Source organism: Astyanax mexicanus, chromosome 4 (assembly GCF_023375975.1).
Source record: "Astyanax mexicanus isolate ESR-SI-001 chromosome 4, AstMex3_surface, whole genome shotgun sequence".
In the NCBI taxonomy this organism is placed as follows: Eukaryota; Metazoa; Chordata; class Actinopteri; order Characiformes; family Acestrorhamphidae; genus Astyanax; species Astyanax mexicanus.
In genome coordinates this window covers 49363738-49507500 of record NC_064411.1, presented here as the reverse complement: position 1 = coordinate 49507500, position 143763 = coordinate 49363738, and the positions used below count along the sequence as shown (strand labels likewise).

The 143763-nt window shown below is 38.4% G+C and overlaps 5 protein-coding genes across 9 annotated transcripts in view; 4 read left to right on the top strand and 1 right to left on the bottom strand.

The window, feature by feature from the left end:
- Positions 1-19468, top strand: part of tcf3a (transcription factor 3a) — a 41060-nt gene extending 21592 nt beyond the window's left edge. The window contains exons 6-19 of one of the 2 annotated variants that reach the window (XM_007236617.4): positions 1578-1615; positions 1760-1880; positions 2729-2778; positions 5759-5858; positions 6445-6542; positions 7719-7872; positions 8060-8118; positions 8292-8370; positions 9040-9119; positions 9231-9525; positions 10345-10489; positions 14529-14758; positions 15344-15485; positions 16690-19468. In XM_007236617.4, the coding sequence (XP_007236679.2) occupies positions 1578-1615; positions 1760-1880; positions 2729-2778; positions 5759-5858; positions 6445-6542; positions 7719-7872; positions 8060-8118; positions 8292-8370; positions 9040-9119; positions 9231-9525; positions 10345-10489; positions 14529-14758; positions 15344-15480 (1586 nt within the window). In that variant the 3' untranslated portion in view covers positions 15481-15485; positions 16690-19468. Of the gene's footprint in view, positions 1-1577; positions 1616-1759; positions 1881-2728; positions 2779-5758; positions 5859-6444; positions 6543-7718; positions 7873-8059; positions 8119-8291; positions 8371-9039; positions 9120-9230; positions 9526-10344; positions 10490-11303; positions 11555-14528; positions 14759-15343; positions 15486-16689 lie in introns of both variants that reach the window. The other variant, XM_007236616.4, reaches the window with a different exon arrangement.
- Positions 19469-21970: 2502 nt separating this feature from the next.
- On the top strand, positions 21971-25392 carry LOC103029020 (cytochrome b-c1 complex subunit 10). The gene is made up of 3 exons (XM_007236618.4): positions 21971-22115; positions 23841-23977; positions 25184-25392. The coding sequence occupies exons 1-2, from the start codon at positions 22066-22068 to the stop codon at positions 23959-23961; spliced, it is 171 nt and encodes a 56-aa protein (XP_007236680.1). The 5' UTR covers positions 21971-22065; the 3' UTR covers positions 23962-23977; positions 25184-25392.
- A 1767-nt stretch (positions 25393-27159) lies between these two features.
- Positions 27160-36329, top strand: mbd3a (methyl-CpG binding domain protein 3a). 4 transcript variants are annotated; one of them, XM_022678863.2, is made up of 7 exons: positions 27160-27299; positions 28990-29149; positions 29847-29984; positions 30421-30511; positions 30699-30876; positions 31657-31809; positions 32862-36329. In XM_022678863.2, exons 1-6 carry the CDS (start codon positions 27286-27288, stop codon positions 31802-31804), a joined length of 729 nt encoding a protein of 242 aa, XP_022534584.2. In that variant the 5' UTR covers positions 27160-27285; the 3' UTR covers positions 31805-31809; positions 32862-36329. The 4 variants fall into 4 exon arrangements, with proteins under 4 accessions (XP_022534584.2, XP_022534583.2, XP_022534581.2 ...); XM_022678862.2 differs by having other exon boundaries at positions 30684-30876; XM_022678860.2 differs by having other exon boundaries at positions 27170-27395; positions 30684-30876.
- A 3130-nt stretch (positions 36330-39459) lies between these two features.
- Positions 39460-52363, top strand: LOC103029329 (RNA-binding protein MEX3B). The gene is made up of 3 exons (XM_007236619.4): positions 39460-39977; positions 42478-43044; positions 45937-52363. The coding sequence occupies exons 2-3, from the start codon at positions 42558-42560 to the stop codon at positions 47343-47345; spliced, it is 1896 nt and encodes a 631-aa protein (XP_007236681.3). The 5' UTR covers positions 39460-39977; positions 42478-42557; the 3' UTR covers positions 47346-52363.
- An 8758-nt stretch (positions 52364-61121) lies between these two features.
- On the bottom strand, positions 61122-141332 carry LOC103031140 (protein unc-13 homolog A). Its single transcript, XM_049478866.1, has 42 exons — positions 141038-141332; positions 124042-124071; positions 123832-123931; positions 120631-120748; positions 116267-116390; positions 113762-113832; positions 111979-112033; positions 110225-110254; positions 107271-107478; positions 100948-102084; positions 100125-100227; positions 97969-98015; positions 95979-96057; positions 95136-95141; positions 94392-94466; positions 93752-93971; positions 91717-91944; positions 89918-90059; positions 88486-88655; positions 88270-88385; positions 86391-86554; positions 85320-85473; positions 84140-84208; positions 83666-83755; positions 83376-83510; positions 81070-81197; positions 80810-80895; positions 79128-79254; positions 78341-78437; positions 77963-78106; positions 76752-76829; positions 76239-76316; positions 72579-72667; positions 70727-70876; positions 70196-70319; positions 68712-68768; positions 67767-67847; positions 67516-67663; positions 65725-65781; positions 62654-62746; positions 62382-62541; positions 61122-61721 (listed from the first exon to the last, which is right to left on the bottom strand). Exons 1-42 carry the CDS (start codon positions 141057-141059, stop codon positions 61430-61432), a joined length of 5682 nt encoding a protein of 1893 aa, XP_049334823.1. The 5' UTR covers positions 141060-141332; the 3' UTR covers positions 61122-61429.
- Between the last annotated feature and the right edge of the window lie 2431 nt (positions 141333-143763).

Here is a 143763-nt window from a genome sequence, read left to right as displayed (position 1 = left end):
CTAGACAGGTCTCTTTTTTTAACATTAAATTAAATCTGTTTGTAAATGGCATATTACACACTTATTACATTTGTCCAATATTACATTTTGCATTTTTAACGTTATTATTAAAACCCCTGTTTCTAAATGTTGGACAGCTGATACAGATTCAAATAAAGTTAAATTTTTCAGATGTTCCTTTTTATCTCTTTTTGTTGTCTCCCAGAAGCACTTAAAACAACGTTTTTGTGTGGAAATAATAACACTCTACAGAAACAGACAATATGCTGGCCGGCTCCTCCCCCAGAATAACTGAGCTTATAGTCATGTCCACGCTCTGGGCTGGGTCACACAGGGATTCCCTCAGTAAAGTCCCACATGTTTTTGGCCGGTGGGGTGCTGTGGGGGATGGGTGTTGAGAGTGGGGTTAAGTCCACTGGAGCACAGCCCCAACCCCCCGGGGCTTAACCAGGGGGGTGGTTGCCTCTCAGGAACTGCAGAAGGTGGGGGGGCTTGCTTAATTAGCGCCGCAGCATTTATAATGGGGCAATTTGTTGTTCGGGCCCCAGTCTGAGGCCATAAACAGTACACCTCATCCACTCTGCCAGCCCTGCCGAGCCAGATGGAGGCTAGCCAAACTGTGAGAGAGCGAGCGATAGAGAGACTAGTCTTTCGTCCGGCACTTTCTCACACAAAGATTGAATGAAATCGCTGTAGCAGAATATAGGTGGTTAATATCATGATTTGTTATTGTGATTACAAAATGCAGCACCTTTTTATTTGCATTTTATGTGAAATTTTTTTTTTTTTTTTTTTTACAAAAACTTTTTAAATATGATTCTATTCCTGTTTACTTTAGATTTTTGAGGGCAAACAATTTAATAATGTGCACAGTAATTAAATCAATTAAAGTATATCTTCATGAAAACTTAAAAAAATGCTTGTTAAATTTTTCCTTTCTGATACATTTTGCAAATAATAAACATGTTTAATTATTTAGTTTTGTATTGGTTTTTGGCTTTTGAATGTAATATACAGCTCTGGAAAAAAATAAGAGACCATTTTAGAAATTATTTTCTTTGATTTTACCAAATTGTAAACCTCTGGAATATAATCAAGAGGAAGATGGATGATCACCAGCCAACAAACCAAGCTGAACTGCTTGCATTTTTGCACCAGGAGTGACATAAAATCATCCAAAAGCAGTATGTAAGACTGGTGGAGGAGAACATTCCAAAATGCATGAAAAGTGTGATTTAAAAACTAGGGTTATTCCACCAAATATTGATTCAGAAACTAAAGTGGTCTCTAATATTTTTTCCCCAGAGCTGTATAATGTTTTATGTAGTATTTTTATTTTTCGTAATAGTTTTTACATTATATTTAATATCATTTAGGAATAATGAGGCACCACATTTTTTCCCCTTTTTTCTGGTTTTATTCATAGAAGTGTCAAACTTGTTTTTGTGATTCTGTCTTAAGACCTGTTGGATTTGTGTTGGCAAAACCAGGATTATAAATTATTTTAATTAAAGATGATTGTTTATTAATAAAGATATGTAGCAAATAACACAAGAACATTTCTAACTCTTTTGCAGGTAAATCAGAAAGAGGACCTTACCCCTTCGGCTCACAGGTACTGAATGTTACAGAGAAAGATTTTAAATCTGCCTGTCATTTTAAATTAATGAGATCTTTCACCAAGCAGTCATAATAATCTCATGCAGTTCTGCTGTGTGGTGCTGGCTTATATTTCACTCCTGTCTATTGCTTTCTTCAGTTTCTACCAGGGGAAATGCCCATGTCCAGTCCTGATGGCCTTCCTTCCACGGGTCTCAAATCAACATCCCCGTTCTATAGCTCGTATGCAAACCGCAGGAGGCCCCCGGACGCTGTTCTCGGTAAGCTGTACAGAAAGTAGTGGTCTTCTGGGGGTAGCTCTTGGTTTCATGGTAGAGTATAATATGGAGGAGATGGGGAAATCCCCTCATTTTATGGCATTGTGAGACATTTATACAGTTTAAATTTTTATTGAACAACAAAAGTGCCTTTTATTTTTGCCCTTTTTTTTTTTTTTTTTTACTAAATATGTTTGGTTGCAGAATGTGCAGTGCATGCCTAGTGGTGATCACAAGATTTACTTGCATCCTGTCTGCAAAATGCAGATGGTCTCAAGTCAGTTGCTAAATGTTTTATATCTGTAATGCTTGATACTCTGGATTGTTGTTTTTTTTTTTTATCTGTGAGAATGTGAAAATAAATATAATATAGCATTATTTATACCTGTCTATAGGACAGCCTTAAAATAAATCTCGGATGGAATTGGGGATGAAATCTTATCTGGAAGTGCAGCACATTTTAAATAAACTGTACTGTAGTAATTAAATACAATATTAACAGTCTGCCACTACTGTTTGCATTTTCTCTGCTTGGCAAATAGCAGTAACTACTTTTTTATATATTGTCAGAATGACTAAATATAATGTGAAATTCAAATATGATATTTGTGCCATATTGGCTACCCCTAGGATAGCTTTTTAACCTGTTTGGTAAAGACTTTTAAAAGCATATAATCAGTATGATCATGACTTCTTATTTTGACTTTTGTTCTGAAATAATTGAATAAAATTATAAATCTATTCTTTAAGAAATATATTTGCGATTGAGGCCTAGTGTTCTAATACAAGCTAGTGTTAGTATTTTGTCTATTCAAAACTGTGACTGATTTACATTTTTTTCTCTCTTTCAGATAACCAGCCGAAGAAGATCAGGAAAGTGCCCCCTGGCCTCCCATCCTCAGTAAGTGCATTTATCATGAGTGCATGTATGTATGTGTGTGTTTGTGTGTGAGAGCGCATACACGCGCATGCATGACCTCGTTAGTAGATGGTAGGTCTTTGAGGGCACAGAGTGAGTGTCTGAGCCTGGATTAACACTGGCACATGCCATCAGACTACACCTCCCCTCCCCCCAGCACATACACACCAAAAAACAATTGAAAACACATCCTTGCTCGTCATGTGAAAACGCGCACGTGAGGCATTATTCACTCATGTTTTGCACCATCTCGCACAAATAAATCCAGACCTGCACACATGAATGAACTGTTTTTAGCTGTAACCAGATATATTCCTATTTTTAGGGCTGTGTTTAGCCATGCAATATGCTGTTGAGCATTCATGCATGTGCCGTTTTGTCAAAATAATAAGCTTCCACCTCACCCCATCCATTCTCTTTTCTTTCTCTCTTGCTCTTGCTCTTGCTATTTCTTACTGTAATTTACAGGCATGGCATGATAAATTGCAGCACAGACTGTGACCCATGTTTCATTAGGGGTAGGCGATATGGCCCTAAAATAATGTCACGATATTTAATGGCATTTTTGCGATAACGATACTCTTAGCGATATGACAAAACACTGAATAAAAAATAATAATAATACACAATTGCAACATTAAAATAAAAAAATTAAAATAAAATTATTATTGCATATGATATATGATATATGATATGGCACACCCATGTCATATATTATACAAGAATTTTAACAGAAGTCAATGATCCAGAATGTCAAGATACTAATAATGCACTCCAAATATCTCCATTTGGCTGTTGTTACAAGATAAGAGACTTCACCTCATCTAGTTTTAGTGGTCTATTTTAGCTGTTTGGTTCTTGTGAGTTGTGAATATTTAATACTTTTTAATTTAATGCTTTTGAATACTTTTGCAGCCTAGTGTTCATATATCATATATGGCCTGGAGAATGAATGATGCGATTTAAAAACTTAACATTGTTTACATAAGACATCAAAGCAAGGGAAATTGAATTGTAGGTTATTGGTATTGATCACAGCAAGCGTTTTAATTATCAGTTAGTGTTATCAGCTGAGAAATTCCATATCAGTACATCCCTCGTGTCCATAATAGATAAAGCAATCCTGCCAATCAACTGTTGGGAGCAAATGTCAGAAGGTATTGAATATTCATATTTCCTGATCCAAATGTATGAGCCAAAACATTAACACCACATCCTTGTTCAACTTAGTTCTAGAACTTTCTATTCTTAAGTTTCTCTGTATACATTATTATCCTCCTTTCACCCTGTTATTGGATGATCAGGACCACCACAGTGCATCTATTATTTGAGTGGTGGCTCATTCTTTCTGTAATTATGGAACTACAAAGTGTTTTTCTATGCTCAGTGAAGCTGGTAAGTTGGACAATGGGTATAGAAACAAGGAGTGGGGTTAATGTTCTGGCTGATCAGTGTATTTTCCCAGTAAAAGCACCATATATCTGCACAGTAAGCCTTTTGTTCAGTTAGAAAAGAACAAATAATAGAATAAACAAATAATTTTAAAGCTATTTAAAAAAAAAAAAAAAAAGATGATGGCTTTAAACATCAGCCTTCTCGTGAACAGCAGCCAAATCAGCCATGTTGTATTTTTTTAATGCATCTGGCACATTGCCGTCATGTACAAAATGCTGGTCTTGATGAGCGTGTATCGTCCCTGTTAAACAAACAAACCCAGTAAAGTCAGTAAACTGGGCGGGGCTTCAGTGAATCCCAAAGCCTTTTTCAGGAACTAAAGAAAACCACAAAAGCACGGTTTCTTTTGTGGTGTCTGCCACCACTCTCACTTATTTTTCTTTCTTTCTTTCTCTCTCTCTTTTGGGTTTTATTTTTATCCTTCATTCTGCTCCCTCCCTCTTTCACATGTATACTCCTCCTCTTATCCCCTTCTCCTTCTAATGTTCTCTCTCTCTCTTTCTTTCTGTCTCTCTCTCTCTGACTCCCCCCACCACCACACCAGTCTCTCCCTCTCTCCTGTCCTTGCTCATTCTTGCTTTCTCTCGCTCTCTCTTTCCCTCTCTGCACTCCATTCCTCTCCCCTCCCTCCCTCCCTCTCTCCTCTCCCAGCTGCCTGTGGTGTTGGCTGGCCTCCAGGAATGGGCAGATGGCTCTGTAATTGGGAATGCAGCTCTCTCGCTCTTTTTTTTTTTTCTTCTCTCTCTCTCTCTCTCTCTCTCTCTCTTTCACTCTTAGTCTCTCTCTCTCTCTCTGTGCTCCTCTCCTTTTATTTTTTTTCTTTCTCTGGTTTTCTGTCTCTCTCTCCCCCTCTGTCTATCTTTCTCTCTCTCTTTCTTTTTCACATCTCTCTCACTCTCTCTCTCTGTTCACATCATACTGTTTAATCAAATTACACAAATAACCCTCAAAGCCCCGGATCCTCAGTCTTTCGGCTTTATAGCTTGATTTCTTCATTTACACCAAAACCCCAGAGCTTGGAAGCAATTAAATCAGACAGGATCTGAAGCCATGCCAAATCCATGCCTCCGTGTTGCTCTCCCTCAGTCGGTTTTAACCTTTCGTTGTGTTGGCGAGTTGCGGAGGTTACGTACGTTTCGATGGCTTTCCTGGCCGGCCACATTATTTATACACTACTGTTCCAGCACAGCCCACCACAGTCTGGTTTTTAAGGTGTGTTCGTGTGTGGATGGATGTTTGTATGTGAAGGAGTGTCTGTGGCAGCACATGCAGCTATTTGGGATGTTTCCCCTGGGACAGCATGTGTTCTGTATTCTGTGTTCTGTATTCTGTGTTCTGTGCAGTGGATGCTTCCTGATTCGACACACATGCACAGCACCGCCTGATTAACGCAATAACCCAGCTATTGCACCGTGACTCACATATGTGCAGCACATGCACTGATAAACACATATATGTGTATTTAAATGATCAAAATGAAAACCATGTTCTCTGCACCTCTCCGCAGGTCTATCCAGCAGTTCCCGGTGAGGATTATAACCAGGAGAACGCAGGATACCCAGCATCCAAACCTGGCAGTGTTTACCCTGGTCCATTCTATCTGCAAGGTACTGTTAGCCTCAAACCTGACTACGTTCATTGGACAAAGTCATTTATGTGATTCGTCTTACTGCAAAATTAATTGTTGTATATATTCATTAAATAATTATTATATGTATTCATTATATACTAGCTTTACAATTGTTTTATTCAGCAATATATATTTAATTTTTAAAAATATTATCAGATATAAAACTAATACGTGTCTCCAAAATCAAAGAATATACAGTATTTGTCATAAAATATATACATTGAAAATAGGAATATTGTACATTTTCCTTTTATTCCTTTTTTTAAAGCTGCTTATCTTTGGATTATTATATTAAGTCTTGTCTCATTTTGTTTGGTGGATGTTAATAATGTTTACTTAGCAGTAATTAGTTTGATAAATTCAATTAAAGTTATAGATACGCATTTGTATTTTCTTCATTATCTGAAGTTTATAATTTAGTTTATGCACTTTTTTGCTTTTTTTTATGTAAATTATGTAAATAAGTTAATTTGGCCTGTTTTTGCATAATTCAGCTTTTTCTGTCGATTCAGCAGTGGACAGTTGGCACAAATGAAGACATTATTATTGTCTTTTGTTCACAGAAGGTCTTCAGGACCCCTGGGCTCAGCCAAGTTACTCATCCATGCCCCACCTTGGTCAGTCCGCCCCCTTCGCTGTCACCAACCCACAGGAGCGCCTGGTAAGATCTTCATACCCTGTTCGTGTTTCTGTGCAGCACAGCTGTGTTAGTGTTAGAGCTACAAAGCCAAACCATTAGGAGCAGTTATATCCTCCACCAAACTTAGCATTATGCAAACTGCATGCCATTTACTTTCTGATGTGGTATAACATACTGTTCTTTCTTTAATTGTGATGTAGCATATTGCATCAATAAAACAATAATGTAAGCATAAATTTAGGCTGTACTTATTTCTCATTGTGTAGATATGTGTACCACAGGTATTGCTGTATTGGTTTTACTTTCCAAGTTAATCCTCTATGGCATGAATATGGCATTAAATCATTTATTTTGGGGAAAAGGGGACATTTTTTTTAGGCATTTCCTAAATTAAAAACAGGCTGATTATTTGAATATAGTGATGGCCCTAACAAAAGCTACAAAAGCTGCACGATGCCCGAAGGCAACAAATTAAAAATGACCTTGTTAAAGTAAGTTTACAACACAAGAATGTAAAAAAATAGTAAGATTGTAATTGGCCAAATATACTTTTTTATTTATTTATTTATTTATTTTTTATGTACATACTCTTGCACATATACATATTATTATTTATTGTACGCCTCATTGTGATATATTGTCACATTGGCTGTAGATATGCCTTGTTACGTTATCCATAAAAAATAAACAAAAAATATAAAACTATGATATAGTATGTAGGGATCCATCGATATGGGCATTCTTGGTCGATGCTGATATTGGATATTACATGCGTAAATAAATCTCTGCTGATGCCCATATATAGACACCCCTATATAACTTTATAACTAATACATAACTAAAATGAGCTTAAATCAAATAATTTTAAAGTAACTTGTCCAGTCTGGTCTTTTTCTGGCCTACAATAAATACTTCAGCAATTATCGGTTTGAGATTTTGGTCACATACCAATATAATTTCGATATCATCATGCAAGTGTATGGTATGAAATGGTGTAAAAACCAAAAGATGGTTTGTTGCCAGGGACATCATCATGCTCTAATCTTAATGGCACCATCTAATAGTAGTGTTATAGTAGTAATGCCGTAAACATATGAGGAAAGCCTTATATGATCATCAGGAAAATAATGTATTCTCGTTTATTATAGTCAGCTTAAAAAGTTTAAAATTAAAGCTATATTTGTCTTCTCTCCACAGAAGCGGCAACACCTGCCACTCTCCCCTCCGAACTACCCTCACCACAGCAATGAGGTCAACGGCGGCAGCCTTCCAACCAGCTTCCAGTCTGCATCCAGCGGTTATGGAGTCCCCAACCACACGCCGCCCATCAATGGAGCAGATGGCATCCTGGGTAAGAGACTCCTCCCTGCTCTGGCCACAGAGTGAGCAAACTGTGGTAGTGGCATATACCCTGCACACTACGCCCACTGGCTGTGAGCTGGTTTTAATTTTGGGTAAACCCTCTGTTGCACATGTGCGTATGTGTTTTATGTGTTTGGGACTGGTCCTATATTTTGTTTGTCTTTTTTTCTCTGCAGGCAACAGAAACAGCACAGCGGGAAGTTCGGGAGATGAAATCGGAAAGGCTCTCGCTTCGGTGAGTGCTTTAGCTGTTTTTTTTGTTTGTTGCTCAGTTGTTTCATATAATATATCATATATCATATCTCATTAAGGGCACTCCGTTACATAATGTTTTGTGAAGATGGACACTATGTACACAATATGTATATTATTTACGCTTATGGTTTGCGTTTGTTTTGTGGTTTTTAGATTTACCCCGCAGACAACAACAGCAGCAACTTCTCCTCCACTCCGCCGACCCCGGTGGGCTCTCCACAGAACATGCCAGGTATGAGTGTGTCTGTGTATGTTTTTCATGAGGTCCCTATCTCTTTGAAGCTCTATGGCGCCATCTGTTGTCGAGAAAGTGTATCTGCATAAAACGTTGGATTATTTGGCTCAGCCAGAGGTAAAAAAAAAAAAAAAACGTTTGTCTTCTATTTAGTCATTTCAGTTATAAACTGTTAATAAATATGGTATTATAGTATAGTCACAAAGTCTGAAAAGGCTAGAAGTTTCTGAGAAAATTGTTAAGGCTGAAATGTATATTGAGGTGGGCATAATGGCAGAAATATATCACATTTTCACAAAACATGTCATGACATGTCACTAGTTTAACAGCTGGAACAGAGAAAAAATTAAAAAGGACAGATTTATCTCTTTTTATTAAAAAGATGCAGCTGATCAATGTTTTTAAAATACTTTTTTTTACAGCCAGAACAGAGAAAAAGCAAAATTACTATAAAAAATATTATTAAAAGCTGTGACAGCTAGTGCGTTTTTTATTAGAGGAATCTGTTCTTTTTAACTGCAAGACACAGTTCAGCATTTTCCAAGCACTGATGATTCTTTGATAGATTCACAGAGGCATATTGTATTGTGAAATAATGTATTAATGTGAATTTAATTATTTGAAGCATGCTAAGATTTTCTTTTCTCTCATTTTTTTTTCTTACAGCGGCCTCTTCCTCCCAGTGGTCTAGAGGGTCCACACAGGCTACACCATCACCCAGCTTTGAGGGTGGACTACAAGCACTGGTACTGTGATCTTTTTCAATGCTTTTTAAAGGCGCTCTTCTTTTGTTAATACTGATGCTTGGAAGTGAATCCACAAGTTTCTAAAGTCCTCTGTTGCTTCTTTTCCCACAGCAAAGTAAGATGGAGGACTGCCTGGGTGAAGCTCTGCATGTGTTGCGGAACCACGCCGTGGGGTCCGGCCCCGGCTCAGGGCTGGGAGCTGAGATGCAGAGTCTGCTCGCTGCAGCCGGAGGAGCTGCGGGCCTCAGCGCCCTCAGCCAGAGCTTCCCCCTCCACGGCCGGCTTCCTGGCTTGGTGCCAGAGCACCACGAGGAATCGACAGGCCTTCCTCCCACCAGCAGCCTCCTGCATGGACACCACGCCCCACCACAGGCCCCTGCCAGCTCCCAGCCGGAGACCTTCACCAGTGAGTCCCACACTCATTTATTAGGAGAGCTTTATTAAGCTTTAGGCTGTTTGATCTTGAGCATAGGGTCGTATTGTCAAACTGGATAAAATGTTATAGTAGAATATTTTTACTATATCTTTAATTCATGTATATTAAATGCTAAAAATACTGCTTGCTTCTTAGCAATCCTAAAATATGCTGTACGTATGTGCTATAATCAGTGTCAATCTAGTAAGAAGTGCACATCGCCACCTAGTGTACCAAAGTAGCAGTTTAGATTCAAGGGTTGTAAATAAATAATTATATTCAGACCTTTAGCAGAAGGTGCTCTGCTTAGGCCTGTTTGAACTATATATTGTTCTAGAAATAACTGCGATAAATTGTTAGTCATTTTAAGATCATTTTTTACTTCTTTTATATAATGATAAAATAATCACATTAAAATGCATTTAATAACATACTTTTCATTATTAATAAAAATTTGACATTGTAGCAATTGAAACAAATTTAAATATCCTACATAAGTAAAACATAAAGAAATGTAAGTACTGTTTTTAAGCAGAATGTTTAAACATAATAATGAAAAATATTGTAAACTGTTTTCTACATATATTGTATGATAAATTGATACCATAAATATTAAAACAGGCTTAGCTATGAAGCACCTGAAAGGCTGAAATTTTCCTGCTAATTTTGTGCAGTGTAACATTTCAAAAGATCAATTAACTGGGTTACATAAACTTTATCTTATTCTTTGCTTTTTTTTAACTGATATATGGCTTTGTGAAGCATGCAGCTCTTCTAAAACCTCATGCTTTGTTCCTGTTGTCTTTTCAGGTCTGCCTGGAAGCCTCTCTCGCTCCTCTCTTTCCTCCAGCACAGACATCAAGAGGGAGGACAAGGAGGATGATGAGAACTGTTCCCTCTCCGACACGATGGATGACGAGAAGAAGGATGGAAAGGGGAGCCGCCCGCGGACAAGGTATCTACGCTCACTCGTGCTTTTGCGTATCGCACTGTCTTAGTTTTAGTGTAGGTTCAGCTCGTTATATACTAAGAAATATATATATATATATATATATATTTGTTTATTTTATGGGTGTGTAAATGAAGTTTAATTCTAATTTATAATTATTTATACTATTTATTTATTATTTGTTGGTGTAGATTGTTAGCTGTTACTGCAGTGCTGTAATGAACTTGGTGTAGATTGTTAGCTGTTACTGCAGTGCTGTAATGAACTTATGTCACTCTTCTGAAGTACTCTGGTGGTCAAAACACACAGGACATTGCACATTACACTGGAGACAGAACTTTAAACTTAGGTTTGTAGTTAAATTCCCTCACTGTACATGGAAATCAGGTTTAAGATCATCCAGAGCAGCATTATAATTTATAATTCATAGATTGCAGAATAAATAAGAAATCCAAAATCCAGTCCCAAAGCAGCTTTATGGAAAGGCGGATCCTTAACCAGAATAATCCAGCTGAAGGCGACTGAAGCAGCAAAGACATAACCTTGAGAGGAACCTAAACAGACAGACAGACAGACACAGTTAAGCTATAATCGGCCTCTCAGAAAGTATTCACATAACCACATACAGCAGAGATTAATTAATTCTAAAAACCTAAAATTAAATTTCGATTAAAATTAAACCGTAACTCTCAGTATTTCGCACTTGGCCATTCCGACCTCATCTTCGATGCTCTTCACACTGTATCCAGCGAACCTTTGTTGTGACTATAACCCCTCCCTTCTCACCCCTTCCTTCTGCTCCCGCCGATTCGCTCCCAAGTCTTCCAAGCCATGGGAGTCTTAGCGAGGATGATGAGGACCTGCCGGCGGAGATGAAGGCAGAGCGTGAGAAAGAGCGGCGCGTGGCCAATAACGCACGAGAGCGCCTCCGTGTGCGCGACATCAACGAGGCCTTCAAAGAGCTGGGACGCATGTGCCAGCTGCACCTGAGCAATGAGAAACCGCAGACCAAGCTGCTCATCCTGCACCAGGCTGTTAACGTTATTCTCAACCTGGAGCAGCAAGTGCGAGGTCAGTGGGCTCTGGACCTCCTGGGGCGGGTGGGAGCGAACTCTCGCGAGGTCGAGCGGAAGCGCGCCGCCATGCGCTTACACACAGTGGAGATGTGACTGTGGGGTGAGCTGGCAGTCTAGCTTAGAGGAAGGAATAAACTGGCTTGTGAAACAAACTTGCTTCAGTGTGATGGTGTGCAGAAGAATCTAGTTTTACACAAGTAGTTTTAGTTTTAATCCATCAGCACATATACATGTTCGCCTACAAAGGTTTGTACTGAAGCTTTACTGTATAAGGTAGAATGTTGTTGGTGATGTTTCTATCTGTTTAAAATAAGATAAATTCAAAGTCTAGAAAGTCTAGACAGTGTTAATTTATTTAATTAATGAAAGCTTACACTGTACAAATGTAACAACATTGTAAAACATACAAAAAAAGCATTAAAGTTAATGTATTAAATTATTAAATAAGAAATTGAGAAGTGTGATAGTTTGGAAGTAAACAAGCCTGTTTTACCTTCTCGAAGTGGGGCTGCTAGCTGATTTAGAATGGCATGGGGCTTTTTGCTGTATCCGTCTGGTATGTATGTGTGTGTGTGTGTGTACGTACGTATGTGAGGGTGTATGTGTGGGTGTGCGTGTCTGTGCTACATAGCCATATTTCTGTACTTTGCTTGTGTAGTTCATCCTGCTTTTTAATTTCCAGTTTTGTCTCGTCTTGTCTCATATTCCTGCTCATCCCTTGTCTGTACCTGTTAAATCAGTAACTTTCTAACATTTCTCAGTTTTCTTCATTAGTGCTTTGTTGTTGATGTCTTCAGGTTTTCTCAGGAGCCACATCTGGTCTAAAGCTTTGTGCTATAAATGGATAAGCAGTGCAAAACATTTGATTAGTTCCACACTGTATACACTATATGTACAAAGGCTTGTTGGGCACCTCTTTTAATGGATGCTTCCTTTATTCAGGTGTACCAGTTCTTTTGTAAATATAATGTAATTAAAGCATAGTTGTATGTCAGTACATTTACAGTGACTTGCATATTATCCCAATTTAGATGAATACAAGACTTTTTTTGTATGAATATAGCATGGATCAGTTTTCTTTTTTAGTTTACTGTCTACTAAAACCATTTAAAATAACCAATATAACCTCTTCCTCTCTCACTGCTGCTCCCCACTTGCTACCTGCTGTTATTAGTGCTTAAAAAGCTTGTGACCATGTTCTGTTGCTCTTTTTTCCTTACTGTATACTGCCCCGGCAGTTCATCTGAATTGATCTGAACTGACTCAGCAGCATACTGCCCTGCTTTCCACTCTCTCTCTTTCTACACTGATTATATTAACATGCTTGTACTGTGTACGTTTATTTTCTCATTTGCGGCAGCTTTGGTTTTTGCATGGTCAGATCTGCCATGTTTAACCCCGCCCCTCCCCATTTTTGCCAGGTTGTCTTTCTTTTTCTAGTCATCCTTATCCATCCCTATCTACAGCCACTCCCTCTTCCCTCCTTTCTCCTCGCAGATGGCAGCGGTGGGCTCGGTCTCATCATTAATAAACGCATCTCTGTGCAGTGGGATGGGTTTAAGATGAGATGCTGGTCTTTTTTATCCTCCACAGCTTTCTCAGTGGCAGTGTGTGTGTCCATTAAGTACATTGCAGGCGGTGCATCGCTGCTTCTGCTCTTTTACACATTCTTTCTCTTGTCCTTTTTTCACCTAACACCATCCCTGTTTTCCCACTTCTTGCTCCATGGCAGCCCCCCCACAGGCCCCCATTCTCCACTGGCCCCTCCCACTCTTCATCCAGCGTATTGTGAAGTTTGAGATTTGCTTTAGGCCCGTGATCAATTCAGTATGGGGACTTGAATGCTTTACCAGCCTGTGGTCTTCAGTCATTGAACTGAGGACTTTTCAACTGAAAGAAGAAAGAAGAATCATTCTTTAAAGAAGAAATTATTGGACAGATTTGAGATTTGGCATTTCGTCCATCCTTGTCCTCGCTTTCTTTCTTTCACTCCGCTCTGCTCGGTTCTTCACTCCAAGCCGGCTCCTCCTCTTCCTCAAGCCTTCATCAAGAATTCCAGAATTTCAGTTTAGAGCATTTCTGCACAGTTACTTTTAATTAAAAGAGCGATTTTGAGATTTATGGTGAAATAGCGGAAATATCAACTATAATCTACCTTTTTAAAGATCCATCATAGGACAGTTAATGTACAGACAAATTTCCGCCTTTCCTGCATGGAATAATTCATAAAATTGCATCCCACAGAATGAGTAACAACGCATATCCTTGGTGTATGAAACCTTGTATAATTTAAATGCACAAATTCTGTTGCCAATAATATATTTAAACATATATAATACATACCCGATGATGCAACTCCACTCTTAAGTGTCAGGATTTGTAGGCATGTTAAAGCAGGGAAATCATCAAAACTGATTTCAGCCCCCTTTGCTCCCCCCCCTTTGTATAGTGATTACGAGAACATAATTCCCTGTGCAGGTCAGGAAGTAGCTGGAAAATATGCATAACAGGAAAGGTTTTACTTATTAAAGCAATGGGACTTAATGAAACAAAAAGGATTAAAAGGTAGTAGATATCAACTTATACCCATTTTGAATGTGTGTTTTAAAAGCACTGCTTGAGGTTAGTACGACAATGTCCAGCAAGCTAATTAAGTATAAGCATTTGGCAGCCTGTGTATTATAGTATTTAGCAGCCTAAACTAGTATGTGGCAGCCTCTGTATTACACAGGATTCTGAATACTAATACACAGGCTACTCAGTTCTGTTAGTATTTGGCAGCCTGCTTTAATATTCAGTAGCCTGTGTCTTAGTATTTAGAAGCCTGCCTTAAAGTACCCAGCAGCCTAATATAGTATTCAGCAGCCTATGTTCATATTAATCAGCCTGAATCAGACCAAATACTACCCTTACAACTTTAATTTATAACCCATACACATCATTAACGTGCGCCTGGTTGCCCCTGGCAGCAGTGTGTCAGAGGAGTGCTTATCGGTGGAGGAGAAGGAGCAGCGGGACCGGGACCGGCGCATGGCCAACAACGCTCGGGAACGGGTGCGCGTTCGCGACATCAACGAGGCCTTCCGGGAGCTGGGCCGCATGTGCCAGCTGCACCTCAAGAGCGACAAGGCCCAGACCAAGCTCATCATCCTCCAGCAGGCCGTGCAGGTCATCCTGAGCCTGGAGAGGCAGGTCCGAGGTAGGGCTTTAACAGCCAGGACTGTCCCTCACGTCTGCAAGCCGATTTCCCTTCTTCCCGTGCTGTGGAGAATGGGGCAGGTTGGGGTGGATTGGTCTGGCTTCCTGTTGGAGAGGAGCTCTATTTTGTGGCTCCATTGCTGCCACTGCCAAAGCTTTTCTGTGCTATTTGCCCACTTGCTGCTGTTTGTCTGAGCCTTGCAGACCCCCTGCTTGTGCTGTTCCCATGCTGAGATTTATTGTTTTATGAGAATAGTGTGCTCAGCTGTTAGCCAAAACAGCTAATGGTGATTGAAAGCTGTTAGTAGCATCATAACCCCTGGCTATTCACTTTTAACTTTTTAGTTAATTGATCTCTAACTCTTTCATCTTTAAACCAAACCTGTATCTTCTGCCTGTCCAACGTCTAATAATAACAATCACCTTCACTTCCTGTCATTCTGTGTTGCAGTGTAAAATATCTGACTACTTTTGCTTCATCTTCACTGCTGTTTGCTTCCATGTTAGCACTGTATATATGTGTAAGTGAGTAGCACTGTGTCCGTATCATCTTCTAACTCTGCTTTTCTGTCCTGGATTCCCACAGAGCGTAACCTGAACCCAAAGGCAGCATGTCTTAAGAGGAGAGAGGAGGAGAAAGTGACGGGAGTCGGAGGAGATTCCCAGATGCCTCTGGGAGGAGGTCACCCTGGGCTGGGCGGCGACGGGCACAGTCATATGTAATATTTGTAAGTGATGCATATTTAATATATAACAGTATATTCTGTAGTAGAAAATAGACCAGATGTATCGACTGCTTGTTATTTAAACTCAGGGTGGATAAATTCAGGATGTCTGGTCTCTATTGTAATTCTAAGTGGGCAGTCATCGTCAGGAAGCAACACCTTACAGCTCCTCGTCTAAAGCTAATCAACATTCACTGTTGAATCACCAAGACTGTCTGAGGCAGCCTGAATTCACACCAGACCACAATGCCTTTGTTGGAAATGTAACAAGTAGATCAGTAGAGACAGTTACCCCAACAAAAGCAGAATAAACTCCTTTTAATGCTCTACATTTTGAAAGAAATAGTGAATGAGCAGGTATACCAACACATTTGTTTATATATTGTGCACACTGCCCTAAGCTGTACTAAAACTGAAGGAACAAAACTCATAAATTAGACCGTACACTATGCAGACTTTGCAGTCAGTTATTTGTGATGTATGTAAAATAACATGTTTAACATTTTTGGCTGGTGCATTTATAAGCGGCTTTTTTGCATTTTAATTTATATATTTACTTTTATTAATATTGTGATAAATAAATAAAAAAATCTGTATTCTCCAGAAATTAGTGACCCAACATATTAATTATAGTCACAATATTAAAGCAGCAGTCCTTAAGATTTTTTTCTTTTATATCGATAGTAGTAGTAGTAGTAGTAGTAGTAGTAGTAGTAGTAGTAGTAGTAGTAGTAGTAGAGTGTGGAAAGGGCAAAACATTACAATAAATAGTATTAATGTGCTGCTTCTACCATTCCTGCAAATTCACATTTATTCATTCATTTATATAGAGTGTCTGGTAGGTTCTGGAAACTTTTTTTTCTTTTTGTGGCTTTGACAGCTTTTACTGGTTACCTGAGCAACCATGATGCTGCTTATCCTTCATTGATTCTGAAAGAAGACTGCACCACAATGCATGTTTTAAAAGTACTTTTTAGCTTGCTCAGTGCATTTACGCATTATTACTAAAAGTGACAATCCATATCATTTTGGTGATGTCCTCAGTTTTTAATTTCTTTTTGATGTGTTAAGTATTTTTGAGCATGTATTTTCACGTGCAGAATTATTTTATTTTAAAACTATATAAACTGTTGCATGACCTGCAAATCCACTTAACTTCTGTAACACCTCCTTTCTTCTCTTTTTTTTTTTTTTTTTTTCCCCACAGATCCTGTCGTAACGAGTACTTTCAGACGTGGCCTTATTCTCCTGTGTACCGTCTCAGTGTGCGTACACACACATCCCGACTGTGCATAAGAATCTTTTAAACAAACTTTGACTCGTGCAAATACCACACACTTTGGTGAAAACTGACAGACAATTCAGCCACAAATTACACAGCTGCAGACATAAAGAGACACACAAACATCATGGACCATTGAAGCATCCTGAAGAACACTGCTGAGGAAGAGAGAGACAGAAACTCTCTGAGCACAAAGAACAAGGACATTTTGCTTTGCGCTCTTTTCTTTCTTTTTGTTTTGTTTGTTTGTTTTCTTTGTTATAGGCAACTCCTGCTTACATTTCTGGGAGCAATGATGTATTTCACCAAGACTGAGGGCGACTCAGTCAAAAAACTAGGCGACCATTCCCCATGGACTCCATAGCTGTCTGTCTTATCTGTGTTGATCAGTAGAAAAAGAAGACACACAAACACATCCTTTTCGGTCAAGTCAAAAAAAACACATACTTAGATTCTCTGTTCTCATTAATGTAAGTATTTTTTTCAGAACCCTGAAGATAGTGGTAGTGGCCACAGAATCAAAAGGATGATCGTTCTTCTCAGTTTCAAACTTTGTACAACAACCAACCACACTTTTTGAGCAGTCAAGGACTCGAATGAGGGAACAGTGAAAGCTTTAGCTTTTAGCTTGTTTTGTTTGTTTGTTTTTTGTATTTTTTAACTGTTGTTTTGTACCATCTCTCACAAAAAACAGTATAAGTGGAAATAGATTAGCCAGAGGTGATGAACACCTCGATTTTCAGCTTGAGTCTAAGCAACTGCGATTACAATAACCAACCATGTTGACTGGAAAAAAATCCTTCCTTCTTAATCTTCTTAAACTGCCACACCAGCCAAAGCATCAACACCACCTTTCACCAATGTTCTGCTATGGGTTATAGAACTAGCACACAGTAGCTAGAGATTGAGTTATTTTTTAAGATTGACTGACTTATTAAGCAACGAGAGCAACTGACGCCTGTACTACGGCCAAGAACACCTTCATATATGGAAGGAATGACGTCTCGAGCTTCCACAGGCTCCTGCAACTCGACAGCAACAGTGGTTCTGCATTTCAATATTGTGTGGTAATATTACACAATGCATTAAATTTTTATCAAACTTTCTCATCAATTTAGCTGAGCCACGTAACCCACCCACTCACTCACTAGGGCTCCTAGCAATCACTTGCAAAGCACCTGACACTAGGAAGACACGGACAAACACGTGCCTCCTTCGATACACGTGAAGTGAGACTCTGATGCAACGCTTAGAGAAAATCCCAGGATCCCAATCTCTGATACATCAGCAGGCGCCTGTTCCGGCCAGCATCACGGTGGGAGTGATGAATGGAGCGTGGCCAATCGTGCTCTCTCTGACTTTGGCTGCTGATGCCGAAGCAGCAAGCAGCAGCAGTATGAACCGGGATTTAAATTCACGATCCTCAGTCTGCTGAGCCACTCTGAGCCCCCTGCTCTGAAGTCTTGCTGTCCTGTGTCCTTCATCTATTGTTCTTAGAAGCCTGGAATAGAAAGAATTCCTCTAAAATGAATGAAGACTTATGACATGCTTTTTTTTTTTGTGTTTTTCTGTTTTTTTTGGTCAGTGATACAGATACAATACTCTCAGAAGTCATGTCAGGGGTATTTGTGTGTTTTTGTCGACTGGGATAATGGATAGTGTCAACCAAGAACTGCAACTGCTGCCACTTGTGGACAATATTTTCCTCAAACTAGAGAAAGATAGATAATGAATGGCGTATTTGAACAATTACATAGGGTCTTTATGAGAAGACCCTCGTGTTGTTAAAACTGTTGACTCTTTACATTTCGTGTCTTTTCTTTTCTTTTTTTATATAAAGTTCTTCTAAATGTTATTTTTACTTTGTAATGTTTTCGAAGTATGGCGAAAATCATAGCGTTCCAGATGCCAGGAACAAATCGAAACTTTTCGTATTTCTTTTGCAATTTTTGATATGTTGTCAGCGGACGGGCATGGATCATGGGATTTAGCCAACGATTTAAGTGGTTCCTTGAGAAATGCCTGTTTGCTCATTGTCATAAATGTAATATTCCCTGACGTTGTTGCTCCAGTTGTTATGTAGACTGTGGCAAAACCTTTTGTTTTTCTATTGTTTCTATGCCCTCTGAGAACCAGAAAAACAGTAGTGATAGTATTGTGGTTGCACCACCATTATTTGTGAGATCTTTTCATAAAAGCCATGTTTTCAGTCACCTGAAAGGGAACACGAGATTGATCAATTCCTCATTTCAACTACTTTCAGCAGTGTTCTCCTTCAGTCAGTACAAAAGAACATCAGTGTCTTCTAAAACCAGAAGACCAGAGTTCTTCGTGTTCTTTTGCAAAGTGTTGCAAAGACCTGAACAGCGATGGAGGGAAAGAACTGTTAGTGGAAAGAAAAAGAGAGAGACAGAAAGAAAGAGAGAGATTTGGGTGGCCTTCTTCATTCTCCTGACTGACTTCCGCACCCGACGGGGTCGTATCACTGGGGGAGTGATAACATACTAGTGCCTGCACATTTGTTTTTGTTTTTCTTCAGTTCGATCCTGAAGTCAGGTTTTAATTGAAAAATGTCACGTGTTTTTTGGTGGCTTTACTTGAGAATATTTTATAAATTCATATGAAGACCGGGGCATGGGGATTTTTAGTGTATCTCAAATGAACTTTTGCTCTTCCGAGCAAATAAAAGTACTTTCTTTGTAAACGTGTTCCCTGTTTAGTTTTTAATGTTCTGAATGATGGATGCAGCAAATGCTGATTGCTCTCTGTTGCATGATATCTGATTCAGTTATATTTTGCTTAAAATGTATATTTACCTCAGCTCTAATACATTACAGCTCTTTTGCACTACATTGTACCTACACTACTTAACTTTACTCAAATCTGCTTACGTATTTGTTCATGGTTTCCAGTACATTTTCCCACAGATGGTACCAATTTTGTCTAATAGAAAAGCAAAAAATAGTTGAGTAGGTCCCATGCAGTGGAAATGTCCTGTTAGAAACATTGGCCACAATGGCTTGGGGTTTGACTGTATACAAAAGTCACGGTTTGGTTTGACCCATGCGACTGGGAAGGAGGAAACACACACACACACACACACACACACACACACACACACACACAAAAACAGTTCTAACCGAAACTTCTTTTAATTTAAACAAGTTGTAAAAGTTTGTTGCGGTAGCATTAAAGTTGTTTTCACTTGCAAAAATCCACCTCCAATTCACCATTTTTACATGAGTTGAAATAAGATGTGAAAGCCAGAATATTAAAAAAATTATTGTTCATTTTCAGTTGTTTCAAAATTAAAGTTAAGAACAGCAAGAGATGAAAGAATAAAGAGAGATAAAACACACAAATGAGAAAGAAGATGGATAAGGAAGGGCGGAGGGGGGACAAATAAGACTACAGTTACGGAAGCAACAATCATGAACTGCTACAGTTCCCACAATAAATGTACAATGTATATCAAACAGCCTACAGATAAAAATTTCTGCAAGATACGTGCACTGGTGAAATGACTGTGTTTAACCTAATGGAGTCTACCATGTTTGACCACATCCCACTATAACCTATTTCTGTATGATAACGGTAGTTTGGTATGGATGCATCACTTCCATCTTCATCCTGTTCAACCAGCTTGAAGGAGCTGACCACATGCATTTACATTTGCTAGTCAAATGCATCTCTGGGTAATCAGACTAAAACAGAACAGAAATGTCAGCCATAGTTGCTGTACAACAAGTGAATTTGCATATTTCGCCCCATATAATAATCAGACTTTGACTACCAGGTGTAACTGCATGTGTTTAAATACTAGGCCTGAAAGCAGGTATTTTTAATGTGTGACAGCATCCTGAATCATTACTTCATCTCTACTGTTTATACCAAACCGTATCGTGTGAAAAGCGGGTAAAAATGAGTAAAGTTGTGATTATTATAGGTATATTAAACACCTTCTTCAGTACTAATAAATGCACTTGGGGCGCATGGCTGACTCTTCCAATATGGCTTCCGGCAGTAGGCAGGCTATGCTGTGTCTATGTATAAATGTCTATGGTCTTCACCCTCCTGGTGTTGCGGCTTTATTGGTGATTGGGGGGTCCTAATGAGTGGGTTGGGTAACTGGCCTTGTAAATTGGGAAGAAAAAAATGTACATAGTAAAATCTATGGAGTTAATTTTGTGTCAAAGGTTTTACTGAAAAAAAAAATCTGCAATCAAAATTTTAAGAATCAAATAATATGGCATTATCTCATGGAAACAGAATAAGCTTACAAATAAAAAATAATTACATGGGCAGATGGACAGTGTAACGTTTATCAGTGACATTTTCTGAACATTTCAGGCTAAATTTGAACATAAAAAAATGGGTATAAAACTTTTCATTTACTTTGGTGAGGAAGAAACTGATCTGTTTTTCCAGTCTTTAGTTTTTCATTTCTGCCTTTTGCCATCAGAATAGAAAAAAGTATCTACTCTCTCTTTTTTTTGTTTTAGATTTTGAAATCTATGCAACTTGTATAATGCAATTTATATTTGTTACAAGATGTAACAATCTGAAAATTGAGACTAAATGTTTTACATTTTCCTGAAATTCGAATTGTGAGGTTCAGAAAAAAAATAGAAAATTGGAAAAATAGATCAAAACCAATTTCTTCTATACAGCAAATTGTAAGAATTAAATAATAAGGAGGTTTTAGGTCAGTGTAACAATAATTAGTTAATAATTAGGACAGAAATGTGGATGTAAAACATTTTTCTTTATTTTTAATGTAGTGCAGTGTACAATAAATGCCACTCACAATCGGAATAAAAAAAAAATGAATCTTTTCTTTAATTTCTGATTTTTGCATTTTGCAAGTTGGATTTTGTTGATACAAAAATGGACAAATCTGAAAATCGAGAGATTTAACTTTTAGTTTTTCTTGAAATTCTGTTTGTGAATGGCTGAACTAAAAAAAATATTGATTGAAAAATGGGGAAAAAAAATTATTTTCTCTTTACTGAATGGAAAAAAATTAATGAAGTTTTATACCCAATTCTATTTTCAAAATATTAAATTAAACTGATAAACGTTACACTGACCGGGAATTTTCTCTGTTTTATTTATTAGAGTTTATATCTATTTTCTACTCTATTTTAATTCAATTTTTATTATTTGTGACTTTTATTATGAAGTCTGTCGCTGCTCGTGTTTCCGGTTGAGGGTGGCTGTATTTCTCTGGCTTCACCTTTCTGTTCAGATCTCCTGCCCGGGGTTTGAGTATCGGGTCGTGCTGAACTCTCTCTGTCCGCAATGCTGTCCAAAATAGTGGGAGCGAAATACTTCTCCATCGCTAAAGCGTGGTAAGACCCTATCTGCCGCTGTGTTTGGTGTTAATTCGGGTTTACGGTGTTTATATTTAGAGTGAGATAGAGTTTTGTCCTGGGTGACCTGAGCTGTGTAGCTTAGCTTAGCCAGGTTAGCCTAGCTTCTGTGGATTGGTCGCGCCTTATATCTAAACACTAACTAAGCTAGCTTTATTTCACATTTATTCGTATTTAGACAATACTAAGGTATGTAACTCCCATTTTCAGCCTTTAGTTTAATATTAACATTAATTACTACCTACATTACTGCTGTCCAATTCTGTTAAACGAGTCTACAAGGTCGCACTAAGGAATTAGAGATCAGCTCCGTTCCACCTTAAATAGTCCTGCAGTTACAGTCTGACACCAGTAGGCGTCACAGTGTACCCGTTAATTACAGCTGCCCGATTTAAGGTGGAACGGAAGACATTCAAATAAAAAGCCAACATTTCAGCTTCGTCTAATTAAGTAATTTGGAAGAGTTTTCGTTATGTGTGGCGCCATGGATAACACCACTAGCTACGAAAGACAAATTTCAGCTCGATTTAAGAATGATTTATGACTGAATTAAGTTATTGTGTCTAAACCAAAATTATTAATTAACAACTAAAGCTTATTTGAAGCATGTTTTAATGGTGTGTGTGGTGCATTGGATAACACCATTAACTGCCTGCCAATCAGCTCCACATAGTGGGTGACTGTAAATCACAGCTGTCCGATTTAAGGTGGAACAGAACACATTCAAATAAAAAGCCAGATTGTAGGTGACTGGGGTTCAATTCCTGTTCTGGGTCATTATGCTGTGCTATACCAATAAGAGTTCTTGGGCAAGACTACACTACATTGGCCTTCTCTATAATAGGAATAACCTTGTTGCTGTAAATGTTTAACAAATAAAGGCAGTCTGACAGGTCTACAAGGTCGCACTAAGGAATTAAATATCAGTTAAGTTCCACCTTAAATAGTCCTGCAGATATAATGACAGTCCTTTTGTCCAATAACGCTTTTAGTTAAGTTATGTTTCTACTGTTTTTAGCGGTTTCATCACAATGTATTTAAAATGTGATGAATAAATAAAAGTTTTAAATTATATGCTTAGAGGTTGACAATACATGGATCTGTCTTATCCTATCTATCTAGCTATCTTGCTATTAAGCAACTAAATATTTGAGCGTATTTCAGTTGAGAAGGTCATCCCAGTAGTTTAAAGGCCTGATTCACTTAATTGCGCTTTATTTTACTGTAGGATTTGGTGGTTTATTAAAAAACATACTAGCTAATTAACCTGCGCCAAATTCACCAAAACATTATAATCTTAAAATAAGATAATCTGTGATGACTCAGTGGTGCAAAATGATATCATAATATTATTTTGGAATTGGCCTATAATTGCATTTGGCCGATATTTCAAACTGATATTTGCTGATGTAATTATTGTATACTGGAAAAAGATCAAATGGTGCTGGCCATGCCACAACAATAAGCCTAAACTGGCTGTGCTTCTTTAAAATACTATTTTTTAATTTATTTTTTAATTTATTTGGTTTTAGATTCAATATCTGGGTTTGACAAATTGTCTCTCAACCCTTGATGCTCCCCAGGTTCATGTGTTTGCGTGCTTAGTCTAGTGCTTAGTAGTAGCTTGTGGCTAATTCAAAAAATCAAAATGATTAAATTAAGTTTCTTGTTTGTTAATCCCGTGTTCATTTACCTGCCTTCCAGGGTTCCCACGCTGGCTGTTTGGGGAGGAGTTGGAGGCGTAGCACTCGTCCACTTCACAGACTGGAGGTTGATCCTAGACTATGTGCCCTACATCAACGGCAAGTTCAAGAGGAATGACTAGATGTGCAAATGTCAAGGTGAGTGTGTTACTTTTTATATTGCTTAATTACATCCCCTGCCTTATTTACACTGTTCTTTTTGTGTGTTTTCTCACGATTCAATGTCACTTGAAAGGGCCATTTATACTTCCTGTATGTACAAAAATAAATACTTGCTAAAACATGAAATCATCCATAGATCTGATTTAAATCTTTAGTTACTTACACAAGATAGCTAACGCTAACTGTGGGCAGTCCTGAGCTAAGGTGGGTGAGGCCGTTTCTTTTACTAGCTACTGCAGACAGTGAAGGCTGAGGAGTTTCATATGCAAAATGCATATACAACTCAGAGGGACCTATAGTATTTCACAAAGAACAAGAAAAAGTGGATTTTAACGGAAGGAGGTCTTTAAGCATAAATTAGACTTTAGGCTTGTTTTTGAGAAATATATAGTAATAAAAAAAAAATAAAACCTTTAAAACGTCTTTTTATTTATTGCTTTTCTTGCCTCATTCCACATTCTATTTGCAATTCTTCCGTAACGTGACTTTTCCTCAACTTTTTTTTATACTGTAGAATTTGTTTGCTGATCACCCTCTCATTTTGAGGACATTCTTTCTTCTACTCTTTCCTCTCCTCACCCAGTACAAGCTTGCCATTGTTTCTGTTAATGAAAACTGCTGCAGGAAGTGTAATGTGACAGGCTTTAGTGCCTTTAGCAATGCCCGTTTATGACTGTGGTTGCAGTTACCAATCAGATTAACCGTTTTTACTCAAATCTATGATTGTAGCCAAAAGTAGCCAGAGTTAATGTCATCTCAGACCTCAAGGCAAGACTAGCACTTCTACAACTGCCCAGTTAAACTACAATCAGAGGCAGCAGATGACTGGACGTGCATCTGATGAGCTTAAAGGCACTGTAAACAAAGTTATTTACATGACAGACTAGGGTTACTAGGGGCATCCCTGCTTGAAACTCCTCACAGAGAATATTTATTGAGAATCATCCTTTTTATACCTTTTAAATGTTCAGAAAGTTCTCAGTGTCTAATCTCTAGGTGAAGGCAGTGGGGAGGGCCAACATTTTCACAGCTATAAAAAAAAAATGGGGGAAAACTCTCAGAGATGCCTCCTAATGACTTTGCTTCACTACATCTTTACATAATTTAGTTGTTTGCTGCTATATTAATGTAACAAAAGGTAATTCATCAGCACTCACTGCACTCTTCTATTTTTTTATGCAGGTCTGTCGGTTTGCTGAGGTTGGATTGGATCAAGGTGGACATCCTTATAGGACATCGCTGAAGGGACACAGACATAGATTCATGGCATGACATGGACTAATGAACCATCCAGTCATTTTGTTTCAGTGCTAACATATATATTTATTCTCTTTGTCACAAATTGTAACTGACATAAGTTACAGAAAACATTAAACATGATGCTTTTGTTATGTAATTGTGGTTTCTTCCTATAAGGAATGTGGCTGTCTAAAACTGAGCACTAAATAAGTGCTCTGATTAATCACACCATGAGCAACTGAACTCAAAGTATTGAACATCTTTTCTGTGGACCCATAATTTCATTTTGTTCTGGGTGTATTTTTTTGTTTGTTTTTCTGTACTCACCTCTGTCTCCTGCTTCCATGTGGGGTAACTGATGGTGCTTGTGAATAAATGGGAAAAGAACAAATACTGCAGTTTTTACAACTGATTTTATATATATATATATATATATATATGAGAGAGATTTGCTGAGTAGATCTGACAGTATTACAGGGTGATATCTCATCTAATTGTACAGGAGAAGAAAAACCTTGACTTGTAGGTCAGTCTAAAAAGATCCATAAATGGGGGGACTAAAATCACATTATGGTGATGGTCACATTATATTTCAGTATTACATGAGTTATATTTTCTGCTTTACTACATGGCTAAGACTTAAATATAGATTGTCTGGTTTTGAAGTCCTTTACAACAGACAAAAATAACTAACATTATAAAAACTGGTAAAAAAAAATGGCTTGTGCTGAATTCCATGCAGAATCAAGACTTAATTCAGTATTACAAAATACATTTTATTTAGTATTACCAAAAAAATGTGCTGGATAAACCACCATTGTGGAGTAAAGACACAGCCTGTTCTTAGGAATTAACTCCCTCAATAAAAGGTCAGTTGAGTGGAACAGAATGAGATTCTGATGCAACTTTATATCACCGCTTAAAAAGAAACTTTTAACGTTAAGGAAATTTTAAAAATCCTGATTTAATAAAATTGTACTGAACTGAAGTGACAGCAAATTATTTTAGGAATAGACCGCATGAATAAGTCAAAAGTGTGTAAAAGAATCTGGAAAGTGGCATGTAGCATAAAAAAGTACAGAGAGTCAACTTTTAATAAGAACATTTTAAAAGTTTTTTTAACGTTCTGTTGTACTGAGACAGATGAAATACTGGGCGTTCTTAGGAATTGACTCCTAGAATAAGGTCAACCGAGTAGAACAGAAACTTTGCATAGTGAAACAAATCTACCCCTGTATTTGTTGGTCTATATTTTTCCTGTGTAAGTCAAGCCTATAAAAACACTCCATAGCTCAATTCTATTCTATTTTACTGTTTTACGAGTCATTGTGCCTAAGAATCAATTCCCAGAATAAAGTATATAAAGAATAATTACACTTAATACCTGTTTATCTATCTATCTCTAACTGCATAGAACCAGAATATATCTATCTGTCTGTCTATCTGCCTCTAAATGTGTAGAACTTAATCAGAACATTTCAGACCTATAAAAACACTCTACAGCCCAATTCTATTGTATTGTATTGAACCGAGTCACTGTCCTTACGAATCGACTCGCAGAATAAGGCCAGTTTAGTCTACAAAAAGTTTACAAAGAATGCCAGCACATATCAATCTATCTATCTATCTATAAAAATGTAGAACTTGATCTGAACATTACAGACCTATCAAAAACACTCTACAACCCAATTCTGTTCTACCGTAACGTTACTGAACCGAGTCAATGTCCTAAAGAATCGACTCCCAGAATAAGATCAGTATAGTGTATAGAAAGTTAACAAAGTATACCAGTATTTATTTATCTGTTTATGTAACACTGTGTACAACTACAGCCTATAAATAAAACACTCCAATCCAGCGCAAATCTATGTGTATTTTATTTTAGTGAACCGAGTCACTGTCCTCAGGAACCGACTCCGGGTATAAAGAGTGGTAAGAGGAGGTCAGGAGGTGATCAGAGTGACGGTGGAGGGGATAGAGCATCATCATACACACATTTTTACTGATTCTGGAGTAATTCTGCGCCCCCGGCTGCGGAGAGAAGAATGGAGAGGAACAGGTGGGAGTGCTCGGCTCTCCCGAATGGTTGGAAAATGGAAGAAGTGACCAGAAAGTCGGGAATTTCCGCGGGGAAAAGCGATGTCTATTATTTTAGGTACTGCTGCTGGTTTAGCCAGGGGGATAAGGCTAGCTAAGCTAGCTAAAGTTAAGATAGCTTGGTGGCTTGGGATTAGCCAGCATTGCATAGCATAACATAGCTAAGCTAAGCTAAGCTAACTAGCTAAGTTAGATAACTAGTTATTGGACTAAATTACCGGCTAGAACAGTTAACTTAGCTAAATTTGCGCCAAAACTTACCTGAAACGTTATTATTCCCTACGGGGTTTCTGGCTGTTCAAACGGCGGGTTTAGCTAATTTAGCTTAGCTAAGCTAGGCTAGTTATCTTAGCAACCTGGTGTAACTAGGTAACCTAGCTAGGTTAGCTAGTTAGCTTGTTAGGAGGTGTAGCTAACTAGCTAAACTGGGTTTGTGGTGCAGTTTTGGCAGCTCTATGTTCATTTAACACCTTTTTATATTTCAGTGCTTAATTTAAACAGTTTGCTTTCTAAGCTAGTTACTTAGCTAACAATTTTCAAATTGGTGGCAAATTAAAGGTCCAGAAAGTAGTTTATTTACATTATGACTACAACGATTAGTCGATATAATCGTCAGTGTCGATTATTTAAATTTGTCGTCTACAATTTTCATATTCGACTAATCGTTAATATGTAACAGTACCGCATTATACAAAGTGCTGAGGACCGAAGCGCAATGATAGATGGGTAACTGGCTCACACAGACAGTTTACATACAACTCAAGTTTTTTACACTTTATTATTATTTAGTGGTGTCAATCGATCTAAAAATTAATCTGATTAATGTTTACGACAGTATTCTGTGATTATTACACTTGTTTTTAGGATGCACGTTTTTATAGTGGATATTTAAATGTAAATTTAAGAATGAATGTAAGAAATGTAAAATACCATAATTTTAATATCAGTGGTATCAATTTAAATACTAGTATATACTTGTATGTTTGAGGGGAGATAAAGACTATACAGGACACTGGAATAACAAAAAAAAAGATCAATTGTATAGCGGAAACTTTTTTTTTTTTTTTTTTTTTTCTTGGTTGTGAGGATTTCTGAATTCGAACTTAATTTGCTGAGTATAAAAAACAGAAAGTGTTTGGTATTGCACACAGACTCCTAATAGGGTGATGATCATTTAAATAACCTGGTGGAAAATATATTACTCCCAATATTCAATAATGTGTACACTGTCCCTTTAAGAGTGGTTTACGCTAAGTGTGCTGGCACGTGTATAGCTACGCTGAGAGTGAGAGAACCAGAGTGTACCACGAAAGAACTATTTATTTTATTTCTGTAAGTAACACAATGTTTGGTGCTGCGTTAGTTCATGTGTGAACTAATAAACAAATGAGTGGAATACCACCAGAACGAGTCTTGAGTGTCCTATCTGCTCCATGTGCTTAGCGTTTCACCTGCCCCAGAGCTCTCTATCTGGGTCGGAGCTGGAAGTCTGAACCGAGACAGGCTCCGGAGTGTTACAACTGGACATCGCACACCGGGGGATGAGTCCTCTGGCATTGTGTTGTCTGTTGATTTATGTTTAATTGTTTTTAAGTTTTTACATATCTAACCGGGTCCATTCATTAACCTTTATTTTCTCTTTGTGTCCACAGTCCCAGCGGTAAGAAGTTTCGGAGTAAGCCACAACTGGTCCGTTACCTTGGCAACTCCATGGACTTGAGCTCCTTCGATTTCCGTACTGGGAAAATGATTATGAGCAAACTGAACAAGAACAAACAGCGTCTGCGCTACGAGCAGAGCGTCCAGAACAGAGTAGGTCACACACGTTTGCAGTTAGTATAAAATACAGGCTTGTGTCTGTGGTTTAAAAGAACTAGTACAAGTAGATTTGAGTATGATATAATTGCCCATGGTGACGTATGTGTCACAGACCCTTTAAAAGATGTGGAAAGTTAATTACAGAACTCTGTCCTTTACTTTTTACTCATGAAATCCCTAAGTAACATATACTGAACATCCTCAGACCATCACTTAAGAACAGTGTGTGAATCTGTGTTTGTTCTTCTGACCATTAACAGAATGTATGTGTACTGGTTTATTCCTTGAGATAAAAGTAGCTCCTTTCATTATTTATTTTTTTGCTTTTACTGATCTGTTCCAACCAGTTTAAAAACTCAAATGCTTTAATTATATGTTTCTAGTTCTGACCTCATTTCTAGAACAAAATGTTAATAATAATTAGGATTTTTTTTGTTGTGTTATTTGTTACATAATGTTTTTAACCTTTAAACTATTTACAGTCATGCTGGGTTAATTTGTTTTATTTTCTTAAAGCTACGTTTTTTTTTTTTAGTCAGGCATTGTATCACATAATTGTAATACTCATCGCACTCAACCTGCATTTTACTTCTATAGCTGGTTTATTGTAATAAATTCAGAATAAGAAAAGCAAATTGTGTCCTTTTATCTATTCATTGATCATGTATCATATTTGTCTGCTTGTTTTAAGGGTAAGCCTGACCTGAACACTTCTCTACCAGTGCGACAAACAGCATCCATCTTCAAACAGCCTGTTACCAAGGTCACAAACCATCCCAGCAACAAAGTGAAGTCAGACCCTCAGAAAGCTGTTGAGCTGCCAAAACAGGTAACCTGTCAGTATTTTGGGTCAGTTACATTTAAATCTGCTGTTTCAGTTAAATACTATCAAAAAGGTGTTGGAACACACCTATTTTTAATTTTTCAAGTAGCAAGATCCTTTTTTAACACAATGTTTTCAAAACCATGCTCAAGCACATTACACTAGCTGGATGATCATAAGCCATCAAACCAAGATGAACTGCTTGAATTTTTGCACCAGGAGTTGCATAAAGTTAGGCGAAAGCAGTGTGTAAGACTTGTTGAGGAGAACATGCCAAGATGCATGAAAACTGTAATTAAAAACCAGTGTTATTCCACCAAATAATGATTTCTGAACATATACCTATAAATAGCTAAATCAGAGAAACTGATTCAGAAATTGAAATGGTCCCTTAATTTTTGTCCAGAGCTTTAAATCTGGTCTGATGACTCTCTCTCCTCAGCTGTTCTGGGAGAAGAAGCTCAGTGGACTGAATGCGTATGATATAGCTGAAGAGTTAATGAAGAACATGGATCTTCCCAAGGGTCTACAAGGTAAGTAGCTTTATGGAAAAATGAACTGAATTAGAATGCATGCGTTCCTCTTCTGATCTTGGTTTTCAGCTCACTTTTAAGTGCAGAAAAGTGCTGAGAAGCAGATTTGGTGATTTAGCTTTTTTTAATCGAGTGCCTCAGTTCAGTTGTTAAACTGTATAATGTCTGAAAGTGTCCTCCACTACAGGTGTTGGACCAGGCTACACGGATAAAACCCTCCTGTCTGCCATTGCCAGCGCCCTGCACACCACTTCTGCCCCCATCACAGGCCAGCTTTCTGCTGCAGTGGAGAAGAACCCTGGAGTTTGGCTCAACACCACGCAGCCTCTTTGCAAGGCTTTTACAGTCACTGATGAGGACATCAGGTATACCAACACAAAACAACACCACTCTGCATCATCTCAGAGTTAGGAATTTTCCAGTGGTTAAACTTAAGTTCAGCTCAAGCTGGCAGGCTGTACATGGGCCTGTAGACACACTAGTGCTTTATTTATAGATATGTTCAGTTAGATTGCACAGATAAAATGTCATCACTGATGGAAAATGAAGCCACATCTGACACCGTTAGCTGTGTACACTCATTTTATTGTCAGATTTGACCGTGCAAATGATGAATAAGGATTATGAAGTGTACCGTACTATGGTCAAAAGTATTGGGACACTTGCTGTTTCATTGTTTCTTCTGAAATCAAGGGTTTTAAGAGTTTATTCTGCTTTTGTTGGTGTGACTCTCTCTACTTTAGAGATTGTATGTGTATGTGACAATACATGTGCTGGATATACACATCACCCCACCTCATTCCCAATTCTACATCAATCCAAAAGTACTGGATGAATGGATCATTCTAGAGGACACCGATACACGCTTGTCATTAGGCTTACGTTGATAAATATCTATGCAGAGAGACCTATTCTATTGGCAGTACTTCTCTAGAGGTGTTATCCAAGCTGTGTATTTGTGCCCATTTGCACACACCAGTGTCAGCAATAGGTGCTAGTTTATGTAGCTAAATCTATTCAATAGCAGTGTTTCCAAAAACCTTTGAACATGGAGTTTATATTAATTGAATTGAGCTTGATATCTGTAACTTGTACATTGCTCAGTTTGTACATTGTATATATGTGCACTTCTGTGTGTGTTACAGGAAGCAGGAGGACCTGGTGTACAGTGTGAGGAAGAGGCTAGAGGAAGCACTTATGGCCGACATGTTGGCTCATGTAGAAGAGGCCTCCCTAGACGCAGAGTCTCTGAAAGAGGAGGCCGCCAGCAATGATGAGATGGAGACTGTATAGCCATGGTATGAACAATGTCTTCTCTATTCTAGATCTTCCATAGCACAATCAAGTTGTGTGATTAAAGCAGCACTAAGTAGGATTTCCTTTATTTTTTTTAAAATCTTTTTAAAGAAGTAAAATTACAGCTTGAAACTCACTGCAGCGCTGCATTGAGGTGTAATAGGAGGAATAGCGGTGTTCTCGTGTCTGTGCCGGAGCTCCTCTGAGCTCAAACCAGACTTTATTTTTTCAGAGGCGGCCGCGACCAACGCTCACGAGAACTGCAACCTGCTTTCCGACCTTTAGTTCTAACAGTTCTACAAGGACTACTGGTTCATTCTTTACAAACTTACATACAGTCACTCTGGCAGAAGCTGGTAAGAGACCGAATATGTCTGTGAAAGCCAGAAAACGATAAAGAGAAACTAATCCGCCTGAAACATATATTACACTCTGCAACTGTAGGGGGAGCCCACGAGCACAAAATCTCAATCCTGCCTAGTGGAGCTTTAAGTGAAAATTTCCTTCTTATGACTCAAGCAATGTTGCACAATAGAAAAATGCTTCACATGGTGGCAGTGATGTGTGAAGTTTGATTTGCCTGTCTTACCCTCATATGAGAAGTTCTCGCAGAAATCACATTCACATTTGCAAGAGACCACAAATACAGTTGTAAGTATGTGAACCTTTTGGGATTACTTTGATTTCTGCGTAAATTGATTATTTAAATGCTTTCTGATCTTCATCTGAGTCACAACAATAGACAGACAAACACAGTCTGCTTAAACTAATACCACACAAAAAATATATGTTTGCATGGTTTTATTGAACACCACATGTTGATCACCACATCTGTGGGATATGCCACACATGATGCATGTTCCTGTCCCGTAACATGTGGCATGTCAATGTATACATCATTGTCAGTGGCGCTAGAACTGTAGCATTAGATTGTATCATTTGATATTCACATTTGATCGTCTTTAAAGGAGTTTCTATAACAGAATGCGTAGTCAGTGCAGTGTATTGGTTTGTTGATTTGATGGTTAACGTGTTTCCTCTGTGTGTTATTCAGATGATGCTAAAGGGAGCAGCGTGGACCACAGCATCCCCCTGCTGCACAGACAGACACTCACAACATGAACCAGGACCTGATAGCTCACGCTGTCTCTCAGAAGTGTAAAAGTAACACGTTTACTACACCTTTTTTTTCCATGCTCCTCCAATTGAACTGTGAAACGTAATGTTTTACATTATGAAGTTCCTAGGAACTGTTTATAATTGTAATCTCACACTTTTCTCCATTTTTCTCTGCTATTTTTTATTTGCTGTGTGTTTTAAGTGTTTGTGTTGGAGGATTGGTGTCTTGCCATTCTTCTGCTGTGTGTGTGTGAGGACGTGCTCTGGGCTCTCACAGATGCGTGGAGTTTAGATCAGGTAATTCCCACAGCTTTTAAGGACAGTAGTTTTTCAGTGTTTCTTCAGTGTGCACCTGTAGACTACCCTAGATGGATAGTACATGCAACCTAACCTTGCAGTTTATTCTCAGTGTTTCTAAAACAAATAGATACTGTCAAACGTATCATGCAGTCAGCTACCATGAGCAATAATAATTCAGCAGGTTTCCCTAAACATAGAAAATCATAAACTGTTATTGAAACTAACTGAACTTCTTGGACTTACGTTACATAGGATTTACATGGGTACATATGTTTCTCAATCCTGGTGCTAGAGACATCCTGTACTACATATTTTAATGGTTGTCCTGCTTTAACACACACCCTGACATTCTGCAAGAGCTTGTAAGTGTGCTTATGAGCTGAATCTGTTCCAGAGCCTAAGCAGCAGCTGAAGTGGGCTTTGTTTCTTGGCTCTATATCATTGAAAGCTGTTCCAAAGTAAAAGATCCATCTTATACTGCCAAGAAATTTCAAGTAATTTTAAGGACGCAGCTGATGTATCCTTCCTGGTCCTGGAAAACAATATAATGATTGGGCAAAGAAATATGGAAAATTAAGCCTCTGGAGCAGAATTTGTTTTGAAATGTTTGTAAATTATGTTAAAGCTCTTGCCGCAAAGCCGTTTTGGACTGTTCCATATATGGGATCAATATCAACTTGGAAGAACTCTTTATAGGACCGCCCAACCAAGGATGCATCATACCTAAACTACAGCCTAGGCTTTGGACCACAGCTTTTGAGTGTTGTCAGCTGGGTGCCTCTCAGGACCAGGGTTAAGGAACATACAGACTTATAGTATAAATTGTTTAAAGATATTAGGTTTTGAAACATTGCATTCCTTTTAATAATGAATTTTTTGTTAAAAGTCGGAAATCTGCTTTCCTTTCGTGAACTCGTGAACTTTCGTGAGTTTTTATGGGGAATCGCTGAAGCACTTAAACCGATTGTTTTAAACATTGGTGCTATTTGTTTGTTTGTTTTCTGTAAATTATGACTACAAATCTATTTAAAGTGTAAATTTGGATTTGTCGGATGTCTGTGAATCACAAAGTTTTGATTGTACAGAAATGTCTTACACAGTTTTGGTCTTTGTGAAAGCCATAGGAAGCTATGAGACAATTTTCTTTCTTTATTTAAAAGGTCTTAAAGAGCATCAATCATGGAAACTCGAATTTTATAAATTTCTCTTTATAATAAAGCAGTTTGAATTAATATGTACATTTTGTTTTAAGATCCATAATTGTGTCCCAATTTAAGGGCTGCATCTTTCAAAGAACACTGTCTACAATATTATAGCCTTCAGTGGTTGAGATTTTTATATTAGAACAGGGCCAAATTATCTTGTATCTGTTTTAAACAGTCAGAATCCCAAGAAGTTTTGCCCTGTAATTTGAGAATATAACCTAAAAATGCCTTTAGAAGTTCCTAACAACCAGGAATTAAAAATACAAATTAGGTCTCTAAATAGTTTGCAATTTTTTAAATTTATATATAAGCTTTATATTCAGATTGAAACATACCAGTATAACAATTATTTAGCTGTGTCTTTTTTTAATCTCCGGGTAATATTTGAAAAGTCTCAGACTTTTCAAATATCTGTATAATATATTTGTTTTTTCTTTATAAGCTCTTTCACATCCATGGTTAGAAGACTGTTCTAAGCTCTAAAGCCATTAAAGGCCACTTTTGTAGACAAGAGATTAATGTCTTAGTCCAATTACGAGTAGGGATCTGCCACGGAGCATACTCTTTAGTCCTGCTAATGCTCACCTTTATCTGTTGTGATTGGCCCATTAATTATATTCTTATTTGCTGATATTCGTGTTACAGTGTAAACAAAGCCACATTTCATAAAAACCCTCTTATCTGACAGTCATTCTGTTGGGTCACTAACTTCACAGCAATATGGTGCTTTTGAGGGAGTATTGGATTGGAGTATTGGAGTATTGGATATGGGCCCGTCTACACTTTTTAGGGGTACAGATAAAGGTGCTAGAAAGGGTTCTTAAGCAATGCTATTGAATATACCGTACATCTAAATTGTGTGAGGATCCTTTTAAATTGACAAAGAACCAACAGATTGACTTGAAACTTTAAAACCACTTTAACCCACCCTCTAAACTGCTGTGTAGCTTTTGTGTTTTTTGGTAGGTGTAACACTGTGGCTGTGGTCAGACCTAAATCAGATTTTTGGCATAGATTTGACCACTCAAAAAGCTGTTACAAGATTGGATTTAAGAAAACAAATCTGATTCACCTGCAGTCTGAACATAACAGACGTGTCCATTTAATTACATCAGCTGTTCCTTTAATTTCCAGTGATTTACAAAATCCAGGCCTGGAAACTGGATTCAGGGTTTAAATTGGATAACCTGGCTTCTTTGGCATCACTCAAGCAAGGACCCCTTGTAGCATCTGTATATTTTATAACATTTTTTATGTCCTCTTTTTTTGGTTCTCTCTAAAAAAAAATGGTATTTCATAAGCTGGATTTCTTACTTCACTTCATAATAGAAAGACGGATGGATGATTTGATCTGGTTTACATACTGTATGAAGCAACAGACACACAGAGATTAACAGTTGCTGATTGGTCGGTTTATCAGGAGATATGCTGGCAGTGGTCTCCACTTTGGTGCTCAGATGTTCTAACCTCAGTTTATTTGTGCTGAACCAGGATCAGACCCAGATCACTTTACACATCTGGATGTGAACAGAATAAAGCTGATTCCTGATCAGCACAAGTCTGACTAATGCAACTCTTCATTAACTGTTTTGTATTTTTTTTTTTTTTTTTTGGGTCATGTGACAACTTCACACTGTTATGCAGTTATGCATCCATTAGCTGTGTATTTGTACCTTTCCATTCTTTGAAATTCAGCCACATTTGAGCAAGATTTTATATTTTATTAAGACAGTTACTGAACCGGTTGTGTTCTCACATTGAATAAATGTAATATACGGAAGAGGCACAAGCTTTTTGTACTCTATGCAGTTCTATGGTTTTTGACTGTTTTTGACAAGACTTTCTTAAAATGGGCTTAATTTTTATAAAGCAATTAATAAATTTAATCTTTGATCAAACGGTTTTGGTGTGTTTTGTAAATGATTCAAGGTGCAGATGTATGCCTGGGTGATACAATCACGGTCAACATGCATCAGTGGAGACAGTAGGGGTGGGCAATATGGCGCTAAAATAATATCACAATATTTTATTATTGCATTTGATATAATATGGGACACCCCTAACTGAGATATTAAAAAATACAAGAATTTTATCAGATTTGTAACAGAAGTTAATGATCCAGAATGTCTGATACTAATAATAATGCACTCCAAATATCTCCATATATCCAGGATTAAAGTAGAATAAATGATACTAAACAGATATAATCTATCTTAAATAGATATATAATGGGAAATAAGAACAGTGCGAATTTTTCTTTTGCTAAAAACAGCAAAAATTAGTATCCTGATGTGATAATTAGGGATGGGTGACATGGCAAGTTATTACAGGGCATAATATCGTTCACCATATTCAAAAAATGTTGGTGATATTATTGTGTACCATACAATATGCACATCCCTAGGAGACAGATCTTGAAGAACTAAAATCTAAACACTATTCTATGCAGAGTCCAATTAAACACGTCTAATTACACTGTAATTAGTGTAATTTTACACTATTACAATTTTACACTATTACATAATTTTAAGCATTTGACTGAGTCTTCATATTGCCCACCCCAATGCAGAAGTCATATGACATGAAAGATGAATATGGTTGCACATCAGAATATTTTTCATTTCAATTACTTTGTTATGTAGCACACTATGTTACACTCTTGCTTTATATAATAAACGGCCAAATGTTTATGGACACCCTTTCTAATAAATGCATTCAGCTGCTTTCAGGTTGCACAAATTGCTGAAACAGATGTGCAAATGCACACACACACAGCTTGTCTAGCCCCTGAGGAGAGTATTGCCAGTAGACTCTCAAATTATTAGGTACCTATTGGCATCATACCTAAATCTAAATCCTTAAATAGTTAAAAACTTTGAACAAGTGTCCCAGTAGGTTTTGTCCGTATGATGTAATATGGTCCATAAGTAATACTTTTTGCTTTAGTTTTGTCTTCAGTATGCAGAGCTTTTACACTTCAAATAATGCAAAGAAAACAAGTTTGTATTTATAACGTTTTAAGAGTTCAGATATCAATATTTGGTGGAATAACCCTGGTTTTTAATCACAGTTTTCATGCATCTTGGCTTTTCTCCTCCACCAGTCTTACACACTGCTTTTTGATAATTTTAGGTCACTCCTGGTGCAAAAATTCAAGCAGTTCAGCTTGGTTTGATGACTTGTGATCATCCATCTTCCTCTTAATTATATTTCAGAGTATTTCAATTTGGTAAAATCAAAGAAACTTATCATTTTTAAGTGCTCTCTTATTTTTTTCCAGAGCTGTATATTGGGTTATTGTTAATCTGTTCTGTGAAGCACTGTCCTATCCGTTTTGTGTGTGAACGTATCTACAGACAAAGTACAATAGTGCGCTAAACAATCAGCACGTCGCGTCATCAGTAAACACCAGTGACCCAGTTCCACTATCAGCTGTGCATGCCAATGTTATGACACTGCCTCCACCATGTTTGGCAGATGGAATTTGGAATGGTTTGGATCATGAAACCTTTATTTATTTTGGACACTCAAAAATCTGTCCAAATAATATTGTTTTAGACCTAGGCATACTTCTTTTAGATGATGACTTCTTCCTGATGTTAATGTTCTTGTATATGAGTGCTGTCAATGCTAATGTTTTAATGAGTGTGATTAATCTGGCTGTGTGATAAATCACTACATTTTTGACTCTATCTCAAGTTCAGACAGTAATGTGGATTTAACCCTACTAACACTAACCTAACTAACACTCTCTCTCTATCTCTCTCTCTCTCACACACAGATTATTTCTTTCTTACTTTTTTATATTCTGCATTGATGTTTTTTACTTTTTTTGCAATTCAACCTGTACTGTACCTGTTCACAAATGAAATTATATGTTCAGTTAATGCCAGGTAAGGAAAGCCTTCTTTATATTTTGCAAGAATAGCAATAATTATTTTTGTCTTAGAAACTCACTCCTGTAAGTATGATAACTCTTTCTGGAGAAACCAATGGGCTGATAAATAAACACTCAGCAGGGGTCGCTATTTGGTCACAAAAATTTGGTCATAAAAAATTTGGTCATTTAGAGCATTTATTTGCAGAAAATGAAAAATAGCTGAAATAATAAACAAGATGCAGAGCTTTCAGACATCAAATAATGCAAAGAAAACATTAATTTATACTTATTTATAAAGTTTTAAGAATTAAGAAATCCATATCTGGTGGAATAACCCTGGTTATTTAATTACGTTAATAAACCAAAGTCAGTTCAGAAGCAAAACAATTAATCAGAAAGAACTTAAAATCTCACAACTAGCTAACGACACCACCATCTTTCCCAATAACGCTGACAAATTACCCGAAGCTTTAGATAGATCAGCTGCCAGAGCCCCGAGAGAGCACAATTAGATGGCTCTCTTTCCCCTCATAATTTCTAGGGTGATGTTGATCAAATCACGGCTGCGCCTGTAAGCTGGTGTATCAAAACCGAGTCGCTGCGCTTTCCTCTGAGCGCATTGTGATGCTACTTGATAATGCTGCAGTTTGAAAAGAGGTGGAGGAGGCATGTGCTAATCTTCACCCTGGTTGTGTTGTGGCATCACCAGTGATGGGGGATATACAGCTGAATAGCTGAATTGGGGAAAAAGTAATAAATATTAAATCTTAAAAAAGAGTTAAATATTTTTTTTATGGCAGTGAGGCTGAACAGAAAGTGCTGTAAGATAATTAAATACAACAAAACAACCAATTTATTGAAAATTGAAAATTTATTTTTTGTGATGGGCTTCACCTAATCATGCTTATAGATGCTACATGCATTTTTTTTTCTTTAAATTGATTTTATGAATAATTGTATAATATATGCAAAAAACAGCGATTTGGGGGCGCGTGCGCTCTTTGTTTCTGTCCGGTTTGTCATAACCGGTGTCGGGTGTGCGCACCCTTCTCCTCCCGGCTCTCCGCGCGCGCCTATTGCATCGCGTGGCCTTTGAACCCATTGTTGTGTCGCGGGTGACGTCAGCCCGTGTGCGCGAGCGAGCGAGAGCGAGAGACGGGCGGGCAGAGCGGCGAGCGAGCGAGCAAGCGGGCGGGCGTGCGCGTGGCGAGACAAAGACGGCGGAGCGGAGGAACGGGAGCGCGAGGCAAGCAGAGACAGCGAGCAGAGCGCGAGCGTGCGTGTTTTTGTTGTCGTGGAGTGGCCGTGCCTGCACGCGGGCGGCGGATTGAGAGCACTGCTCGGGCTGGAGGCAGAGTGAAGAAGAAATAGTTTATTTTTTATTATTAATATATTTATTGTTTTTTCTCTTCCTCCCTCCACGAGCTGGCGGCGGACGACACCCGGTATCTGCGAGCTGAGCACCCCGTATACAATACAAAAAAGCTCAGTCCATGCTGCAACACAATTGGCAGGACACCACGTTAAGATAGTTTAGCTAAAAGAGGCGGTTTTATTTTCTGATTTTATTACTATTGTATTCCTTTTCCTTTTGGAGTGAAAGGAAAAGAAGAAGAAGAAGGAGGAGAAGTGTGTGTGTGTGGCTAGTTGGGAAGGTTGTCCAGAGGTAAGTCCTGTTTTTATTTTTGTTGTATTTATTGTGCTTAAATATTTTTATTTTATTGTAAATACATTTTACATTAATGTTTTGTATTTTATTTCGTTTTTAAAAGTTAATAAGAAAAAAGAAAAGGGAAAAGTGTAGGTTAGCCTAGTTAGTTCAGAAGTCTCTTTTTTTACTTAATATTTTTATTTTATTTCTTTGGTCACAAAATAATGCATTTTTTTGCATTTTCTTTTTTTTTTACTTTTAATCACATTGTTAATGAATAGTTAATTATTTTTTGGAGTGAAATAAAAAGGAGATGAAGTGTAGATATTAGTAGTTAACTAAGAAGGTTTCTGTCCTGTTTTGTGTGCTCAAATGTTTTCTTTATTTTGTTTAAACAGAATTAACTAGTATTTTTTACTTTTTGTTTCTTATTTTTCTCAATTTTATTTTTATATTCTATTGTATTAGTTTAACTTTGTTAAGCTGTCTCTGTGTGTATCTAGCTATATGTCTACAGCTAGCTATGCTAAGCTAACAAGCTAACTAGCTACATGTTCTCCAAACAAAGGCGGCGACAACGTGACTTACCTTCTCCGGATAGTGCTAACAAGCTAGCTTAGTTTAGTAGCTAGCTAGCTTAGCTGGCTTGCTAACAACAAAATGCATATTTTCGGCTCCATAAACTCTTTCAAATCATGCCCTGAAACAGTCTGTGTGCTGTTTTTGTGAGTGTCAGGACTTTGTTAGGAAAATAAAGGCGTGTTGGAGAGAACCAGAGCTGATTGTTGTAGCTAGCTAACATCTTAGCAACTATGCTAAGCTAGTTGTGATGCTAGCCCGCCGCGTCAGCCTGCTATTCTTTCTGTTAGCTTGCTAATGCTAAGTTAGCTAAGCTAAGCTAACAAAACTGGCAGGCGAGGAGAACGAAACAATAAGGACAAAGCAGCAGCAGCAGCACGAGTGAGGGAAGGAGGAGAGTCAGCTACACCGTGTTGTTTTTTTAGGCTTAAAGTGTGTTCATAAATGTACACACATATTAGGACACATTTCTGTCTTTAATTCGCATTAGTTCTCTTTATATTTCAAGCCCAAAATTGTAGAAAAATCTCTATATTGCATTGTTTGCCCAAACTCCCAATTTCCTTTTGAAGGAGCCATTCCCACCCAAACAAAAGCTACACCAGAGTCTTCAAGTTCAGATTTGGTCAGCCTATTTTCTTTAATTCGCATTAATTACTAGTAATTCAGTTTAGAGTCCAGGTCTCATAAGTTGTACGTCACTTAAACTTAAAACAAACACATTTCTTTCTGATTTCAGTTCAGGTAGCTGTTCCCACCCTAACAAAAGCTATACCAGAATCTTCAGGTTCACATTTGATCAGCCCATTTTCTATAATTCGCATTATATAGCATTAATCCAGTTTACAGTTCTGCTCTCATATAGTTACATCGTAGATGTGTATATATATATTTAGATATATTGCACTGCATTGTTTGCATAAACTCTACAACACACCACTTCTTTCTGATTTCATTCCAGGTCGCTTTAACCATTCCTACCCCCAAACAAAAGCTACACCAGAGTCTTCAAGTTCAGATTTGTTCAGCCTGTTTTCTTTAATTTGCATTAACCATTAATTCAGTTTACACAATCCAGCTCTTATAAACATTGTACATCGCTTGAACATGAACACAATATTTTCCTTCTGATTTCAGTTCAGGTCCAAATAAAAAAACTCAAAATAAAAGCTGCATAATAGTCTTTAAGTACAGACTTGGGACACATTTCTTTTTCTTTCTATAATTTGCATTAAATTCCAGATTCTGCATTATTTTGTTTGAACTCCCATATCTTTCTGATTTATTTTAGGGAGACACATTCACACCCCAAACAAAGGCCACACCACAGTCTTCAAGTTCAGACTTGAAACACATTTTTCTTTTTTTCTTTAATTTGCATCAGTTTGGTTTATAATCTAGCTCTAATGCATTTGAATTGCCCTGCATTGTTTGCAATAACTCCCCTTTTTTCTGATTTATCCCCCAAAGCCACTCTTCAAGTGTACCCTTAGAGTACAGAGTGTAGATATTAGCTAGGACACATTTTATTGACTTTAATTCACATTAATTTAATTTGTATAGCACTCCCTTTTTATTTTTGGTTACTTTTCAGGGAGCCCTGAAATTTCTTATCCTAAAATCCTTCAAACTTGTGGTAGCTGTAGAGTATATTGACTTTAAGGCATCTTTCTTTCTTTAATTCTCAAACTCTGATATTTTGGTTTATAGTCTAGCTCTCATTCTAGCTATGTTTTGTATTATTTGCATGATCTCCCCATTTCCTACTGGTTTCATTTTAGGGAGGTGTTCCCACTCCAAATGGAAACCACTTGAGTTTTCAAGTTCAGACTTGAAGTATAGAGCATAGACTTTGACATATTTCTGTCTACAATTATCATTAATGTGGTTTATATTTATATCATCTCTAGTTAAATTGTGCCTGTTTTTGTTGCAGGGAGCCGTTCCCACCCCAAAACCTGTTCCCGCCCCGGAGTCTGATGCTCATCGACGGGGACTAAAGGGAATAAAGTGACTATGCCTAGCCCTCTATTCCACCCAGAGATTATGGATCACGACATGGTAGTGAGCAGCCAGCAGAACGGGGTTGCTCTAGCCAGGGAAACAGACCCAGAGTCCCGGGACGAGGACCATCAGGAGGTGCTCCGCTTCGCCCTAGACCAGCTGACACTCATGGGGCTGGATAAAGTGGATCCTCTGGATGGGACCACAGGCACCGTTGTGTCTGAGAACTGCAACGGTAGTGTAGGAGGAGGAAGCAGTGGAGGCTATGTCGACCTACAGATGCTTGATCACCCGGGTGGATCTCGGGAGTCTCCCACCTCGTGCTCCCCATCTCCAGAGTACTATGGCCCGGGCGGTTACCACATTGGGGGGCCGCACTCCCATGCGGTGCTGGGGGAGCAAGGTTCGGTGCTGTGCAACCGGAAGAGGAGCGTGAACATGACCGAATGTGTGCCAGTGCCTAGCTCGGAGCATGTTGCAGAAATTGTTGGACGGCAAGGTATGTCAAATTCAGTGTTGTACATTGTTGTTTTGTTTTTGTGTGTAGCTTGCATTCTGATGATGCAGCCCTGCTGAAAGCACATGCATGCATACTAGTTTTATCATATGATATATTTAGTTTCTGGTGATGCACAAATTCTAAGCATATCGGTGTCCATGTCGGTGCTTCAAAACTACAAAAATTAAAACGTCCTGTTTAAATTGGATGAGGTGCAGCCAAATCTAAATAAAAAAAAAATGGCATGCATACAAGGATGTGAATTGCAATTAATATCATGATCAGGATATAACTGTTTTACCATATTGCCCAGCCCTACTGTCTGTTGGGTAGGTAAACAAACAATGGCCTTGAAGCTAAGCCATCTCTCTTTCTCTCTCACTCTCTTTGTCTGTCTGGGACTGTGGGACTGGGACTATAGGAAGTTGTAGCATTTTAGCAAGCTAGCTAGCTTAGCTTGCTAACAACAGTGAGCAGTACAGTAAAAGATACTATCAGATATATAACTAGGATGGATAGGATGGTTTTGTAGGAAGATTTCTAATAAGCTTTTTTTGTCTGTGTATCTATCTAGTGTGTGTTCTTTATTTGGTTGTGTAATAGTGTTGTTTAAAGCTACTTGAAGCCTAAATTATCCTCAGGATCAATGCAATTTGTATTTATCTATCTGGTGCCCATGTATACAGAAAGGGAGAGTACAGAGGGGAGAGTAGTAGCTAGGAAAGCTTTAGTGCAGGAAGCGCAGGAGCAAGTTTGGCCGCGTTTTTACGCACAAAGCCTGCACACACAAAACAGGAGCTAGCCACCCAGCCCCCCTTGGAAAACGAGGATCTTGCCACCAGGCTGTTGTCTGCAAGCTAGCTAGCTATCCAGCCAGCCCTTCCTCGGCAGATGGAAGAAGAAGTAGGAGCTAGCTTTGGAGAGGGGGAGGGGAGCTGCTGAGGGAGGAGGAGATGGAGGGAGGGGGGTCAGACAAAGCGCAGATTGTCGGGGAGTCTGGACGTGTCTAGCCCCAAACTGTCTGCCCCAAACAAAAGAACCCTATCGATCGATGCTCTTTGCTCAGACCCAAGTCCATGTTCACGCACCGAACTCTCCCCACGCCTCGTTTATGACCGTTTTCAGTGTTTGGGAGCGCGTGTTTGCGCCTATATATTGATAATGTGGCAGGAATGCGTGCGCAAAAGTAGAGGGCCGAGCGCACCGGGACGGGTCTGTCTGGGCGGTGTTTGCTGGCGCTGCGGCGCACCGGACCGACTCCTCAGCCGCATTACATTAAAATACGCTCGTTTTGGCGCGTTTTTGCGCGCCGCTGTCCATCTCAACCACAGACTGAATGCTTTGTGCGGCTAAAAGCGTTTAAGAGCTGCTTATTGCATTGTTCTCTTTGTTTGAAAATGCCATGCTTTCTGCCTCCGACAATGACATCACGCAGCACCCTCGCCATTGGCTGCGCGCAGGAAGCTGGCCGTCCTTAAAGGCGCCGTAACATCATCAACAGCAGCAATAGCACACTGTTGGATAACAGCACTGCTATCCATGCATGCTAACTGCTTGATAGCCAGTTCCTCAAAAGCTAACGCGCTAACAGCAAAACACTGTGGCGTTTATTAGCCTTAAAAAATGAGTTTGTTCCTTAAAAAGAGCATGCATGCTTAATATTTTAGCTTTTAAAGCTAAACTCGGCACCACTTTGGCCCAGTCCTCTTAATATACCCTTTGTTATGTAATTGATGGACGTTAGCATCCATGCTTCCAGGCTTTTCCTTTGTGAAGGCAGGGTGCTACAAACAACAAGCATGTTTTTATCTCAGTTTTCTCACATGCATGTTTATACATGTAGATAATCTTTACAAATAAGGTTTCCCAGTTTTATACTTTTGTGGATCTGTTGTTTTTTCACACACAATGTGTGCCAAATTCTTTTTCATATACATTCTGATTATTTTGATATTCTAGCTAGGGCAGCCCTTTGTTGTTGTCCTCTCAAGATCCTTTAGACACTATTTGTTCGTTTCTTTGGATTAATTTGTTATGTATCCTTTATATTACACCTAATACAGTTATTGTAATTATATATTTTTAGTGTTTTTGTGTGTCCCCTCATTTTTTAATTTTACTAAAACAATGTACTCAGTAGTTTATTCATAATCATTATTTTTGCATTTTAGATTCTTAAACACTTCCCAGTCCTGTTAATTAGACTATGTAATTTGATGTTGGCTTTCATATTTTTCCACATACATGCTTGAGAATAGCTAGATGAAGGCTGGAGCAGCCCTTTGTTATTGTTCCTTCCAGATTTTATCAATAAGGCATCATCTGTTCAATTTTATACATCACCACATCTAAATCACTTAAACTCTTAATTATTACTTTAATTTGCTTTATGTATTCTTTATATTAAATAAAAATGTTTTGCATTTCTATTTTTTCTTTAATCATTAATTATATTTTTACTGTTTACACAATATGCTGTCTGTTTTTGTAAATTATTTGGTCATCAATTAATGTTTATACATCAATTTTCTACTAGAACTAAATCAAGATTTCTGTATACTATAGATTCCTCTTTTTTAGCTAGTTGTTTTTTTCACACTGAAGTGTTTACATTTTCTTATACTTTAGGCTCTGGTCCACAAATCATGTTTTGCATAATTAGTGTATTTGGGCTGATTTGTGTCCAATGTTTTGCCCTAATTACTCTTTCTCCCACTTTTATTTTCTTTATTTTTAAAAATAGTTTATGGTTTTAATTAATGATTCCCACATAATTAAAAGGTTTAATGGTTAAATTTAAACTTGCATTGTGTATATATCATGCTATATTAATTGTTCTTGCTTATATTGAACTTTATTAAATTTATTTTTTTTATTTGTTTTTACTTGCAGGTTGTAAGATCAAAGCTCTGCGCGCAAAGACCAACACTTACATCAAGACCCCCGTTAGAGGAGAGGAGCCCGTATTTATTGTAACAGGCCGACGCGAGGACGTGGAAATGGCTAAGCGAGAGATCATCTCGGCAGCAGAGCACTTTTCCATGATCCGCGCCTCACGCTGCAAAGCCGGTGCTGGTGGCAACGGTGGGGGATCCCTCCCCGGACCCCCTCATCTGCCGGGCCAGACCACCATTCAGGTGCGTGTTCCCTACCGGGTTGTGGGCCTAGTAGTTGGGCCTAAAGGAGCCACGATCAAACGCATCCAGCAGCAGACGCACACGTACATTGTGACGCCGAGCCGAGAGAAGGACCCCGTATTCGAGGTGACGGGGATGCCGGAGAACGTTGACAGAGCACGGGAGGAGATCGAGACCCACATCACTCTCCGCACGGGCGCCTTCGTAGACCTTCAGGGCGACAACGACTTCCACAGCAACGGCACTGACGTCAGCTTGGAAGGTCTGGGCTCACTGGGGCTTGGTAGTACCTTATGGTCACGTGGAGGCAACCATGGCCACGCCACTCAAGCTCCACCGCCTCCGCCTCCTCCACCTCCCCTCCCTCTGTCCATGCACCACTCCTCTCGCAAGATGTCCTCTGCCTCCTACCACAATGGCGGCGGCATTACCTCAGAGTCGTATTCATCCAGCCGCCGGCCCACCGAAAGCGGCAGCCCAACTAGTCCCTTCAGCACAGGCAGCGGCGGTGGCGGCTTCACCTTCGGCGGCGACTCCACCCCGGGCCTCCCGGCCACAGCCTCGGATGACCTGAGCTTCGAGTTCAGTGGCTCCAACATCTGGGCGCCCTTCATGAACGGTGGTGGCGGCAGCAGTGGCAGCGGCAAGCAGCCACAAGCCATCCGACGCAACAGCAGCGGCCTGAGTGGAGGAAACATCACACCCCGCCTCTCACCCACCCTGCCAGCCGACTCTTCAGCCCTGGATCACCCGCTGGCCCGCCGGGCGCAGAGCGACCCTCTCAGCACACTGTCCTGGCTCCAGACTGGATCGTCCTTCTCCGGAGGAAGCAGCAGCAGTGGCGGCAGCACCACTGGCTACTCATCCTGCTCCGCCTCCTCCTTGCCCGGAGGTTCCCCCACCGACTCTGAGGGCGGCGGCAGCGGCATGGGCGTCGCATCGGGTGTCCTGGGTCGACTGAAGGCCGGCACCCTGGCCGGTATGGTTCCCGGGGGCAGCAGGGACTGCTTCGTGTGCTTCGAGAGCGAGGTGACTGCGGCGCTGGTGCCCTGCGGCCACAACCTCTTCTGCATGGACTGCGCCGGGCAGATATGCCAGTCGCAAGAGCCGGAATGCCCCGTGTGCCACACCCCCGCCACTCAGTGCATCCGCATCTTCTCTTAATGCCACGCAGCCAGAGCAGACCCAGGGTTGGGAGAGTGGGCGATGCTGTGCTGTTGTTATTAATAATGAAAAATAAAACTCTAGAACATCAGGCTGTCCTACTATTTAGAAGGTTTACAGCAAAACTGGGGATGAAAAAGGAGAGAGGAGGACGACGATGACGTGTATCTGCAACCTGCCTACACATACAATTGACAGTAATAAGTACCATATTAGATACGACACTATTCTGACGTTGATTTGTTGTTATTAATAATAATAACTATGGTGGTGATAATGACAATATGATTTACCCATGACTCATATGATGTACTTTTCCCAGGCTGTGGAATCAGCAGGTCACGTGAGGTTTCTTCTTTAAAAAAACAAACAAAAAAAACGAAATCTCATTGTGGACGAGGAGGACGAATACCAGTGTCTTATCTTTCTTTAGGCATTAATTTTATCTAACGCCGATGAATCTGTCCATGTATTATACATTCCCTCTCCCCTGTCATTTTTGCTTCTGAGCTCAACCTGGTTCTTACCACAGGTTCTTATTTTTTTTGCTTGAGACTTTTTTTCTACTCGCAGATATTTTTCGATTTAAGCTGCATAGGTCTGCACTTTTTTCTAATGGTTCATTTTGGAGAAAACAAAATAATTCAGAGGGACGGGCGTTTTTTGGGTTCCTTTTTTTTTGCACACTGTTGAAGTGAGCGGCAACACTATGACAACGAGTCTGTATAATGGTGAGCGTGGACATTATACAGAAAAGGAAAAAGAACTAAACGAAAGACTGTGGAGCCTGCACACCCGTCAGACCAAAATATTACTACTTTTTTCTTTTTGTTTGTTTAAAATCAATGAAGAATGAAACACTTAATATTTATTCAAGTTAAGAATTGATATCCAACATAATGGTTAATGTTCAATATAAGAAGATAAGTAGATAGAATAGTTTAACGTTGCATAAGAAATATCCTTACAACAGTGCTAAGAGGGCCGGTGTATTCCACCTTTACGTCTCTCTTCTTTTTGTCTTCGTCTCTCTCTTTAGCCTTACAACCTTAAAAACTCATTACTCCAGTCCAGTAGAGGGCCCTGTGAGCCCTTCTGTATCTAACGGGCATCTGGCCTGTGTGTCTTCTAGCGTAGGGCAGGAGGCTGGTCATGTACACTTCATTACTTTAATACTTCATTACCACAGACACTCTCTCTCTTTTTATTACATTATATTTGCTACTATGATCAAAAATACGAAACAAAAAAAGTAAAAAAGGTCAGAGGTTTGTTCCTTCATTCCTGTTTTTCGCCCCCGCCTCGTCTCAAGGGAGCGAAACACAAAACCGACACTTAAAACACACTCGCTGCAGACGTCGCACAGTCTGGAGTCGCCTTTTAGTCCACTGAAAACCTTATGTTACAGTTGAATCTGTTTTTAGTGTTCTTAGAGAGGTTGTTTTAACGTTAAAGCTCTCTATTTGTGGTTGACGCGGACAGACGTAGTAGCCTCTTTTCCACAAACCTCGTCGTACGTTGAATTTACTGAATTGAATTCTAGTATAGATAGGTCTTTGTAACTTTGCAAGAATGTTTTTTCTCCTTACTGTGGAGGTGTGTGTGTGTATAAGTGAGCGAGTGATTCTGAGTGAGTGTGTATGTATGTATGTATGTAAAGGAGGAGGAGAAGAGTGGGAGGTTTTCTTTTAAATTAGTGGACTGTTGTAGAGCCATCCCACTTTGTGCACTGCGACACATTGCAATGTTTATTATTGTTTTTGTTTCGTTCGTTCGTTCGTTGGTGTTGATTATCTCCTACCGGATCCGGTCACTGTGGGCCGAAATGGAGAAATCGTTAAATCGTTGGTCTTCCGCCCCTTCCGTTTACGAGCTCTTCTTGTTTCCTAATTTTAAAAAAGAATTTATATATATATATATATATATATATATATATATATATATATATATATATATATATATATATATATATATATATATATAAAATACGCTCACGCTCTTACTTTTGAGGATGAACGCACCTCGGTCAGCAGTTCAGCCTGCCTGTAAGAGCCGCCAGTGCTGGTCTCTTTCTCAATATGGAGATTTTTAGGTTTTAATTTTTTTTTTTGTGCTTAGTCATGATTTCAAATCTTTACTGTCACCATCTAAACCTTGTAACCTTCTGTGAAATAGTCCAGTATTAGTTAGGTATTATAAAAATAATTACATTGGAAATACACATTTTTGTCAGGACAAAATTCTGCCTCTTTACTGTAATTTTGCTATCCCTATCAATCTTGTAGCTTGTTACTACTTTTTGCTCCATTTGGAAACTTAATTCAGTCAAACAAAACAAAAGAAATGGTCTTAAATTCATTGGAATCCAATTTTGTAAACGTTTAGTCTAAAAATACAAAGTTTTGTTGCGACAGCCTTGATATTCTTAACTCCAGTGTGTACCACTGTCCCTATTAAAACCTCAACTTATGTTATAAACTCAAGCAGACCAAAATAAATGGTCCCAAAATTAGAATCAAAATCCAGTTAGGAAAAAGGTCACTCTGGAAATACAAAGATACAAAGTTTTGTTATGGACGTTTTAATACTCTGCCTCTTCTTAACTCTTAATTTTGTTTTTCGTTATGCTCTATTGTGTACAGCTTTTGGTCCAATGAAATGGCGAGTGGCGAATAAAGTCGGTAGCCCTTTTGAAAAGTTCGTACCACGACACGCTTTCACGAGACAAGCCATGGCGACAACTCCACACCGTTTCTAAAGGGCTTCCTCTGACAGCACTGCAATTCAGGTCTCATTCAGTTAACAATAACCAGGAAAATTCCCAATCCGAACCTGGCAGCTATATCACCCAGGGCTTCCATACACTCGTGTTCGTGCTAACTCGTCCGAGAGCCGCAGACAGACGCGGGTTAGGCGGGCGGTCGGTCGGGGTTGTCGGAGCAGCTGTGATCTTCCTGGTGAACCTGGCTTAGAGGAGAACCGAGATACAGAGACTGTAAAACTGCGTTGTTTCTACTACTAGATCTTCTTGTCGTCGTCGTTATTATTCTTAAAATTCATTGTAAAGCCTGAAGAGTGAATGAAGGTCAGGGGCACCTTTTTTGTCCAATCGGTCGTTGATGGCTTTAGATGGTTTAGAATGGGTTGTCTGTTTTGTCCAGGGACTTTCAAGACTATGAAATCAAGCTCGCAAACAAGTCTCATATAAAACTGGTCCACATTTCTCATTCATTGTGTCTTGTTTTGGAAGACTTTCCAAAGTTTTACTTTCCCCCTCGTTCATCTGTTGTGGATGGGAGTTAAAGTTGGCTTGGGTTGAGTTTGCTTGGGTCTTGCCAAGACTGGTTGTCCTGGACTGGTTGTCCTGGACTAGTGTCCTGGAGCCTTGGTGGTGGTGGTAGTTGTGGATGTATGGATAGATGGAAAGATGGATAGAGCGAGGATTTATACAGTCTATATTGGTTTACGTGCTACACAAATCACCCCATTGCCTCACACTTACGCCTACCTTTTGTTGGGGTTCTTATTTTAACGTTTTTGTCGTTTTTGTCCTGCTGTCGCGTCTTCAAACAATTTCAAACCTATTTCAATAACAATGCGATGAGCACTGATGAGTCGTAAAGTATTCGTTTCACATTTTGTAAGTGCGACGCGGCGTCCAAGCCTGCCATGATTTAATATTTGCCTCATTTTTCTTCTAAAACAAGTGATTTTTGCATTTTTCTGAGTTCCTCAAGTGTTGAAAACCTGTCTATTTAAAAGGTTTGTGTTTTTAGTGGGGTTAGTTTTTAAAAATGGAAAAAAATGTGTTTAAAACTGGACCCAGGCCAGAGGGTTTCATTTTTATTTATTTAAAACTATAAGAAATTTTCTTTTCAGGAATTGTACAGTAGGAGAACGGATTAAAGGTACAAGTTTAGCTCAGTCAGTCTGTCAGTAGAGTACTGTAAAGGTGCCTCCGAATCTGTGTTGCTGTGTTGTCTGTGCTCCAGGCGTTGCTTTTCTCAGACGACCTCAGAAATCAGCCTCGAGGACGAAAAATATATATATTTTTTCCTCCGTCAATCGGTCACTCCAAGCCTGGAAACACTGACAACCACAGAAAACTTGGAGATGGAAATTTATTTGTCAATCTGTAACCCCTCCCCCTTTTTCCCTTTACACCCCTTTTTTCCCCCCCATTACACCCTTTTAACCCTCTTTTATCCTCGTTAACTCCGCCCCCTTCCCCCCAAGGTTTATAAACAGGGTTTACAGAAGAAGTTCTATAGGGGAGGTCTGTCAGGGGCGTGGTCCGATTTTATCGGAATGGTATAAATATGCCGTTTATCCGCGAATCGCTTCGCCCTCTGACTCTGCTCTTTCTCCTCTCTAGTTTTATTATTTGAATTTAATTTTATTTTTGCTTTAAGTCTATTTTTTTTTTTTTTTGTACGCAGAACCAAAAGTCGTTTCAATAACAAGGTTTTGAAAGACCTACCTGTAAATACCCTGAACTACGATCATTGGGATTTGTTTTCCAGACAGGACAGAACTGATCAGGATAATGTAGTTTTTAAGAACATGTATCATTATTTGTAAGTTAACTATCTGCATGTCTTGAAGCCATGAGGCATTAGCTAATAATAATTTTCTAAAGAGAAAAAAAGCAAACAAAAAAAAACTTTTTACACATTTTATTTTTACAATTTATTTGCTTACCTTGACATAAATATCCCAGATTATAATGTGACCCTTTTATTACTGCAAATTTATCTTTATTTTCCATATTTCTGTTTCCTGTGTACAACATATAGGCAATTTATAACAAAATGAAAAAAATTATTGAAGAAATTTAAAATTGAAATATATTTTATTTGAAAGTTTATGGACCTTTTAGCCGTGAGTTGGAACAGTTGTATACTCGTATGATTTGAACTGACTTGACGGTTATAAGAAATGTATCAAGAGTTTTATTTTTTATGCTTCTTTAATAAAATCTTGTTTTTTGTTTTCGTTTTTTACTGTAAAACAATAAACCTGTGTCTGTGCTTTTTATTGGGGTTTTCTATTAGAAAATGCAGGAAGTTACTAACGTATACATGTGTATTCATGGTTAGATCAGGTTTATCAGTCCATTTTCATGCACTGTTTTGGTTTATATTAAGTTCAGACAAAAAGAAACCGCAATAAAACTGTTTTATTAGAGAGGGTGCTGTTCTCTTTTAGCACTGGAGCCACTAGAGGGCACTATAACATCAGTAAACTGGTGCTGTGTGTTTCTGAAAATAAATAGTCTATATTGCCTTCTTAAAGTTAATGTATACCAGCTTTTACTATAAATATTTTTTTTATTAGTTAGATAAATACAAAACAGACTTGTACACTTCTCCATAGTCCTGTATTAAATCTGTCCCTACAGGTATAAATTCTGCAATACTGTGCATTTTCTCTATTGGCTCTTTTACAAAGGTGTGAAAAGCATTCCTATTCATTACTCTGTAGGTAGAAGTATAGATAGTAGGGTTTAAAATACTTCTGTAGAAGTTGAAGTATCAGCTCACGCTTTTTTTTACTCTTTAAGTAAAAGTGTAAAAGTATTAGTTTCAAAACTATTTAAAACTATAAAAGTATAACTAATGTGAGGGAAACAAAGCTTGTTCATTACTTGACACCTCTGATGTTGATAATCAACTATTGCGGTCTGCAGATGGATGGGATTTGGCAAAAGTCATAGGACACCATACTAGGCCCTGTCCCATGACTTTTGGCATGTCAGTGAGTGTGTTAAAAGAACACAACACCATTTCACAGCCCAACCCTGGGCTAGTTGACCCCTTATCCATTAGCACTAGGCTTGGAGATGCTGTAAAGGGACTTCATTATTTTAATAATTACTTTTACAACAAATACTGATAAATATTGATATCAAAGATGTTGATGTTCAGATATTTTGCTATTTATATGTAAAAGAGTAAAATTAACATTGTTGTTTTATTCTATAAACTACAGACAACATTTCTCCCAAGTTCCAAATAAAAATATTGTAATTTAGAGCATTTATTTGCAGAAAATGAGAAATGGCTGCAATAACACAAGAGATGCAGAGCTTTCAGACCTTAAATAATAACAATATTTGGTGAAATAACCCTGTTTTTTAATCATAGTTCTCCTCCACCGGTCTTACACACTGCTTTTGGATAACTTTATGCCTTTACTCCTGGTGCAAAATTTCGAGCAGTTCAGCTTGGTTGGATGGCTTGTGATCATCGCTCTCCTTCTTGATTATATATATTAAGAATTTTATATTGATATCATATTTTGAATTTGTCATTTTTACTAGTAAGAATTGAGTCTGCACTAGAAAACTTTTGACTGACTCATTTAAATAAAATCTTTTTTTTTTAAGAGAATATCTTGCCATATAAGAGGGTAAATGTAACCTCCATATGACTACTCAGAATAATTAATTAAATACAGTGAAATACACCAGAACCATGATATTTTGCTGAAATTACATTACCAATCCAAAATTTAGACACACTTTCTCAATCAGTTCTCAACAAGTTTTTATTTATTATTTTTTTTCTACACTGTAAATTAACACTTAAGTGATCCAGACCATGAAGGAACACATAAGGAATCATATAGTAACATTTAGGTACTCTTATCTGGGGAGATGTTAACTTGTGTTTTCTGAGACTGGTAACTTTGATTAACTTATCCTGTGTAGCAGAGGAAGCTCTTGCTTTTCCTTTCCTGAGGTGTTCCTGATGAGTGCCAGTTTCAACATTATAATGTTTTTGTTGGTCTTTGTGACTGCATTTAAGGATACTTCCTTTTCCTAGTATTTTTTTTTACTTAGTTGAGTAGTTCTTGATATAATATGGATTAGAACATTACTTCACTGTATACAACTGATGCTCTCAAAGACATTAAGAGGCAATTAATTCAAAGTATTAACTCTTGACGAGTTCAGCACAGCTGTTAACTGAAAGCCAGAAAATCCAGGTGACTCTACCTCATAATGCTGACTGAAAAAAATTAGAAGCAAGAGGTGCTACTTAAAAAATCTAAAATCTAAGAAATATTTTTCTTTTTCATAGTTTGGATGACTATAGTATTAATCTACAATGTAGAACCTTTAAAAATAATAATAATAATAAAAAAAACACTTTTAAATGGTTTGGTATATAAAAGTAAATCAGTCCAGTCCGAGTGAGTGATCAGTCTTTTTTTTAATAGGAAGCAATGCTGCATTAATCCACCGCCGTCCTCATTAGAAACCATCATAATGATTAAAAATCAAAATTAGAAACATCCCCGGTATAAAAACATCCTCTCATGCTGATACACGCTACATTCATTTTTTTTGGATACGTCAATGTATTCACAAGCTATTTTTTTCTGAAATTTTTCTTGAAAAATAAATAATTTTTTTTTTAAATATCTCAAATAAAAACCAAAGGAAATGTACAGAGAAATCCGTCGACAGTTGGCAGGTTAACATCAAAAAAGACACGTGCTGGCACAATAAACTTCAACTTCCCATCATGCACTTGATTTCTATTCACAAAGTGGGCACTCACGCGTCTGTGGGCATGCACGCATGCATATGGGTAATATCATGCCCATTTGTGCTTGAGCCAGTCTGTGAGTGAGTGTGTGTGTTTAAGAGTGTGTGAGAGTGTGTGTACAGTGTGTACAGTGTGATGATGATTCTGTTACTGTAAGCGTGTATCATTATCATTATTTCACTACGTCTCCCTCACACACTGTATTTACACACACTGTAAGGGACAGCGTGATGGACATTCAGAGACACGTCTGATTTGGTTTCAGAAACATTAGTCCAGATGTTTCCAGGATGTTAAACTCTCTGCTAAAAAAAAACATACTATGGCAAACCAGCTTTAGCCTAAAACACCAGCAGTGATACATTTTTACAAAGTAAAACAAAACTGAAATCTTTTTTTTCTTGTAGAATTTATAACTGTGAATTTTTTATTAGTAATAATATAATATCTATACATATATAAAGCTATTCTGACTAGTCATATATATATATATATATATATATATATATATATATATATATATATATATATATATATATATATATATTGCCAGGATGACGTTTCTGTCTCTATCTGTCATGTGTTTTTACTAGTTATTGAAATATATTACCATTACAGATATCTACAACTATTAGTATATCTATAATATCTATAATTACATTTTAACATTTTCATAAACATATATTCTATTGTTTTGTTTTTTTTTTGTTTTTTTTTTTTTACAGTTTGTACAAATTGTAAACTACGGCAAGCCATTTTAGCTTTTAATCTTAATTTTCCACATGTGAATATATGTTTTATTAAACTTCTAACAATACATTTTAATATCAACACTTATTAGAAACAATTACATTTTTTTGAGAACAGAAATGTATTTCTTACTAATATCAGATTAATTGATTTCAAGAACTGAATTTTTACTTGTAAGACCTTTTTTAATTTCAACAATTGAAGTTTTAGTAGTTTATTTGATCAAAATGTTATTTTTACTAATAAAATCTATTTTGATAGCACATTTACTTTTTCTTTACTAATAAAATGTTCTAGATATTAATTTTGATAGCTCATTTGTTTTGTTTTACTAATAAAATGTGCTAGAAAATGTGTAATTCTTGATATCAATTTCTATTTTTTCTTCACATGTGTAATTTGAAGTCCTATTATCAAGAAAAAAGGATCAAACCTAAAATGGTTAATTAGTGTAAAGAAATAGTAACATACCTTTGACTAATAAAAAATGGCATAAGTATATGACTAGTCAGAATGTATATAGATCTGATATTATTACTAAAAATAATTGCAAAGGTAATTTTATAAAATAAGATAGACTTTTTTATTAGGAACATCTATAACATTATACCCAATTTAATTACAGAGCTTTTAAATTTACAGTTACTGTATTTGTATCACTTGTGGTATTTTTAGGCTGAAGCTGCTTTCCATAACCTACTTCTATTAAAACACTTACAATACAAACATCACTATTACAGTGTTGCCCTTTATTTAAGCAATTTTATTCATTGCATCTAGCTCGTTAACCCTACCTGCGTTCAGACAGTAATTCTACAGTAGAAATATGTGCGAGCACTCGTCAGTGCTGATAACTCTCACTCACACTGCCTGTAAACATTATACCCCCTGTTCTACACAGACGAACACACAGCTAGCCTCTACAATACTGTCTATGGTTTAATTGCACTATGGTTTAGTAAAAGAGCAGACTTTATTAATGGCTATGTATCCATGACTGGCTCTCAGCTCATCTACTCAACAGTAGGCCACTAAAATCTGCACAGGGTCCCGTTTATTTGGACGGACACTATGTTTGAGGTTGAGTGTCTGATAAAGGTAGAGGCTCAATCTTTCTTCCAAGCTTGTTCTCCTCACCCAAGGCTGTGTTCAGACTGCAGGCAAACATACAAAATATTAGTTTCACAGATCAGATCTGTTAAGACTGAGACTCTCCACGCTGTTATCTGCAAGTGATCGGATTGGATTTGCATGTCTGCACATCACAAACATACAGCTCTGGAAGAAATATAGAGGCACTTCAGTTTCTGAATCAGTTTCTCTGATTTTGCTATTCATAGGTATAGGTTTGAGAAAAATTAACATTGTTGTTTTATTCTATAAACTACAGACAACAGACTACACAGAGCTTTCAGACCTCAAATAATGCAAAGAAAACAAGTTCATATTTATAAAGTTTTAAGAGTTCAGAAATCAATATTTGGTGGAATAACCCTGGTTTTAATCACAGTTTTTATGCATCTTGGCATGTTCTCCTCCACCAGTCTTACACACTGCTTTTGGATAACTTTATGCCTTTACTCCTGGTGCAAAAATCCAAGCAGTTCTCGTATTTTTTTCTAGAGCTGTATCTGCATGGGCTGCTGGGATAATGAGATCGGTGTCAGTAACTAACTTTTTGCACTATTGGAATCTCAACAAAATACTCATTAAAATCCAAATCCGAAAAGTGTCCAAAAAATATACGTTAAAATATGATTTTAAACCACCACCAAATGTGGTTTCAATCTGATTCACAAAAATCTGATCCCACAGGGTTTCTGGTTGCCAAGGCTATCACAAATCAATCTGGATACAATGTAGACACACCAACATTCAGAATTAGGTGGGTATGTCCAGACTGCAGGAAAATAATTTTAGTGAGATGACTGTCCACACTGAAAAAGAATAGTTAAAATCGGAATTAAGATCATGCACCAATTTAACAACCACCAATTCAGATTTCATATTGTTTTCTTTCTGTCCAGACTATTAAAAATCAACCCAGTTATGCCAACAATTGGATTTAAGCAGATGGTTTCTGAAATCCAAAAAAAAGATCAGATCAGATTTGCGTAACTTGGACCCCCTCAGTTCCGTCACTCTGGATTTGATGAGGCTTTTAGTTGTAGTTCTGTACATGAGATAAAAGACACATTAAAATCTGTTTTAGCGTACATACCACATATCTGTACAAATCAGATTATAATTGGATTTTAATTCATATCCAAATGTGGAGGCTGTTCAGATTATCAAAAATCAATCTGGATACAAGCTAGAAAAGCCAATAATGATTTGGGCTGGCAGTCTGAACACAGGCTGCGTTCAGACTGCAGCAAATCAGATTTGTTTCTCAAATAAGATCCGGTGAGATGATTGTCCTCTTTTTTATTTGCAAGTGATCAGATCGGATTGAATTTCGGTCCCTCTAGATTTGATGAAGTTATCATTTGTGTATCATCAGATGAAATTAAATGAAATTATTTGAAATTATTTCAAATTTTGGTGTGAATCTGCTTATAAAATCAGATTTAATGTGGTTTCTGGTTGTCCGACTATCAATCAACATACAATCTAAATATCCCCAAAATCATATTTGATCCGGCAGTCTGAACACAGGCTTTATTCCTCACTTTTAAACTTTTTGGCATGTGTGTGTGTCTGTATTTACACTCCGCAGAGCTGTTTTAGTTTTTAGTCTCAGTCTTAAAGTATTGCTGTAGAATTAAGAGAGATAAGATCACACCAGACTGATTGCACAGAACATATAGAAACACAATCCACGACTGCGCCCAGCCAGTGACGCTGGACACAGAACAAAAGGACCAAAGCTTGAATTACTGTAAAGCTGATGTTTGCAGGCTTGGACATGACATACGGGGTGCTATAGACTCTAAAAGCTGAAAATAAAGCCGTATTTAAATAATGGAGTAACATTACTGTTACTATTACACTGTTCTCAGTTACAGTATCTCTTCTATACAGAGTTATTATTACCACCTTGGATCCAGTCTGGCATTAAATGGCAAAAAGCTTTAAATATGGCAAGAACATCAGAGTTGGTTCCTTTAAAAGCCAACTATTCTTCTTTTTGAGCATTCTTCTTTTTCTCAGATGTTATAGAGTTTAAAAAAGTTGCTGAATGTGGAGTTTTACAGACAGATATCTGGTAGGCTCTGCTGTGGATGGACAATGAAATAAAAACTACTACATCATGGTTTTCCAACTCTACTCTTGTAAATCCAATCAGTTGTGTTACAGTATTAGCCTAAATTGGGTTTTTATTAATAATAAAATTAGTTTACATGTAAAGATTGGTGCCAGAAGTGGTTCATTTTGTGTTGTGTTTAAACCCTGACCACTAGAGAGCAGTGTTGTGCTCATTTTCTTTTTAGATCACACTGTTCTAATTGGATTAAAACAAAAAGGAAGCTATTCTTTTACTCAGATATTATAAATATGATTTGATAAGTGTGTTTTTCATATTATGACAGTTTTCCGAAATTTTGGGAAAAAAAATTAAACAATCAAAATATATCGCCATATATTGAATCTTAATCCCTGTATCGTATCACCAATTGTAAGCTTTCAATGCACAGCCTTAAAGGAGGCACCAATGAACTAAACCATCTAAACCTAAAACATCTAAGTAACACTTACTGAATAAAAAAAAAGATTTATGGAAAAAAGTGCTTATATTGCTTAGGGAATTTGGACAATGGTCTGTTTTGTCATTAAAACATATGGAATTAACGGGCGGAGCAACACGTCATACTGCAACCAGCCAGCAGAGGCGCTACACCTCGAGAGGTCAGTTCTCCAAAGTCATTGTTCTGAACAAATGAGGTCCATATTAGAACCACAGCAAAGACCTTTGTCATTTTGGATGTCCAGCAGAGAACGGGTCAAATTTGCAATCAAGCAAACAAACAAACAATTGAACAAACAAACAAACAAACAACAAACAAAAGCCCTATAATGCACAGCGGCTGAGCGGCAGGCTGACCCGCGGCGGGCACATGGAGAAGGTCACAGTGTTAAAGTAGCTTGGCTTCATCATGCACAACATGGTGATGACAGACAGGAGAAAAAAAGACAGAGAGAGAGAGAGAGAGAGAGAGAGAGAGAGACTGACCCAGTTCTTACTGATCCAGACAGACAGACAGATCGATAGATAGACAGACAGGAAGTGGAGTTCAACTCCTTAAACATGCAAAGAAGGCAAAGTGCAAAGTATTCCAAACAAAGCGAACGAATCAAATCCCAGTGTGGATTTTTTTTTTTTTACAGTGGAACCGTCTGAACGTCAGCGAGGAGCGCTGAGGAACGTTAGCAAGGTGTGCTGGACAGGAACAGAAAAAAAAGAAAAAAGTACGAGGTACGGGTACGACTGTACCACCTCAAGGCAGCGATGCAGTGTGTTTACGCAGGCAAGCAATGGTAAAATGGCAAACGGCTTTTAAAAGCGGTGTTTTTTTCTGTAAAAATGAACAGTTAAAGCAGCAGTCCGTATGATTTTGGGGATTTAGCACCCTCTCTGGTGAGAACGTACAGTTGCACTGAAAGCGTGTGGAAGAGTACTTTTAATGCAGGTTAATGAAGATTTTTTGTTTTCTATTTTTTTTATTTGTTCATTTATGAAATCCTGTGAACATATAGAAAGCAATTGCATCCAACAAACCTACCAGACCACTCTGATTTGGTTTTTGGAATTAATATATAATGAATAAATCAGATGTTTCATGGATGGCTGTGTTTCCAGGATTAGAATATAATAATAATTGTCCCCTCCCAACTCAGAAAAACTACTGCTTTCAATATAAAAACGTAAAGTTTAAATCTTAGGGACTGCTGCTTTAAAAAACAATTATGGCAAACCATAAATCCAGGTGTAGCAAAGCAGAGAAATCCAGGCGGTTGGAACAAAATCCTGTGGAGGATTTATGGACCTTTCTGGACCTGGATTTACCAAGTAAGTTTGTCAGTGTGTCTGTATGGAGCTGATCACTGCCTCTATTGTTGGTTTGAATATAAGCCCTGTGACATGCTAGACTGAAGTCCTCAGTAAATCTGATCACGTAAAGTGCAAAAAAAGAAGACATGACTGTGTGTGTGTGTGTGTGTGTGTGTGTGTGTGTGTGTGTATTTACAGTATGCGTGTGCAGTATATCGTCGCTGTTGCGTAAAAAAAATAGTTTTTTTCTTCTTCTATTTTTCACTTTCTGACATGATTTTAATCTGGAAGTTGTTCTTTATATTGTATCCAAATTTTCAGATTACTGATTTAACAGAGATGCACCAAAATGACTTGGAATAGATGTAACAATAATTTTACTTTATTTTTTATTGAAATGTAAGAAGGTTTTTTTTCCTTCTCTTATAAAGTTGCTGTTTTTGTTTTTTTTGTTTTATAAGGAAAATGTAATTTAGAGCGACAACGACGATACGATTCCTTTTGATGATTAAAGCGCATCACAGCTGAATTCCCTTTTAAAATATGACAAAAAAGGCAAAGATGAAAGAGCTATACCTCTGACATCATTATTTGCTTGAACCAGGTCTCATTGCTTTAGTTTTCTGTACAGAGATACAATACTGTAGGATCTGTACTGAAGTATTGGAGTCTGTACTGTGCGAAGTGTTGGACTGACCTCCGCTTGACTGGTTTGGTTACTGGTGTGCATGTCTGTGTGTATGTCTGTATTTGTGTGTCTTTCCCATCCAATTGTATCTTTGCTTCTAGCTGCCCCGCCCCTCCTCAGCCGAGCGCTGGTCGGACTTCAGCTTGACGAACTCTTTGGCCACTTCGTCGTTGTTGCGCTGGGAGAGGATGCGCAGTACGGTCAGGCCCGTCTCGTCCATGTGTACCCGTTTACCCAGCGGCAGCCAGTAAGCCCCGCTGCCCCTCGCCACCACGTCTTTCAGCTGCACCAATGCCATGCCCACGGTGCGATCCTCCCGCGCGAAGCAGTAGTCCTTCACACAGACGTGCAGCTCATAGCCCTCAGGACCCAGCTCACTGCCCAGAGAACTGCAGCAAGAGAAAGATAAAGGAGAAGAACCTTAAGAAGCAGTAAATACGATAAGTATCACAATACAGGGGATAAAGAACAGTTTCTTCCCACAGGCTGTTAATATGCACACAGATAATATAATCACTGACCACTCTCAGTTCCCCTATAAATCCTTATAAAAAAAAGTACTTGTATTCAAAATTTTAGTTTCAAGATTCAAGATTTTATAAAGATTTTATTGTATGTGCACAGTAAGAAACAGTACAGAAAGTTTCCTCATGCAATGAAATTCTTTCTTTGCTCCTCGCCAAGTAATGCAGCATAAAGAGAAAAGTAGTATACAATAAATATACAATAAAGCAAGAAATAACAAACTAACTAAATATAATAAATATATAATGTCTGTTAAATTTACATCCAGGATGGAAATATATACTTGATAACAGTAATGTGTTGTGGATATTATTTATTTAAGGAACGATTATCTACAGCAGTGAAAAATGAAAAAAGTGCAAAAAGTTTATTAATGCAATTATAACATTAATGGTATTTATTTTATTTTTTGTATTTAGTGTATATTTGTCTGTTGTCTGTATTATTACTCATTGCCTATGCACCTTGTGTTGTGTTCTGTTTTGTCTCGTAAACTATTAAATGATATGCGAGGGCAGACTTACAATTGGACAGACTCGACAAATTTCGGGGACCAGCTGTTGTTTTTGGACTTGGTGGCGAACTTCCTCTTCTTGTCGCTGAGGTGAGGCCCAATGATGTACACTTCCACGAAGGGGCGGAATATGCCCTGGGTCTGCCAGCGAAGGTCATTGGCTGAAACCACTGATCATCAAACAGAGAGGCAGGGATGAACAGTGTTAATAAAACCAGTAAAATCCACCAAAACAGGATAAAAAGGTGCAGATATTTCAGAGATTTAGAGCCTGAACTAAACCTTTAACGTTGATTTTGTGTCCTCCTCCATTGGGGTCATTAAGAACCTCTATGGTCATGGTCACCTCGCCCACGGGGTCGTCCACATTTGCGGCTGAAATATGGGGTACAGGACAAAAACACAATAACCAGTAATTAATATCAGACAGGACATCAGGACTTCAAGACATGCTAACTTGTACTGAATACGATCAAATTCTCACAGCAATGCTCTTTTCCCCAAAATCGGACACTTCCTTCAACAAAAGCGGGACAAACTGCTCTTACGCCTTTAGGATTCAGTGACACAAGAACATTGAGGTCAGGATCCCAGAAAACATGCTTATGTTGGGCCTTTTGATTAATAAAAAAAGGTCATCCATAGATGCTGTCCACAAGATGGGGCTGTACTAGTGACCTCTGTGTGGTTTTTAAAAGCCCTGAGAAGGATGTTTAACACAGTTCCAGGGAATTCTTTCCTTCCTTCAGGCAGAAACAGCACTTTTCTCTCTCTCTCTCTGTCTGATGAACAAAACTGCGATTGGCAGCAAAACTGAGACTTCTACCCAAAAGTCCATCTGCTGATTAAACTGCTTGAATGAATTAGATAATTACTGTCAATTAATCTTCTGAATCAAAGAACAACAGTAAAACACAAGAGCTTAATACTGGCAATGAACACATACACAGATACACTGTAAAAATATCTGCCTCCTGTCATATTAAAAGGCAAGTACAGATGTACAGAAGTATTGGGACAATGCTCAATTATTGTTTCTTTAATGGTAAATCAAGGGTATTGGAAAAGTGTTTAGCCAGCTTTTCTTGGAGTGTCTCTACTATCCTCGGATGTCTTTTGGAAGCATTGCTATGAGGATTTGATTGCATTTAACATTGATTGACCCTGCATACTGTATGCATACTCCTCTAATCCATTATTAGATGTGAGGTTTAGGTTAATGTGTTTCAAAGAGTTATATTATATTGGTAGTTGTTCTTTATAGGAACCATACAAGCTGTGTGTGTGTGTGTGTGTGTGTGTGTTTTAGCAATGGATAACACGCTATACACTATATTGCCAAAAGTGTTATTGCTCACCAATCCAAATAATTAAACTCGTGAAATTTCACTACTCACTACTAAATATTCCATAGCCAACTGTCAGTGATATTATAACACAGTGGAAGCGACTGGTAATGAAGGAACTCGCTCTGTTGGTGTAAAATGTCCATCATTACAGACGTTCAAACTTCATGTAGCTTCAGATTAGCTCAAAAAAGGTAGAAAATAGAAAGCAATGGCTTAAAAGCTCCAAGCCTTCTATCACCATCATCCTTTTGGCAATATACATTACATTTACATTACATTACATTACATTACATTACATTTGGCAGACGCTTTTGTCCAAAGCAACTTACAAAAGTCAAGTACAAAAGTAATAGAAGTTAAAGGTAAAACATTTTTAGATAGGGCTTAAAGGAGGTCGAAGAGAAATAATGGGATAGAGGAGTGAAGGAGGGGAAGAAGGAAATGAGGTGTGTCTTCTTAGGAGAGTAAGTAACTTCTGTCTTCAGGAGTTTATTAAAGATATCGAGAGATTCTCCTGATCTGGTAGTAATATAGTGTAGTTAAATGTATTAACTAGAAATTACGTCCACAAATTTTTGGAAATATAGTGTACAGTCTAATAGGCTTTGTTTACATTACCAGGCTGAAGTGACTCAAATCAGATTTTTTGCTCAATGTGGCTCAGATTGGGTTTTTTAATGGCTGTGTGAACAAGCCAAATTAGATTTTTTAAAAATAAGATTTGAGTCACTTTCATATAAGTTCCTAAATCAGATACGTATCCAATCCATGGACATGCAACATGAATGTGAACAGTCAAATTAGAATTTATGCACATGTTTGCTTTTACGCATTAGCATTAGCGCTACATGCTTCTCTCTCGTACCCACACTGCATCTCTTGGTGCAGCTGTGCAGCTATAGCTGCAAAAAACAGCAAAAGCAAGCCACCTGGCATTTTTTCACCTCCTCGACCTGAGCATGAACTTCAGACCAGCTGTTTCCTGTTTCTCCACTCCAGCAAAAAATGCTGCTCCACATATGAGCTGATAACAAACGCATCAATTTCCCTTTATAAAGCTACGAGTCGCCTCTTAAATATGGGTTTTTTTGTTGTTGGTGAAGAAGGAGACATATACAGTTTATACATGTATCAATGTGTAAACTGTATATGAGGCGTTTTAGGGACAGATTTGTTTACATTACACACCGATACAGATCACTTATGTTTGTTTATGTGAACAGTCAAGATAGCCAAATCTGATCTGAGCAAAAAATCGGATTTGAGCAATGTGGCTTGTAATGTGAACGTAGCCAAAGAGAGATTGGTTAACCCATTATTATACCTCCTATACAAAGAGCAGTCCAGGCTGAAACACTCTTTATAGCTTCATTAAAAATGGGTGTGGCTATACTGGCTCAATAGGGAGTAATGGATAGATGGATTTATGCAGGCAATAACATCCCTTAATACAATTAAATGTATGTAGAAGGCATTACTACCCACAGTGGACAGCAGTGCAGTGGGTGATAATGATCATAACCGGACTTCTGGCTATAATTGACTTCTGGCTATAATTGCATACATCCAATGTTCTTTAGCTTTCAGAGGATGTGGAAAAAGTCACGGGACATGATACTAGTCCCATGTCATTTGCTAATGTATATAGATTCACTTTAATATTACACTCTGAAACAATTAAACAGCCAATTAAATCACACCATTTTCATGAGGTCAGAGATTTACGGCCCTACAGATGACGCTGGTGCCACGCCGTGGTGGGACATGTGCTCAGTCCTGCCCTCTGTCCCGTGCTCCTGGCACCTCCACGCAGCAGCTGGGCTGGTGGGAGGCAGGCCACTCACTGAATTAGGCACGATTAGCATAATTACCCAACGCACATATGCGAGTATGCAAACGCCTCATTTGCATGCATGAATGTGAATGAGCTCTTTGTTTAAGTGCAGTCAGTCATGCTCATGCAGGGAGTTGCCCATTGTTCCCAGAGCTGGATGAAAAACATACCCTTCTCTGGTAGAACATCCTCACTGGGGGTGAACCTCACCCCTTTACCTCCATGGACTGGTGGAGAGAGAGAAAGAGAGAGAGAGAGAGAGAGCATAAGGAACAGGACTATAGAGACATATATTACAGTAGCAGACAAGCAGGTACAGCAATAGATGGCAAATTAAAAGACACCCTACTGTGGGGTACAGAAAAAAGAGAGAGAGAGTGAAGGAAAGAGAATAATATATACCTAAATAGAAGCATATTTAAAAAATGTTTGTGTGACTACACCATAGAAGGCATTACTACCCACAGTGGACAGCAAGCATACTAGGTGGTTATGATCATGACCGGTAGCTTCTGGCTAGATCTGTCCATGTGTCAGAGATCAAATCCACATTAAATTCAGGAGAACCCACACACATACCCTGTATGTCAGTCTTGTGTTCTTTAGCTTCTATGGGACATGGCAAAAGTCATGGGACACAATACCTGTCCCAAGTCCCATGACATTTGGCATGTGAGCGTATATATTCAGTGTTGTATTAAACTGAAAAATACATTATAGTAGTAGATAAACAGATAAACAATAGACAGAAGATTAAACAAAACCAAACTAAAATGGGGGTACAGATAGATAGATAGATAGATAGATAGATAGATAGATAGATAGATAGATAGATAGATAGATAGATAGATAGATAGATAGATAGACAAAGAAAGAGAGAGTGATAACTTGGTAAAGTAGAAGATGTAGAGAGGATAGATGGAGAAAGGTTAGAGAGAGAATCTGTGATAGATAGATAGATAGATAGATAGATAGATAGATAGATAGATAGATAGATAGATAGATAGATAGATAGATAGATAGATAGATAGATAGATAGATAGATAGATAGATAGATAGAGTGATAACTTGGTAAAGGGGTCTTTTTCTGTCGGACCCCAGGAAGAGTAGCAGCTATTGCGATAGCAGCTAATGGGGATCCAAATAAAACAAATAAAGGGGAAGGTGTAGAGAGGATAGATGGAGAAAGGTTAGAGAGAGAATCTGTGATAGATAGATAGATAGATAGATAGATAGATAGATAGATAGATAGATAGATAGATAGATAGATAGATAGATAGATAGATAGATAGATAGATAGATAGATAGATAGATAGATAGATAGATAGGGAGAAGGGAGATAGGCCTAGATAGAGGTGTATTTTGTGTGTCAGTTAGTGTGGAGGCTGTGTGTTTTCCTGTATTTGTAAGGGACCAGATGTCCTCCCGTTCTTTAACAAATATTGGCACTTCAATTATAAAATCTCTTTCTGAGGTTAAAGTTAGGCTTAGTGTAGTATTACAGGGGACATATGTTCATTATAAGTTCTTTGCACAAAATCACTCTCACATAAAGAGATCTTAACAGCTCTTTTCTTACCTGTTTCTGTCTCTTTCAGAATGAGACGTTTAAGGGCTCTGATACTTTTATGCAAATAAGCTGTTGGTGGCCCCTCCATTGTTTACGCTGAGTGTTTACCACACGTAAGGGTTAGCTAATGTTCATTCTTAACTGTGATGGAAATGCAAAACTCATTATTTGAAATTTCTTACATCTCCATTATCTGCTGACTTGCAACAGACAGTAGATATAGATCCCTCCATCAGACAAAGTTTTTTTTAAATTTGGAGAGTTTACAGTGTTTTTAGGGGCAGTCCAGATCCAAGTGAAACACAAAAGCACACAAAAAGTAAGTTTTGCCTAAAGTGTCCCCACAAGAACAGCAAAACCAATGTGTGTGTGTGTGTGTGTGTATATGTACCCTGAGTGTGCTGTGACTGGATGAATTTCCTGATGAGTTTGTCCGTGGCCTGGGTGTAGAGTGAGAGAGCGTAGTGCAGAGACTTCAGATCCGGACTTTTCTCCAAAAACGTCTTCTTCAGACCCACACCGCCAGCGTGGAAGTATTGCTGTTAATCACAGACAAATACGCATGAGTTAGAATGAGTTACTTTGGGGGAAATGATTGTGAGTGAATGAGTGTGTGAAGAGTGTGAGTGTGTTTGTAATCACCTTTATGGTGTCCAGTGCCAGCTCAATAACTGCACACTGTTTAGGGGTGAGTGCCTTGGCCTCTTCTCGCACCATGTGCTCCTAAAGATCAAAAAAAGAACAAAGGGGGTCAGTACATTTATATACACGTATTGTTTTGTATACACGTTTATTTTATTTTTAGTAAAAAAAAAACAGTTCCTGAATCAGATTCTCTGATTTTGCTATTTATAGGTTTATGTTTGAGTAAAATGAACATTGTTGTTTTATTCTATAAACTACAGACATCATTTCTCCCAAATTACAAATGAAAATATTGTCATTTAGAGCATTTATTTGCAGAAAATGAGAAATGGCTGAACTAACAAAATCTTAAATAATGCAAAGAAAATTTAAATTTTTGTAAAATCAAAGAAATTCATCATTTTTAAATATTTTTATTATCTCAGTTAGGGGTGTGCCATATAGGCAATAATAACATTTAATTTTCATTTTATTGAACTAGTGTGTTCTTGAAATAATTTTTGTAATTTAGGGAAATACCATGAAATATTGTGATATTATTTTAGGGCCATATCACCCACTATTTATGCACTATTTTTACTGAATCATTGTTTTAGAAGTAGTAGTGATTACCAGGAATATTTCCAGAAAAGGCTGTTGTTACTGTAAGGCTGTTACTGTATCTCCATTTTTGAGAGCCTTCTCATGAATTATCCAACTTGGTGTCCCAATACTTTTGTCCACTTAATATAACTTAAATTGTTAAGTTGTCACAATTTTGTGATGATTGAACCAATAGAAATAGACCAAAATGGCTTGGAATAAAATAGTTTTATATTGATTTCCATTGAAAGTGTCTTGCTTGTCCTTAATGTTACAATTCTGGAGATTTATCACAGCAGTTTATCACATCATATCATATCGTCCAGGCCTTTAATCAAGAACATGACCTAGCATTGTTACCTTTAGCTTGGAGAGCTGTCCCAACTCTTTAGCAGCATTGAAGATGAGCTGGGTGCCCTGAAACCACACAGAGGACAAGGTTCGGACACACAGAATCACACTAAAGCGATTAACACACACTCACACACACTCACACACACTCCACCACAGAGCTGAACCCAACATTAATTAAAAAGACTGCATTAGATCAGCAGCCCATCTCCTCTTGTAGTGCTTAAAGACAGGAAGCATCCTCAGCTCTGTTCCGGCCTCTTCCACCACCGGATCATATTCATCTTCCCGCTCTTGTAATAGTGGAATATGATCTGTCAGCATTCAGAGCTCTTTACCAGAAGAGAGCACGTGGGGTTAGCAGACTGGTGGACATATAGGCCCAATACCATTTCATCCCTACCCCTCTTTTTTGTGTGTGTAGGGTGATTATTGTTAGGCTGGAGGGGTCGGTTAGGGGAAGTGTTAGGGCTACAAGACCCTTCAAATAGGAATTTTTAGAGGCACACTAAAAACAGAGGGTTATGAGAATCACTGGAAATATGGCGGCAAAGAAACCAATAAATGTTAACCAGCAGCTAGGTTGCTAAACTTTAGCACTCCATTGTTAAATCTCTGTATTGAGTTCATGAGGGGGTGTCCCAAATCTAAGGGGGAGGATAACTTGTTCCAAAAAAAAAAAGAGGTTACATTCTAAAACAAGTAGCAAGGGTACAAAGAAGAAATGGGATTGGCCCATAGGGTCAGTTTGCTGCCCAAAGATTAAACCTAATCTTGGCCTAAATTGCAGCACTACATGTAACACCATTGGACATTAATTAAAGTCCAGGGCTGCGTCCAGAAACTTTTGCTACTCCTCCTCTCCTGCTCTCCTCCTCCCCTTTCCAAGAGAAGAAGAAGGTGGAGGAATCGAGGAGAATAGAGGAGAGCAGAGGGTCAAATAGAGAGAAGGAGCTGTAGTAACTGGGGGAATGGGACAGCTGAGCCCTTTTAATAGGATGTTGACGACTGAAAAACTGAGCCAATCGCAACGCTCGTTCTCAGGGCCCCTAATACTGCCCAGCCAATCACAGCTGCTGCAAACAGTCACCACACACATGTTCATCTTGTTAAATGTGGGTGTTTAAACTCCTGTTTATTGCAAAAAAATACTGCATTTTTTAAATTATGTAAAATATTTGCCAATCAAATAAATTGAAAGCCTTTTGTAAATTCATTTTTATTTTATTTATCTCTTTGTTAGTTGTTTATAATAGGTGGTGACATGTGTTCTACAGTCATGTACGTGTTTTAATAAAGCTAAACATACTCAAGCTTAGATAAGAAATCATTTTTAATAAATTAAACAATTAATTTGATTTAAAAATCTGTGCTTCGGTGCTTTTCTTGAGTAAGATACTCTGGTCAAAAGTAGGACTCATCAATGAAGATGACCCAGTGTCGTTTTGAATCACTTTAAAGTGTACAAGCACGAGTGTGCTGGAAACTCTTACCGTTTGGTCCGTAAGTTGGGGAAGAACAATGGTTTTCTCCATGGTGTTCATGACCAGCTTCCACAGCTCTTTGAGGACCCGCTTCAGAACTGTCTTCTCACAGATCTTAGCAAACAGAGTCAGACTGAGAGAAAAGAAAGCGAGAGAGAGAGAGAGAGAGAGAAAGAGAAAGAAGGGAAATGTGAAATAGATAAAGAATGCAGGATGATCGCCACCCCACCTCATCCCCAACTCATCCCGAAAGTACTGAATGGATCACCACCATTCCTGAGAATTTAATGCTGGGGGGCTTTATACCCTTCTAGCCCATGTCTCACATTAGTTATAATGTCAATAGGTTCATGCTTATCTGCTCCAGAGAGTCTCATTCTATTGGCATATGCACAACTCCACTATTTTTCCTAAATAAAGGTTAAAAATATATATTAAATAGTTCTAGCATGTGTTAAAAGCTTGGAATCTGCATGTAAATCGGTCAATTATAATATAATACCATTTCTATACTATATACATAATACGAAGACATCTTACTTGCTATCAAGGAAGTCCATGATGGGCTGCAGCACGTTGTCGGCGTCTTGAGCGAGGCTGCCGTTCCCGTTAGCAGGAACATTGGCTCCCTTCACCTGACTCAGGATGTCACCCATCTGCCTTATGCTCACCTCAATGTGGGGCTGGAAACTATGGAATAAACACACACAAACATACACACATACTTAGATGCACAGTCACATACAGTACGGCACACTGTTGTAAAGCAAACATGCACAGAAAATATCAGGATGAGGGCACAAGCTAATGGGTCTAAACTATGTGGTGCATCATCTAAATGTGATACTTATTCTGCAGTCGATGTAGGACTTTCCTATGAAGACTCCTCTTAGTAGACTGTTGGTCACACTTATGAAACAGCATGCATTGTGGGCGTATTACTAAGTTGTATACGAAGGGTCCTTCACTTTAGAGCAACCTTCTATGAAATAGTAATCAAACAAATAGAAGAAATCCTAGTTATTGGAACCCATTTAATAAGAAAACAAGAAGTGCATCATCTAGATGTGATATCTATTCTGCAGTCGATGTAAGACTTTCCTATGAAGACTCTTCTCAGTAGACTATTGGTCACACTTATGAAAAAGTATGCATTGTGGGTGTATTACTAAGTTGTATACGAAGGTCCTTCACTTTAGAGCAGCCTTCTATAACATAGTGGTCGAACAAATAGAAGAAATCCTAGTTATTGGAACCCATCTAATAAGATAACAAGAACATACAAGGACATACCATTCTTAATCTATAGGGTTTAATATGACGTTGGCCCACCCTTTGCAGCTAGAAATGCTTTAACTCTTTTGGGAAGGCTTTCGACATGGTTTAGGAGTGTGTTTATGGGGATTTTTAAACTTTTGGGTTGAGGTCAGGACTAAGGAGTCAAGTTCTTCCATACTAAACTTGCTTATTCATGTCTTTATGGACCTTGCTTTGTGCACTGGTGTGCAGTTATGTTGGAAGAGGAAAGGTCATCCCTAAATTGTTCTAGCAAAGTTGGGAGCATAGAATTTCCCAATATCTTTTGGTTTGCTGAAGCTTTAAGGGTTCCTTCACTGGAACTACCAAAGTTTACTGAAGGTAAACTTGTAAATCATGCTTTATATTATGATCAACTGCCTGACCACTATGTTATAGGCTGTAAGAGCAAGCATCATTTTATTAGAGCCTATAACTCTGTGTAAGCTGTGTGCAAAACTGTTATACTGTTCCCTCTACAGCTCTATTTTCTTTCTCCATTTTAGTTTCTATGAGTATTCTAAACCTATAATTTAGTTAAGTTAAAAGAAAAAGAAGACTAATTGCATATTTTATCTATATTCTATTCCCTTTTTAGGCATAATAACTTAACGTTTTTATTTACAGTACATTTATCGACCTTGCTTTGTGCACTGGTGTGCAGTTATGCTGGAATAGGAAAGGTCATCCCTAAATTGTTCCCGCAAAGTTGGGAGCATAAAATTGAACAAACTCTCTTGGTTTGCTGAAGCATTAATGGATCCTTCCATTGTAACTAAAGGGCTGAACCAACTCCTGATAAACAACCCCACACCATAATCCCCCCTCTACCAAACTATTACACAACTTTGGCACAACTTTGTGGCTGAGTTGCTGTCATTCCCAATCACCTCCACTTTGTGGTTTTACCACTGACAGTTGACTGTGGAATATTTAGTAGTGAGGACATTTCATGACTGGAATTTCACAGGACCATGATGAAATTCACTGAGCTTCAAAGAGTGACCCATTCTTTTACTTATGTTTGTAGAAGCAGTCTGCTGAATGCCTAGATCCCTCAGTAACTTCTTACAGCATTACTTTCAGCAGGACTCACCTGACTGCAAAGATTCTGCTGAGGTCGTCCATCACAGTATTGAGTTTGACTTGAAGGTCCTTTAGGAAGTCACTGGCTTCCACATTTAGCTGTGGAAAAAAAAGAAAGAAAAAAAGAGATCAAATCACAGCACACTACTATTCGCTCAACAGCAGTGAAATACAGAGATTTCATCATGGTTCTGAAGAAGCTGCAGAACATAAGCAATGGAAACCTCTTCAACAGCTCAATGCTGGTGGATTTAAACCTCTGTAGCCCATACATAGCATTTAGCATGGTGCCAAAATATTTTAGTGTTTCAGTTCCACTGCTAAATCATTGCTATACTTATTCTATGAGTATTCTAAAGCTATAATTGAGTTAAATTAAAACAAAAAAAGACTAATTCAATATTTGATCTATGTGTTATTCCTCTGACCACAGAATAGAAAGAAAAAAAGGTATTTAAATATTTTTTTTACTTAAAAACTTTAAGTTTTTATTTACATCACATTAATATTTATGGCATTGACCTGATGCTCTTTTATCCAGAGTGACTTACAAGGTTAGTCCTATTATAAAGTTGGTCCAACGTCACGTAGTGGAGTCTTGCCCAAGGACTCTTATTGGTGTAGCCCAGCATAGTCACTTAGATCGGGAATTGAACCCCAGTCTTCCACATGAGTGTGGAGACTCACAAGTGTGGAGAGTGTGGTGCTATCCACTGCGCCACACCAACCACTTAGCCATCTAATCAAGTTTTCAGTAGGCATTACTTAAATTTTAAGGCAACAGTTTTCCTTAAAAGTTATTTTAGTGAATTCAACTGTCACATTCTCATCCTGTTCCATGTGCTTCTTGGTCTATCTCGGTTTCTATGTCTGTTTTTTCCTAGCCATGTGCTTTCTTTCTCCTTGTCTCCACCTATGTCTTCAGTGCTCCGCCTCCTCATTACCTGTCCCCAGGTGTTTCCTTTTTCCTGTTCCCGCCATGTATATTTAAGCCCCTGTGTTTTCAGTGTTAGTTTGTTGGATATTTCTTGTTTTCGTTAGTTAGTCCTGTTAGTTTATTCATCCTGTTTATGTGTTTATTTCTTTGGTTTATTTCTGTTTCATTAAATATACAGTATATTTTTTTTGCAATTGTGTCCGCCTCCGTGTCTCCCTTGCTGCACAATCTGATATCAACTTATTGTGTTGATATCATATTCTTAATATCAGTCATTTCCAGATTATTACACATTAGTCAAGAGATGATTACGATATTAGTCATTAATGGAGTTATACTCAGAAAAAAGCTTTTATATGCTTTGAAATTAATGTGTTATCTGGTAAAAAGGGCCCAAAAGGCAGTAAACGATGGGTCATGCAGTACTATACATTACTATGCACCAAGTGTTACTGGATAACAGGTGGACCAGAGGCTTTACTGCTGCTGCTGAGGAGGATGAGGAGGAGGAGGAGGGAATGACTAAGAGGTTTTGGAAGAGACAGTCTGAGTGGGAGTTTTACTGTGGGGTGACTAAGGAAAGAGGGCAGGAAGGATGGATGGGAGAGAAAGAGGGATTGGTAATTGACAGAAAGATTTAAGTGCACAGCGGGCAGCTGGAGCGAATGTGTATTTCCTGGACAGGAACGCTGGGTAAATCAGCACCGAGCACAGCCGGAGGCAAAACCCAGTCCAACAGCACCAGAGGAACCCAGAACAAGTCAAGTCAAGTCAAGTCAGCTTTATTTATAAAGCACATTTAAAAGACACAAAGTGCCGACCAAAGTGCTGTACAATAAGATCAAGTAACACAACCTAATTTAAAAACCAAGATAGACCAAGACAGAACAACAACTAACATCATCAAACTCCGCTCAGGATCCAAATGCCTGAGAGAACAAATAGGTTTTCAAATTAGACTTAAAAATATCCACTGTGGCCGATTCTTTTATAAAAAGTGGAAGATTATTCCAAAGTCTTGGAGCGGCTATAGAAAATGCCCGGTCACCTTTGAATTTCAGCCGAGACCGAGGAACATCTAGACACAACTGGTTGGAGGAGCGTAAAACACGAGGGGTCGAGCGAAGGAAAAGGAGGTCAGAAATGTAACTCGGAGCCAAACCATGAAGAGCTTTAAAAACAAACAATAAAACTTTGAAATCCACCCGGTATTTTACTGGAAGCCAGTGCAATGAAGCCAGTACAGGGGTGATGCTCTCCCTTTTCTTGGTACCAGTCAGGAGCCGTGCAGCTGCATTTTGGACCAACTGCAGACGTGACAGGCTCGACTGACAGATACCCAGGTACAGTGAGTTACAATAGTCGACACGAGAGGAGATAAAAGCATGTATAATTGTTTCCAAGTCCCTAAAAGACAGAATGCTTTTGAGCTTAGCTATGTTTCTAAGGTGATAAAAACTACCTCGAACAACTGTGCTAATTTGTTTGTCGAAATTTAGGTTGGTATCAAAAACGAAACCAAGGTTTCTTACATGGTCATGTACATTGGTACTCAAAGGCCCCAGATCATTAGCTATAACACTAGCCGCGTCAGGATTTCCAAAGATAATAATGTCAGTTTTGTCTTGGTTTAGCTTGAGGAAATTTTTTGACATCCAGCATTCAACATCCCTCAAACAATCAAATATGAGACGCAAAGAACAGTTTTTTCTTGGATTAAGTGGAAGATAAATTTGTGTATCATCTGCATAGCAATGATATGAGATGTTGTACTTCTGGAAAATAGATCCCAGAGGAAGCATATACAGGGAAAAAAGGATAGGTCCCAGAATGGATCCCTGGGGAACACCACAGGTGATAGGTGCAGAAAAGGAAGAAAACGATTGACCCAACTTAACAGAGAAAGTGCGATTTTCTAAAAACACGGCACTGAGTGATATATGCTGTATAATGTTAAAAGTTAAGCCAATTTAAAATAATACAGTAACTGATTACTGATTACTGTTTTTTTTTAGTTAACTAAATTTACTTTAGTCAAAAGTTCTGGATCTTGGTTTAAAGAAGGTGGTAGAGCTTTTAAATGCCTTAAAACGACCCTGGTTAGAAACCCCCATCACATGACGTCCCCAAACTAGAAGGCTTTTGAACGTATGATCAGTTTTTGCTCAATGTGGATCAGATCTGATTTTTTCATGGCTGTGTGAGCACATCAAATCCCATTTTTTCAAATCAGATTTGAGTCATTTCCATATCTAGTCCTAAATCGGATAAGTATCCGATCCATGGACATGCAATATAAATGTGAATGCTCAAACTAGAATTGATGCATCTTTTTGCTTTTACGCATTAGCATTAGCGCTACGTGCTAATGTTCTCTCTTGTACCCACACATCTCCTTGTGCAGCTGTGCAGCTACAGCTGCAAAAAAAAAAAAAAACAGCAAAAGCAAACCGCCTGGCCTTTTTTTCACCTCCTCGACCTGAGCATGTACTTCAGACCAGCTGTTTACTGTTTCTCCACTCCAGCAAAAGATGACCGGTGGTGTCTGACTAGATTTGTCCATGCGAACAGACAAGCGACTCTGACAGAATCACGTCCACACTGATACCATGAGACCCCACACACCCAAATCCCTCAGGTCAGTGCAGCCTCTTTAGCTTATACTAGTCCCATGACTTTTGGCATGTTGGCGTATATGAAGTTTTGGAAAACAGCTGCTGAAAATGTACTCACATCTTTTCCTCCCATGGCTTCAAACATCTTCTCCAACTGCACCCTCAGCTGCTGGATGTTATTAATAATGATGCAAGGCTGATCAAGAGAAAAACAGAGGATATTAATGATTAAAATGATTAATTAAAGTAAAATTTAATCAAAGCTTAATGCACACACAGTGTGTCTTAAAACAGCTTACAGAACCTAAACACACACTGATAAACCATATTCCCAGCAGCCTCTACACCACAGAGGACTGGGAGTCAATTAGAGTTTCACTTAGCCATGTGAGCTGAACAGGATGTGTGTGTGTGTGTGTGTGTCTACTGGGGCCAATCCCTCTCAGACTGTGCAGGCTGCATTCAGCTAATTACTCCATCCCCATTCAATTAAACACACAGATACCTTTTCCAGGCTGATCAAAGAAGCAGTTTAAGGACTTTTCCTAGCGATATATTGAGCACACACATATGAATGTTAAAAAATAAGACACACACACACACACATACACACACACACACACACACGTACCACTTTCTCCTTATTACAGTGGTTGGGGAAGTCCTTGGCAATGATATCAGCATATGACAGGAGTACAGTTCCAATAGTCTGAAAGAGTAAAGAAAGAAACATGAAACATACGGTACTTTAAAATGAACAAACAAAACAAAAGTTCAATAGATAAATATACTATAAGGCAAATTGAGAACCAGACAAATAGACAGTCTGTAGACTGACAAAGGTCTACCCAAATCTGACTAACAAATTTCTGCCTTAATGCGACAGCAGACTGACAATATTCTGCTTTAATTAGACTGTAGACTAAAACATCTGTCTCCTAATTTATTTAAAAACAGACTGACAAAAGGCAGTCCCGATATAAATATGGGCAAACAAAATTATTTTAATTTAATAGACTGTAGACTGAATAAATCTTTCTAAATTTGACAGCAGCCTATGAAACATAGATTTGAAATTCTGTCCTAATCTGTCTGTAGACAGATAATTTTGTCTTATTCTGACTGTAGACTTAAAATTGTGTCATAATCTGTCTGTAGACTGATAATTTGACTGTAGACTGTTAAAATTACCATAATCTGTCTATAGACTGACAAACATCTGTCCTAATCTGACTGTAGACTAAGATAATTATGTCCTATTCTAACTGTAGATGTAAATTTGTTTCCTAATCTGTCTGTAGACTGACAAACGACTGTCCTAATTTGACTGTAGCCTGATAAAACGTTCCTAGTCTGTGTAGACTAAAAACATGTCCTAATCTGAATGTAGACTGATAATATTATAACTTAATCTGTCTGTAGACTGACAAACGAATTCCCTAATCTGACTGTAGACTGAAAAATTGTTTTATTCTGATTGCAAACTGATACATTTTTCCTAATCTGAGTGTAGACAGATAATATTCTGACTTAATCTGTCTGTAGACTGACAAACATTTGTCCTAATCTGACTGTAGACTGATAAAATTGTCCTGATCTGTCTGTAGACTGATAAAATGGCCCTAATTTGACTGGAGATTTACAAAAAAAATTTCCAAATCTGACTGGAGATTTACAAAATTCTGTCCTAATCTGACCACAGACTGACAATATTCTGACCTAACTTGACTGTAGACTGAGAAAATCGTCCTAATTTGTCCATATATTTATTTAGATTAGATTTATTTACTTACTATTTATTTATTTTATACTTAATCTGACTACAGTCTGACAAAACAACACCTTGGCGAATCTCTTCATGTAACTGCCGACGATCTGGGGGTCAGGACACTCCAGTTTCCTGATAATCTCGAAGCTCTGATTGAGTTGAGAGAAAACATCCACCACAGAGCAGGAGAATAGAGCATGCTCGGATGTTTGCTGGAACTGTGGAGGAAGACAGAGATGCTTTCATATATTTCTGACATATAGAGTCCAAAAGTGCACAGTGAATGCTTGGTTATAAAACTGCTTGTAAACATTATTTGAAGATGATAAATTAAAAAAGACATTTTAAGAATCATGTGACATATATAACTACTTTTATAAACACTCATATATGTTTTTTTTCTGATATATGAATCATAAACAGTTAAATGAACAGGCATGTGATATATTTACCCCATCCTTTGCATCCCTCGCCAGGGCACCATGCAGGAAATCCTTAGATACTTCTTCATTTTCATCCAACCAGAGAATCACGAACGGCTCAAACCACCTATTACACATTGAACATGCATCAACCTGTATTAGCAGAGGGTATGATGGTACAGTATATGCACCAAAGTGAAGCTTGCTACCACGAGACAATTTCCCTAAATAGTTGGGTGCTTTTACATCTATTCTAATCTGTATATACAGCTTTGAAAAAATAATAGACCACTTAAAATGATGAGTTTCTTTGATTTTACCAAATTGAAAACCTCTGGAACATAATCAAGAGGAAGATGGATGAAACTGTCAAACATCAAACTGTACCAGGAGTGGCATAAAGTTATCCAAAAGCAGTGTGTAAGACTGGTGGAGGAGAACACGCCACGATGTATGAAAACTGTGATTAAAAACCAGGGTTAGTCCACCAAATATTAATTTTTGAACTCTTAAAACTTTATGAATATGAACTTGTTTTCTTTGCATTATTTGAGGTCTGAAAGCTCTGCATCTTTTTTTTTTATTTTAGCCATTTCTCATTTTCTGCAAATAAATGCAATGTTCATTTTACTCAAATATATACCTATAAATAGCAAAATCAGAGAAACTGATTTTTGATTCAGAAACTGAAGTGGTCTCTTAATTCTTTCCAGAGCTGTATATATTTATAGTTTGGAATCGTGGGAGTTTTACTCCTAGACCCCTTTAGTTAAAGCTTATCCACTATTCCAGCACTTCAGTATTTGGCAGCACTCACGCAGGATATTCGGGTACGCGGTCTTTGGAGCAGGGCAGCTCCTTGCAGTACTCGTTATACAGCCACTTGACTTTGAAGTGAAGGTTCATGTAATCTGCGCTTTTACACAGCCGGTTCTTCTCGTGCTCTGAAACAGACCACAGACAACATCAGCACTTACAGCAGCTCAGGATACGCTCGGGAAGAGTGCAGAGATAAACAGAGATGAGCAGAGATAAGCAGAGATAGTGCTCGAGATGGACAGATCAGCCAGGGAGGGGCAGCAGGAGTACGCTCTGAAATGCAGCTCAATCAGCTGAAGAGTAAAGAGTGTAAAAGGCTGTAAGGCTGAGCAACCATTTTGCTGTAAAATATCATCAATAATATCTTGCATATTTTACAAGTTTTGCCATTTTAATAGTTACATTTTCCATATTCAACCATAAGAGGCCTTATCATATACCCTGTGCTACCTTACTCCCCTTAACAGTCTATTTTCCTATCTTGCACCAACAGCATTTAAGTAGTATTGGAGTTTAGAAATAAATGCACACTGATGGGCATGGTGGTCTGGAAATGATGTGTGTTCATGTATATTTCTATAGGTGTGCCATGCAGAGCACAAACCCGACTTTTAACTCAACAATAAGCAGAATAAAGAATAAAATAACATTGCTGTTTCCTTAAATAAGCTGCTGGTGTATCTTCACAGTGTAAACATGCAGGTCAGTATCCTCTGCTGAGACACACAAAGCGCCACGCTGTTAAGATACGAACACACCAAAGTCAGAGGTCACCTGCTTCTTAAAGGGAATGACAACTGGCACACTGATTGGTTTATTTTATGTTACGCCCAAAACACACCCCTGATCTTTTGGGCACTAACGATACCAAAGACACATCGACACGCCCTAAATCCAGCTGCACGATCAGCAATTGGCCAGTGCGTTATATATCGGAAATAGGCCCCGCTTTCCATGAAGCATATGGGTAACGTGCAGCATATGAGTTTGCATTTTCTTGTTTAAAAAAGCATGGATATTGTCTTAAAGGCAGCATATGTTGATCTAAGATCTCAACATACTTTTCTGCATTATACTGCATCACAGAAGTGTACTGACACACTTGACACATACCATGACTGACCCTGGCTTTTGGACGTTCTGAACGTTTTTGCTGAACGTTTTTGCTGAACGTCTAAACGTTTTTTTCTTTTTTTTTCAGTTTTGAAACACTTATTTATCTGACTACAATACACATTTTCACTATTGTCACTGATGGTCCAAGCTTACATAAAGATTATACATAAAAATGATTTCAAAAATATGACTCCAAAATCCTGATGTGCTGCACCTGATTCCTATTTCGGGCATTTTTAAAGCAGTAATGAATGAGGGGATGTCCTATTTTTTCCTCACAAAGGCATTTATATTAATTACATTTTACAGAATATATTAGATAAAATAATAATAAGATAAAATGCCAGACAACACAGTGTTTTTTGTAGGGTGTCTCAGGTTTTTTCACTTGACTGGATTTTGGAAGTAAAGGACCATCTACAACACAGCAGTGACAAAATTGCCATGGAAGTGTGTACAGTGTATATTTCCAAGCCTGTATGTGAATCAGACACTGGGTTTTACACTTTATTACAAACAATTATTTAGATCCAGTATATTATTGTAGTGAATGACAGTCCTCACCCTCCATGGCATATCTCATGTCCTGAGCAAACATGTTCCACATGACCTCCGCACTGATCTTCCCCACATTCAGCTCCTGAGGGAACCTGCACACAGAGGGATTATGGGTACTGTAGTTTCTTCCTAACTTCTCAGAATCCACTGCAGGTGTTTTATTCACAGACCAAAGCTGAGAACCAATTCTAAATCCACAAGAACTCTGAAATCAATTTTAATACACATTTTACATTTATCAGGAATAGTCGATTAGTAACACTAACTGGTTCAGACAGGGGGTGTAGGAGTTCTTGTCCTCCTCTATAATGGAAACGATGAGGGTGATGAGTTTAGACCAGAAGTCCAGGTTTTTGATGCTGGGGCCCTGCTCCTCTGGAGGGACACTCTTAGACTGGAAACACACACACACACACACACACACACACACACACACACACACACACACACACACACACACACACACACACACACACACAGTGAACAGCTGTTGCAGCTCAAGCAGTGACAAATTAATGTTCAAAATCTTTTTGTTAAGCTATTATATATTATACTATAGCTGGATTTGTGAACATGAAAGGATTGATATGGAAAAGATTAAAAAAAGAAAGGAAAAGAAGGAGCAAAAAAAAGATACACGTATAATGGACAGAAAGAGAAGAGAGAAAAGACATGAGAAAAAAGAAAAAGTAAGATTAAAGGGAAGAGAGAAGAAAAAGAGAAGAAGAGACAAGATGAGAAAAAAATAATACGAAAAGAGGCAAGAAGTAAAGAGAGATAAAATACAAGAAGAAGGAAAGAAAAGAACAAAAAGAAACAAGAAGACAAAAAGTAAAAACGTAAGAAGATAAATAGTAAATAAGAGACAACAAGGAAAATAAAGAAAAAAGAGGAAAAAGGAAAGTAAAAGAGAAGAGAAATGAAGAGAAAGGAAAAGAAAAGAGACAAGAAGAAAAACGAAGAGAAAAGATAAGACATTAAAAGACAATTTAAGAAAAGTGAAGTGAGGATGAGAATAGAAAAGGAAGAAAAGGAAGAAACAAATAGTAAAAGGAAGAGAGGTGAGGAAGATGAAACGCTGCATCTCCCTCTCTCTGACTGTGTTGGGAACTGCAGTGCCGCCTCCGCCGTGATCAATATTTCATCATCTGTTAGAAACAGAGCGTCCATCAGAGGAGCGGCGTGTTCACCGCCTTCAGCTGCTGAATAACTGAACAGAGGAACCACCAGCACAACCCTCACCAAAGTGCTGAAAAACTGCTGTTAATCCTGAGCTGGAGGTGAACAGCTCTGCCTGGGTCTGAGCTGAAACTCAACACTGTGCATCACACACAACTGCAAACCTCTGAATTAACATAAAACTCACCAGTACTGGTGCAGAATTAGCTTTAGCTGCTAACCACGCTAAGTGCTAGCTCTTTTGCCGCTCAGAGGTTAGTAATATCCCTCAAGGCCCTCAAGCCTGCTGCTAACACTGGCTAGCACTGAGGCTGGAGCAGTATTAGCGTTTGCAGCTAACCTCGCTAAGTCTTTTGCCTTTCAGAGGTGAATATTATCAGCCTTTAGCTTGCTGCTAACCCAGGCTAGCATTGAGACTGGAGCAGTATAAGCATAAGCTGCTAACCATGCTAAGCGCTAGCTCTTTTGTTGTCCAGAAGTGAGTATTATTAACATGTAGCCTGCGTGTTTACAGTGTTAATACAAGCTATGTAGGATGGACAGCTAGCTAATAATAATAATAGCAGATATCTCAATATTTTGTTTATATAGTGTCCATATGCTCTACTTTACCATATGAATATGTACTACATAAGCAATCAGGAAGACTGTATTTTTCAGACGAACTTAAAATTCCTTAATTTTCCCAAAAATAATCAGTACACCTTATAATACAGTGCACCTTATGTATGAATTTTACCAGTCAGGTTGTAAGGAGCAGAATAACCACTCCGCTGAAGTGCCACGTGCTGTGGCTAGCACTAGCATTTAGCTGCTAATGCTGCTGCACCCAGCCTTTTTTTGGAAATCTGGAAATTGATCTTGCTGTAAATAAACAGAAGCGCTTTACTCACCCAAATAAACAGTCTGCAGAAGAGAAAATCTGTGTAGATTAACATCTAGCGCTTGTTTGACTTTGAATAATAGTTTTGTTTACTTAGCTTAGCTTTACTTAAATTAGTTACCCCCCACCCAGTGGCAAGACCTGCTGAATTAGAAGGAAAACATGACGACACCCCTGTTCCTTACTAGTGTTGCATAATGCACTTTATAACCCAGTGTGCCTTATGTATGAAAATAGACCAGAAAATAGATGTTCATTGACATTGCGCTTTATAATCCGGTGCAGCTTATAGTCAGAAAAACATGGTAAGTATTCCTGCTAATTTAACATTTAATGTAACTTTAAGTCTTTTTTTAATTAATCCTTTTATATATAATATGTGCATATCCCCTTCTTACTTTAATTCACAAATATATATATATATATATATATATATATATATATATATATATATATATATATATATATATACACACACACACACACACACACACACACACACACACTAACCGGGTCTGTCTGGTATTCTCGGCCGTAGAGCTCATGGCAGTTGTTGAAGATGTACTCATACGTGGAGTTCAGACAGGCCTTCACACAGTCCTTAACCACCTGACTGGCACGAGGAGGACTCTGCAGCTCTTGAACCTACACAGACACACACACATAAACACACAGACACACACACACAAACACACACACAAATGTACAGATGTAAAGTTAAGAATGATTAAAAAAGCAACAGAACAAGGACTTGGAAAACACCTTGCTTCAGTGTTCATGTGTAATTATGCAATACAGACCTTCATCCTGAAGAAGGTGATGCTGGTGAGAAGATCCACAGTAGATTTTAGATCCTGCAGCCTCTCAGGACTACTGGCAGGGAAGTTATTCTATAGAAAACAAATAAACACACACATACTTATTTGGTCTTTTAATTTATTTTAGATTCAATAGATCTATAGTTTTTACCTGTTAATTTAAAAGAAGAGGGCTTAAAGCTGTGAACAGGAGCAGTTATAAATAATACATATAAATAATAATTGGCAAACAAACATTTAATAAGTGTAAAACAACAAAAAACAGCTGTTTGTGACATCAAGCTCAGGCACACTTGGGTTCTGCAGCAGGACAGTGATCCAAAGCACAGAAACAAAACTAAATGAAGGTTTTGGAGTGACCTAGTCAAAATCTGATTAAGATGCTGTTGCGTGTTTATGTTGGAAAACCCTCCAATGTGGGCAGTGAGCAGTGTAAGAGCGAATGTGAGTCAGTACCCTGTACATGGAGAGGTCAATCCTCAGAGAGTTGTGCAGTTGGTCCAGCAGCTTAACAAATCTCTCTTTCTGTAGGACATATAAACATAAGAAAAGTACATTAGATTTTATATATAACATCATTACAAGGCTGTCTCTGCTATGGGTCAGTTTACTGGACAGGTAATAAACCTAGTTTTAAACTAAATTTTCCTTTTGATGGTAAGTCTTAGTTTAAAATGCTGTATAGTCCAAGACTAAGCTGCTTAAAATTAAATTGTTTACAGTTTATTCCCCTCTGCAGGTTGGAGCTCACCCAAACATATGAAATCTCTAGACTGGAATGCTACATATAAACACACTTCTGAGCACATTTTAAATTTTATTTTCTGGACCCAACAAGAGACTCCCCATCAACAACACAATACAGTAGGAGTAGGATCTTTCCAGCACGTGAAAGGGGGAATTTTTATAATACAAATTTATGTAATTAGTTTCAGCAACAGCTTATTTATTAATGTTTCCTTTCAATGGAAAATCTCTATTTAAAATGTTGTGTAGTCCAAGACTAGGCTTAATCCCGATCTGGGAAACTGACCCAAGATGTATAAACCTTAATAAACTAGACTATTTATAATGATTAATGATTTATTGTGTATTATTTATTTAGGGTATGCGATGTATGATGATAATAATTGAGTCAATAATGACACTAAAGCCCCATCTGGATGGTATTAGTTTCTCAGGAGGTCCTGGGGTAATTTTCTCGTTTATGGGGAGTCTTCTGTAATTCTATGTTTTTCTCAGATGTCCTCCCTGTCCGGATGCACATCTCTGAGTTTCGTCACTTCGTGTTTAATAAAATAGTTATTTGTTCACTGTCATGCACCGTAATTACACTTTCGGCGTGCGTTTTCACGGAGATCCACGTAAAAACACAACAGTGAGTGGAAATGGAGGAGCTACTGAACATGATTTCACGTTACCGAGAAAGCCAAAAAACTTACTGGTCCTTTTTTTCAATTGCAGTCCGGATACAAGAGTTTTATCACTAAGTAGAAGACAAAACTAATCCCTATGTCCTAGTCCTATGTCTAGGGTTTTAAACAGATAAGCAAAAGGCTCATTTTTAAAAGAATGCATTATTTAGTTTGTAACACACATTGTAATGACGATATACTGATTTAAAAAAAACACACACCCCAAAGTTGGAGGCGGCGAAGCGATCGGAGGCGGACACGTTGTTGGAGGACTGGGTGGTGTGAGCATAGTAAGCGTTGATGTTGGCCAGTAGGGTGCTCATGACGGCTGGAACACCCGGGCACATGTACTTGGAAGATAAACATGCGAAGTGCCTGGAAACAAACAGGACTATTTAATATCAAGACACTTTACACTGATCAGCCATAACATTAAAACCACCTGCCACATAACGTCTAGGTCTGTGGCTATTTAATGTCATCAAACCACAGTGTCACATAAGCTCTTTATTAGGAATATGTTATAGAAGGCATTATTATCACCCACAGTGGACAGCAGCACAGTGGTTATGTGGTAATGATTGTATTGTGACCGGCAGTGTCTGGCTAAAATTGCCCATTCACATTCACTGTAGGCAGGCCTGAGCTGGCCTGGGGCCCCAGAAAATGACCGGTTTATGATTAATAACTTTTTTCTTTGCATTATTTGAGGTCTGAAAGCTCTGCATCTTGTTCATTATTTTAGCCATTTCTCATTTTCTGCAAATAAATGCTCTAAATGACAATATTTTTATTTGGAATTTGGGAGAAATATTGTCCGTAGTTTATAGAATTAAACAACAAATGTTAATTTTACTTAAAAATATATACCTATCAATAGCAAAATCAAAGAAACTGAAAAACACAGATCTGTTCCAGATTTTCTGTTAATCATATTTAATGACATTGCATTGCAATAGCCATATGTTCTTAACTTTAGGTGGCAGAGTTTGGGGTGGGGTCCATTTTGCTAGGGATCCCCAAATGCCTTAAAATGACCCTGACTTTAGGAGGCAACACAACATGCATGTCAGTGTAAATGTGTTTATGTGTAAAGCTATGCTTTGTATGCGCTATTTTTAAGTTTGCTGAAATTGTTCCTTGTAAACAACTACCTTGACCTTCATTGCTTCAATTCTGACAGTTAGACTGTAAGGCCACCCTGGAGCTTTTATACATTTATAAATTTGACATAACGGCAGCTCTGGTTGGTTAGGACAGGTTTCTTCTCAGTGCTGTTCTACTTCACTTACGTCATGGCCTGGTAGATGGACTCCACGCCGTATCTCATGGCGAACTCGTCAACGATCTCCTGCGCCGTCTCCTCGAAGTAAACCTTCCAGGCGTCGTCTCCTTTGGCTTCGGGAATCTTCACCACACCACTGTTCTGCTCTTCAGTGGTGTAGTGGAACAGGTGCTGTGGACACCAACGAAACCAGTAAGACCTCAAGAAACCCTCGATCAATATTGGGACAGAATTACACTGTGTTCCAAATTATTATGCTAATTATATTTTTCCCTGAATTTCCTAAATGGTCGATGTAAATTACAGTCAGAATAATAAAAGTCATCACCCAATAGTTTCTGCTAGCCTCCTAGAGCTGCCTCCCACCCTCATAGATCTTTTGCTTGATGATACTCCAAAGGTTCTCTATGGGGTTGAGGTCAGGTCAGGAGTTTCTCTCCTTTTATGCCCATAGCAACCAATGACACAGAGGTATTCTTTACAGCATAAGATTTGATGATGATTTTGTCCAAGGCATTGCAGTATTTGACGCTTTTCTGCAGCAGAGGGATCCTTTCTTTCTTTCTTTCTTCCCCATGTTGCTTGAAACCTGTGGCCTGCTTAATAATGTGGTACATCCTTCTTAAGTAGTTTTTCTTTAAGTGGGCTCACCTGGCAAATTAATTATCACAGGTGTCTGAGAATGATTTCAGTGATCCAAAGAGCTCTGAGACACAATACCATCCATGAGTTTAATTATCTTTATGACACTTAAATCCAATTTGCATAATAATTTGGAGTTGTGTTGAGCCACAAAAAACATTAGCAAATGAGCTGCAGCTGAAACTGATAGTCAAATAAAGAGCTCCTCTCCTTAAATGTGTTTATTATTTATTCATATCTATTTGTTAGAACTCCCCCAATCTTATGACATTCCCAGGATTTCATTCCCCTGACTTTCTTCTCCTTACACTTGATGAGCAGCAGTAAGCGTCATGCTTCTGTCCTGTTTCGCCTTTTTTTGTGTTTTTTTTTTTTTTTCGGTCTGTCTGTCAGCGCTTGATATTTACAATGTGCTTCTAAGTTCCTGTCTCTGCCCTAGCCCCGCCTCATCATTAGTGTTCCCATCTGTGTCTTATTTGTTATTCAACCCTCTCATTATCTTCCCCAGGTGTTTCTTGTCTGTGTCTGTGTATAAATAGCTCCTTTGTTTGTCTGGTCTTGTGTGTGTTACATTTTGGTTCATGGTTGTTTCGTCTCAGTTTGCTTCAAGCTTGTAGTAAGTTTGTTTAAGTATAGCCACTTTTGTTTCTCTTATGGTGTTTTCATTTTCAGTTTATCTGTTTTGACTATGACATGCAATTGTGACAGTTAGACTGTAGGGCCACCCTGGAGCTGGGAAAATACGCTACATATAAACATAGATCTGAGTAAATGTACCTTGTCCATGTCCATTCTATCTGAAATAAAGAAATGTACATGATTTTACAGCCTCAGAGTGAAACAATATAACTGCCTGCTTCTTAAGATTATTTAATGTATCAGAAATTCATTTAATAAACTGAACCTCATCAACACTACAGCCCTCCATGGCCATGAGTTTGAGAATAGGAAGGCTTTCCCAGTGTGATGAGGGAGGTTCTAACCTATAGATGGGAGTAAACAGTAAACACATTGGGGGGAGGAGTCAAAGATTAAATATCGTATATTATATTTACTTAATTGTTATTTACAGCTGCAGATTTATTGATGAATGTTTTTTTTAGCATCAACTCAACATGTACAGCTGACCAAAATGAAATCCAGAAATAAAAAAAAAAAGTGCGATGGAAAACTTATGACTAAATTAAGTTGGGTTAACTCAAACAAGTAGTAGGCTGACTCATACAGTATAACTTTAAACTGACCTCATGCAGGCAGGTATACTGGATGTGGTATGGAGCGACAGTCTCTTCCCCTTTGATCTCCACACTGATGTGCATGCGGATGGCTCCGGATACGGCCGACTTGTCTGTGCGCTTGTCTTTTTTTAAGAGAGAAAAAAAAAAATATATATATAAACATTTGAACCTCTTTCTACACACATTAATACACATACACCACACTGTAAAATGCTTACTTACCCAAGTTGTACCACACGTCCATCTCTCCACTGAGGGTCCGAACCTCGATGATAGTCTGGCCCAGGAAGTCGTCCGATTCACGCTTGAACTTTTGCTTCACGCGAGATTTAATGTCATCGTCTTCGTCCCACACTCGCACCTTTATACGATCTGACGAGTTATGGCACTCGCTGACGAGAGAAAGAGGGAGAGAGAAGATCAGCATTAGATTATAAGATTTGGGGCTCTATCATACAACATGAACAAGGTGTGTTCTGATGCTCATTGCTATCTTACACCTTGACAACAGTGTATTTTCATGCCTTACCTCTGCATTGTTTAAATAGCAACAGAGCTTGTGAATATATCTATGGACTTGGTGATCTGGAAGTGAGGTGTGCTCATGTACATTTCTGGGTTATTGCTATCTTGGCAATGGAAAACACAGGTGCACAACTGTCTCTTTTAAAATTAAAACTTTCTTATGTAAAGTTTTCAATATATGTACTTGCAGAATATGTAAGAATGTAACAATGATTATTAAACACATAACACAAAAATTCCTAGATTTTTAAAACTAAACTACTTTTTGATTAATGTCTCTTATATATGTGTAATTACTTTTTTAACAATATATGTAATAACAGTGTAACTACCAGTAAAGTAAATTTAGGTAAAGGTAAATTTCTGGCATATTACTATCTTGGCAAAGGAACACAGATGTGTCACTGTCTGATTTCAACCCTAAACAGTCAGACGTTTATTGCTATCTTGGCAACGCAGGTGCTAAATCCCCACTTGTTACACACAAAAGGAAACACAGCAGCGAACAGAACCAACTTTTGCATCAACTAAAATAACAGATTACAGAATAAAATAACAATAAGCTGTTGTCGTAAATAAAGCGTGAACGAAAAGTTTATTTTACTCTGCTGAGAAGCGCAGAAGCACTGCGCTGTTAAAATAGCAATCCGTCAGAGAAGTCAGAGTTCACCTCTTCATTCTTAAAGGAAAAGTTAAATGACATGCTAAATGACATGATTTATTTCATGTTACGCCCAAAACACACTCATGATTAATTAAGAAAATGAGTACATGCCTATTGCGCGTTTCGAGGCGCGCAAGGTGTACTTTTCCCATCGTTATGATAGCAAAGACACACTGATAAGCCCTAAATCAAGCTGCATGGTTGATGGCTCGCCTATAAATCGCTAAAATGTGGCCCCAATATCTAGATTACACTATATTATTGTAAAATAAGGCTTTTAGTCTAAGGTTTTTGGTGCTGCCAGTGTATAAAGCTAGTCAATAGAATCACTTTGCTTATAAGAAGTCTTTGAGGTGAAGTGGTTTAAAGGAAATAAGCTGTTTTTATAACACAATTTTGAGGCAATACTTATTGAAAAAAGTGGAGAAATTCTATGAAATGCGTGATTTCTAATCTTTTACTCACAAGTGGAAGTTCTCCTCCCAGACGGGGTTCAGATTTCCATAAATAGTCTTGGTCCTCTTCTTGGTCTTTCCCACCTGTACGGTTACATAAGGGTCACTGGAGCCGGTCTTATCCTTAGCCTGCAGACCCTGAGCACACACCACTGAAGGAGACAGCACACACACACAACACATTTATATTAATTTTATATCTAAAGTTTTTCATTAATGTGCTTGCCTAATATGTAACAATGTAACGATAATTATTGAGCATATATTGTAATTTTTTAAACTGAAGATTTTTAAAACTAAACTACTTTATAATAAATGTCTTTAATAACTGTGTAGTTAGACATTAACAATATATGTAATAACAGTGTAACTACCAGTGAAGTTTGTATTGTTACAGGTGAATTACAGTTGTACAGGGTATATACTTATTGTATTAGTGTCAGTTAAACAGAGCAGAACATTTGTAATAATACAAATTACATACCATACTCCAAATTGAAATATACAGCTCTGGGATAAGATTAAGAGACCACTTCAGTTTCTGAATCAGTTTCTCTGGTTTTGCTATGTATAGGTATATGTTTGAATAAAATGTACATTGTTGTTTTATTCTATAAACTACAGACAACATTTCCTCCAAATTACAAATAAAAATATCATCATTTAGAGCATTTATTTGCAGAAAATAAGAAATGGCTGAAATAACAAATAAAGCACAAAGCTTTCAGACCACAAATAATGCAAAAAAATGCTCATATTCATACGTTTTTTAGAGTTCAGAAATCATTATTTGGTGGAATAACCCTGGTTTTTGATCACAGTTTTCATGCATCTTGGCATGTTCTCCTCCACCAATCTTACACACTGCTTTTGGATAACTTTATGCTTTTACTCCAGGTGCAAAAAAATCAAGCAGTTCAGTTTGGTTTGATGTCTTGTGATAATGCATCTTTTTCTTGATTATATTCCAGAGGTCTTTAATTCGGTAAAATCAAAGAAACTCAGCATTTTTGAGTGGTCTCTTATTTTTCCAGAGCTGTATATATGTACACAAAACTTATTCAACACACACTTTTCCATGTGAAACACACACACACACACTATGTGAAAAACTCAACATATTACACACAAGTGAAAATTGAAATTGATACACATGTGCAATTAATGAGTGTGATAATCTGTACAACTGTAATAAATCAGTGCGTACTTCACCAGTAGTTACACTGTAATTACATAGATTGTTAATAAGTAATTACACAGTTATTAGAGACACTTATTGTCAAGTGGGACCAAACTATGTTATTTGAGGTAGTTTGTATGAACCTTTAGCAGACTATTATTCAAAGCTACTGTTATATTATTAACTAGTAATAAATATGCCTACAACATGGTTATATGACATTTTGATGAGGTTTCTGTCTAAAGTGTTAACATTAAAGGGGTTTTAGCAAAATAATGCTATAGAATATAATAAAATAATATGCGTTCAGTGTCAAAATTACACATAAAACACATGAAAGTAGGCATGAACAGTAAACAAATGTCTTTTTTTTTCCAATCTGAACAACAATACTTGCGTTTTAATAATTATATTATGCAGAAATGTGTGCCTTTGTGTTTAAAATTGACCCAAAATACCCAGTTATTTTTATTTATAATGCTGGAGTTATTGTTAAAAAGTAATCTATTTATTCTCCACTAATGCTGTAATGCAATCTAATTACAAATAATTATGGGTATGATAATAAATGGGCTCTTATGGCAATATCTCTGTAACATTAAAAAATATATGTAATCATAAACGCTAACCTGTGATGCTGATCTTGGCTGACCATTTGGAGGTTCCATCGAGCACGCTCTGTTTGATCTGCTTCATCTGAGTGCCGTGGGTTGCCTTGGCCACGGCGAACACTTCCTGTATGAGCTCAAAGATCTCTGGTTTGTTGCGCTCGCGGATCTTCATGCGGTCCTTCAGCACCATGATGATGTTCTGAGTGCGATCCTCTGCGCCGTGCTTCGAGCTCTTCTCAGCAGCTCCTAAAAAACACAAAGATCAACAGCAGGATGGAACATCTAGCTATAGGAACCCGGGATAGTGATGTACCATCTTGTTTTGTAACAAAGTTACATGTGTGTAACAGTACATGGTTGTAATTGTATTTTTGTTTAAAATTCTCCTCAGATAGGTCCGGCAGTTCGAATCCTGGTCATGCAGCTTGCTATCAGCTGCCGGAGCCATGAGAGCACAACAACTGGCCTTGCTCTTACTCCTAATCTTTGCTGCTCAAAGATACTGTGGATACTTCTTTTGTACCAAATCACACTTATGAAGAGTAGGAGTGGGACAAATGATTGATATCATGATATATTGTATTGATTTTGCTCCTATTCGCAACAAATTTCAATACTGTTATTGAAAGATGGATACCCTAAACTCCCTATGATTTGCCCCAATTTGACTTACAAATGTTACCACAACCTTTGGTGAAGAATATTATTGGTTGTGAAATTCTGTTAAACTGACGCCAATAAATCCATAATTTCTGGTATTTGTTTATTTCTTTAGTAGTATTTTATCTTCTTCAGTAACAGCTGTGATGTACCATAAAGAATTGTATTGTGATTATATCAAGTTTGTTTGTTTGTTTGTTTATGTTTTGTGCTATATCCACAACATATTGGCTACTATGTGGAATCGGTGACTTGAGCTCACAGACTTAAATCAGTTTCTTCATATGAAGGACTTCCAGAAAATGAAGTATTTTAGCTGGTGGAATCTTTTCAAACATTTCTTTTATATTTGTAACCATATACAAGTTATTTCTGGTGGTTAAAAGAGCAGGGAAGTCAGGTTGGAGTCTGCTCGCCAACCAGGAGGTGGCGGTAGGTAAGAGCAGTATGTCCTATTTAGCACCTAGTCAAGATTGTCTGATCTTGTCAATTAAGGACGTTTATATTGCATTTAATACTAATGATTGGGGACATTTCAAACAGTTTATTTTGTGGATTGCTAGACCATTCATTTTGCCATTTTCTTCAAAAGTAAACTTCAACTATATGGTAGGCATCTGTAATCAGAACATAGTTACAATTGCTTCTGTCTGCTTGTCCAGAAACCCAGCAATAGAGAATGTATACTCTTCAGCTGTAGAGTTCTCTGTCTGCGGCTAGAAGTTTGTGGATAACTGGGTGGTCATACAGATCATATATTGTTTGTAGGAGCTAGTAGATATATATCTGGCAGCCAGGAGGAGGGCATGAGCCTCTGCCATGTATATTAAAGCAGTCACAGTAATCCACATTGGTAAAAGCAGCACCCATGTGAGCCTCCGCTTTTGATCTGTAAATACAAATCTATGTTTCGGGAAACTGAGTCTGACCGTATTATATAAAGACAGGCAGTCAAGAGGTGACATATTCTGCTTTATGGTCTGTATTATGTTAGGTTTCCTCAAGGTCCAGGGAGCAGGCATAAGGAGCGATATATCAAGTATCACAGAATCATAGTATTGTGATTTTGTGATAGTGTTATCAGTGTTATTGATGTATCATCTTGAAAATGATACTAATAATTCCATAATTCCTGGCATTTTATCCTCTTCAGTAACACAGATGCTGGGAAGTATCGTAGAGAAATGTCTTGTGATATATTAAGTATTGTAGAATCAAAGTATCGTGAAATCATCGCCTTCGAGGGTTACGTATCGTGATGATATCGTATCGTGAGATGCTTTGAAGTCCCACCCCTAAGGATTAGCTCTAAATTGCTCCAATTCCATTTTTTTTTTTTGGAATTTGTTGCAGGCCTAAACATTTTAAAAGTCTATAAACTCTATAATCTCACTCTGTAGGCAGTCGGCGTTCAGCAAATCCTGGCACTTTTCGTGGCATTTGACTCCGCACTCAGAGCAGCGCATGCCCTGCCGGGCGATGCCCCACAGCAGCCCCTCGCACTCGTAGCAGTAGGTGGGGGTGGTGGCCGTCCAGACCTCGAAGTTGTGGGGCGTGGTGCAGGAGATGGGGTAGATCAGAGCCTGCAGCGTCTTCTTATACACATGACTCTTCTGCAGAAGCAGGAAACATCAAATAAAAAAAAACACCATCAGGAAAGGTTAGGGGGTTATTATAACAGAGGGTATTATGGGATAATGTGGGTGTTTTTTCATTATTCCTTAATAATCAACGGATGCAATAAAGTAATAAGTGTGTGAAGGAATATAAAAGCATGTGTGTGAGTTTTTTTAAATCTCAGCATCTGCATTAGTAATCGCACTGAATCTGTTTAAATATGCATACAGTGTTCAATCAGCTCAGTTATGTTTACAGAATGTTTGCAGTGTGTTTCTCTGCTGCTGCAGCAAAACTGCACCTCTGATGGCAATAAGGGGCATCGATTTAATACCAACATCTATCTCTCTTACTCATAAACACACACACAATCCCACCCACGCACAGACAAACACACACACACACACCCCACTCACCAGTTCCTCGTTGTTGAGTGTGCTGCACGCCATGGCAGACGTGATCCCAGCTTTACGAGAGTTCTGGACCAAAGACTGCGTTCAGAAATATGAGAGAAATATGATAAAAAAGTAGTGTGTAAAAATTGGGTTTATACAGACCATATCAAATATACAGCTATGCAAAAAAATAAGAGACCATTTAAAAATGATGAGTTTCTTTGATTTTACCAAATTAAAAACCTCTGGAATATAATCAAGAGGAAGATGTATGATCACAAGCGATCAAACTAAACTGAACTGCTTGAATTTTTGCACCAGGAGTAAAGGCATAAAGTTATCCAAAAGCAGTGTGTAAGACTGGTGGAGGAGAACATGCCAAGATGCATGAACTCTGATTAAAAAAACAGGGTTATTCCACCAAATATTGATTTCTGAACTCTTAAAACTTTATAATTAAGAACTTTCTGTTTTCTTTGCATTATTTAAGGTCTGAAAGTTCTGCATCTTTTTTTTGTCATTTCAGCCATTTTTCATTTTTTTGCAAATAAATGCTGTAAATGACAATATTTGTATTTGGAATTTGGGAGAAATGTTGTCCATAGTTTATAGAATAAAACAACAATGTTCATTTTGTTCAAATATATACATATAAATAGCAAAATTAGAGAAACTGATTCATAAACTGAAGTGGTCTCTTAATTTTTTACAGAGCTGTTTGTGCATATATTGATATTTCAGATTCCTGACAAGAGCAATGCTTACCATAGCCTGTATATGGAGAAAGTGACAGCAAAGAACAAGAAGAAAAGAACAGTGTTAGAAAAAAACACTAAAACAACATTTAGAAAAAAATATATATATATATATAAAATAAAAATAAATGAAATGTTATAATATGCAGAAATTATTCTATATAAAACAATATTTAAACAATCGTAAATATTTATTATTTATTTACTTCATGACTGGACTGGTAGTGTATATATAATACTATATTAATTTAATTGAGCCAAATGAGTGAAACTTATTATATTGGCATGAAGCTACACATATTTTGAGGGCTAATGTGATTCTTAAATAATAGATATTATTTCTAGGTCAGAATCTGTTTATTTGATTGATATTTGTTAATTTTTAGCGATTTTCTTCAAAATAAGTAACAATTAACAAGTACAAACTGAAGAATTAAGTGTGTTTGTGGGGAAAAACTCCAGCTTTGTGTGTGGGCGAACTCCTTAATTTAAGAAGCCCCTCCTACACTTTACTGTACCTGGAAGCACCCAGACACTTTATTTAATTTTATTTAATTTTATTTTATTCTATACACTCCACACTTGAGGATTTCTAAATGATTTTTTTGGGGGGGACGTCCAGATTTGAGTGTGGGTTTGCTCCTCCTCTTTTATAAGCCCCTCCTCCACTTTACTCTAATTGGATGCACCCAGATGTGACAAAATATGAAAGTAATCACAAAAACGAATGCTTTATATAAAAAAATATGATTATCATATAAAAATAATAAAATATATACTATTTATAAAAAATAACCAAAAATAAAAGCAAAGAAATAACTATAAAGGTAATTTTGGATTGCGCATCACTCACCAGGTCTCTGACCAATGGGATGGCTTTCCTCTTCCTCAGGTCAGGCATGCTGTCTATACTGTACAGAGCTCCGCCCATCCTGAGATCAGAACAGAAAAACACAACCAATCCATGATATATAAATTTGCATTTATAAAGCGCCTTTCCAGAAACCCAAGGCCATTTTACAATCACATTTTACACACAAACATTTATACTCAGCACTCATTAACACAAACACACACCAGCCAATCACGCACAGCGTACTCTCAACCGGAAACGACTGTCCACCTGTTTCACTGAGGATTTAACCAACACGGTGTTAATCCATATCTGGGCATACACACATTCATCCACACATACAATTAGAGGACAATTTAAAGGAGAACATAGTAACTCTACACAGATTTGGACTTGAACCCAGGTCCCCAGCACTGAGGTGAGGTGAATGTGCTAACCACTAAGCCACAGTGTCGCTAACAGGACCAACGGAACCAACAGGACCACAGTTCAGGTCCAGAGTGCAGGGTTCTAAGTGTTTCTAGCTTTTTCCATTCATTGCTTATAAACTAGTACACTGGCAACTACATACACCTAATGATTCTAATAATTTACCATGATATTAAACCCATTATTAACGATATTATTTCAAATGTAAAATAATTCCATTATGAATTTAAATGAGAAAACTGCTGCAAACCTTTAGGAGCTTACTGCAGTGTGGTAGAGCACAGCTTACGTAACTCACTTACCAGGCAAAGCATCTGCCCATGATTATCTGTGCTTTCTTCAGAGTAATTAAATACGCACATAAAGTATTTTGCACTTGAGTGTATGAAATTATACACCTGAGCAAATGGGTGAGTGTGTGCTGCAAGTGCTGATCTCAGCAAAAGCTCCCAGCATGCAGATTACAGCTCTTAAGAAGCTGCTAGGAATAAAGGAGGAGCAGCTGAGCTTCAGGAACACTTTGTACTTACTGGCATTTTCATATATAGCTTAGAAATGCTGAATTCTGTATTTGTTCAAGGAAAGACTTAAATCTATTGATTGAACAGTGGCAGTAGTGTTTTTACTATATTGGCTCAGGAACCCTGTGCACTGGAACTGCGTTAAGGTAAATAGTTTCACATTAGAACAGCTGTATGTAGCATTTCTATATTTAATTTAATAATAATAATAGCAGCTTCAGACTCATGTTAATGCTCCACTGATTCTAGTACAGGAAAGAATGGTGTCATATTAATGTAAAATCCTCTAATAATACTCTACCCCCTCATTCCACATGCTTCTTTCACTTATTATTATTCTTTCAAATGCTGCTTCTGTATTTTGCAGCTTGTCAACAAATGCATGTGTACAGCCGCACACAAGGAAGCACTCAAAGCACAATCTGTATTTACTACAGTGGATTAAAAGTGTAATACACTCCCAAACCTGTAGAGGGAGCCCTTGAGCAACACCTGTGACACATCTGTATCTCATAAGTTCTGAGGTGTTATCTTGTGAGTGAGATTACCTTGTTAACATTAGATCAAAAAGGCAATAATTAATAATTGTCCAGTTCAATCCCATTTTAAAATGCTGCGTACTTAAGTACAGAGCCCAAACAACAATTCTTCACAATATCACCGGCCACTTTTAATGACAATTACATATTCAAAACAGCACGGTCACTTTACCAACAGTGGACTTTATATTGCTGCTACTCGCCTACTCACTCTATTTTTGTTTAATTATCTTTATCTATTTTATTCTATTTTATTTCATCCTATATTTACCTATTTTTACAATAGCTTTTTTGGAACTGGATCGTGTAATATTATTATTTCGTTCCAACTCATGTACTACATGATGTGAAATGACAATAAAGTCTCCTTAAATCCTTGAAGCCATATCCATATGGTCAGTATTTTAGTAATAAAGTACTATACTACTGGCTCTTTTTTTTATTTTGCAGCATCATGCTGAGGAAGTACTTGAATCATCTGACTTGTTTATAAGGACTTACCCTCCTTTTCCAAACCATAGAGACTGAGAGTCCGACTCTCCACGTGCCTGAGAGAAAGAGAGATAGAGAGAGAGAAAGAGAGAGAGATGTGTATTTATGTGAATACGTCTCAAGAGAGCACTTTACAAACCCTGATTAGCTTTGACCTAAAAACCAAAACTCATGTTTACAGTACTCACTGAGGACATGTGGTCAAATCACATTAATGAGCACACTTCAAACACTCCCATTAAAACACACAGCCTTTATTTGACCTTTAACAACCCCAAAATCAGAATATCCTGCCTGAACAGCACAAGCAATATAACTGCCAAATTCTGTGCAACTATTAGAAAAATATTAGATTTTACTTTCTAGGAAAGCATGAAGTAAGATTTTCCAGGAATGGTTTGGAGAGCTGGTGTTGATCCACTGTGTTTTATCCAGTCTAAAGTCAGTGCCGTGTTTTCCCAGAAAATCTTACAGCACTTCATGCTTCCCTCTGCTAAAAACTTTTATCTATATGCGGATTTCATTTTCCAGCAGGACTTGGCACACTGCCCACACTGCCAAAAGTACCAGTTGGTCTTATATAATATTCTAATTTTACGAGACACTGATTTTTGGGTTTTCATTGACTGTAAGTCATAATCAAAACAAAACAATAAAATAAATAAATGCTTAAAATAGATCACTCTGTGTGTTTAATACATCTATATAACATACAGAGTTTCACATTTTGAACTAAAATAACTTTTCAGTAATATTCTACATTTGTTGAGACACGCCTGTATTTAGCTGTTTGCTGGTGCTGTGGTGAATATGGTGCAGAAAAGCAAAGCACTGTACAGAAGAAACATTTGCAGCAGCTAATGCTAACACGCTAATGTTAACATTAGCTCTTGTGCACACACACAAATGTTCTCAAAGCCACAAAGATCAACGACCACACCACAGACGTCCACACCGACCACCAACGCCAGACCCACCTGACTCCTGTCCCAGCACGGCCCATCTGAGCGAACATGCAAATCGTGATAGCAATGAAAAGAGACTGGAGAGAAAACAAAACAAAAAAAAACAAAAAATGGAGGGATACAGACAGACAAACGACAAAATAACCGAAAAAAGACAAAACAAAAGAAGAAGCAGTGTGATAAAACTGCAAATCAAGCATGGCAGCCGTTATCTGCTGTGGTTATCGTATCAAAACAGTTCAGCAAATGCGTGTGCATAAAAAATGAGCAAACATAAGCAAACTGAGCGATATGGGCAGCGTATGAGCAATCTGAGAAACACAAGCTTGTGAATGGCAGTGAATGAATGTTCAAAGTGAATCATATGTGAGTGATATTCAGGCATTTACCCAATACCACTATTCAGAAATTGGAATAACCACTACTTTATCACAGTACATATTCTAAAGTTTTTTTTAAATATAATTTTTTTTTCCCGATTTTCTCCCCAATTTACAAGCCAATGACCCCAACCAACTCATTAGGAGTTCCCCCTATCACTGGTGATGCTCCAACACCAGGAAGGTGAAGAATAGCACATGCCTCCTCGGATACATGTGAAATCAGCCACCGCCTCTTTTCAAACTGCTGCTGATGTAGCATTACTGAGTAACATCACAGCACACTCGGAGGAAAGCGCAGCGACTCAGTTCTGATACATCAGCTCACAGATGCAGCCTTGTGCTGATCAACATCACTCTTTGGAGCAAGGCCAATTCTTCTCTCTTAGGGCTCTGGTAGCCAATGGCAAGCTAAATAAACAGGATTCGAACCGATGAACTCCTGATCATAGTGGCAGCGCTTAGCCCGCTGGACCACTCTGAGCCCCCCACATATTCTAAAGTTGACACTGACAGTCACACTGTAAACCAAATTGGTATAGTCTAGTAGTAGTATTTTATATCCTAGACAAGCTGCTTTTTTATTTTCTCATCTTATTCATGACTTTATTTATGCACTTCACCTCTATCAGACTTTTAAGTCTTCCCTTCACTGCTGAAACTGAGACTTTGTTCAATGTCAATATGAGCTAAAGGCTAAAGCTATAACCACCAGACACACAAAAGTGGTTCTGGACTAACTGACATGATACAGACATTTCAGACCTTGCATATTTGCTGGGTATTATTAATATTCAGAATATGTTTTTTAGGAGCCTACCTCCTGCAGTTGCTGCCGGACCTTGTTGAAAAGCCGTAGCCAGTTCTCCTTAGCTCTTAGTGCAGGATCCACAGGCTCCTTCACCTCCTCAACCACTGGCTCTCTACACACGGGTATGTAGAATTTATACACACATACACAAATGGGTTCAAACCATTTACAATATATCCTCTGGTCACAATATGCAGTGACAAGCTTATCCAGGGGTCGGCAATTAAGATATTTTCTAAGCTATTATGTGGCCAGGCACAAAAAAGGAAGAGTCTGAATTGTAAAATGAAGAGTAATTGGATAGAGTGCTACAGACTAGTAGCTCTCCAGCCCAGAGGGTTGTTGAACCCAATTGCAGGACAGTTGAATTCAAAGCAGGCAAAACCAAGAAGAAAGGAAAAATAAATAAAAAACAGTGTCGTCAGGGTCGCGCTCCAATACCCTACCGCTCCCCAGGCTAGTGAATTGGGACAGGGCAGGGAAAACACGCCCTTATAAGGAGATAGGGAGCCCAAGAATGGGTGGAAAAATGAGAACCGTCTATTTCCGATGGCCCAACAATAGTAATTGGTTTCAGTGTTAGAGTTCGTCTTATTTTGGCTTTAAAGACAAAGTAATACAAGTGTCATTTTATGTCGATTACATTGATATTGACAATGTTTACAGTATTTACATCTATCCACCCAGAAAAAGAGAGAGCAAGGCTCTCAATCGTGCTTTCTCTCGGACTCCGGCTGCTGATGGCAAGCAGTATGATCCTGGATTCTAACCTGTGATCCTTGAAGCTTATATTCTTATAAAAAAATAAAAAACATCCACAATTAAGCATTACCTCTCTGGTTCGGGCAGTTGCTCCTCCTCTTCTGGTGGTGGTGTAGGAGGAATGCTCTCATCCCTCAATTCTTCCAGAGGAGTCTCTTCTACAGGTACCTCCTCATCCCTTAGAGTTGGCTCCTCGGGTACCAGAAGCTCTTCAGCGATCTGCATCTCTTCTGTTGGGGTAGGGATCTTGGCTGCTGGCTGAGCTTGAGCTTGGGAGTTGGTCATAAGGTCTTGAGTTAATTGAGTTGAGGATTCTTGGGATTTGGCAGAAGTTAGAGGGGCTTGTTGGGTGCCAGGGGCAGAATTCTGGCCTACTGGTGGTGGTTGTTGATGTTGTTGGGGTTGAGGGGCTACAGGTTGGGCTTGTGGCTGTGGCTGTTGGTGTTGGGTTGTAGGTGCAGGAGGTTGTGGGGGCGTAGAGCTGCCAAACCCAAACACAGTGGTCAAAGGCTTGGCCATGGCGAAGAAAGACTGGACAGAGGGAATGGGGCCTGATGAAGAGAACTGCTGCTGGAGAGGGGGTTTCTGTCCTGGAGGCTGCTGGGACTGGGGCTTGGCTTGAGCCTGGTTGGGTGGTTGTTGTTGTTGCTGTGCTGGAATGGATTGATTAGCCGGTTGACCAGGAATTTGATTGGGTGGTTGAGTTGGAACTTGGCTAGGTGGTTGACTAGCATTGTGTCCTTGTGGTGGTGGTGGTTGTTGGTGCAGAGATGCTTGCTTCTCCAGTGGTGGCCTGGTTGTGGACGGCACGCCCAGAGTTGGGGCAGTGCTGGTTGGGGTTGGGGTGTACGGAGGCTCTTGGTCCTCACTGAGAATCTCATCTACAGGGTACAAGTCTTCGTCATCATAGTTAAAGTCTTCCTCTTCACCCTCGTACAGGTCACCCTCTTCAGTATAAGGGTCACCATCCTCTTCTTCGTACAGGGCTCCCTCCTCACCACCATCCTTAATGTAGCCGCCCTCGTCGCTGTACGCGCCTGGCGTCTCGTCCGGGTCCCAGTCGGGGGAGCCCTTGCTGTAGGAGACGGAGGAATGGCAGGAGTGGTAGGAGTCGTTCTCTTCATACAGCTCTCGCTCACCATACTCCTCACTCAGCTGGGAACTGCAGTGGCTCAGCTCTGCTGATGATGCGTAGCTTCCTGTCGGACTGAGTGTCGGAAAGAGAGAAAAGAGAAAGAAACAGACAGACAGACAGTAGTTATTAAGGTATTTAGCAGACGCCCTTATCCAGAGCGACTTACAACAGTACGTCAGTGTTTACTTTAAAATATCCATAGCTAGTTTTTAGAGACTAAGATCAAGAAATACCCAAAGCTTGGTAATATTTAGAACCCTAGGATAAATTAAAAAAATTAGTTTAAGAACAATGTGAAAAGTCTGAAATGAGTCTTCAGTCATTTGAAGACTGTGAGTGACTCTGCTGTTCTGATACCCTGTGGGTGAAGGTCGTTCCACCACCTTGGACCTCCGGCACAGAGAAGAGTCGGGATGTTTGAAGATTGAAGACAAGTCGTGCTGCTGCCTTGTTCTGAACTAGTTGCATGGTTTTGGTGGCTCGCAGTGGAAGACCAGCCAGTAGAGATTTGCAGTAGTCAAGGCTTTGGGATGACAAGAGAGAGGCTGCACAAGAACCTGAGTGGCTTCCTGAGAAACGGTCGAATTCTTCAGAATCTGCATGACCGAGTCAGTCATACACTTGTTTTAAAAGCAGGAAAGAACATTTCCTGAAGAAACAAAATACTAGTTTTTTTAATAAATGGTTGCTACCAACACTCTGCTGATCTATAACTGCGGAGCTTCACACCTGTTGCTGTTAAGACTGCAAAGGGGGACTGACTCCACACTGATGGTTAGGTTTTTAGAATGGGGTGTCCGAGTGTTGCAGAAACGTCTCCAACCAACACTTGGCTGATCGATAACTGCTGTTAGAACTGCAAAGGGGGACCGACTACACACTGATGGTTATGTATTTAGAGTGGGATGCCATAACAGTTACTGGTGGTGCAGCGAGTGTGCATGCAGTGCAGGTCTGAAGGTTAATGACTCGTTTAGGCTGTTTTTTGTTGAATTGGAACTCTGGTTCCGCTGTGTGATGGTCCATCCTAGATGCCTCAGGGCGCAGAAATGCTGACATCACTTCTGGACATGGTTAAAATTTGACTTCTGTTTTGCACCATACGTTTTAAAGGAGAACTTCAGTGTAAAATGGACCTTTGTTGTAGTAAAACATGCTAAAACTACTTCCCTTCCGTTCTCCCACAGTGTTCCGAGATCCAGACATTTTAACAGTTTGTCCAAACACTCTTTAGACTGGGTGACACGGGGCATAATTTGAGCACCACCATTAGTCCTGGCGCTGGCTTGCGTTACAGGATGTAAAGAGTGTTTTTTTAATAAGCTTCTTGTGCACTTTTTAAGTTATTAATGCCTTGTTTTAAATGTCAGAGCTCTCCGGATTCTAGCAAGAAGGTGTGGAGCTACTTTCAGCTGGATAACAGTGGAAAAATCGATTTATTGGGGAAAATTATGCCCCGTGTCACCCAGTCTGAAGGGTGTTTGGACAAACTGTTAAAATTTCTGGATCTTGGAACGCTGTGTACTTTTTTATCATGTTTTCTACACCAAAAGTCAATTTTACACAGGAGTTCTCCTTTAAGTGGCATTTGTGAATAGAACTCCTTATTGTTGTGTTTGAAAGTACACTTCTAAATAAATTAGTAAGTAAATATACCATTTTCTGATCTGTGGTTGTAGTAATTATGTTATAAATGTGCTATAACATTATATTTTTGTACAAAAGCCACAAGGAATTCTTTTATAGCTCTGTTTGGCCGATGATTAGAAGCAGTTGAGATAAACTGTAATACAAGTGATAAGCTGTCCCTTGTGACAATAGAAACACAGAGGAACTGAATATAATGTTGGTGTATGTTGGTCTTCATGAAAAATGAAGAAGATAAAGAGAGAGAAATAGACAGAGATACAGAGAGAGATTGAATTGGGTGGGTTGGGGGTTCTGAGGCTATATTTGATATTGCTGAACAGAAAACAAACACTATAGAGAGAGTGACCCATCCATCAAAGAGATAGAGCATCTTTAGCGGCCGTGGGATGAGTAAAGTGGGAAAATGTCAAGAGCAGCAAGGCTGACTCATCCAACCAGCCCACACACACACACCAAACACACACACCAAACTCACTCCACACACACACATTTCAATCTCTGTTGCCCTCACTCTGCCAGAAGCTATTTATGCATCACCACGACGTGGAGGAGACCTCCGGAATCTTCTGTTCGGAAAGCACGGGTCACTCCCAGCGTGCCAGGCTTTTATATCTCAGTACTGAGCTGAACTGAAATTAATAGAAAACTTTCTTCCTGTGCTTTTTAATAGCAGTGACACAACTGTTTTCCAGGAAGTGCTTTGGAGGCACAGGGCAAAGCGTAATTCTGTAGGCGGAACATTTTCAAACTGGAGGCTTTTAGTGAAACTATTCATCCGAGCATTACATCATCATCATCATCATCATCATCATCATCATCATTATAATAACAAACTCTTCATAACTTGTTTATCTTAACTTTGTTTATTTGTTCTCAGAACCAATCATCAGCATTAGCAGCTCGTTTTAACCCTGACTCTCAACAAGCTTTAGAGAGGCTTTCTATAAAACAACAGAATTAAGAATTCTGAAAATGAAAAACGCATGATAGAGGAGAGGAGATGAGTGGGAAAGAGTGAATTAAGAGGTAAAAAAGTGTAGAGGTAAAAAAAAAACAAAGAAGAAAACACAAGAATGCGACAATTAAAAAAAGGAGGAGAAAGGAGTGAGGAGGGGATGATACAAAGGAAAATAATTGATGAGAAGAGGTGAGACAAAATGAGATGAGAATAGACAAGAGGATATGAGATAAAATGAAATGAAATGAACAACACAAGACTAAATGAGACATGATAAAGCAAGATGTTACAAGATGAGACAAGACTAGATAAGATGAAGTGTACAAATGACTCAAAGGAAAAAGAAGAGAAGAGAAGAAAAGAAAAGAGAAGAGCAGACCAGAAGAGGAGTAATGTGATGAGACAAGATGAGACAATAAGATTAGATTAGATATGATGAGACAAGACAAGATGAGACAAGGTAAAAACAAGACAAGATAATAATAGATGAGAAAAGATGACACGATGAAACGAGAGTAACTAAGAATAGATGAGACAAGCTGAGAATGAGACAAAATGAAATGAAATGAGACAAAACCAAACTAGATGAAGAAAGAAGAGACAAAACAAGACTAGATGGGCTGAGATAACCAGGTAAAAGAAGACTGGATAAGAATAGATGAAACAAGCTGGAACAAGAGACGAAATGAAATGAAATGAGACAAAAGAAGACTATATTAAGCAAGAATAGGCCAAACAAGACTAGATGAGCTGAGATGACAAGCTGAAACAAGACAAGATAAAAATAGAACAGACAAGCTGAGAACAAGGCAAGACAAAATTAAACGAGACAAAACAAGACTTGATAAGACAGGAAGAGACAAAACAAGACTAGATGAGCTGAGATGACCAGGGGAAATGAGACAGGATGAGAATAGATGAGACAAGCTGGAATAAGAGACAAGTTCGGAAAAAGACAAGACAAAATTAAATGAAACGAAACAAAACAAGACAAGATGAAGTAAGAAGAGACAAAACATGACTAGGTAAGCTAAGATAACAATGTTAAAGGAGACAGGACAAGAATAGATGAGACAACCTGAGACCTAAGGCAAGACTAAATTAAATGAGACAAAAAACGAGACTTGTTAAGGCAGGAAGAGACAAAACAAGACTAGATGAGCTGAGATGACAAGGTGAAACGAGACAGGATAAGAATAGATGAGACAAGCTGAGAATGAGACAAAATAAAATTAAATGAGACAAAAGAAGACTATACTAAGCAAGAATAGGCAAAACAAGACTAGATGAGCTGAAATGACAAGGTGAAACAAGACAGGATAAAAAGGAAGGAGACTAGATAATGGAAGAAGAGACAAAACAAGATTAGATGGTAAGATAAGCTGAGAATGAGACAAAGAGAAATGAAATGAGTAAAAATGAGACTAGATGAAGCAAAAATGGTAAAGGGAGACAGGATAAGAATAGGTGAGACAAGCTGAGAATGAGATGAGACAAGCTGAGAACAAGACAAAATTAAATGAGACAAAAAAAACGAGACTTGGCAGGAAGAGACAAAACAGGACTAGATGAGCTGAGATGACAAGGTGAAATGAGACAGGATAAAAATAGATGAGACAAGCTGAGAAAGAGACAAAATGAAATTAAATGAGACAAAAGAAGACTTTATTAAGCAAGAATAGGCAAAACAAGACTAGATGAGCCGAGATGATCAGGTGAAAGGAGACAGGATAAGAATAGATGAGACAAGCTGAGAACGAGATGGGATGAAATGAAATGAGACGAGACAAGATGAGATGACAATAACAGGAGAAAAGAAAAGAGACAAGACAAAATGAGATAAGTAAAGAAAAAAAAGAAAGAGAAAGAGAAGAGAGGAAACAATGAAAAAATCCTTGAAGAAAGAGAAGACAGAGGACAGACATGATGAATGAGCCTATTACAATAGAGGCACAAACACACACGCACACACACACACACACACACACACACACTGACCCACATAAGGATTTAAAAAGACCCCCCCAATAACACACACATGCAGATTTGCTGACAGACACATTCTACAGTATTGATCACTGTATTGGTTACTGAATTATGCATGAAGCAGCCGAGGAAACACAAAACCAGCCTTAACACAAAACACACCATAGTGCAGCAGAACACACACACACACACACACACACACACACTGAGCTAAACAATGCTATCAGGAGGACCATTGCTATGTGAGATGAGCAGTAAGCTGCAGAGAGCAGATGCTGGGAAGTGCTTGATCAGTGTATCTGCAGCTGAAGATGAGCTGCGTGTGAGTGGGAAGAATAGCTGATCTGAGAGCTGTACAGACACTTACGCTCACGCTGAGCCGCCTGCTGGGCTGCAGCATTATCAGGCAATGAGAATACTAAATGACTAAAAGCCTGAACACTGCACGGCGTAATGCTCTCTGTTTTCCGACACACTCCATGCTAATCTAATTTCGGTTTCATGAGTTTAATCAGCCGTGCTCCTGCAGTGTAAACACTTCATTATGGAGCGTGTCTCGTATTTATTAACTCTCAGAAATGTAAAGTTATGCTCTTTTCTCTGCATTATAATTATTGAGTACATTAATTACATAACAAACGACAGGCGTGAGGATTAAACACACCTGACGGCTCGGTGGTGGTCGTAGTCGATGTCGCAGCTGTTGCTGGAGTGGGAGTAGCTGGTGCGGGAGGTGCGGTTCTGGTTCATGGGGTACTGGTGGACGGAGGCGTTGGGCTGGGAGGTGGTGTAGTATGGAGGAGGGATGCTGTTACTGGTCTCGCTGCGGTAGTCACTGTCCCGGTCGTCCACTGCACTGTCTGGATCTTCATCTACAGACAGAGGATATTAATTAAAGAAAACTGCAGGATACTTTATTTGAGTTCAAATCCCATCTGACTGATTGATTAACTGATTAATTAACTAAATGATTGAATCACAAACAGATTAAGAAATTGACTGTTTAACTGAATGACTGGCTAACTGATTGGTTGACTTATCATTGATTGATAAAGTGACTCAATGATCTACAACTGATTGATAGAACGGTTAATTGACAGACTGACTAACTGATTGAGTAACTAAATTATTGATTTCTTGGCTGACTAAATGATTGGTTGACTAATCAATCGATTGATAGGCCAGCTGGCTGGATAACTGGCTGACTGACTAATTGATTGCCTAATTGACGGACTAACTGATCAACTGACTGGTGGATTGATTGATTAAATAACCAATTAACTGATAGACTGAGTATATGACAGACTGCTTGACTACTTAAATGATTATCTGAAAGATTGACTGACAGACTAACTGATTGGTTTACTAATTGATTAATTGATTGAAAGACCAACTGACTGATTGATTTGATTATTATATAATTATTGACTAATTGACAGTCTGTTAGACTGACTGACTGATTGACTTACTAATTGATTCTCCAGTTAATTGACTGATTGATTGACTGATTAAAACTAATTTACTGACTGGTTGGTTGGCTGGCTAAATGATTAACTGAGTTACTGAATGACAAACTGACAAACTGATTGGTTTATGGACTGACGGATTGACTGATATATAGATTGACTGGCTGACAGGCCAACTGATTATCTGAGAGACTGATCAATTAACTAACTCTCTAATTAATTGATGGATGTATTGGTTGATTAACTGATTAATTGACTGACTGAATAATTAATTGATTAACACTGACTAATTTTCTCACTTTTTATAGAATTGATCGACCGAATATCTGTTTAGGTGTTTGATTGATTAATCAATCAATCTATTTAACTGTTTCATTGATGGATTGTTGGACATATTAAATGAGTGACTGACTAACAGAATAACTGATTGTTTGATTGATTGATTGACTGGTTCCTCAATTTCTGCTCTGTATGGTAACTTATTTGGTGTTTTACTTTGTTACATGCCTACTATGTAGCATATAATGACAAATCAACATTGAAAAAGAACTCCTTATCCTTAATAAACCTGTATTAATCACTAGAAGTCCACAAACTTTTGATGAACAGCGTAAGGGACTGAGTGCATCACATTAAAATGTATCCTGGGGATAATCGTATGATTACGGGAAGATTATTGAGGTAGGAAGAGGAGGAGGACAGTGACTCATAGCTGAAGAGCAGAGCGTGGCGCTGTGTCGGGTACGGCTCCAGTAGGAGTTAAACTCTTCATTAGCATTATGCACCGGAGAGCAGGACCAAGGCAGGGCGAGAGGGCGGCGTAACAAATCACCCAACAGCCCAACTGGACACCCGCCAGCAATCCCATCTGCTGGTGCACACAGCAGGCAGTCAGTGTGTACAGAGTGTGTGTGTGTGTGTGTGTGTGTGTGTGTGTGTGTGTGTGTGTGTGTGTGTGTGTGTGTGTGTGTGTGTGTGTGTTATGTGTACTTCGGTTCGATCCAAAACCACTTTTTTGGCGAGCAGCTTTTTTTACAGGCTGCTAAAATGGTCGAGGTCCTCTAACTTAATGAATGTATATTTATCGATCAGCCATAAAATTAAATCCACCTGCATAATACTGTGTAGATTCCTCAATTTACCAAACCAGCTGTAATCCACCAAATAACTCTGACTCCACAAGAGCTCTGAAGGTGTCCTGTGGTATCTAGTAGATTGTGAGGTGTGGCCTCCATGATCTGATCAACAAGACTCATCAATCAGACAATCATGACCTTTTTGTCCTGTCTTGGATCACTTTTGATAGTAGGTACAGACCCCTGCATAACAGGAACACCTCACAAAAGTCCTCACAACCATCACAGATTGGGCCTTTTTTAAATGGCTCAGATTCTTAGCCTTTGCTTATTTGAATATCATTGAAAAGTTAATTAATTTCGCTAATTTAGATCAGAATGTGAAACTCAGCATATAATGTATTACAAGCAGAGAGATCAATTTAAAGCGTTTATTTCTTTTATTATTGATGATTATGGTTTACAGCCAAAGAACCCCCTCCATAAAACTCTCCAAACCATCACTGATTGAGGAAACTTCACTCTAGACTTCAAGCAGTTTGGACTGCGTGTCTCTCCACTCTTCCTCCAGACTCTGCTCCCTTGATTTACAAATGAAATGTAAAATTTACTGATGATCAGTGATGGTTTGAAGAGACATGTCATCTGCTGGTGTTGATCCACTGTGTTTTATCAAGTCCAAGGTGAGATGCAGATTTCATTTTCCAGCAGGACTTGGCACACTGCCCACACTGCCAGAGGTACCAATTGGTCTTAAATAATATTTACATTTTCAGAGAAAATGTCTTTTGGGTTTTCTTTAGGTGTAAGACATAATCATCAACAATTTAAGAAATATTCACTGTAATACATCTATATAATATATGAGTTTCACATTTTAACCTGAATTACTGAAATAAAGTGTTTTATGAATTACTGACTAAAATTTTTTATGCATACTGTTTAATGTTTGTATTGGAAATATGTCATAGAAGGCATTAACACCCACAGCGGACAACACAGTGGGTGGTAGAATTGTCCATGCAAACAAACAAGTGGCTCCAGCAGAACTCATTTGGTGGCAAGAAAATACTCACTTTGTTGATCTCCCCATAGATTCCAGTTACCTGTAAGAGAGCATAAAGAGAACTTAGCATGGTAAACAATACACTCTCAAAACCTCTGGACCTTGTGATGGTATTTTTAAGTAAATATGCTAAAAGATCATGGCTCATATAGAATGGCTCTAAATGCATAGTTTACGACTAGAAAAAAACATTTATGAACAGCAGGAACGCTGACTTGGAATTAAACCAAGCACCTCCGAGTATATCACTTCAGAAACAGCTACAGAACAGTGTCATTTAACACACCACTTTCTTGAAAGTTTTACTTTTACCCCAAAACTCCAATGACTTTGAGAAATGACGTCCGCTGTGAAGTCACTGGCATGTCACCGCTATTCTGGCTCAGTGCCAGTGATCTCTCCTTCAGTCAGCTAAGGGCACAGTGGGTGAAGTCAGTCTTTATGACTCTTCCCGGAAGGCAGACGGTTATCGCTGTGATGCCTCACTGGACTCTGATTAACATGTTGTGGGTTTGGCAGCTGGCCGATGAGAAATCCCCACTGTTGGCCACGGCCAATGACAAACTCAACTGTCTGCTTTAGGCCAATGACAAACTCCTGCTGCCTGTTTTGAGCCAACAAAAATCTCCTGCTGTCTGATTTTGAGCCAACAAAAATCTCCTACTGTCTGCTTTGGGGAAATGACAAACTCCTACTGAGTGCTTTGGGCCAATGGCAAACTCCTACTGTCTGCTTTGGGGAAATGACAAACTCCTACTGAGTGCTTTGGGCCAATGACAAACTCCTACTGTCTGCTGTCTGCATTGGGCCAATGACAAACTCCCACAGTGTGCTTTAGCCCAATGACAAACTCTTACTGTTTGCTTTGGGCCAATGACAAATTCCCACAGTCTGCATTGGGCCAATGAAAAACTCATATTGTCTGCATTGGGCCAATGACAAACTCCTAATGTCTGCTTTGGGCCAATAAAAAAACTCCTTGTATCTGCTTTGGGCCAATGACATCCTCCTTTTGTCTGTCACAGCCAATAACAAACTCCTATTATCTGCCACAGCCAATGATAAACTTCTACTGCCTGCTTCAATCAATTACATAATCCTACTGTCTGTTTAGGCTAATGATAAACTCCTACCACTTGCTTTGGGCCAATGAAAAACTCCTGCTCTCTGATTTTGGGCCAATAGCAAACTCCTACTGCCTTCACACAACCAATGACAAATTCATACTGTCTGCTTTGGGCCAAATACAAACTTCTGCTACCTGCTTTGGGCCAATTACATACTGCTAATGTCTGTTTCAGCCAATGATAAACTCCTACTTTCTGCCACAGTTAGTGACAAACTCCCAGTCTCTGCCACAGCCAAACTTGTATTGTCTGCTTTAGGCCAATGGCAAACTCCAACTGTCTGCCCTGGACCAATGTTAAACTCCTACTGTCTGCGTTTGGCCAATAATAAACTCCTACTGTCTGCTCTGGGCCAGTTAAAAACTCATATTATCTGCTTTGGGCCAATGACAAACTCCTGCTTTGGGCCAATGACAAACTCCTACTGTCTGCTTTGGGCCAATTAAAAACTCCTACTCTCTGCTTTGGGCCAATGAAAAACTCCTACTGCCTGCTTTGGGCCAATGACAAACCAACCTCAACACTGGAAATTTGGAAATTGAGGTTTTAGGGAAACCACTGGTAATACAGGTCAGAAACCACATGATAATTCAGCTACTAATAAGTAAATATAGAGACTGTAAAAGAGAAAACTCACAGCACTGGGTCCCTGGAACGGGTAGAGGCCTCTCCTGCTCCTCCTGATAAGAATACTAGAACAGAAACAAGCATACATGGGATTATTTAACTCAAATTCCTGCATGTATTTTTTCTGTCTTTACTCTTGTAGTATTTTACATGAACAGCCTAATAATAAAATCATTTTGTGGTGTCATTGATGAGTGTATAATTCACTAGTGCTCCTTTTTGGCTTTTCCAGCTTTTTAAAACATATTTACAGACGTTTGTATGCAGTTTGTGGGGTTCTTAACCTAAAAAAGGTTAAAAACACTGAGCTAGTCAATCAGTATAACCAGGCATGGCATCAAAAAACAGCTGAGAGCATCAAAAAGATTCAGATTTTATGAAATGCTTTGAAAAATAGAGTTTCTGCCACTAGTGGTGCTTTTTTTCTGGGTCACAATATTTCAACACATATTGCAAATCTCACCCACCCCTAAGTGACAAGCTGAGAAATGGCACAGTGGCTTTATGAATAGGAGTTCATTACCAGCTGCACAGTTTGTGTAGTGTAGCACAGATACTGCTGAGTTTAATGAATCTGTAGGTTTGCATGAATAATGACTGTGAGCTCCTCATGCTGATGTTGTGCTGTGACGTGTGTGTGGAGGGGGGGGGGGAGGGGGGTATGTGGTTCTCCATATGAGTTGACCTGAACATGAAAAACTGATTAAATCTACACACTGTACATTTAAAAAATAAAAAATAATGTTATTTTTTACATAGTATAAAAAGTACATTGTAAGTCTGAATAAGTTGAATTCACTAAATAAATGTAAGTACTTAAATAACGTTCAGTAAAGTCATTAACTTAATTATACTTAAAACTTTTACTTATTATGTCTAAATTGTAATTCAATTTAATGTATGTTTTTAAATTATAGCAGAAGCTTTATATTGCTAATATATAGTAAATTAGTCTACTTTGTGTTTTTGATTTAATTTAAGATTTAAATTAGATTTGAAATACTCATAAAAATTAGAACAGCAAAAAACACAGAGAACACAGAGCCAGCAACTCAGAAATTCACAAATTATGCTTGTTCTTACAGCCAACAACATCGAGACCAGATCTACAATTTTACCTAAGGTAGTCTGGGGGAATGACTACACACTGATGGTGACTAAACTCAGCTAACTCAGAATAGTTGAGTAATGCTTAGAAACGCATAATTTTACATAAAAGAGACGTAATTTATTTGAGTTCAAACTAATTGTGGATTTACAGTATAGAAGTGGAACAAATCTGTGGGATTATCTGTTTTTCCATAATTTTACACAAAATCACTGTTATAATTACTGTTGTATTGTTCATAACTTAAAAATAAATATGATTTTTTTTATATAAAAATAGAATTTTCTGGCAGTAGGGGTGCCAGACAATGCCAGTTAAAAAATGATAAATTAATGTTTAATAACTGACTGAAAAATTACTGTTTTCTTTTACGGACATATTCTGGCAGCCCTGCTGTCAGAAAACTACTGTTTTAATACTTTTATTTTTTAATAAAGCGCAGAGGTTACATAATTGGCACAGTCATAACTCAAAACTGTGTGTGTATTTGACTAATGCTGATCATGATGGTAATTGGTAGGAATTTACAGCAGGACGCAGCTCATAGAGAAGTAAAGTAATATAACTTGAAGGAAAATTTCAGACATGGACCCAATTTCATGGTGCTTGGCTTCAGTGCAGAGGGGGAATCGTGAAGGACAGAGAGAAACGAGTGTGAGAGGAAACCCTATCAGCCTGGACTTACATCCTGGTCCCGCATGGCATTGAGCTGTTCCAGTTTCTTAGCCCAGTATCGAGCCTCCTCTTCAGGGATATCTGTGGGAATCATCACAAACACGCACTGTTAGAAGAAGAAGAAGAAGAAGAAGAAGAAGAAGAACCAGTGGAATTTGACTTCCCTAGAATTACTCCTGGAATTATCTGCAAAGCTCCCAACACTAGGAGGATAAGGACAAGTGTATGCCTCCTCCGATACATCACTACCTTTTGAACTATCGCTGATGCAGCATCACTACGCACTCTGAGGAAAGTGCTGGATCCCCAGCTCTGATACATCAGCTAACAGAAACCTGTGCTGACCAGAATCATGGTCTTGAGTGATAAGAGGAGAGTGCACCATCTACCCACTGGAGAGCATGGCCAGTTAGTTGTGCTCGCTCAGACTTTGGTTGCTGATGTCAAACAGCATGATCCAGGACAGTGTCTTAGTCTGCGGAGCCATTCAAAGCATGAATATTGTCTTTACACACTAAGAGAGCATGGCTAGTTAGTTGCGCTCTCTCGGACTCTGGCTGCTGATGGTGAGCAGCATGATCCAGAATAGTGTCTTAGTCTGCAGAGCCATTCAGAGCACGAATTCTGTCTTTACACACTAAGAGGGCATGGCTAGTTAGTTTTGCTCGCCCTGACTCTGGCTGCTGATGGCGAGCAGCATGATCCAGGATAGTGTCTTAGTCTGTGGAGCCATTTACACAGAGTTCATTACTTGAATTTCTTGCCTCTTAATGTGTTTGAGAGCATCAGTTGTAAAGTTGTGAAGAGGTAGAGAGAAATTTGAGTAATGTTCTAATCCATATTATGGCAAGAACTACTCAACTATGTAAAGAAAAAAAAGGTCAATGTAAAACATTTCAAGACCTTTGAAAGTGTCTTTAGGTGCAGTCGCAATGACCATCAAAAACTTTATGATAAAACTGGCTCTCATCAGCTTCACCTCAGGAAAGGAAGAGCAAGAGTAACCTCGGATGCACAGGATAAATAGTCTACATATTTCCTTTAGTGTTCCTTCATAGTCTGGATGACTTAATTATTAATTGACAATGTAAAAAAAGGAAGAAGAAAAACATTATATGAGAATTTTTGACTGGTACTGTATGTCTTGGGCTAAAGGCTAATCAAGAAGAAGGAGGTTCAGGACCAGAAGGATGCTGGTTTGATTCCTAGGAACAGTTTCCACAGCTAAGCCCCCTAGATGGTCACTAAGCTCATCAACTTCTTCAGTCATACTCACACACACATGCATACAAACAAACCCACACCCACGTGAAAACAATGCTTGTTCATGTAGAGAGCGCTATGTCTTTTCGCCCGCTGTAACCTTATGTCAGTGCAGCTCTTCTTGGCCAGGAAAACAATGGGTCAGTGCTGTATACAGAACTGATGAGTTTCCCAGTTTCCAGGAGATCAGCTATGTGCTGCGCTCTGCGTTTCTGAAACTAGGTCTGCCTCTACACAGGTTGTGTATTTTTTGTGTATTGACCCGTTGCCCCAGGATAGATTTTTGAGGCTGCCCTGTTTTCTTTTGTGCTTTTTTGGAGCTGTATAAAAGTGCTGCTTCAGTGCTGAACTCATCACACATCAGCCTGTGTTAGGTCACAGGAAAAAAAAAAGTTGTTGAATGTGCTCTAGGTTCTGCAACTAATGATTATTTTGGTAGTCGACTAATCTGATTATTATTTTTTCGATTAGTCGATTAGTTAACATGCCCATACAGAACTAACTTAAATACAATGCACAAAAAACTTGAATGGTTAACTGTTGAAGACAGATGGAAATCAAGCCTGGTGAGATTCATAAAGAATATACAAGAGCAACAACATCCAGTGGATTTTTATCATCAATTAGAGCAAGTAATAGAGAGAGAAACCAATACCAAAAGAGATTTAACCAAACATTATTTCAGATTACCAAAAGCTAAAACTAACTACATGTGTAAAACAGTAATTTATAGAGCTATTAAAGAGCGGAATTATTTACCAGAATCATTGACTAAAACTGATAGCAAAACACAGTTTAAAAAACGAGTGAAAAAACATTATCTAACCAATATTAAAGACAGTAAATCCTAACAATTAAATTGAACAGGTCAAGGAAGTTGTGCAAGGGAAAATCAGGATTGAATAGAGGTGTTGAGGTGTCTAGGACACACTAGATTATTATTTCTTTGTTTGTTTGTTTTTTGTGTAACTTTTTGTGTAGTTAATATTCATTTTTTATGTATATATATGGAAATGTGAACATACTCTTTTGTATATGTGTGTGTGTGTGTGTGTGTGTGTGTGCTTATGACTAAAATGTATTATTTGTTAATTGTTTTGTATCTTTTGTCTGTCGGACCCCAGGAAGAGTAGCAGCTATTGCGATAGCAGCTAATGGGGATCCAAATAAAACAAATAACAATTCTACTGTTCTACTGATTCTACTGTTATAGTCCTGTAATAAGAAGTTATTACTATTAATAGTCCCTTACCCAGTGGCAGTTCGAAGCGTGTGTCGAGTAGCACCCGGTGGAATGTTGGGTCTTTGGTGCCGCAGATTTCATTATCCGCCATGATAACCTGCGAGTCCAGCGTCAGCCACTCTCCTGGACCCTCCTGTTAGAACACAGAACCAGTGTTGGTGAAAGAAGTGTGACTGGCACAAAATGTCAAATGGGAACAGTTAAGATATACAAGGTTTATATTTTAGAATTAAGAGAGTAGTTTTAATTAATTGCTGTGATTAATCTAATTCAGCACTAAATTTAACACTATATCTAATTCAACACTTTTTTTTTTGCCCGTCACCAACCCCCCTTGTTGGAGGCCTAAAACTTTATTTCACTCTATAACAGAGGTGGAAAAAGTACTGTAAAATTGTAATTAAATAAAAGTACCTTTACTTTGCTAAAAATCTACTCGAGTAAAAGTAAAAAAGTACTCAATTTAAAATTTACTTTGAGTAAAAGTTACATAGTTACTTTTACTTATTTGATGTAAAAAAGTACAAATCATAAATTAAATAATTATTAAATTAAATAATTCGGACCTTTCGGGCAGTATTTGTTCAGACCACCCCACAAAACTTCTTCAAGAACAAGTGGCATAGGTTTCTATAATCCAATTTTTGTTCTTTACTGTTAAAAGGTTATGGTCATATAGGTGTCTATAAATCGTATTTTTATAGTTTTACAGTTCATTATTATATTTTAACTTACCATTGCTATGCTTTAACTGCTATTTACATGTTTTTTTTTTACATCCAAGAAGATTGTTTAATGTTCCCAAAAAAACCTAAGGAATTATCATTAAAAACATGAAAACATACAAAAAGAATGTTGGTCGGCGCATGCGCAGTGCTGTAAAGAAGCACATTTCGATGGGTAGCATAACTCGACAGAACACCGGTTCCCCCGAGCACAGCTGATTCACACAGCATCTCTCCCACTAACCATAATAAACACTGCTGGGAAAAGTTCAGCTGCGCTGCCATGGAGAACAAAATTTAATTTTTGTTTTAATTCAAAATTTTTTTTTTTTTTTTCCCAGCATTTTATTTTTTACTCAATAACGGGGAGTTTTCCAAAGTAGCAAAGTAAATTACTTGTGTCAAAATGTACTTGAGTAAAAGTACATTTTGACACAAGTAATTTACTTTGCTACTACTAATTACCTAATTCAAAAACTACTTTAAAAATTACAAACTACTCGTAAAATCTACTCAATTACTGTGAGTAAATGTAATTAGTTACTTTCCACCTCTGCTCTATAATAATGCATTGTTCTCAAGGGAGGACATATAAACTGTGTCACAGATGGAAGGATGAGTGGACGGACCTAATTGCAGGTATAAATGAATTAATAAAACAAACAAGATAAACAAAAGCAAAAGAGAAAGCAAAACATGGGTAAACACACAAAAAAACAAGACTGGAATAACTCAACTATAAAAACCAGACCAGTGAAATCAAACTAAGAAGCTCAAACAGATTCAAGATTACTAAGCAAACAGACCTGACAAGAGACTCAACAAGGAACACTGAAATAAAGGGGCTTATATACACGATGAGGGTGAGAAACACCTGAGACCGGTAACAAAGGGGTGGGAATAATCAGTGGCGCAAAAAGGGGGTATGCAGCCTATGCGAAGCATAGGGGCGCTGCACTAGAGGGGGCGCCAAATCAAAGCCCCAAATAAATTTCCTCTCCAAAAAAAAACAGCCAATCAGCTTGCTGGTTTGAGGAGCGCGGTGGGAAAGTAATGACAGGACGCTGACGATTTTAAAACATATCTCCCCAACCCCCCACCCCCCATAAAACGTATCTCTCCCTGAACTTCTCCATGCAGTGTTTATTACAGTTAGCGGGAGAGACGCTCCGAGCTGGGCTCTGTGTGCGCAGCTCGGAGGAACCGGTGTTCTGTCGAGTTATGCTACCCATCAATATGTGCTTCTTTGCGGCACTGCGCATGCACCAACCATGTTTTTCATAATAATTCCGTAAATTTTTATTGGGAACATTAAACAATCTGTTTTAATATTAAAAAAAAACATGTAAATAGCAGTTAAAGCATAGTAATGGCAAGGTAAAAAAATAAAAATTACCTGTTAAACTATAAAAATACAGTTTATAGTCACCTATATGACCATAACCTTTTAACTTTTTAAAAGTAAAGAAAAAAATGGATTATAGAAACCTATGCCACTTGTTCTTGAAGATGTTTTATGGGGTGGTCTGGACAAATACTGCCTGAAAGGTCCAAATTATTTAATTTAATAATTATTTAATTTATGATTTGTTGTACTTTTTTAAATCAAATAATTAAAAGTAACTATGTAACTTTTACTAAAAGTAAATATTAAATTGAGTACTTTTTTACTTTTACTCAAGTAGATTTTTAGATGGGTACTTTTACTTTTACTTGAGTAGAATTTTAGCAAGGAAAGGTACTTTTACTTAATTACAATTTTTCAGTACTTTTCCACCTGTGATTGGTTCCAAATGTGGTAAAATCTTTCATTTTCATTTAGAGAAATTACTGCCAGTGAAACCACAAAATCAAAATTAACATCTTCAGTATTTTTGGCTACATGTTTACATCAAGAATGCTCAAAAACAAACAAAAAAAAAATACTAAAAAGCTCAAAAAACAAATTTAAGTGCCAAAAATAATACAAATATAAAAATAGCTCTTGGGCTACACCCAAACACCGCTGTAACAACGTCATCCCTCCCCCAGCTTTCACCTGCATCCCTGCTACTGCAGATCTGAGAGACACATAAACTTCTTTATAGATTCAGGGACCCAAACACTCATTCATAATTAAGGGCAGGTGGTTTATTATTCATACAAAGTTCCAAAAAGCAAGCAGAAAAAGCTCAGGGTCATTTATAAAACATAAAAAACGACATAAAAGCTGCAATCCCAGCTTTACAGAGTCGCTTTAAAGCAGCCCTCAGTCCGCTTACATAACTGAGTGTGTGTGTGAGTGTGTGTGTGTGTGTGTGTGTGTGTGTGTGTGTACAAGAGTCACACTGTCAGCTGAGCTCAGCTCAAACAAAGACGTGTCACAGAGGGGAATCTGTAAGTTCAAAAGCTTAAGTGTCTGTAAATGAGGTGCCACTCCTGCTCAGCACTAACTGAATCCCAGCCCTGCAAACAAACCTGATACACTGAGAAAGAATAGAAGAGCTCGATTATGTAATAAATATTAATATTAGATGAAACATCCAGTCATTTGAAGGGTTGGTTTGGGAAATAAATCAAACTAAGACAATTTCCTGATAAATTTGTTTATAAATACAGAATTTGTGCCCTGGAGATACAAGGCTAATGTACACTATATGGACAAAAGTGTTGGGAGACTGCTCATCCATTTTTGCTTCCAAAAATTTTATTAAAAAGAGTTTATCCTGCTTTTGGTGTCTCAAAAAGCATTCTACTAGATTTTGGAGCATTAATGCATTTTAACAGTATTAATTGCCACCCTATCAAATGCATTGGATGGGGCACCATCATTCCACTATCATCATTCCCGGTGCACAATTAAAGCAGAAGCAGACTTCTACTCTGATCAACGATGATGACTGATGATTTTTCTTATGTAGTTTTCATTTAAACTAAGAGATTGGTAAATAAATTATCATATAAATGATAAATGTGTCATTCTGCTGTATTTAAGGCTAAGAACCTTAACAAAATACTCCAAATACCAAATTGTTGGTAACTAAAAATATTTGTCAGAAGTGAAAAGACAGAATCATTTATACCTTTTATACCTATATATCATTTATAACTCATTTATTTTAAGGAATTTTGCTTTGTAGGTACAACTGCTGGTTTATTTTAATAGTCTTTTTTTAAAGAAGACAGAAATACATTGAAAAATAAAAAACCTGCAAAAAAACAATGATATTCAGTATTCAGACAAATGTTTCATTTTGTACTTTTTTTGGCCAATTTCGGTGCCTAAATACCAGCAAGTCAAATTCAGCCTAGGCTTACACTACACAACTTTTACAGTCGTCAGAGTATTGTACCTTTTGTAATTGTTGTTTTGTAAATGGGAATCTTTTACACAACTAACCAGTGATACGAGGTAACGACTTACACAGTCTTTCACCAGGAGGAACACACATCTGCTCTCTAAAATCACATTGCAAGGCCTCTGTGATCACTCTGCGAGCTCCTGGATCACGTCTTTCAGCAATTTTCACAGATATGAAAATTAGTTCACCTCTGATCTGAGGCTTTTGGTGGTGATTTTCAAAATAAACTCAAACTAATCTTGAAAATCAGGCATAAAAATGTGTAAAGAGGCAGAATAAGTTATATGAGCAATAGACACGCCCCCACCTCGTTTGATTGGCGGATATTCCGCAGGGGGATCCAGACGGTGCCCACCATGGTGTCCCATATTAGGCCTTTATTCCACAGCTCCACATTCAGGCCCAGGTCCAGCCTGTTTATCTCACTGCAGAGAGAGAGAGAGAGAGAGAGAGAGAGAGAGAGAGAGAGAGAGAGAGAGAGAGAGAGAGAGAGAGAGAGAGAGAGAAAGAGAGAGAGAGGTTTACATTAATGTAGTTCTGACAGGCCTTAATGTCAAACAGGCTTCACTACATCCATCATCACTTATTCACTTTTAATCATATGTCTCCATCCTCAATACACCAGCTTATACTCATATACTATATGGACAAAAGTATTGGGATGCTTTTTTTATTTGAAGTTATTATTTTTGAACATTGCTGAAAGGATTTGATTGTATACAGCAACAAAAAAACTTTTCCCTAAAACTCCCTAACACCTTATTCCAAAACTAATGGACTAAGCACCAGGAGTGATTCTAGGATTAGAGGTTTAAGAATCCTAAGCACCAAACAAACCCAGCCCCAAAGGCCTCCCCTATTTAAGATAGTTCCCAGTTGGAGTGGGTATCATACCAGAAGAAACAGAATCATTTAGATTCAAACCAGACACACAAACCATCATGAACAGGGGGCAGGTGTTTTACTTTCATTTTAAACATCTTTTCAGCGGATAAGAAGATAAAACTGTTAGGAGCACATTTTACTTTTTTTTTTTTACTTTTTATTATGAAACATCCCATAGCTGCATTCTCCATTATCTGTTGTAATTTAATAAGCTAAAAGCAGATTTTTGAGAGCATCTGATTACCCTACTGTGGGCAATAAAATCCCATCATTTTTTTTACACTATTCTCTCAGCTCTCTTGCTCTTTCCTTTAAAAAAACAACCCAATATCTATGGCTGAATAGCTGGTAACACACCTCACATCGTTCCAGAGAACACAGTTCCACTGTTCCATAGCTTAATAATGTGGAGCGTTCAAGCCACTTTCAAGCCCAGTTTTAGGCTGCAGTTGTTCATCTGCTCTGGAGAGTCCTATTTTACTGGCAACACTTCTCTGCAGGAACTAGACAAGCTGTATGTGTGTGTGTACAGTATGTGCACTTGCACATCTGTGTCAGCAATGGGTGCTTAAAGCAACTTAGCTTAAAGTGCTGCTTTTATTAGATTAGATTAGGGGTGTCCACTAACTTTTGGACATAGGGTTCAAATTCTGTGTGTATATTTGAGGTGATGGTAAGAGGGGTGCAGAGTTGTGTTACGTAACAGCTGTGGTGCAACACCACTGAAATCCTGGTGCTCTGAACCGTGCACGCTTACACACACACACACACACACACACACAGCTTATTCCGCTCAGCCAGAGCACTGATAAAAATTGAAAGAAAGAAAAGAAAGGGAGAGGGAATACCGGAAGAGAGAGAGAGAGAGAGAGAGAGAGAGAGAGAGAGAGAGAGACGGACAGAAAGGTTGAGGGAGGACATGAATGAATGCCTGACAAAAGACTGAGAAAAGGAAAAGCGAAAAAAAAAGACAGACTGAAAGCAGGAGGCGGAGAGGATGAGGGAGAGCGGAGCGTGACTGAGTGAGTGACTGAGTGGTGAGTAAATGGATAACAGGAGGAGAAAGGGGAGAAAGGTAGAGCGAGGGAGGGAGAGGCAGTGAGGTGAAAGCCTGCATGAGCGAGGGAAGAGTAAAGGTGAAGGAATAGCCGGAGTGTGAATGAAACAGAGCAGGAAGGAGGGGAAGCTGTGGGCGGAGGAGCTGAGTCACTTTCAGATCAATGTACCCAGAGTGTGCAGACGCATGGAGCTGCAGAAGATTTTATAATAACCAGGAAAACCAATTCATATACAACTCTAATTTAGAAGAAGCTGAGACAGTATGGAGAATACAAATACAGAGACCACCTAAAAACGATGAGTTTCTTTGATTTTACCAAATGAAAAAAACTCTGGAATATAATCAAGAGGAAGATGGATGATCACAAGCCATCAAACCAAGAGTGGCATAAAGTTATCCAAAAGCAGTGTGTAAGACTGGTGGAGGAGAACATGCCAAGATGCATGAAAAATGTGATTAATTTGATTTCTGAACTCTTAAAACTTTATGAATATGAACTTATTTTCTTTGCATTATTTGAGGTCTGAAAGCTCTGCATCTTTTTTGTTATTTCAGCAATTTCTCATTTTCTGCACATAAATGCTCTAAATGAAAATATTTTTATTTGAAATTTGGGAGAAATGTTGATTGTAGTTTATAGAATAAAACAACAATGTTCATTTTACTCAAACATATATCTATAAATAGCAAAATCAGAGAAAGTGATTCAGAAACTGAATTTCTTATTTTTTTCAAGAGCTGTTTAAGCTACACAACACAAGGAGGTTGAAGATTAGCACATGCCCTCTCCAATACATGTGAAGTCAGCCATTGCCGAGTAGCATCACGAGTAGCGTGCTCGGAGGAAAGCGCAGCGACTCGGTTCAGAAGCCTTGTACTGATCGAAACCACCCTTGCCTAGAGAGAGAGCAAGGCCAATTGTGCTCTCTCAGGGCTCCGGCAGCTGACGGCAAGTTGCATGACCGGGATTCGAACCAGCGATATCCCGATCATAGTGTCAGCGCTTCAGACCACTGGACAGACCACTTGCGCTCGGAGGCATTTGGAATGGACTTTTACTTCCAACAAGAGAAAGACAGAAAAACAGAGAAAATACAAATGGGCCTAGAATACACCCTTGAGGAACACACATATGTCTATAGTACTTTACTTCGCTGCTCTATTTCTCAACGCTGTTATCCTTCTTGTTTTTAAACAGAATTTCTCTTTCTAAACATGATCCATGCCGCAGCTCATTGCTTTAGCGCTAATGTAACTAACAACATTTGCTCATGCTAATACAGGATTATTCAATCAAATAAAGTGCGAGAAACAACGAGCAAGCAGTTTTGAAATACAGCTTTGATGTCTAACAAGGAATTAGCATTTGGAGGTTTTTCCGGTTTGATCATTGTGCCGGAAGGAAGCGCTGCTGGTTTTTGCGAGAACATACTCTAATGGAATTACGTTAAACCGGAAAGAGACAACGCTGGGAAAACAAACGGAACCACAGCACAAATACAAGAAAGAGAGAGAGAGAGAGAGAGAGAGAGAGAGAGAGAAGAAAAAGAGAGCAATACTTACAACATGAAATCCTGCTCCCAGCTGGGCTGGTTGCCCCGCACTGCGATTGTCGTGCTTTTAACATTCTGCACCTTCAGACTCACATATGTGTTGAACTTCTCTGCAGAAAAGAGAGCAACAGGAGGTCACACACACACACACAAACACACATACACACACAGTGTGTTTAACGACCATGAAAGCAGAGAGGTTTCGTCAGTCTGTACTCACCTTGGGGCCCATCGAGCTTGGCTTTCTTCACTGTTGAAAAAAGACAAGAACAAAGAAAACAAATGGTTATTTAATTTTTATGCTTAACCCATTAATCCATGAGCTTTTGTTGCCTTCAAGTCCTCCTCGGAAATTTGTAATTTGGAGTGTTTTTTGGTCGGGGAGAAAAGGACGCCATTAGGAAAATCCTTTTGTTTATACTTTTGGTCTATTTGGTCTAGGAGGTTTATTTTAACTTCAAGAGAATGAAGTGAATAAGACATGCATTAGTTTAGTGATGGTCTTATACCATTAGAACCGTGAATCAAGCAAGACTTTTACTTTTTAAATCTTTTTTTACAGCTTAAAACTATTGCGTTTACTGTAGGAGCAGGATCCATACCGGCAGCCGCCATGACCTCTTGTTACTGACACGCCCCCAAACTGGGAAACTCAGGGCTTTTCCCACTGGTAAATATGGAGTTTGTGATGGAGTTCATGTGCTCTCATCTAGTAAATACGATATTTCTGATACAACTTGAAGGTAGCGTTATTTCCAACTGTCTGAACACAGTACCAACTTTGCACTTACTGATTTTTTTATTTTTATATCATATTATTTCTGATTTTTTCCCCCATTTTCTCCAAATTTTGGCTATCCAATTGTCCCACCCCTTTGTGTGTCCCCATTCCCAGTGGCACCTGCAACCCTAGGAGGATGTAGACGAGCACACGCCTCCTCCGACACGTTTGAAGTCAGTCACCCCTTTTTTCAAGCTGTTGATGAATCATTGCCTGAGCAGCTAGCGCGCTCAAAGGAAAGTACAGCGGCTAGGCTCCGATACATCTGCTCACAGACGCCTTGTGCTGCCTGGCGCCACCTTTTAAGCGTGATGTGGTGAGAGCGCCATCTACCCACCAGGAGGGAGCAAGGCCAATTGTGCTCCCTCTGAGCGCCCGCTCATAGTGGCAGCACATTAGACCGCTGGACTGCACTTACTGTTTAACACTTCAACAGCTGCACACTACCCTCAGGGTTTCCACTACATGCTTCAAAGAAGAGATACAAGAAAGTGCGACAAAGAAAGAGAGTAGTAAGAAAGTTAAGGAGAGAAAAGAAGAAAAGAAAAGACCACAGAAAACCCCAGTAGATAACATGTCATTTGAAATTTACATACAGAAAGGCACACAACTTTACACACATTTTAACATAAATAGATGTTAAAGAATCATGTTATTTTGGATTGTCGCTGTATAATCAGGAAATACTGTACATAAAAAGAAACAAATAAGGAAGAGACAGAGATTTGACAATATAAAACGTAGTAGTGTTCTGTAGTAATATTAGTAGTATAACAGAAAGAAAGACTGAGTTTAGAAAAGAAGTGAGAAAGCTCGTAATGTTCTCTCTCTCTGTCTGTCTCTGCAGTGTTTTGTAAGGGCAGAGTTATTACGTCAGTTCTATGCATTATTGATGCCTGCTGCTGCCCCTGCCACGTAGCATAGAGGACATTAATATTCATATCAAACTCTCCTCACTCTCATCCTGTAATCCTTCTCTTCTAATGCCTCAGCTTTCCTTTATCCCTCCCTCCCTCTATCCTCTCCTCTCTCTCTCCTCTTCTTCCTGTCCTTTTCTCACCATGCCTCTCCTTCTGTCCTCCCCGGAGCAGCAACTGAAAACAAGGAGCAAAGAATATCTAAAAGCCCCGACGGCTGAAAGAGTGAGAGAGCGATCGAGCGAGCGAATGAGTGAGGGAGAGAGAGAGAAAGAGAGAGATAGAGGAAGAGAGAGAGAGAGAGCGATTGATAAAGGGAGTGTAAAGAGAGGACAGACAGACAGATAGACCGACAGATAGACCGACAGATAGATAGATAGATAGATAGATAGATAGATAGATAGATAGATAGATAGATAGATAGATAGATAGATAGATAGATAGATAGATAGATAGATAGATAGATAGATAGATAGATAGATAGATTGGTAAAGGGGACAATGTAGTAAAGATAGATGGAGAGGGGTAAGAGAGAGAAGCTGTGACAGACAGACAGACAGACAGACAGACAGACAGATAGATAGATAGATAGATAGATAGATAGATAGATAGATAGATAGATAGATAGATAGAAGGGAACAATGTAGAGAGTATAGATGGATAGGGGTTAGAGGAAGAAGCTGTGACAGACAGACAGACAGACAGACAGACAGACAGACAGACAGACAGACAGACAGACAGACAGACAGACAGATAGATAGATAGATAGATAGATAGATAGATAGATAGATAGATAGATAGATAGATTAAAGGGGACAATGTAGACAGGATAGACGGAGAGGGGTTAGAGGAAGAAGCTGTAACAGACAGACAGACAGACAGACAGACAGACAGACAGACAGACAGACAGACAGACAGACAGATAGATAGATAGATAGATAGATAGATAGATAGATAGATAGATAGATAGATAGAAGGGAACAATGTAGAGAGTATAGATGGATAGGGGTTAGAGGAAGAAGCTGTGACAGACAGACAGACAGACAGACAGACAGACAGACAGACAGACAGACAGACAGACAGACAGACAGATAGATAGATAGATAGATAGATAGATAGATAGATAGATAGATAGATAGATTGTTTATAAAAAGTAAGTTAAGAAGTTTAAAAGAATACAAAAAAGGAGAGAAATGAAGAGAGAGGTGCTTAATGAGACGTATGAGGTAGAAGAGAATAGAAAAAGGAGAAAAAGAAAGAGAGGGATGTGTTTAATAAGGTATATGAGGTAGAGAGTAACAGAAAAAGGACGGAAATTAAGAGAGAGATGTTTAATGAGATGTTTAGATGAGGTAGAGAGGAATAGAAAAAGCAGAAAAAGAAAGAGAGATGTTTAATAAAGTAGATGAGGTAGAGAGGAATAGAAAAAGCAGAAAAAGAAAGAGAGATGTTTAATAAAGTAGATGAGGTAGAGAGGGATAGAAAAAAATGATGAGAGAAAGAAGGAGAGAGATATTTTTTGAAGCGAAAGCGATAAAAGGAGAGAGGTAGATGGGATAGAAAGAAAACAAAATAGCAAGAGAGAGAGATAGAGAGAGAAAGAGATATGACAGTATATCATTGACCTTCTCAGTGTTTCCCTTATTTCTTGTCTTTTTCTTTCTAGTCTTGTCTGCCTTACTTCTTTATCACTTTTTCTCTGTAACCGTTTCTATCTCTCTCTCTCTCTGTCTGGATAGCTGGTTATCAGTGTAAGCTAGAGCTGATGGTTCCCTGGTTCTGTGTGTCGTAGTGAAGCTAGTGGGTTCTGCAGTGCTAAGTTAGCTGTTAGCGCTGCTGCTGCTGCTGCTGTTCATCTGGTTTTCCTCAGCCTCTCTGAAACTGATCCTGAGGCTTTACTGCTGCTGCTCTCCACACACTCAGCACTGGCCTTTTACAGCCGGGTGTAAAACACCATCAGGAGGCAGAGGAATGGTGTCAGAATGAGCGCAGAGTGAAAGATGGAGAGATAATGCAGAGAAAGATCACTCGCACCCGAGCTAATTATCAATCCGCTCATTAGGGGAGCGGCTGGATTAATAACACATGGACGGTGGGGAGCAGGTCGATAGCTTTCAGCAGAGCACGGGGGCTTTTATAGATTATATATATCATTACTGTCACGCAAATATATTATCTACATTTTTAGCTCCAGTTTTTCACTATTTGACACAATTTGAAACTGGCAGCCGTCCAAGAAACGACCTTGAGACTCATTATCGTCTCTCTTTGTCTTTTTTTCCTTCCTACATTTCAGTAGAATGTATATATATATATTTTTTTATATATTATAGTAATGTACTTTTTAGTTTATTATTATAATTAGCTTCTGTCTAATCTTGTAACATGTAATATTTATACAATCCACCAATTAAAAAAATATGTTTGTGTTGGCAATTATGCACTCATCTTGTTAATAAGATATTTCTGTCAAGATATATATATATATATATATATATATATATATATATATATATATATATATATATATATATATATATATATATATATATATATATATATATATATATACAGTACAGTACTCACATACAGTACTTCTACCTATAGCAGTTCTATTACAAATGCATTACAACATTTTTCTTTCTTTTTCATTCAATTACATATGTTCATTCTTAGCATTTTACTTTAAAGGTCTCAATCTATCATTTTTTCATTCATTTTAAAATGTCTACTTGTGGTCTCTAGAATGAATGAATGAATGAATGCCATGTGAACTGTTTTTTTGTTAAAAAAAAAGTGCTTTGGTGATTCGGTATAACGGTGGAGGAATGGGTAGGGGGAAACAATAGGATTTCGGCTCTTGCTCATGAATATTCATACATACAAACAAATCGCCTCTGATTGGCTAACAGCACAGCGAGAAGGACAACATTTAGATGTCATATGTTACTTTACAACATGTGTAATACCCTGCTAAGTGCAGTTCAGCCACTGACCTAGCCATAGAGTCTCTGTAAAACGCAAAATCCACCGGAGATCCTACGTAAATCTAGTTACTTATACGGAGGTGGTTAGTCCAGGTCTAGAAAGGTCTAGAAAATCCACCCTAGGGTTTTTTTGGCTAAGCTGTAGCAGAGGACACCTTTAAGAAAAAAAGCAAATATGCTAATATTTTACAGTTCCATTAAATTACAGTGCTATAAATTAAATTTCAAATACTACAATACAAAAGGCTCCAACAGACCCCTGCCTCTTTATCATAATGTACAGCCAATATAGCGGCATGCTAGAATCCCAGAGCACCCAGCTGCCTCGGGTAATAAGCAGACTCAGCATGAAGTGGCCGGCCTGAAAGCCCATCTCTCATTTCTCCTTCCTCTCTCTCTCTCTACACACTCTTCCGTTAGCCCCCCTCCTGTTCTTTCACCTCCAGCCATCTGATCGGGCTCATATCCCCAGCCGCGTGAAGCCAACATCCAGCCCTCGCTGCTCTAATTCACAGCCATTCGGGTCCCTCCCGCTCTAATTAAGGCCATCTCCAGGGAGCTGGGGGTGACACAGGGGAACGCTGGCCTTTCTGATGAGCCCCAGTGAAGCAGCATGGTGTTCTGTCGTTTAGCGCCGTCATCTCTCTTAATGGCTCCCTCAACAGCAATGCTCCCCCTTCTAATTTCCTCTCATTTCTTCCTCCTGTCACACTCTCCACATGCCTACACTTTATGTGCTGTTTGATTGCTTTATGCGGTGTGTATTTATGTGTGTGTGTGTGTGTGTGAGAGAGACAGAGGGAGAGAACAGAGAACAGAGAGTATAGTTACACCTGTTCCCTCTACTCGTTTGCTACTAAATTATAGAACTGTTTTAGCATTGAAAAAAAATTATAACACAGCAGTGCTGCTGGAGTTTTTAAACATCTCAGTGTCAACTGCTGGACAGAGACTCATCCATCAAAAGTGTCTGTCCTGTGGGCAGCGTCCAGTGGGTTGTGTCCTGTGTCCACTGATGAAGGACTGGTAGCTCCTGTCTCAGTTTTTGCTGTATCTACAAGGTGGAGCAGCTGTAGGATGGAGTGTGTAATAAATGGTGAAAGACAGTGATTAAAAACTCCAGCAGCACTGCTGTATCTGATCCACTCATACAACCAGTTCAAACACACTGTTAAAGGTCTTATTTCATGTTTTGTTTTTTTGCTTGTTTTTTTTTTTTTTTTTTCATTAATTTTGTGGTGGTCTCTAGTATGAAGGAATGCCATGTGAGCCAGTTTTTGAGCTCCTGTTTCAGCAGGGTTGCCAGGTCCAACAAAAATATCCAGCCCAAAGTCAGAAGCTTAAATTAGCCCAAAATATCTCTGTCACACGTTTGAAGCAAATGGTAAAACAACTAAATGTATGACTTAGTATTTTGTTTATAAGGGATGTATTATCAGTATTGCTATTTATCTTAAAGTCATTAATAATATTGTAACATGTTTTATTAGTTATTTTATAACAGTTTTACTTTCTAGGCAAGAACATTTAATACTAACAAAATTAGCAAAAAAAATGACTTTTACATACTGTTTTCTCTTCTTGCCCCTCCTAAACTCTCTTCTCTCCTCTTTAACATTGTTTTTCATCATCTTGTGATTTCTGGTTACACTGTGATTTTTAAACAAGCCCAATTTGGCGGGAAAAACGCAAACCTGGCAACTCTGTGTTTCAGGCTGTTTTAGTTTGGTGGAGTGGGCGAGAAAGATCGTCACGATTTCAGCTCTTACTCATGAATATTCAGGCCATGCAAACATCTCACCTCTGATTGGCTAACAGCACTATGACATTCCCCTCATGGCTCTGCAGTAGGCAGTCCCAAGTCAAAGTGGGCAGGGCCATGCATCCTAATTTACAGATTTTTCTGCCTGTTTTCTCTTATTAGCTAATGCGATCAATGGGGTTAAAGGACCAGATTTTGTACTAAATGGTTTCTAGTGGAATTGCCCCTTTAACAAACTACCACCCTGCCAGTGCAGTCATTTACTGCAATGCTGAGATTGATCCACCACCCAAATAATAATAGCTGCCCTGTGGTGGTCTATCCTGTGGGGTCCTGACCATTGAAGAACAGAGTGAAGGTTAATAATAAAGTGTACAGAGAAACAGATACAGGACTACAGTTTGTAATTATAGAACTACAAAACGCCCCTATATGATCAATGGAAAATGGATAACGTGTTTAGAAACAAGGAGGTGGCCACAATGCAATGCTTGATCTGCGTACATTAATATCCAATTCCAATGAATAAATGTGTGTGTAATAATACATCTATCACATTTCTGCACTTTGAGTATGAATCCTCTATTACACAATGTGTGTGCACTTTTTTTAATGCTCTGCTGCTTTTTTTAAAAGCGAAGAGATAAAAGAAGCTCTAAGCTACTTCTATCTTGGGTCCCGGTATGAATTTTTTATAGTTTGAAAGGCAGCAAAATTCTCACTCTGCCCCTGAAAGAAATAGCTGAGGCACCAGAACTTGACTGTAACCGGCCTTTAGGGCCAGAAGAAAGAAAATATAAAGTCGTGTTCATCTGTAAGTTTTTCAGTAAATGTGCTGCGATTCTCATAAATAAACGTTTGTTTTCAGCCTCATTCACAAATTGCAATGTCGGGTTTTTGAAAAAAAAAAAACAAGCTGGGTTGTTGGACTTTATTATATTGGATATTGGATAGTAAAACCTTAAAAGCAGCCGGACCAATCAAATTTTAAACTGCTCTGTAAAAAACAGCGTAGCTGCTTCTTGTTCTTGTTCTGAAAGCCTTTACTGTAGACTTATGGCTCATTTATAATCAGCATTAATCTGTACTTTCATTTCATCCCTATTTGAACACATTCTCAGGAAGCTTATATGGATATGGACAAAATAAAATAGTAATAATGAAAATTGTGAGGGCAGCGTAGCCAATATAGAGCCCTATTTTAGTGATCTATAGCGATCTATCTGACTTTGGTATCTTAACAGTGCAGCACTTTTGCACATGTCAGCAGAGGATACTGACCCCACGTTTCCCCACATCACTTCTAGGGTGATGTCTGCAGCACAGGGCATCTGTGAGCTGATGTATCAGAACCGAGTTGCTGCGCTTTTCTCCAAGCGCGCTGGCTGCTCGGTAATGTTGCATCAGCAGCAGCTCGTAAAGAAGCGGTGGCTGACTTCACATGTATCGGAGGAAGCATGAGTGAGTCTTCACCCTCCTGGTGTGTTGGGGTATTACTAGTGAGTATTAGGGGAAGTCCTAATGAGTGGGTTGGGTAATTGGCCAGGTAAATTGGGAAGAAAATGGAAAAAAATTTGAAATAAAATATCTCATTATCTCATCCCACTTCTGCCATGTTTGTTGTTGTCAGAAACTATTGATTCGGAACTGCCCTCCACTGAAAGCATTGCTTAACACCCATTGTCAATGTAAAGAACAAAGATAAGTGTGTGGGCAGTGAATGATACACTTATAAAGATCACCAACACAGCAGGGTGAAACTATAAAGACAGTGAGCATGTCTCCAAAATATTTTCTTTTTTTCCAGCTGTTGCAGCTTGAATGTTGAGTTAAATCCTGTCCTCTAATGGGTCTAAAAATAGAACGCACAGTCCGTTCTGTCTCCTTCCAAACTGCTCAGTCCACTGAAAAACTGATGACACAGTCCAGGTGTAGCAGCCAATCTGGATCTGTGCTAACAGACCAAAACTATTTTAAGCCGTTTGAAACTCCACTGCCAGCTCCGCAGCTGAAACCTGAGGAGTCGATGCAAAACTCGCAGCCCAAACCAGAGACTGATCCAATGCAGTGGATTTCAGCCCGGTACGGATCGAACTCCAGCAGGAAGGAGCACCTCGGTGGCTTCAGGTCTCAGTCAGAGCGGTTAAAAACAGCCCCCTGCTATATATCAATACACGTCAGAGATCAATGAAAAAGAAATTGGACTGCAGAACACAGGAAACGGGCTGTTAATAATAGCACCACCTCATAAATCACTGCCAATATAAATAATTCAGGCCAGGAACTGCCGCCTACGAACGATACGTCGTAATCAATGACCCCGAGATTTCATTTATGGGAGAGAGGCTGGAGGAGAACGACAAGCTAACCCCCTCAAAACCAGGCTGAGCTAGAGCCTCAGACCTATAGTGTGTTTATAAAAGGGCTGCACAATGTGCCGTTTGTTAATTATTGCGGCATGTAAAGCAAGCCTCTCATAAATCACAGTGCTCTTTATTGTGCGCTGAGTAAATGAGGTTGGTGTAAGTGGTGACAAACTTGTTTATGAACTGTAAAGCACTGTGGCTTTAAATGTGTACCATAAATAAAATACTCACTCTCTAGTCCAAACAGTGTCGGCCATTTTTTCCTATTCGATTGTATGGGTCAGTCAATGGCTGTTAAATTTACAACCCGATATTGTGAAGTAGGGAACCAGAGGTGGAGCCAGACTCGCTTACTCAATTGGTAGACCCATCTCCTTCTCCCAGACCAAGTGTACCTTAGATCGTCTATTCAGTACTCAGACCCGATCCTTCTCCCAGACCAAGTGTACCTTAGATCGTCTATTCAGTACTCAGACCCGATCCTTCTCCCAGACCAAGTGTACCTTAGATCGTCTATTCAGTACTCAGACCCGATCCTTTTTCCAGCCCAAGTTTGCCTTAGACCGCCTACCCATTAGACTGAGTGTGCCTCAGAAGGTAGACATTCATTACGTAGACACGCTTCCTTAGTCCAGACTGTCTACTCATTGCACAAACCTGCTTAGACTGCCTGCACATTTTGTAGACCTGAGTCCTTGTTCAAGACCAAGTTTATCTAAGACCGTCTACTTAGTACTCAGACGTGCTTCCTTGTCCCAGACCAAGTTTGTCTCAGACTGCCTACTTATTAGGTTGACCCATCCTTTTTTTCCAGACCAAGTGTGTCTCAGATCATCTACACATTATGTAGACATGTCTTCTTGTCCCAGACCAAGTTCTTCTCAGACCGAACACTCATTACGCAAACCTGCTTCCTTGTCCCAGACCAAGTATGTCTCAGACCGCCTACACATTATGTAGACCCGCGTCCTTGTCCCAGACCTAAAGTGTCTTAGACTGCCTACACATTTTGTAGACCTGCATCCTTGTTCAAGACCAAGTTTATCTCAGACAGTCTACTTAGTACTCAGACCTGCTTCCTTGTCCCAGACCAAGTATGTCTCAGACCACCTACACATTATGTAGACCCGCGTCCTTGTCCTAGACCAAGAGTGCCTGAGACTAATTACTAATTAGATAGACCCATCCCCATTCTCCCAGACCAAGTATGTCTTAGGATGTCTACTCATTATGTAGACCTTACTTCTTGTCCCAGACCAAGTTTGTCCTAAATCATCTTCATTGGGTTTACAGCGCAGTGTGTTATTTACATCACTCCTGTCCTTAACCGAGTTCTGGTCAATTAAGTTTTAATTTAAACCAATACAAGATCATACAATTTTAGATGGTTATAGTTTATGAGTCACAAGAAGCTCCTGTCCGCTAATTGCATTGTTTTGCCATGTACATATAACCTGACTACCCTGTACTCAAAGAAGAATTGAGAAAACAGTGTTGCTACAGCTACATTTATGTTGCTTTTTTCCCTTTTGGAGCTTCTAAAGGAATTAATGAGCAAAAATGTAATTAGAACATAATTGAAGGTCAGACTATATATAGTACACATAGTATGTGTTACATATATATGCAAATTCCTCTTGAGAACAGGCTGTTTGAACACAGGTAGACTGTCTACAGATATCAGGGTACAAACGTTGAGCACGAAAGAATAGGTAGGATAGCAAAATAAATTAACTGCAAAATGAATTAATTGGAAAAACATGACTACCAGCTGTTGCAGAAAATATCTGGTTACTGTCCATATTACAATACAAAGAACCAACAACAAATTTCATAAACATTGCTCAAAAAATTTACTATTCGTGCTCGGCAGTTGACATATTGTGACTTAAATTTAAGATGGTAACGCCCATAGATTTTTACCTATGCTACAGGATGTATACAGCGGCTTTTAATAAGCTTCTTGTGCAGTTTTAAAATTCAAAATGCCTTGTTTTAAATGTCAGCACTCTCTGGTTTCTACCGATAAAGTGTGGAGCTACTTTAAGCCTGGATAACGGTTGAAAAAGCAATTTATCGGCGGGCGCAAAACATGCCCCATTTCACTTATTCTAAAAGCCTGTTTGGGCAAAGTGCACAAAATACTGGATCTCAGAAAGCTGTTGGAGAATGAAGGAGGACTATTGAACAAAGGTAAGTACTTTTATCATGTTTTAATACACCCAAAGTCAATTTTACACCAAAGTTCTCCTTTAAATCCAAATCTACCATTTCATCCAGCCATTCAAGGTCTTCTAAAAGTAGCAATTATATAAAACAGGTGGGAATGAATTGATAGGGTACATATTCAGTTTTTAAACCAACCATGCTTTACTGTGAGGCGGGTACGGGCTGCATATGCCATTTACACTGAATAAGCAAGCCGCCCAGGCAAGGCTTATAAGCCCTTACTGCATTACATAAATCTGGATCTACTCCCACATATGATACATGAGAGGAGGATGTTATAGGTCTTTCAACACAACAGACAATACAAAAGGATTGCATCATCATAAACACACAGAAGAGGCCTTATTTTATGTAACACGAGCATATAATTAAAACAGGCTGTAATCCTGTGACGGGTGGGAAGTGGATAGGAGTGTGTAGGTGAGAATAAAAGAATAAAAGAAGTCAGCCATGCATACAGACCATAAACAGCATGCTACATTTGAGAGATGACTTGTAGCGTGTAAAACAAGTAGTCTGTAGTTTGCATTGGGAAAACAAATAGCAGTGCACACAGCAAAGTGACATTTAAAATAAAGTTAAGGGTCAATTATACTTTGTTTTTGTTGTTTCAGTTGTTGTAATTGCTCATACCCACATACTTATACTCAGAGGTGGAAAAAGTACTGAAAAATTGTAATTAAGTAAAAGTACCTTTACTTTGCTAAAATTCTACTCAAGTAAAAGTAAAAGTACCCACCTAAAAATCTATTTGAGTAAAAATAAAAAAGTACTCAATTTAAAATGTACTTTGAGTAAAAGTTACATAGTTACTTTTAATTATGTGATGTAAAAAAGTACATTCCACACAAATAATTTGGACCTTTCAGGCAGTATTTGTTCAGACCACCCAATAAAACATTTTCAAGAACAAGTGGCATAGGTTTCTATGATCCATTTTTTTTCTTAACTGTTAAAAGTTATGGTCATATAGGTGACTATAAACAGTATTTTTATAGTTTTACAGTTCGATATTATTTTTTTTTACTTTTTCTTAGCTTTAACTGCTATTTACATGTTTTTTTCCCCAACAAATACTTAAGGAATCATCATCATACTTCAGGAAATCATACAAAAAAATGTTGGTCGGCGCCATTTTTTGGGGGTTTTTTACCCAGCATTTGATTTTTTACTCAGTAATGGGGAGTTTTCCAATGTAGCAAAGTAAATTACTTGTGTCAAAATGTACTTGAGTACAAGTAAAATGAACTATTTTATAAACTACTTAGAAAATTATAAATTACTCATAAAATCTTCTCAATTACAGTAATGTGAGTAAGTCACTGTGCATCGGTCAACAATACAGCACACTTTGCACAAGGAGAAGCTGTATGGGAGAGCTATGCGAAAGAAGCCATTTCTGCAAGCACGCCACAAACAGAGTCGCCTGAGGCGTGCTTTTGTGTGTTCTGTTTGTATATCATGATATATATCGTTATCGTGATATAAAAAATTCCATATCGTGATATATGATTTTGTCCCATATCGCCCAGCACTAATGGTAATGATGATATGATCGAGAATACCACGATAGCAGCATATGGGTAAAACTGTCCATGCAATATACAAGTGACTCTAATTCAATTCCGGAGGCCCCAAACACATATCATAAACAGGTCATTGCCCATGACATGTGGCCTGTCAGTGTAGTGCCTGAAATGAGACACAGGGAAGTACCCCTTTTTAGGCTAATGCAATCAGCTGATAGTGCACTCCACTAGATAGAGCAAACAGCATTACCATTATACATCATGATTCATCGAGATGTTCATCGAGATTCTGGTCACCTTACAGGCAGACTGGTGGCACAGTTTACTGTAACGGCTCCGGAAACCCCACCGAGAGCGCGGTGAAATATAGCATCGACCATATCGCCGCCTTCCATATTACTCATTCATTCATTATGCACTCTAAGCAGAGCGGCTCTTTGGCTGTGACCTTACTCATGGACCTTGTTTTAACTCCCCCCTCCCTCTCCAGATCCCCCCCCCTCGCTTTCTGATTTACCGCTCAGGAACCCGAGAGCCAGCGGAGTGGAGATAAATTTCTCAAAGAGAGATGAGATCTCGGACCCAGGCTGTCAGAATCCCCATGTACAAGGCAGAAGAGATCACAGAGATGGCGCTCACGGTGTTTCTGGTGGATCAGTGTCTAACAGCACTCATCTGGCCGCTGCTATCTCGCAGATGCGGCACAGAATGGAAGCGAACAGAGCTGCTATTCTGTTTCTGGCCTTGAGACAAATGAAAAATTCAAAAGCACTGCAGTTCAGAATGACGGCTATGGAGCGAGAACAGAGGAGGTATTCCAGCATCATAAAGCGTATGATATAATAGAAATGTGAAGGGCATCTGAGGCTGCATGCCAATCCAATACACATCCTCTATTCTGTTTCATTCACAGATTTAGAAATGATATAGAGCAGTGGATTTTCGAACTTACACGCCAACCAAGGTGGAAACCACAAAATACATGTTTTTAATGTATCAAAAAAACTTTAAGATTATACAAGCAAATGTATGTGGGTAAATCTCTGGGTCTTAAGAATTTTAATAAAACTCATTACATTATTCCAGTTAATTCTTAAAGAATCAGGGTTTTAATATGATACAGAGAAAACATGCTTAAAAATAAGCAAAATTTTTAACTTTTATAACCTATATATAGAACTGAAAGTTGTTTTATAACAGCTAGCTAGCTAATTAGCAATCAAATTGATTGATTGATTTAATCAAATAAATGTATTAGTAGTAATGTGTTTTCCTACAATCTACAGTCATTATTATTGATTTTTCAACAAAAATGAACAATATTTTTCACAGAAAGTAAACAAAAGCTAGTCCAAAAATCTAGCAATAGGTTTTAGCTAGGCAAATTAGCTTGTTTAGCAATTTAGCTTGCTAGTGGCTAATAACCTGAAACACTGCTGCTGCTGCTGAAACTGGAAAAGCACTTGTTTTATTACCTTTTGAATTGAATTTTTTTCTTCTCATCGATTACATAGCCTAGTCGCTAACTTTAGTTGCTAACAGGCTAAAAAAACAATGTTTTACTGATTGTATTGTGGCACTGTTCACATGATATGCCTATTAGCAAAATTATATTTCCAAAAATATTCATTTGACTGCATTTTTAATGTCTTTTTTGGCTTTAATTTATTTTATGTTTCATAACAAATATGTTGTTATTACATGACATCACATGAGAACAGCATATGCTGTTATTTTACACTGACAAAGCTAGTTGCGGTCATTCCCATTTGTTTCCACTGTATTATAATATCACTGACAGTTGGCTGTGGAATATTTAGCAGTGAGGAAATTTCACAAATGGACTTGTTGCCCAAGTGCTGCATCAGGTGTTGAGGCCATCGCACAAATCAATCACTGCATTTATTTAAGTGATTTTAAATTAATTGTTAGTCTTTAAGCTTTTAAAAGGATTGGATCTTACTTTAAATGATGGTCTTTGAATATATACTCTTTTTTCCCCTCATTTTTACCCGTTTTAATCCTTTTTTTTCCACAGCACACACCGTTCCCCCAGCTCATCCCCAGACTCTGCACTCTGAGCAGCTGCTTCTTCTCAGTGCGCGAGAGAGAGTCACGTCACTCCCGGGCACAGCACACGCGAACACCCACAGGATTCCCTCACGTCCGCGAAGAAAGGAAGCAGCAGCTCTGCCTCTTCTTCACATTTTCTTTTATCCCTCCTTCTCTTTCAACCTCTCTCCTTTTCCCACTCGCTTATCCTCTCACTCTCTATCTTTTCAACTCCTTTTCTTTTCTGCACCCTCTTTCTTTCTTCCTTTTTTCTCTCCTTTCTTCCCTCTCTCCCTCCCTCCCTCCAGCAGTCAGTCCCACATCATTAGAAAACCCCGCACGCTGCGGCAAACTCGCCCAGACTCACAGACCTTCATACGGCCACGTTCAGAGAGAACACTGGGGGAAGCAGGAGGGGGGATTCACAGGTGAGACTCGTCAAAGTGACCGCTAAATCCGGTGCAGTATTATATACCATATTAATATCATATCAGCATAACCACTTTATATATAGGTTTTACTTAAAAACTATGCATCTAACAACACATCCAACCATTCAATAGGCATAATGGGCAGCTGCTTTCTTTCTTTTAAATATATATCCTAATATATCCTGGTATAGTGCATACATATGCATGCATTATACTAGACTATAAAGCATAATATACACAAGTATATACATGCATGTATACACAATACACATATATCCTAATGCATGTACTGTGTATAGCAGTAGTAAAGCAAAATAGTATCCATATCCATGTATATGCATTATATCTATACTATACACAGTATAATGCATACAAGTATATACTGTACATGTAAACAAAGGTACTTCATATATATGTACTATATAAAGCATGTATATTAATATATGTGCTACATATAAAAGTTGTACATACATATGTAGTATAGTACTCCCATCTAGGGTCTCACCAAATATTTAAATACGAAGCTAAATTAGAAGCACACCAGTCAGATGGCCTTTCCAATTCATACACATTACTATCTAGCCATTCATATTCAGTTTCTTTTAAATATATACCCTACTATAAGGTCTGGTTTAGTGCATATACACATATATGCACTATAGTGCACTATACAGTATACATAGATAATAATATATAATATATAATAGATAATAAAGCATAACATATGCAAGTATATACATCTATAGTTGTATTGCTTTGCTACATAGGATAATGTATATAAATACACATATATAAATTACATCTATATGCACTGATATATACATTTATAAGGCATGACATATACATGTACTGTAATATATAACATTCTATCCATACATATGCACTATATATATAGTTTTACACTATACCATAAAGTAGACATGTATGCATGACTATACTTGTGTTGTATATAGTAAAGTATACTATATACAACACAAGTGTAAACATGTAGACATACTATATGTTTTACTTAAGTATAAAACATGCATTTATATGTACTATACAGTTTACAGCATAAATGACATGTCCAATTATAGTACATATATGTATATACCCATTATATACAACAATATACCTTATACTATAGTACATATGCTCATATATATGCATCATACTATGACTAGGACTTATATGGCCTAATAATATGTAGTATAGTATAGTACATATACATGAACATACATTATAATATGACTAGAACTGTATGGCATACTATGTAGTCTAGTATTGAACATATCCAGTACATGCGCATTCATTATACTATGACTAGAACTGGATGGCATATTATATACTCTAGTATAGAACATATACAGTACATGCACATACATTATACTATGACTAAGACTATATGGCATAATATATAGTCTAGTATAGTACATATACATGAACATGCACATACATTATACTATGACTAAGACTATAAAGCATAATATAAGGTCTAGTATAGCACACATACAGTACATACAGATGGGCTACACTATGACTATGGCTGTATAGTAAAGTACATGGTCTAGTATAGAATATATCCAGTACATGCACATACATTATACTAGGACTAGGACTATAAAGCATAATATATATTCTAGTATAGTACATATACAGTACATACACAAACACTATGACTATAAAGAATACTATCTAGACTATTACAGCACATGTACATGGACATACAATATACTATGGCTATGATTATATAGCATAATATACAGTCTTTTATAGAACATATACAGTGCATACACAACACTATACTATGCTATGACTACATAGCAGAGTATATGGTCTAGTATAGTACATATTCAGTACATGCACATACATTATACTATTTCTAGGACTATACAGCACAATATATAGTCCTGTATAGTACATGTACATGCATATACACACAGTATATATACTACTCTAGTGTTTAGACAATAGTTAGAGTCCTGTCCCATTCAGGGTCCCAGCAAACCCATGTGAAAATCAGACAGACCCTCCTCAGTAAGAGCACTGCCAAACTTTGTCAGCACAACCACACACACTCCACACACACACATACAAACTTAAAACGGACAGACAGACATAGCACATACATATAGGTGTGTGTGTTGCAGCAGCTGGGCTGGTGTGTGTACCACTGTACTCACCCCCCACACAAAGCAGGGACATGGCTGTGAGCAGCAGCAGCTCGAGCTCTCCGCGCGCTCTCCTCTCCCGCTGCTCTGCACGAGCGCCCACGCTCACCACCACCACCACACACTCATGATCCAGCCCGGGCTCACACTCTCTCTCACACACACACACTTCACACACTCTTCACGCTGCTGCTGCTGATGATGATGATGCTGCTGCTGATGCTGCTCGGTGCTCCGCTCTTCACCGCACAGCCATCTTGTTTCAGCACCGGACAGCTCAGCCCCGCTCGGCCTGTGACGTCACGGGGTTTCTCCTATACGGCCCACGCAGGCACGAGCCCAGCCTACCCCCCCCCAGCACCCCCCCAACACCATCACCGGCCCGCCCGCCAGCCCCCCCTGTCCGCCCACGCACACAGGGTCCGGGCCGCAGCAGCGCGCGCGCGGGGAGATCGCAGTGCAGAGAAAAAGTTACAGAACACGCAGAGAGAGAGAGAGACAGAGAGAGAGAGAGACTGATGATCATCACATTATTAATAATTACATAAGATACATAGATCCTAATGACCACCACCCCATAGTGACAACAGCAGTGATTACATTACACCTATACAATTATACAATTATATTAATAATAATAAAAAGCTATTGTTATTAATGTAACCACATACAGTTGAGATCATTATGAAACTGCACGTGATCAAAGCACACCTTATATAATAACAATAGTAACATTAATAGAGAGAAAAACAAAGAATGAAAAAAGAGAGACTGAATGAAGAGAGAGAATGGACCACCCCATAGTGATAACAGCAGTGATTACATTACACCTATACAATTATATTAATAATAATAAAAAGCTACTGCCATTAATGTAACCACATACAGTTGAGATCATTATAAAACTGCATGTAATCAAAACACCTTATATAATAATAATACATTAATACATAATATCAAATCAAATCAAATCAAATTTATTTGTATAGCGCTTTTTACAACAGGTGTTGGCACAAAGCAGCTTTACAGAAACATGATTACAGGACAAAGAATCAGGCAAAACATTACACATAGAAAATACAGAATACAGAACCCCCAGTGAGCGCGGAGGCAAGGAAAAACTCCCTCAGAGCTGCAGGAGGAGGAAGAAACCTTGGGAGGACCAAGACTCACATTAAAGGGGGGACCATCCTACCACTGGTCAAACGGCTTTTAAATAGAAATTTAAAAAGTCTTTTATACATCCATATAGGTTTTATGTACTCAGGAGTGTAATAGCGCCACTAATGGCTTGGATGTAATCTGTAGTGGAGAGTAAGATGGTCGATGAGCAGCTGATCTGTGGTGGTGGTGGAGAAGAGCTGACTTCAGAAACTTCCATCAGTCTGGCCGGACAGGAGACGCGAGAGCCTGAGGGTCCAACATCGGTATCGGGTCAGACAGGTGGGCAGTCAGTAACTCGGAGGAAAGCAGAGAGATGGAATTAGTTTTGACTGGATTTATGCAAAACTGAGAATATTAAAACATTATCAGAGTGTGGCAAATGACTCCGGCAGAACTGAATAAAACAGCCTAACTAAAGGCAGAGAGCCAGAAGGTAACATAGACATGGAGGCACCCTGAAACACCAGCATCCACCCACTCCACCGTCCACAAACCTGAGTGACCGTGTGCAGTGGGAGAACAACAGCACCAGCATCTCAGTTTACCACAATTTCCTCTGTCCATGAACCCCTGGATCTGCAGCCTTATCTAAAGGGAAAAACATTAATTACCAAAAGCTAAACTAAACAAGTAAGTTTTCAGTCTAGACTTAAAGATTGAGACTGTGTCTGAGTCCCGAACATATTCGGGGAGATTATTCCAGAGTTGAGGCGCTTTATAAGAGAAAGCTCTTCCTCCTGCAGAGCTCCTCTGAATTTTAGGAACTACTAATAAACCAGCACCCTGAGATCTGAGTAATCGCGGTGGTTCATAACAGGAGATGAGGTCTTGTAAATACTCAGGAGCGAGTCCGTGTAGGGCTTTATACGTTAACAGGAGAATTTTATAGTCTATGCGGAATTTGACTGGAAGCCAGTGCAGTGCTGATAGTACTGGACTAATATGGTCAAATTTTCTCGTTTTAGTAAGGACCCTGGCTGCAGCATTTTGAACTAGCTGAAGTTTATTTAAGTTACTGCCGGAACATCCAGACAGTAGCGCATTACAATAATCTAGCCTTGAGGTAATAAAGGCATGTACTAATTTTTCTGCGTCATGCAGTGATAGGGCATTTCTTAGCTTGGCGATGTTACGGAGGTGTAGAAAAGCTGTTCTAGTAACATTAGATATGTGTTTATCGAATGCTAGATCTGAATCTATGATAACTCCAAGGTTTTTAGCTGCTGAACCAGGGGTGGCTGAGAAGTCAGCCAGATTTAGCATTAAGTCTGATAATTTATTTCTAGCAGCTTTGGGGCCTAATAGGAGAACTTCTGTTTTATCACTATTTAATAGGAGGAAGTTGTGCGACATCCATGATTTTACATCTTCTACACAATCCTCGATTTTCTTTAATCTCACTCTGTCATCAGGTTTGGCTGATATGAAGAGCTGCGTGTCATCCGCATAACAATGAAAATTCACATTGTGTTTTCTAATAACTTTGCCCAGTGGGAGCATATATAATGTAAATAATAACGGTCCTAATATAGAGCCTTGTGGAATTCCATATCTTACCTTGGTATAACTGGAAG

Excerpts from the sequence above, each read along its gene's own strand:
- LOC103029020 (XM_007236618.4), top strand. The coding sequence starts at position 22,066 with ATGCTGTCCAAAATAGTGGGAGCGAAATACTTCTCCATCGCTAAAGCG. Across the intron at positions 22,116-23,840 it reads TTCTCCATCGCTAAAGCGTG|GGTTCCCACGCTGGCTGTTT; the intron begins GTAAGACCCTAT and ends CCTGCCTTCCAG.
- mbd3a (XM_022678860.2), top strand. The coding sequence starts at position 27,286 with ATGGAGAGGAACAGGTGGGAGTGCTCGGCTCTCCCGAATGGTTGGAAA. Across the intron at positions 30,512-30,683 it reads TCTTCCCAAGGGTCTACAAG|TGTCCTCCACTACAGGTGTT; the intron begins GTAAGTAGCTTT and ends AATGTCTGAAAG. Across the intron at positions 30,877-31,656 it reads GTCACTGATGAGGACATCAG|GAAGCAGGAGGACCTGGTGT; the intron begins GTATACCAACAC and ends TGTGTGTTACAG.
- LOC103029329 (XM_007236619.4), top strand. The coding sequence starts at position 42,558 with ATGCCTAGCCCTCTATTCCACCCAGAGATTATGGATCACGACATGGTA. Across the intron at positions 43,045-45,936 it reads AGAAATTGTTGGACGGCAAG|GTTGTAAGATCAAAGCTCTG; the intron begins GTATGTCAAATT and ends TTTTACTTGCAG.
- LOC103031140 (XM_049478866.1), bottom strand. The coding sequence starts at position 141,059 with ATGTCCCTGCTTTGTGTGGGGG. Across the intron at positions 88,656-89,917 it reads TGGGAGGAGAACTTCCACTT|CGAGTGCCATAACTCGTCAG; the intron begins GTGAGTAAAAGA and ends TTCTCTCGTCAG. Across the intron at positions 62,747-65,724 it reads GGATGTTCTACCAGAGAAGG|CCGCAAATGTGGACGACCCC; the intron begins GTATGTTTTTCA and ends CCCATATTTCAG.